General features: G+C 39.4%; 4 protein-coding genes and 1 long non-coding RNA gene across 15 annotated transcripts in view; 4 read left to right on the top strand and 1 right to left on the bottom strand.

The window, feature by feature from the left end:
* Positions 1-15044, top strand: part of bchs (WD repeat and FYVE domain containing 3 bchs) — a 388664-nt gene extending 373620 nt beyond the window's left edge. For all 4 annotated transcript variants that reach the window (XM_067128777.1, XM_067128778.1, XM_067128779.1 and 1 more), the window contains 6 exons: positions 5052-5212; positions 5441-5603; positions 7213-7425; positions 13586-13697; positions 13975-14172; positions 14377-15044. In XM_067128777.1, the coding sequence (XP_066984878.1) occupies positions 5052-5212; positions 5441-5603; positions 7213-7425; positions 13586-13697; positions 13975-14172; positions 14377-14473 (944 nt within the window). In that variant the 3' untranslated portion in view covers positions 14474-15044. The remainder of the gene's footprint in view (positions 1-5051; positions 5213-5440; positions 5604-7212; positions 7426-13585; positions 13698-13974; positions 14173-14376) is intronic.
* A 15297-nt stretch (positions 15045-30341) lies between these two features.
* Positions 30342-32929, top strand: LOC136853249 (uncharacterized). The gene is made up of 2 exons (XR_010857393.1): positions 30342-31513; positions 32522-32929. It is a non-coding gene; the product is annotated as an uncharacterized lncRNA (long non-coding RNA).
* Positions 32930-55979: 23050 nt separating this feature from the next.
* Positions 55980-64124, top strand: LOC136853374 (uncharacterized). Its single transcript, XM_067128799.1, has 4 exons — positions 55980-56067; positions 56875-56987; positions 59240-59464; positions 62313-64124. The coding sequence occupies exons 1-4, from the start codon at positions 56019-56021 to the stop codon at positions 62871-62873; spliced, it is 948 nt and encodes a 315-aa protein (XP_066984900.1). The 5' UTR covers positions 55980-56018; the 3' UTR covers positions 62874-64124.
* A 10988-nt stretch (positions 64125-75112) lies between these two features.
* Positions 75113-131331, top strand: LOC136853373 (mediator of RNA polymerase II transcription subunit 24-like). 4 transcript variants are annotated; one of them, XM_067128795.1, is made up of 22 exons: positions 75113-75869; positions 79886-80005; positions 80126-80251; positions 80454-80555; positions 80982-81065; positions 83030-83180; positions 89692-89794; positions 94234-94408; positions 95863-96019; positions 98369-98555; positions 99147-99282; positions 99760-99891; positions 102410-102514; positions 103314-103480; positions 109533-109710; positions 111252-111361; positions 111618-111707; positions 113971-114184; positions 120520-120661; positions 122563-122666; positions 127257-127460; positions 130802-131331. In XM_067128795.1, exons 2-22 carry the CDS (start codon positions 79895-79897, stop codon positions 131147-131149), a joined length of 3126 nt encoding a protein of 1041 aa, XP_066984896.1. In that variant the 5' UTR covers positions 75113-75869; positions 79886-79894; the 3' UTR covers positions 131150-131331. The 4 variants fall into 4 exon arrangements, with proteins under 4 accessions (XP_066984896.1, XP_066984898.1, XP_066984897.1 ...); XM_067128797.1 differs by having other exon boundaries at positions 75369-75869; positions 80985-81065; XM_067128796.1 differs by having other exon boundaries at positions 75375-75869; positions 113974-114184.
* Positions 131332-140981: 9650 nt separating this feature from the next.
* Positions 140982-144179, bottom strand: part of LOC136853372 (probable G-protein coupled receptor Mth-like 2) — an 85112-nt gene continuing 81914 nt past the window's right edge. For all 5 annotated transcript variants that reach the window (XM_067128789.1, XM_067128790.1, XM_067128791.1 and 2 more), the window contains one exon: positions 140982-141599. In XM_067128789.1, coding sequence (XP_066984890.1) covers positions 141492-141599 — 108 coding nt within the window. In that variant the 3' untranslated portion in view covers positions 140982-141491. The remainder of the gene's footprint in view (positions 141600-144179) is intronic.

Genomic DNA, 144179 nt, shown 5'->3' with positions numbered 1-144179 from the left:
ATTGTATTTAATGGATATTGTTTTTATGCTCTTGGTCTAGCATTTTCAAAAGGGGAACTCTTATTTTTATTCTCTTGTATTTCTTTCATTGTGAAGCACCATAATTTTCTCCTGTTGTATCCAACTGGCTGTGCCATATTGCAGAATCCACAGAGACAATATAGTCCTTAATGTGATATGCACATGGATCTGTCTTTCTTATTTTCCATTGCCACTCCACCTTTTGCAGTTTTTAGAAAGGTTCCTAACAGGTCAAGAGAATCCCAGAACTCCAGGATATCCCTAGTTGTTCTGTGATGGCTGTAGAAGAATTAATTTCAAGATCTATTTACTCCAGTGGAATGTTCCTCTAGAACTCTTTCTTTCTGGAAAGATATTCTAAAGCAAGTGCATGCCATGAATTGTTCAGACATCCACATGTCCAATTACATGTCACGTCGACACTATTAGCCGTCTCATGCAAGCATGATGTTTTAGTGTTTCTCAAGAGTCTATCTTAAAGTTTACTAGAAACTCAACTCCTAAATCATTTTACTGGCAGTGGTTTGTTAATCAATCCTGGAGTTGATCTCCAGGTATTTCCAGCATCTGTACCTCTAAAGACCTCAAGAGGTCTTTAGGTCTTTTTGAATCAAGGCGAATGGAATGCCATATCACTTGTTTTGGAGCCTGGATGTGGTTGGAATTTTGTTTGCAGAGCCATTTCAGTCATTTTTATAAATGGCCTTTTTAAACACTTGACTATGTCAACACACACTTGTAACCCTAGTGGCTGCAGCAGAGTAAGCAAATTCCAAGGGTTTTATGTGGAATGTTAGCATTTGCATGAAGGCACAAGTCTTTTGTTCTTGCCCAGGGTTTAGAGATAAGAACAGTTTTAAGACGTTATCATTTTCAGGGTTGTTTACTCTCTGAGCTTGACCTCATTTGAGAGTAATGAGATAGAAACACTTTTATGCTGTACAAAAGCAATTAGAGTTTACTCAGACTAAAGCCTATTAGAGGTGATGTTAATCGTTCGTGCTTAGGAGGTTGAACACTACTATGTCTAAGGTGCATAGCCCCTTTTTATGCTTGATATTTGGGCGAATTAGTGTAAGCAAATATAATCTTCATTTATTGTCTTTGCTGAAGGTAATTATCATAATGTAGCAGTTATTACTATGTCATTTAATTTTGAGAAATACCAAAGTAGAACAAAATTAACGTGGAGTTATGGAAATGAAATTCTGTTTTTGCCATGCATTTCCTTAAAGTGTCGAACTTTTGTATGAAATTGCAGCCATTAGTTTGTTAGTGAACACAGTCATCCTTAACCTAACGAAAGAGCATTCTTGTAGTCCCTGTCCATAATTTTAAAGCCCGTTCTTGAGTATTGGGGAGCATGAATGTGCATTAATGTATAGGGTGTAACTTTGTTTCAGTAGGTATTCTGTTAGTTTTGACTGTCATTTGTTGGGTGGTTGAACCCAGACCAGGCACCATTAACACCACTTCTGCTACAGCGGCTCTCTCCATAAGATTGTTCTTGCCTTGACTTAGACCAGAGAGCCTTATTCCCTGAGAGGGCTCCAACTCCTGAAGGCAGTACAGTCCAGAAAGGATCCAGATCAGGGTAGATTGTTTTGGGTTTCATGTAAGAACCTGTAGTTCACCTGGCTGAGTGGATTCTTCTCTAGCTGCTCTAACCCGCCATCCTTATCACATTGTGGGAATTGGCTGTCTTTAACAGTAGGTAAGCTTCATCCCAAATACCATATATATTCATGCATAATGTGATATTTCAAGACGGAAATTTGTGTATGAGTTTAGAAGGTTGCTCCATACACGAGATACAAACTGTATATGTGTGTGTGTGTGTGGACTCTTGGCCTAGGTGGGGTGTTATACATACAGTATCCATTTGTATAATAGGCTATTGCGGCTATATTTAAGATAAGGGTAATGGTAATAAAACTGATATTTTACATACTGAATCCATTTACACTGTATATAAAAAAATAATCATCTGCTATATGCATTTAAGTAGGCTAGGCTAATGTTTACATTCCCAAAATCAGCTGATTAAGGCCTCCTACCAAGATAATTAGGAGAATTATTTTTTATTTGCTAAAATAAACAATTATTGGAATTGTTTTTATTTTTATGCTTAAAACAAATGTAAAGGTAAAGTAACATGTATATTAAATTAAAATCAATCAAATTCTCAAAACAGCTGTTTTTCAATTGGGTTTTTTTATTTTTTTTGATAAGTGTTGCTCGTGCAGTAGTAAGTAGTTGTTAATTATAAGAGACGTTTATGAATTGTTACGTAAGCCATAAGTTAGGTTATCTTGTTTGAAAGCCTAGCCTAGTATAAGCCACTGAAAATGAAATTCACTGTACAAGTATAGCCTGGTACAGTATACAGTAATCTACTGGAAAATTATATTTGCTTGGCAAGAAAAGTTGAGTTTTATTTTTTCATTCATATTTATTTAACTAGAAGATGGGATTACAGAATATGTAGGAAAAAAGATGAGCCTAATGTTATATGGGTTACTGAAAGTGCACCTCGCATGATACACGAAATATACAATGAAATCATGTTTGGAGACGAAATTGTAAAGGTTGCATGATATGTGAGATCAGATGATACTCGAGTGTATACAGCAATATGTATTTTCATAATAAAATTATTTGGATACTTACATACTGTTTAAGTAGAATCCACCCAGCCTCCCCACAACTTTGTGGGTTGTCGAGAAGAATTTTGATGAGAACTAAATATTCGAAACACCAGGTGAAGTCTACAGTCATTCAGGTCAGCCAAGTGATTATTTTTGTATTTTGAATGCCAACTTCACCTGTCACTGCAAAGATATAACAGTTGGTAAGTCTCCAAATAATGTTTTATATTTTTTAAGACATATTTTCAAGGAAATTGAGCACGTAATGTGAATATTTTCAATGAAATTGAGGACATAATGTGAAATTATATAAAATAAAGGTCAACAACATGGCTAAGTAATAAGTAAAGAAGTGTAGGTATGATGCCCTAATAGACTTAATGTTTAGTAATCTGTGTAATGTCTGCTTAAAGTCCAGTTCTCTTAGCAGCCTTCGCTCGGAACATATCTCAGACACTAAGTGGTGCATATCAGTAGTACAAATGCAAGCCTGGCAAGGGACTAGATAGTTTTGGTGTGAGGAATGATTACAAAACTGACAGTATCTCACAGCTTGAAAACCACTGGAAACTTGCTGGAGGGTGAGGAAGGGCATGTCTATACCCCAATAGTCAGAGGAGACCCTCTTCTGACTAGAAGTACAAAGCTTTTCGTATGTAAATCCTTAGCTGGTCTACCCTTTGAAATATCAAATTATTAGGATGTACTAAGGCTGGATTGTAGAGTTGTATTTCAATTACAATACATGCATTATAGCATGTCACTTAATTATTATAAGATTTAAGGGGAGTTGGTTCCATATACGTCATGCTAAAAAATTTGTATTATTTGTGAATCACTTCTTTTATGTTTATCTTCTTTGTTGCAGGACACTCAACCATTATTATTTATCTGTAGATGACCAGGTGAAACAGTGTACAGTCTTACTGTTTTCTTAGTACAGTATTTCATTCATAGCAGGTTACTTGCAAGAGAAGCCAAGAAGAGATTTTATTCCCTTAACCCCTAAGGGACAGGCTAATTGTATATCATGCAACCCCCTAAACCGGGCAAACTTTAAGGTTGGCCAGTTAAGAAAAAAACACAGTGGAAAGCAGAACATATGCAAATGTACATGGTGAAAGAAAAAAATTCTAAAAAATTTTCCCTACCTTCCATGGGAAGTTGAAAGTGACTACTGTATTTACAACCCTGTGTGGGGCCTCTTTAACAAAACACTTGTAAATTTTACCAAGTTATACATGATATTTCTAATAATGTATTTTATTTTATTTTGTAAAATTATAATTACAGCTCATACAATATCATAACAGATAAGAACTATGTCAGTAACAGATTCTGAGTATATTTGTTGTAAAATATTTACGTAAATTTACTGAGATCGGGAGATACAGTAACTTTTTTGGAGGTATACATGTTTTTACTAATAATTCTTTGCAAAATTACAATTATAGCTGACATCCTATCATAAAAGATAAGAACTAAAATTAACAGCAATCCCTGGGTATATTTATGACCAAATAAATAAAAAGACGTCATGGGAGAGAGAGAAAGAGAGAGAGGAGCAAGACATTCCCCCTTCAAGTCAAGAACAGTACTGATCTCCGTGAGACGCCCACGATTGAGCTGAGCTGAATTCTTTAGTTGCCACTATTCATTTATGGGCCATTGAAGTGATGGAAACTCTTTCCTGCTAGATGCAGCCAAATTGTATGGCACTTAATATTAATACAGGCAGTCCCCGGTTATCGGCGGGTTCCGTTTCTGAGGGTGGGATGATAACCGAAAATCGGCAATTTTTGGGGCTTTTCGGCGCCGATTTTCGGTTATCGGCGCCTCTGTTAGGCATGTATTGGCGCCAATACCCAATTATTGGCGTCGATAAGCGGAAATCGGCGATTTTCGGTGTCGAAAATTGCCGATTTTTGTCGCTAGACAAGCGCCATAAAACCAGATCGTCGTTAACCGAGCCCGCCATTAACCAGGGACTGCCTATACTCCTCAGAGGGGATCTGTCCACCACCCAAACCTGTTTCAGATCCTCTCATGAGGGGATCCGTCCATTAATGGTTAATCCTTGCAAACGGTGATGTGTTGATATTGATGTCATATGACACACTGTGGTAGTTGGTGGTGTATTTATTTATTCTGCTTTACTGTGTTATCTTTTATAAGCTACTGTTTGTTACCATTCTCATTAAGAAACTAATTGTATTATAGCAATGGGAGTCTCATTTTATTAACAGAAGACATATGATATAATAACAGTCCTTCTTCTGAGATAATGAATATCCTCAAAAAGATTAATTACATGTATTGTGTAAATAGCTATTGTCTTGGTGGTTTTGAGTATCTTGGTGAAGGGTGTTATTTTCTTTACAGCGTTACTGACTAAGAGTGTGAGTGAAAGCAGCTTATCTGAAGAAGGTGAAAGTGACATTGAGGAGAATGAGAAGATAGAGGGGGATTCTGAAAATGTGGTGGATCTTGAAACCTACACTGTAGTATCTGCAGATTCAAAGAAAATCAGCACAAGTGAAGAGGTAAGTTTTCTATACTCTTAACATTACTGGCAATCAAGGCATGTTCATTAATATGGTATTTTAACAATATTTGGATCTTGTTAAAATCCAGAATCATTTTTGCTTTGTCTTTGTAATGAAGTACTGCATTTACATGTAGCTTCAACTTTTTAAACTCCCTTTCAAGTCATTGCTTGGGTATACCATATTTTTAAGTATATTTCAGACTTAACTATATTTCTTTGACAGGAGGAAAGCCCTGATAAATATAGCAAAGAAAAACGACCTTTACATCGACAAGTGGCTGTATCCATATCTACTATTAGTACGCCAAGTATAGAAGCATCGCAGACTCAGTCTATAGAATCTCACGATGATATTGTTTTAAGGAGAAGCTCTAATTACCCACCAGGTATTTGAGAATGTACTGTTTTGTTATTTTTCCTTAAGGGGGTTTCCAAAATAATTTATTACCAATTTTTTCCAAATGAATGCCAAGGATACCTCAAGTGACACATTTTTATTGTAAAGATGAAGCTAAAAATGTTTACCCTTCAAGCCGTATAGTTTGGTTATCAGTATTTGCCAATATTTTCCACTCATACTATGGAACTAAAGTAAATAGACTTTGAAATAGTAGTTTCAATGAAACAATCTAAATTTTTTTTATACTAGCAAAGCTACTAGTATTACCTGGGAAGGACTCAGGTTCAGTACTGTCAGGCAGCGGCATAATAAAGTGACGCAGAGTTATTTGAATGGTCATATATGCATGTATGCAGTTGAGGAATAAGTGTTATAAAAACATTTAGAGTTACGAAATTGATATTTAAGACTGGGATTGTGGGGAATAATGTGCTCTTGAAACATATAACATCCAATCGTCTGTTTTTATGTATTAATATTTTTACTTGGTTTTCTGATAAATTATTCAGAGTACCACATACGCTCTAAATATTTACCATGTTTGCTGGTAGTATATAAGACAAGCTTTTGTCCTTAAGAAGGGTCAAGGAAATTTGTGGTGCACCTTATAAGGTAAAGGGTCAAGTGTACAAGGTCAACCTACCAGCTGTTAGCAACTGGTTTTGGTGACATAACAATTCCCACCCTCAGACATTAACATGAACCATTGTGGCATCTCATAACAAATCTGGATTCAACAGATATGAGAGCCATGCTGCAAAATATATTGTTTTATAATTGGGAATGTCCTATTTCCTGTTACACAGGAAATACAGTTTGTAAAACAATGTGGACCAAAATTTTGGTGATTTATATTTCCATTGACGTCGCAAGGAAGGGAAAGACAAAGTCACTGAAAGAAATTTTTGAAATCTTCCCCATGCTACTGCCATAGACAGATTTTTATACTCTAGTGTAATTACTTAGCATTTTCTGTAATATAGTATATACAGTCATATGAATGTGCAATTGAATACATGAAGTTCTGTCATGGGAAGAAAGTGCTTTAAGGTTTGTTAATAATAATTACCATACTTTACAGTCATCAGTAACAATTATCTGAAGTAACAGTACATACAAGTCGTCTTTATTTTTTGGACAAATGTCAAAGGATACATTTGATTCTAGTGAAATTATTCAAGTAATTGTTAGATGTCAGTAAATATTATCTAAAGTTGCGATGCATACCAACCATCTTTGCTTCATACAAGTAACCAATAATGAGAATTATCTGTATTGGCTGTGTATTGAGCAACTAGTGTCAACATTTGTAGAGTTATCTGTAGACAAAACTCATACAGTGTAGAAAAAACAGAAACAAATAACTTTAAATTCTTTATAAAAAAAATTGACAGATGCAGTTCTTTCTGACATTTGCTTTTCTCCATTCCTATCAGTCTCTTCTTACTCAGATGTTCAGTTTCTTTATCAATCATAGCTTCAGTTTCTGACTCACTGTGGGCAAGCCTTCTAAGAATTTAGAAATAGTTTATTATGATAATTGGATGCAAAGAAGAGAAGAAAGATTAAATGACCAATAAATTATTTACTTTCAGGTGTGGCAAGAGCAATAAGTGCCATTGAAAGAGGTGGATCCCATGATGGCCCAAGAGGTCCTGATCACAGACTGCAGACTAGCAAGAGTGAGACCAGTCTTGCTGACAGTGATGCTTTTGTGTTGATATCTGAATCAGAGGTCAGAGAGGCACAGAATCAAAGTTCTCAGCAAGAAAATAAAAAGAAGTTACCTAAAAATCCTTTAATGCCTGGTAAGTTTAACAGTGCTTTTTTGTACTTCAATTATTTATGTAGACATTAGGAAATATAGGAGCATATTATATCTTTCATATATTTATATTAATTTTCTCCCAACTCAAATTTTTTGTTGTTACTGTACCAGTATTTGATACATCTAGTATTCCCTTGCTAAAGATCAATATCTAACATTACTTTGTTTTGTTCAGTTTTAGAAGCCTCTTTTAAAGACACATTTGCATAGGATAAAAAAAAGCCTCTAGATACTTATCATTTTTCATAATTCATTTAGTTTTCTGTATGCTTTTTCATTCTTTTGGTGTTTCATGTTATGGACCAATTAATCATAAATATCTGTAATGGAACCAGTTACACCAACTTGATATCTCTTGAAAGAAGAAAAGTCCTACTCTGCATGCCTATCTTACACTCCACTGTCCCACAAGGATTCCTCTGAGTGACTTCTTAAAAGTAATTTTTGTCCTCCCAGGATTAACCCTATTTTTATCAGCTATTTTACCATTCATACTTTTCATTCATTTAATTGTGCTCTGCTTAGTACTTTTAACTTTTCATTTGTCTGTGGGAGTGTATTTTGTGCAGAGCAAAGAGAGTATTGTACACTGAAATGTTTGTTTTGCCCCGCACAGCTCATAGCAGATCTCGTCAGCTTGCAAAATTCCTCAGCATCACCCCCTATATTCCTATCTATCAATTTCTTTAGGCAACCACAACCACTTTTATTTTAAAGCTTTGGCTTTCTTTATGAAGTCAGTACAAACATTTCATATCCAAAGATTACACTTGAGTAAGCTTGGCTTGTTGTTGGTCTAGATCATGGTGTCATCAGCTGAAGGACCATGCTCACCAAGAGGTGGTTTCTGTCTGTCATGTTTGGCTAGCTTTAGGGCATCCTGTACCTCCTTTTTTAGGACCTTGTGGATTGTTAAAGTAACCACAAAAGGGTTTTTGTCTTCTCCAGGTTTCTCAGGGACCTTAACGCAAACTTTGCTGCAAGTGCTGCATGTTATCTTTCTGGGGCCTGGAGAGTGTGAATAGATCTTGGTAGCAATGCTCTTTTATATTAGGTGGTTACTTAATGGACTTTCATATATCCATTTAACGTACTTATATTATATAAATATTTTGTATTTCTCCCAGAATGAGTGGTCACAAATGACTTTTTTCCATTTATAATAGCTAGCCAGTATTGGTACACAAGATAAATTCTTTGGCTGGCAGATCCTGTGGTCTTGTACACTTATGTTTTATAGCATAGCCAGTGTTTATCCTCAAAGGAGTTGGCTCGTATGGTCCCCCCAGGGCTCTGTGTGACTGAGCAATATAAAATAATTCTATCATAGTTGGTGTTGGCTCAAATAGGGTTCATCTTCTGGGTAGTAGTAGTAGTAGTAGTAGTAGTAGTAGTAGTAGTAGTAGTAGTAGTAATAGTAGTAGTAGTAGTAGTAGTAGTAGTATTAGTAGTAGTAGTAGTAGTAGTACGTCCTTTGATTTGACACAGTGATAAGAGTTTAAGAGTACAGTATTCAGGGCAAGAGGGCTGTTTCCCTTGCTTACAGTGTTTACATTCACCCTTCTCACACAGATGTGGCAACAGCTTGCAGGTTGACCAAAATCTCAATTACTCTGTGGTCTGATGAAACACTCACATGCCCACACGTGTGTTTAAGAATAATTTTGCATTTGTAGTGCCGTGTTCACAAAATGTTGCAGTTGTCTGCTGAGAAAAGCTAAGTGCATAGCGGAAGCCCCTGTAAAAAGTTTTATTTCTTTAAAATTTTTCTGTGGTTAGGTATAATTGTTATATTCTACTAGCCAGTGCATCCTTCAAGGTGAGAATTTTGGATTAGGCCATGTCAGGAGTTTGTGCTTGCTGTCAACTTAGACAATTTTTCATTCTCATGAATTAGGAATTTTTGTTACTGAAAATAATTATTCAGGGGTGGCTCTTTTCATTATATGTAGTTAATTTTCCTTTAAGGAGTATCAAAGAAAAATTTCTATTTTAGCCAAACTTCTTGGTTACATAATGATGACCGTATATTGCAGTTTCCGCTATATGCCGAACTTTCGAAGCTTAGGGGAGATGGAGCTCATGGTTAAACATAATTTTGAAACTTAAGTGTTCCTTTTCTTTTGATAATTTAGAAACATTTTAAAGGTATTATGTACGACAGAATTTTCCCCAAATATCTTTAATAGTTAAGGGTTTTTGTGTTGTAGAGGAATGAAAATGATTTTTAGGTAGATCTACTCTTAGTATGTATATCTCCACTGGATAGTGACATCACAACTCTTTTAAAAAGATATAAAATTTGGCTCCTTAGCAGGATGTGCCAAATACTTTCCAGTACTAGTTATTGATATTAAACTAATAGTTTCAGTAATATGGTAGTTACCAGTGTAGTTATAGAAGCCATAATTCTCATATTATTGCAGTAGTTAACAGTAAGTTGAAGTATAGCACCATCTGATATAGCTTACAATATATGTTTAGTACTTTAATGTCGATTTGTAGGGCAAGTTCTAATTGCTTAGAAACACATCTCATTGAGTATTGACTATATCATCAATAATAAATTAACAGTACCAATCAATACAGTTTATTTATATATTTTAATTTAATTTTGTTAGGCCGGCATTCATAATTAAAATTCAATAGTATGCAAATGTCAGAAATAATCCTGAGCTCACAAGCAAGGACATGATCTTGAAAAAAAAAAAAAAAAGAAACTTGGCAACTATTTTAAATGAAGTGCCACCCAGTATAAGTTTATATGTAGTTGGTATTTTAAATCAGATTAGCGAGGTTAGCTTTTAACAAAATACCAGACAAGGGAAGTAAAGTCACTTTAGAACCATATAAAGTAACACACATACAGTCATTCCTCATCTATCGCAGGGGTTAGGTTCCAGAGCCCCCAACTCTAGGCAAAAATCCGTGAAGTAGCGACCTTATATTTATTATTTATATATATTTTAAGGCTTTATAAACCATCCCCATACTCTTATAAACGCTTCCTCTGTTCTTGAACACTTTCTACACTCTTAAACATACGTAATTTTAACAACATATAAAATCCTATATGGGCACTCACCAGGGAGTTACTACAACTTGAATGATGATGATGATGATGATGACGATGAGATGAATGTACTGCACAGCCAAGAAGAGCATTACAGCTCTTCTGAAGGTGCCACTTCATCAGTTGGTGCAGCATCTTCACCCTCGCCCATAACTTCTGTTTTCGCTAAAGGCATTGGCGTAACTGGTGTCTTCTTCCAAGTGAGGAACATAGTTATGGGGAGTTGCTGGCGCTGCTTTTTCTTCTGGGCGAGAATGTTTTTATAAACCGACATGCCACCCTCGATCATATTTGAGAATTGAACGAACGAAGCATCTGGGGGTCCCATTCTTGAGCCATTCACTGAAACCATGGTTGCGAGGCGATAGAGTGTTAGGCCAACCTCCTCCTCTTCAACCCCTAGTTCCTTAGTTCCTCATGTTCCACTTCCTCTTCTTTGCTTGCTTACTTTATCATCTCCGGCGGGTCTTTGTCCGTCAACAGTTGCGAGTGGGCATCGATCAGGTCATTAACATCTTCAGGAGTCATATCATTGAAGCCATCTCTTCCCAGTAGTTTTGCCAGCTTCACGGCCTTATCTACCGCAGAATGGTCGACTTCATCAGGAGAAAATCCCTTGTAATTGTGGACCACTTCTGGCCACAAATTTTTCCAGCTGGCATTTAAAGTTGTACTCTTCATCTCCTTCATGTCCTTCTGAATATTTAGGAGACACGATGCAATGGGGTAGTCACACAGTACGCTTTTAGCAAAAAGTCTATGTCCGAGTCCATAGCTTCAGCAAGGTTTTGCGGGGTGTTTTGCATAAAGGGAGCCTTAAGTGTGAATAATGCTTCGATCCATGGGCTGAATCAGCAATGTGGTGTTCAGCAGCAAGAACTCTATTTGCATGCCGTCATACGACAGATCAACAGCGTGGCCTCCAGCATTGTCCATGATCAGCAGCACTTTGAATTTGAGGCCTTTCTCTCTGCCAGATAAAGCCTGATCTCCAGGATAAAGCACTGGTGGAACCAATCTGACGTGAGGAGTTTCGTAATCCAGGCCTTGGGCTTGTGGATCCAGTACACAGGTAACACATTCTTATTCATGTTTTTTAAGGCCCTTGGGTTTTTTGACTTATAAATAAGCCTTGGCTCTATCATGAAGCCCACGGCATTCCCACACATAAAGTTACATGATCTTGTTGGGTTTTGGCTTCATCCTTCATTATAAAAGTGCAAGACAGCATTCACATCCAGAATAAGTCCATTTCATCCATATTTAAAAACTTATTCAGGCTTATAACCCCCTTCCTCAATGATGGTTTTGAATGTGTTGTTCAACCACTCCTTGGCTCCGGCTTTATCCGCAGAGGCAGCTTCTCCATGCAGAGAAACGCTCTTAAGTCCAAAGCATTTCCGAAACTTATCAAACCAGCCCTTGCTGGCACTGAATGGGGTTGGTCTGGTAGGAGAAGCACTCAATGGTCCCACTTCTGCGTTGTCATCATCATTGTCGTCACTGTCGAGAACATCACCACTTTCGGCAAAAGTTTCGTAAAGCTTCTTGGCCTTCGTGCGGATAGTGTTGGTATCCAGCGAGATATTCTTCCTCCTGCAGTCACTGATCCACAGGGCCAATGAAGACTCCATCTTCCCATTCTTGTTAAAAGACACTGGTGCCATCGTCCTGGTATTCTTTTCATCCTTCTTTATGTAGCAAACCAAAGATTTATTGATCCCATATTGGCGGCCCACAGCCGTGTAGTTCTCCCATCCTTTAGCATGTTGAGGAGTTCCACCTTTTCTGTGATGGTAAGCTTCTTCCCCTGGTGCTTGGGTTTGATGCCAGAAGCCTTAGAAGGTATAGAATGTTAGTCAACATCATAGGATATCAAAATAAGTGGTTAAAAATATACCTAAAAAATCCTGGGTAACTCTATATGAACCATGTGCTTTCTTTACCAGTGTCAAAGGAGAGAAAAGTGGCAAATCTGAAGGTTCTATGATGTCTAATTCCATCAACTTAAAAATCTCTTGATTAAAAGCATCTTTGATATGAAATGGTTAATGGGTAAACTTTCTTCCTAGGAGGTTCATTAAACAGCAAATGAATTTTATGATGTATTGAGTTTCTTTTTCCTGGAACTTTGGAAAATATTCCCTGAAAGTCAACAAGAACCTTGAGAAGTTCATTCTTTTTGGTTGCATGTAATCCAGGAGTGATGGTTACATCTAAAACAACATGGTGAGTATCCACAGTAATAATCTCATTAACCAGTGTACTTCTCGTCGCCTTTATCCTCTGATACCACACAGTATCCAAGGTACTGAGACTGAAAATAAGGGTTAGCTTTTAAGTTAGTCTACCTCATTCAGCGACAGCAAGGTCATTCACAGTAGCTCTGTGATAATACTACTTGAACATTTTAACATCTTTCATGTGGACCCAGTAATTTACATTACCTTGAAATTTAATAACTGTGTAAGGGCATTTCCACTTTGCTTCCAGTATATTTGCATTCTCAGGTAGGAACAGAAGAGCTATATCACCTGGCATGAACTTTCTATGGGTACTTTTCCAGTCAAAGTAACTTCGTTTTCATCTATAGGTAGACCTAGATTCTGAAGAGCAAATTCAGTCTCTCTTAACCTGGAATGAAGGTCAAGGAAAACTTGATAAGTACTTTTGATCCCATTATTCAGGTCAGGTTTCACCCATAGCTCATTCAGTAATGAGAGATCCTCTAGCTTGCCTGCTGTAGAGTGGTTCAAAAGAAAAACTCTTAACGAGTCTCTGAGTGTCTCCCTCATAGGGAATAAGGCACAAGGAATGTATCTATGCCAATCAAACAAGCTAAAAATGTCAAGATCTGGAAAGTGTCTCGGCTAGATCCTGCACAAGACACCTGTATTGTCACATGTGGAATGACAATGCATAGCTGAAATCCCTGTAATTTGTTTAAAGGAAAAATGTTAATTTTGAAATGGCATGCCAGTGACTGGAAATTTAACACAAAATATTTATGCAATTATTTTATCATTTGTGTATGATACAATATATGTGCTTTTTGTATCCTCCACAGGAATGAAGTGGGCTTGCCAGTTAGTGTTTAGGAGCAAGCTAACAATGCACACGGCATATGACAGAAGAGATAATACTGAACCAGCTTCAGTTACTGCTTTAGCTGTTTCAAAGTAAGTACAGTAATAGTAAATGAGAATTTGTCAGGTTACATAATTGTTACTTGAGCCTCCTCGTGTATGATAGAATAAAAATGAGCAATTTAATGTATTTTGTCATTTTTCATATTCCAGTAAGATAGCTAACACAAAAAAAAAAATATAAGCTACCTTGTGTATCTAGTCTATTTTCTTTTTTAGAATTGAAAGTGATTGACAGAAATTGTCATGTGCTGGGTTTCCAACATGTCTTAACCTGCTAGTTTTAAATAGAAGTATTTATTTTTTTCAGAGACCACAGAACAGTATTAGTAGGAGATGCAAGGGGAAGAGTTTTCTCCTGGAGTGTTCCTGACCAACCTGGTAGGGCAGTTGCTGATCACTGGGTCCGTGACGATGGTAGTGATGGATGTGCATATTGTCAGGTCAAATTCAGTATTTATGAGAGGCGTCATCACTGTCGCAACTGTGGACACTTATTCTGTTCAAAGTAAGTTGTTAGATTCAAGTTTTTTATTTTATTGTTCTCCTGCTCAAACAGTAAAGCTGAGATATGATGAAATAATTGTGTTTGGAGAAATATGATATATGCAGAATATGAAAGTCACAATGTTCCATCCCACAAGAAAAGGCACGATGTCTTACCTCAAAAGATTCATTTTGTACACATTTTTATATGGTTGTGTCCTTTCAGGTGCAGTAGATTTGAATCTGAAATTTCACGACTACGAATTTTAAAGCCTGTTAGAGTGTGCCAGAAATGCTACACATCCCTAAAACATGATAAATGATTCTCCAATTTTCCATTAGTTTAAGTCTACGAAACTATCTTTGTATACATAGTCGAAAATTTTTAAATTAAGAATTTATTGATTATATGATTTTTAGTTCCGATGAATGCAGACAGTTTTCCATTGTAGAATTTTATGTACATTTCTGATAGGTTTAGAATTAAAATGACTTAATTTTTTTTTCTTGAAATGAAACTGTCAGTCAGAGCTAAAGATTCATATTGTCAGTAATTTTGAAAAGGGAGAAAAAAAATGATCCTCATTTGTATTCACTCAGGGTCTCTTTGGGCAAATGCTCTATGTTTCTAAGAAACTAAAACTAAAATTTACTGCCTGCAAGACAGTCCAATTTCTAATCAGTTGCTTAATCTGTTATGAACATCAGTGACAAAGGACTATTTTGGAATTTCAAAGCCAAACAGCAAACATTTTGTAACAAATATTTTGTATGAAACACTGAACTGGGAAGGAGAAAAAGTGATACAAAAAAAATTAGGCTTCACACATTTGGTGCTTGAATAAACAGAATAAGTAACTGATTAAGTAGTTGTAAAATAAAATAAAAAGAAAATTTTATTCATACTTTCCATACAGTATATCTTGATTGATGCACACCAAAATGTGGCATATTTCGTTCGGGTATACGTATTGTATAATATATTCATTAATGAGAATTCACTATATTACATCCATTCTGCCTCTTAGAAGTGAATTCCATCTTCAGAGTGACATATTTACAAATATTTCATAAAAGTTTTGACTTTCTATTTAGGTCACAAAATCTTGGTCACAGTAATATTGTATATAAATAACTTTTAGAGGAATGAACAGGAATGGTTATAGGGAAACTTCCCAATTGCATGACACCAAGTGTCATATTTGGTTCACAGAGTATGTTGAAATTCCTTTGTTTTCTTACTTCGCTTTCTGTTAATGGTTAATTTTCCTTAAAACCTGCAAATCACTTGCATTAGGAGATGCAGTATAAGTAAAATGGATTTACAGACTTGTCTCGACAACACATTTTCTTAATCTTTTTTGTAAACAAAATGTTTTAGAAAAGCATTTCTCTTAGTTGTATATAATGCCATGAAATTCAGCTTTACACCAGAAGTGAAACGGTTAAAAATAATGAATCTTCCTTTACATTTTTGCTTTACAATCAAGCTATGTAAGGCATTCACAGTTTTTGCCAAGTATAGTTCTACACTAAATATTTGTAAATTATAATGTGGGGAAAAAGAAAATACCTGTTTTGGACTTGACTGGTCATCTAACAGCAGCAGCTAATCAACTTACATGTGGTCCCCCTCCACACTATGGTTTATAATTGAATAGTACTAACTGCAAGTTGCACAGATGAAATTTGTCTCAGTATGGTAACTAACTGACTACTGTGTTTAATTATTTCTGCAGGTGTACTCTGGAACTTGTAAACTTCACATATTATTTTACATACCAGCAAAATGTTTACTTGTGGCTATTGCTCTCTGATTCATGTATTTCTAAGAAAATTAGGCTTTGAGCTATGAGCTGCAAACTTTCGTCTAACTTCGGATAGCGATTCTAGATTGCATCAGTGTACTACAACATGTCAGTAGCAAGAAATTGTTGTTATATGTTGAAGTTAAGTTTTAAGAGTTGTGTCATGTGATTAGATAAATAGAATTTCATGGTATTTGTGTTGTGGGAAAGAGGCAGGGACATGAACCATATCATTGTGTGGTTTTGCTGGTGTTCTTCTCCCACAATTACATAAGACAATAGGAATATGTGACTGTTTGACAGATATCCCACATTAGAATTGGTTAGCTTTGTGCATAGTATGTTGGTTAGTTTGTAAATGATCACAGCATATTAGAAGAAAATACCTCTTGGAGCTGTTATTTGCCATTTCAGGTCAGTTACCTTTGAATATTTTTCCACAACATACAGTCTTCCACTTTATTGTGGTGATTTCATTTTGATTTTCAAGTCAAGTCATAGTGGTATTCATTTTGTTTATAGGGAAATCACATCTAAGTTATTTTACAATTTCTACTGACAGTTGTAAAAGTTCCTTTCTCTGTTATCTAATAGATTCTTGTGTTATGTTTTCTAATGTTATTCTGATAATGATAATGATATTCTTATTTGCCAAATAAGTTAATGATTTGTCTCTAAAATAATGGCCTTAGTAATGTGATTTTTATGTTATATTGTTTTAATGTATAAATGTGTAGTTATAGTTGAATGTTTGTGCATGTTATCTGTGAAATCTATTTTACTAGCAATTTTTTTTTATCTTGTTGTGTGTAGTTCAAATGAGTATTGAAAACCAACACATTCCAATTTTCCTGAAATATTAAATTATTTCCTAACAGTATATAAACAGTCATTCCTAAGCTTTAAGATTCGTGATTATATGGTTGTGTTCATTTTTTTATAATTTTACTAGATTTTTCTTTGTATTGCAAGCATTATTTGCTAAGTGCAAAGGATTACTTGCTATTATTGTGGAGATCTGATCTGAAAGATTTTTATTTACTGTGAGCCAAAGTGAGAGATCTGATTATTGTAACATATTGCTTGATATAGCCTGAATTTGCAGAACATCAATTACATATAACAATATACCAAAATATTAGTAGTACACATGAGAGAAGACATGGATAAGATTTAGGGTACCACTATATTCTTGACAAATAATATTATTGGTTAATTTTTTATAGAAAAAAAGAAATGTCATACCAGCATGCATTCTAATACTTTTCTGATAGACAGAATTTCAGTAGTATGGCAAGAAGTCCTGTATTAAGATGGTATTCTTTTATTATTGTATTTTGAAAACTCAGAAAGGTCTATCAACTATTATCTTCAATTAGTGGACTTAAAAATATCTTACAGTCACTTGTTAAAGCCAGTTTAGTACAGATAAATATAAATATAAAGTCTCTTACTCTGTAATCTAACCACCCACCAGTATTGCGTGTCCATTCCTTTGGCATGGTTCCATCCACACTTGATTTTAAAATAATGAGAAAATTCATTTGAATTAATGATTTTGCATAAATGCCCCATAGTAACTCACCCAATTAAAATGACAGAAACCAAAGTCAATAAGCTCTGTGGAAAATGTCATTGATATTAATGAAAAGCACTTTTGTGTTAATAAAAAGGACATTTTATATTATATAGTTTCTACTATAATTTTAGCATTTATATTTTCAACTTCTGTAAATATAGGCTAAGACGTAGTATACATTTTCAGCTGGACTCATATCACCTACTCTAAATTATTACATTTAATCCAAGGGATTAACTGAATTTTTTAAAAGAATCTCTGATGTACCTCTTGAAGTTACACTAATCAATGCCCTATGGTTTGTATTGTAATTTTAGCCATAATTTAAAAATATTTTTTCTATGCCTGCATTCTTTTGCTTACTTAATGTGCTTTCACCACATTTCTGTATTCTGTTACTATAGTTTTCTTGCTCCTTAATGATATTGCAAGCCTAGTTTTTAGTTTCATGTACTAGATTCTTTAATCACAGCATTGAAATTTAATCCTTTGAAGGATTTTATCGTAACACTTAAACACAGATGCTCTCACAAGTAACAAGCTGACTTGCTAATCCGTAATGAACGATGAAAATTGCCTCGAGTACAAAATTTTAAAGGAGACAATTATTCAACTTATGAAAATTGAAGTTTTTTTAGAAACTGTCAAAACTTTTTTTTCCATTTAAGGGCAATTTCTGCTCTTGAGAATCCACATCACATTCAAGTGTTTTAATTTAGTCTAAAATGATTTACATTTTTCTTTTAGTAGTCAGGTTTGTTTGTGCTCATGCCGGTGAATTTTATATATTTTTTTATCATTGGTCTTGTATAAATTTATCGCACTTATGTATATATCTTGATTGCCAGTTAGTTATTAATTAGTTATTAATATTGTATTTAAGCTACTTCATTTATAAAACTGCTTACGTTATGACAATGGTGATCAAAAATATCCAAGTAGGTAAGATTAAAAACGTGTGAACTAGAGGTATTGAGGTCAACCACTTGTCCAACTGAAAAACAGCGTTTTATTTTCATTCCGAGTGGATTTTGTAAGAGACAGCCTGTGTATGCATTACAGCTGAGACTTATAAGAAAAGGGCCTGAAGCAAAATTTAGTTTTTCTCATTTCACACAAAAAGAAAATCCTAGTTAACTAGTTTCTTTCTGAAAATGAGTACCGTAGAATGTAATAATCAAGACTCGATCATGAGTTTCAATCACACTAGTTATCACTACCAAGCACACAATGTAGTTAATGTATAATATAAAAAATTATGTACATTAGTAATTTCACATATACAGTATATATACAGTACATGAATATAAATATTATAAATATATATAAATATATAAATATATGTATCATCAAGCAACTGTCAATTTGGTTTTGTGTAAAAGGTTGTATTCTGTATGTAACCTACAGTGTCAAGGTTCTGCATATTCATCAAGGTAGACAAGATACTGTTAAGACATAATAAATTTCATGTTAGTTTTGGTGAGAGAGAGAGAAAAAAAATATAGTCAAAGTCACATGTACATAGTGAACAGTTGCCATAGTTTGTCACCTTTCATTACCTATTGTTCTAGTCTTGAGATTAGTGCCCAATCATCCTGATTGTAGATTATAAAATAAATAAACATCATCAGTAAGAAGTTTATGTCTCCGTTGTTTGCCTGTGGTGAAGTAATGTCATTCCGTCAAGATTTATTACCAGAAGCTGTGCAAGTAATTTTTCCACACTTAGAATATCTAATGGTGTCAATCACTTGAGAAGTGCCGTACAAAATGAAATCATGCGTGCAGTGGTGGCTGGGATCTTTATTTCATCATAGTTGAGAAATACATCACAGTATTCTCTTGTCTGCATTCTTCAGGTCTGATTTTTCTTAATCTTAATTTACTGTCTTATTTTTTAACTTTGAATGAATAACAATGAAAATCAATACCAACTATTTTTCTTTTTTTTTCAAAATCAAAATCTACTTTCCACTGAAGAGTAAAAAACATTACTATTTTAGCTCTCGCATGGCCTCTTAGGATGTCTCTTAAATTGAAAAGTAGTTTTACTAAAACCTGACTGTTATATTACATGTACATTTTGATTGTCTGTATGTTGCAGTTTTATCCTGGGTTCTGTTAACGTTTACAAACACTGTTTACTGCCTTTGCCCTACACTTTCCATTATTGGTGTGAATTTTGTCTCAAAATATTTTTTCTTATCCTTTAAAAAGAAAGGACTGAACATTTTCAAGTTAAGCACTTACATCCTTATTCCTTGTGTTTTCTCTTGATTCATTTACAATAATGATTTTTTAAACTGTATTTAATTATCTGTCTTATTGAATAAGTATTATTCTTGCAAGGCAAAAAGGAAAACTATACTTTTAATTTATATAATAATCAGTGGTTTATTCATAATAAAAAGTTGACAAAGTGGCTTTATAGTGCAAGAAACATTACTGTGATAAGCTTATAGAAGAAAAAAAATGCATGTGGAGACAGACTTTTTATTGATTTTTATTTATTTCAAAACCTAAATTAGGTTAAGTGCAGCACAATTGTGTGACTACTGTTGTTGCATGATAACCCCATTCTGTCATTTATGGAGAATGGTTCTGTAGATAACACTTCATTAAAAACCAAGAACTTTTTTCTAAATGATGTGAATTTTTTTTTATTACTGTGAGAATGGGTGAGAGAATGAATTATTATTTGCTCTGTCAATTATCCTTCAAGGTCTGTTAATATTTTCTAGTTCTTATAAGCGTGGCCACAGCTGCTTGTAGAACAAAGATCACGTAGGGATGATCATGTACTTTTGACATAGATGTTGCTTGATGTTTAGATAATGTTTAAGAAAGTATTTTCTGATGAGGTATTCAAGTCTCAAAGATGTGTATAATTTCAACCATGTATTTGTTATAAAATTGAACTGCAATAACCATATGTTTAGTGTTAATATCCTTTAGGGTTTCTGTTACGTTCTTGTTTTCAAATTAAGTCGGCATAAAGCTGATTGTACAAAACATCCGTGCTTCAGTTATTATCAATGAACCCAAACAAAAGCATTTATCCACTACACTGAGGATAGCCATTACATTGACTTTTGTAACAGTTACATGATAAAAAGCAAAGATATACAGTATATAGAAAAATATTATTTAACAAAAAAAGGACAAATTTCCACTAAATTATGTGACTTCAAGCATATACCTTAGGCCCTTGAACTAAGCATTTTTATTGGGATAATCCCCATGCAGTTAGTTCTTTTGGGTATTACACAACTAGGATGTTCTCTAAGATCAGCTGAGAGTGAAATGTCAGTAAATACCAAATTGAACTAGACTTTGCAATCCAAATGACCTGTTGTTAAAGACATGAATACTTTTTGGAGACTATCTTATTGGTTTGTGTAGACTGGTAAAAGTAGCTATCAATGCCAGAAAATCATTACTTCCCATAAGTAAAAAAATCTTTAAACATTTCATAATCCAAACAGAGTAAAATACTAACTCATGAGAAAACATTTAAACAAATTTAAAAAAAATGCTCTCCATTAGAGATATCACCATCACCCATCATTGGACCCATGGCAAAACACCAGCAAGTACAACGACAAAGAAAAATCAAGACCGAAACTGGCTGAAATGTATGTTTATAGACAAGTTACAAAATGAAAAATATAGCAGGAAGTTGTAACTACGATAAACAACATTTTCCAAAGGCAAATAAAAAACAAAATACGTTAAATTCACTTGATAAGATCTGCATATGCACTAACCATTTGATATTACTGAGAAAGTTACCTTAATATTTTTGACAAAATCTTAGAAAAAATAAGACAAAAATGAAAGTGATCAAATCTTAAAATACAAAAAATATCATTCATACCTCATTCAAAACCACTGCTTGTCCAGAAATGCAAAGAAAAATAAAATGTTACATCAAACTTCAAAGTAAAATCTTCGAAATGTAACCAGTCTGACATAATCACCATCAATTACTACATCCCGTGAATTTTTAACAGACCTAAAACTGAAGTACATTTTTGAAGAAATCCCGTATTCTGAGAAAAATAATCCAATTGCAGTTTGCTTACATTATGAAATTTAATAAATCTGCATTTTAAGAAATAAATCATCTTTAAATGAGGTCCAATCTATGTTTGTTTACTACATACAAATCACCTGACTCCTTCAACTGAGTTACATTCTGGCACTTCCTCAACCCAAGAAGCAAATGTCTTGGAACTGTAATACTGTATACACACAAAGTAACCCCTGACAAAATTATGAAAAATTACTCTGATTTTCAAGTGCTGACTATAAAGAACTACCTTTAAACTAATACATGTATTTCGTGCATAACGACAGTAACATCCCACAAATTTGGACTTAATTTTAACTGGCTAAAAAAGCACCTAGGCCCCTTATTAATAGCATCGTCACATGGAAATGCAAAATACTTTTACAGTATTAAAAACTGCTAAAAGGTGCAGTTATCACAAAAAAATAATTTTTTAGGCAAAGGCTTGATCGTTCTTATTTCTCACTGGCAAACAGTATGCAGAAGCTGCCCTATTGATGATTCCCATTGTGATTACTGCCCCAGCTTCTTCCTAGCTCGGTTCTCTAATGGCATACGGTACAGAATACATCTGCTCTGTCTTCACTTTGATGTGATGCTCTCCCAGTGAAGTCTTTCTTGGATTGCTGGTCAAGATTTGATACTTCTCTAGCAGTTGCAGCACCTGCCTCTGCTGCTCCTCGCTTGTCGCTGCTAAAGTTGACATTTTGGTATCTCTATCTTTCTTCTGTGATCAAAGTTCCAACCAGCCATCAACCAGAATTACTTTGTCCTCCACCATGATGGTCACACTCAAGCATCTATCTTCAATGACAGCTGCTGTTGCTCCATTCACTTCCTCTTAATTATAGCTGGTGAGAATACTGTATTCAAATGATGAGTCTTCAGTTATTAGCAAACATGAAGTTCATGGGACTGACCACCTCCTTGACTTTAAATGGCCCTCTCCACCATGGGTAGTAACACTAAAACTGTCCCACCCTGAAACAACAGTCTCTGGTCCTCTTGCCAGTGATGTTTGTGTGCTAATACAGACACTCTTAGGCTTAGTAGGCCGGTCCCTTCCAGGCAATTCCTCAGCACCAACACAACTGGTAGGTGTTGCACATTTCATCGTCGCAGTCTTCAGTTCATAATTCACTAAGAATCTGCACTTGTCATCTCACTGTCCTTCAATACAGCTGCTCAAACAGTGAAAATCCAGTGCTAGACTGCGATACTTCAAACAAGCAAGATTGCTGGTAGATACAGGTTCTAAGCCTTTGCTCTCTCCTGGCACATCTTCCCCAGCATAAACTCCAGCAAACCACAGAGCCTTTCACATAATCCATTACATTTAAGGTTGAAATACATCGTTAACAGCTGCTTGGTGCTCACCTCCCTCATTATCTTGGAAGTAAACTAGGTGTCTTAATTTTCAGCAGGGTAGGATTCCACAAGGAAATACTCAGCAACTAACACCTCTGTTACACACACACTTAGGGAGTGTGTTGTCCCTCTCCAACACTGGAAATAGAGGTTGTCAGGTCCAAAACTACAGTAAACCCCCGTATTCGCGTTCTCATGGTTCGCGGACTCACGCATTCACGGGTTTCTCTGTGGAACATATCTAGCCATCATTCGCAGAAAATTCGCCCATTCGCGGTATTTTTCACTGAGAAATATTCACTAATTACTGTATTTTCATATAATTTTCATGAATAAATGCACTTTTTGTGATAAAACTATTAAAATACTCAGGTATAAGCATTTTTACAGGGTTTTTCTTGGTTTAAGCTATCAAATTGGGCAGTTCTAAGTGTTTTTAGAGGGGTTTTAAGCATTCGCGGATTTGACCTATTCACGGGGGTTGCTGTGGGACGCATCCCCCACGAATACAGGGGGTTCACTGTACTTTTGAATTGTTCCTGCATTATGGCCTCTTTCTCAGTGGTATTTTGCTGGTATAGCCCCTCGCTGCAGTCTTTTGGCAAACGGTGCAGGACCTGCAACATCTGATGTCCACAACCACTTCTGATCAATGGAAAGTGCTGGCTGACTATCTTCTTAGCTCCATGATGACCACTACCATGGGCCAACATCACTCAGGCACAATATCTCTGTAGCATTAGGATTTACTGCACCTCTTCTGCCATCTTGCCTTGGAGCATGTGATACAATATGCCCTAAATAACCTTCAATTTAAGTTACTTTATCTTTATTCCTGTATTCTGCATCAGTCTTGGCTCTTACCCACTGCTTGGCTAGAATGGGATCCTTCTGCTGGGATTCTTTTAGATGTTCTGCTCCTAAATGTGGGATGCTAGAAGCTACTGCCAGTGGCCTGATGTTGCATTTCTCTCACCGAACTTGGGCTCTGTCAAAGCTGCTGCTGTTTTGGCACTAGCCTTTTCCAAATCTATCCCTGCATCAGCTTCCTCTGGTTTGCCGTTTTGGTTGTCTGTTCCACCAGCTTTCACAACCATCTCAGCCACAACTTTAACCACTTCTATGGGGTTCCTTATATATGGAATCCTAAATCACTCCACAGTCATCTCCTATCTCTTTACCAATGCTCTCTTTAGGCTGCTATAATTCATGGCTTCCACAGAGGGCGTAATATAAGTGGACAGGGACTAACATCCACATATCCCTAGGCCAGCCGTGGCTCTCTTTCAACCTCTGAAATCTCTGATGAAATCCTGTACCTGGGAAGAGAGTAGGCCAACACGTGATGAATAGACTTGAGTGAGGGTTCTAGTAAGACCCAAAAGCCCAAATGTTGAGACACGTGCTGGAAGAAGGCGGCACTTCTCACACGTGACAAAACAACAGTTAGTATGTACAGCTCAAAGTAACAGCAACCTGCAAACAAAAATCAGTCTACACAAAAGCAGATGACAGTGTGATAATAGTTAAATATTTTGTATCACCCTACCTGGGGTAATGAATCACTGTTAGAAGAGCCCTGATGACAGATTGTGGGGTGCCCATCACCTATTATAGGTGAGATGGTTGTTTTGTTAACTATGTCACACCCTGCCACATCATGACTGGCAAAAATGAAATGAGACTTGAGTGGACAGAGGCATGTGCATTAGCCCTACAAGGCAGGCATAAGCAAGCCTCACAAGTGAACAGTGGCGAAAATGTCATCAGGCGCTGGTAAAGAATGGACGAGGTTAACCATAACATGTCACAGCCCTAATGAAAGTGGGTTCTGAGAATGGGCAATGGTGCACAAGTCACAATTACATGTGAGACAGACATGCAAGTGGGTGCAGACGTGTCACATGCACTGGAAGCAGAAGAAAGACTGCTAGACTTCACAAGGGATGTCTAGTGCAAACTCTCAAAAGATGAGTTGTGTATAGTACAGCTTGAGGCAACTCGTGCAAGCAACCCAAAACTGTCACTCATATGGGGAGCAACAGAGAGACTGCCAGACCTCACAGGAGTAGTGTCTTTCAAACACTAAGACAAACTGCCCACATGGACAGGCATCACTGATGAGACAAAAGGTTGTCTCATGGTGCATATGACACCCACTATCGTTAACGTAAGCATAGTGAGTTATGCTGGGCATTTAGCTCAAACGAGAACCTGTCCAACCTTAATGCTATTGCTGTTCGAGATAAGCAGTGTGAATACCTTGTAAATTGAAGAGAAATGAACTGGCACCAAAGTGATCTATGCCCTCCTTAGACAACCCCTCAGCAGAGTCTGTATGAAGGGATGTGTGATGTGATGAAGCCAGAGCTTGTGCCACCAAAAAGGCAACAGTGTAAAACGGAGAGTACTCGCGAGTTCATTCAAACCCTATTCCACCTATTTAAGAAAAGCTGTAAAAGGAAATTCTTCCATGGCCCCCTCTCCAATGCCTCAGTGACGGATTACAGAGCAAATGACACCAGAAAGGAAAGAGACTATGATACGGCCGACATTGAATGGCGCTGTTTCTAAAAATAAAAGCAAAGGCAGCTAAAGGTTAAGTACTTGGCTCTTAAACACACTATATGAAAAAATATTCCCAATGTTTGACATAAAGCTACAATATTGTCAACAGCAACATGCATACACATACCATGTTGCATAATCAAAGTATCCTTCTGTTAAAAAATGTCAAGGTAACACGTCAATAACATTTATGAATTTTATAGATGCTAGAAAGAAGAAAGTTACTAATCAAAATATAGCAACTATACGTGAATTAAAAGCAGTTGCTAATAATGAATATATGTTAATAATCATGCTGATATGAACATTAACAACTAATCAGAGCCAAATATTCATCAGGAAAGCATCCTGGCGCAATAATTACGAGGTACTTTCTTGTACCTCCTAATTATTGCGCCAGAACAAGAAAACCCATGCAAAATCCTTACCCGAAATCGGTCACTATTACTTTAGAAGTAAAAACTCAAGCCCAAATACAACAAGGTCTTGGGTATATCCACATGTACTCAACTTCAGCAAATATGCCAGAAATTTTGCAAAAGTAATGTAAGTTTTTTTTTCTTACTAATCCACTAAGACAAATTTTTTTCTATAGTGGAAACAGAATTCACAATACAGGTGAACCTGTTGGTGGTACCATAAGCGTAGAGGATCTTCATAAAGTCAGAACGAATGAAATTTAATTTTGAAACGACTGAGGACACACATTACAACAAAAATTCACTTTGTAAAACAGCTAGGGTACACTTTTTAAACATAAGTAGCTCAGCTCACAGAAAACAGCAGGAATCTCATTTGGAATGCTAAAATGTAGGGTACCCTTTAACCAAGCCATTCTAATTACATTTCTACAATAACCTTGGTCTTTACTTGCCAATCAGTCAAATGTTAATTTCGTGTTTACGAGAAAGTCCCTCATCCATTCACCCAATAATGTTTAGCTTGGGAACTACCGCATTGGCACCAATTAGTAGTAAATCTCGAGATAGCTCTACTGTTACTCATTCCACACGAATTCCAGATTCGTGTACCCTCAAAGTCCTCGACTCCCTTGGGCCATGTTTACTTAAGACATAGTTTCCAAAACAAGGGAAACGAAGCAGCATGGCTGAGGAATTCGTGCTGCAGCCGTCCTATGTGAGACGAATAATGCCATCTGCATTCGCTGCTCGTGGTCAATAGTGATCATGCATGAACTTTGGGCCAGATTATATTATTGGACAGAGAAATGGCACCTCTAAAAATTTATTTCTTCTCGAGAATATGTTTGTTCTCGAGTTAGTGCGTGCAGTGTGGGAAACTGCAGACAATATCAAGAGTGATTTTAGACATCTCTTCATCCCCAAGCCACGTCGATTTCTGATTTTTACTTTGGTTTCTTGCCATCTACAGCTGTTCAACTTCTTTAACTTTATACTGATCCAATCTCAATGCCCTTGTTAAACCAACAACAACAATAATAATAATAATAATAATAATAATAATAATAATAATAATAATAATAATGGAGGCGTTTCACTGCCAAGGAGCAAATGTTATTCCATAACACTTCTTGCAGTGACCGAACCTGTCTTGGGCACCATACCCTTCCTTCTCGATCTTCCCTCCATAAGAAAAATCCCAACTTTGTCTCTGCGGACTATTTAACTTTACAATCTATTTGGCTGAAACCCAAATTAGTTTTGACTTCTATCATTCTTTCATGCACAGGCCTATGGAATGGAATATAAAATTCTGGGCAGAGGCCAAGCACTGGAGCCTGTGAGGTCATCCAGCGCTAACAGGAGGAAAACCTTTAAGCAGTTGCATTACGAAACAAATGTTAGGAGAGAGTGGAAAGTAAGATGGAAGAATGAATGTAAACGGAGGTACAGTAAAAGGAACGAAAGGGGTTGCAGCTTGGGTCGAAGAGAGGCTGCAAAGAACCTCAAGTAATGCCTACAGTGCACCGAATGAGCTGCACTGACGGCACTACCCCAGGACACTATAGTCTCCAGTGGCACGATCCACGACCACTGTGAGATTAACACTAAGAAGGTAAGTCAGGACATCTGGAAAATATGTATTCCATTCAGTTTGAACATCTGACTGATTTCCTCCACACTTTTCTCTGTTCTGTAAACATTAATATCCAGGTCATGAACCCTGCTATTACCCCTCAATCCTCCTCCCCGCCCCCACCCATCCTCTCTCTCTCTCTCTCTCTCTCTCTCTCTCTCTCTCTCTCTCTCTCTCTCTCTCTCTCTAGGCCTAAAGATACAAAAACGTATACCATTCAGTGGGTGATTTAGCACTCGATGCTCACTGAATAGGAGCCAAGGGTGGTATCAGGCCACCTCGGTCTAACAACACTAACACATATATCAGAAGCGATGGCCAACATCTGTAAAGGTTAATTTGAGCTTAAGATCACATGTCCAGGACGTACGTGAGGCTGGAACGACACTGAGGTTTGTGCTGGATATTGGAAGAGTCAGTGCTTCTTATACCTAATTCACTGACCATAATATCAAGCTCCCGATCTAACTCTCTTTTTCTTCTCCATGCTTTTACTTTCTACGTCCCCACCCCCCTTGTGTGTACGCATGTATTTGTTTTGTCTATTTGCTAGTGTGCGTATTCTGTTGCCTATAATAGTTCATAAAGTACATACAACTCTCTCTCTCTCTCTCTCTAGCCCGTATTCAGACAACCTGGCCCACAGTGAAAGTAGAAAGTTGTCCTTCACCATAATGTAATCCGGCTGTCCTTATTCGGTGACAACCAAGAGGTAATAGGAGACGCATTGATCTGCTTCAATCTCCTGTCGCATTCTTCATTTACTCTTCTCAGCGCAGAGGCCGATGGGACGTGTAACTCTGTGTCCTCATCCACCCTGTTCCTTGAACAAGGAACCGTCTGCCGCTCCCCTCCAAGCAGAGAAACCGTTTATAAAACTGACCTTCTAACAGACGGGACGATACATGTTTTCAACGAGCTGATAAGCAGAGGAAGGTGGTTTCACCTGCCCAAATCAATCTCGACCCTTGCAAGGAAATTGTTTACAAGAAAACAGGGGGCAGCGAACCCTATATATTAGAAACAGAACGAATACCTGACCTGCCTTTCTGAAAAGAGGTCAGTTTCACAATTACAGGTACAGAGGCGAGAGAAGAGTTCCTCATTCAGGAAGTGAAAGGTTTGGTTTTGCTCTGCACAGCCGAATAAGCTTCCCAGGGGTTAAGCTTGGCAGAAGTAGGAATTAAACGTGGAAGAAGTGAGCTATACTTAAATTCCTCAATAAAACGAAAGATCCGCCACTTGAAAGATAAGATATTAGAGAATCGTGGAGAATGGATTCTGGGCAAGAAATCTTGAATGTGCGCAGTATTTGAATCAGCCTCGGAAACAAACAAAATAGGATTAATCTCGGAAACAAACAAAATTGGATTAAAACGTAAATTCACAGTGTAAGCCTATGCTGGATTTAAAACAGAAGTGATGAGTTGTTTTGCTGCTAAGTCTTAGAATAGCTGAGCCATGTCGGAGCACAAGAAATACGCGAGAACGACGTGCAAAAAACTGCGTTCATTTCTGGTAGAAGTAAATTTCTTCTTTATCTCTGATCCTATAACTTACAGAACAGAATAATCAAGGCTTGGGGAAGTGAATACCGCTTAAACCTGAAAGATTCACTTCAAAGGAGTTCACAAAAATCTAGGAGAGAATTCCAGAATTAAACAATATGCTGTAGATAAGAGAAAGGCATCCCGCCTACCCACCCGAAAATGTGCGATTTCCACAAACGTAAATTCTCGACTCAAGAATTCGCGCCTTCTGCACGGCCTGGAATGACATATCGGTGGAATGCAAATCCCCATAGTAAAGATGATGACAATAATAATATGCAATTAATTAAATTATCTCTCCCTCTGAATTGAATCTCGAACTTTTTGTGGAATCAGCAATATTCCCGTATGCATTTTCTAGATTATCTCTCCTTCCTCAAAAGCACTTCCTTTTCTTGTCAGATGTAGTATTTTGGTCGCTTTCTCAATGCAAAAGTCTCAGGGAGCCTCAAACAGGATGCCAGTATTTACATTTGTGGAAATCACACATTTTCGGGTGGGTTGGCGAGATGCCCTTTTCTTTACGTATATTGTTTAAGTTTGGTTTGCAATTCTCTCCCATACTCTTGTCAACTCCTTTTAAGTGGATCTTTCAGGTTTAAGCGATATTCACTTCCCCAATCCTTTTATTCCAACTTTGGGAGCAATTTAAAGTTCACTCCAGCGCCAGTTATATATAAAAAAAAATACGAAATGACGCAGGGACGAATGGAGTCGTAGGCCTATACAAAGGTTGGGTGGACTTGCAAGGGGATGTACAATGGACAGGAGTCGTTCGATATCTATGCACTCAGCCCTTGTCAAATAACTGCTTTGGATTTGTGAATCTGTGGATTTTTAATCGAAAAGAAAATCGATTTAAGTTAAGGTTCAATGCTTGTTTATCTCACAGTGGCCCACAGATACATGAATATATATACATGTGTGCGTATTGCCATGAACTACGTTGCGAAGACTTCACGCAATATGGTTAGGGAGTCAAGCACAGTGACATAACCCTGTCATTATTATTTTTATTACAAAAAGTGCAACGACCATTTTATGTAGTTCCCCATTCTCTCTCTCTCTCTCTCTCTCTCTCTCTACTGTTACAGGCATTCATTTATTTCTAAGCATCAAAGAAGGGGAAAGAAGCATTACGGTGCACAGTTTTCAGGAAACAAACCATGAGAGAGAGAGAGAGAGAGAGAGAGAGAGAGAGAGAGAGAGAGAGAGAGAGAGAGAGAGAGAGAGAGAGAGAGAATGTTTTACGTAACCGCACGGAAATGAAAGTCCTAGGTATGGCATAGCGCAGAAATGCATAGCATTGGTCCTTCCTTACCGCGACGGGACTGTTAATGGCCAAAGCGCCGGTCACATGCGAGGAAGTCTCATCCATAGGAGGAATAACGGGGCGAGAGACCGATTCGATCAGCTTACTACCTCTGTTCCTAGTTGGGTTTTACGGAACATTAAATGGTGCTACTTTGGTTTGTAATCTACGGGTCACCTCCGAGGTGCTAGTACTAAACATGGCGGAAGCTCAATGGGACGCCATGATTAGTACTAAGTAGCCCTCGGGGATCAAAGAAATCGTTTATTAATATAATTTTCCGACCACACTATATAGAAATGGATGTATATAATACTCCGATCCCCGAAGGACTAGTGCTAGACATGGCGTCCCATTGAGTTTCCAACATGTTTAGTACTAGCGCCTCGGAAGTGACGCGTAGATAACAAGCCAAAGTAGCACCCATCAAACATTCGTTCATTTGTTTCTTTGAAAAGAAGAGACACATCCAGGTGGCTGAAGGCTTCCTGAAAAGCTTGACTCTGTTGCAATTTCAATTGACAATGTCATCAAAAATGCTTTTTGATCTAATTGTGCTTTTTTCACGCTTCCAGGAGCGGTAATCATGCATAGCATTTCTCGGCCTATTCTAATAAGGCAAATCCCATCAAAATATTTTTGACAGCGTGAAAAGGGTCCTTATTTCTATCTAAAGGTATTCGAGAGAGAGAGAGAGAGAGAGAGAGAGAGAGAGAGAGACAGAGTAGAACTACGTAAAATGTTACTCGCACTTTTCAAAATCAAAATAATAAGTTATGTCCCTACGTTTGATCCCATAACCATATCGTATGAGAACCACGAATCCTCGAGGGCAGATTTTACACAGGCCGACGTATCCTTCATGCTATGCGTCTAAAGGACCGCCTCCTCAAGGTTATAGAAATTTGGTATAAAAATAGGCAAGCCTACGACTACTGCTCTCACAGCTTAACTCCGTTCCACTTCCAGCCTGGCCTCCAGTTAACTTTCCAGACTGCGCAGAGAAGAGCCGACGAAGTGAGGTTCCCGTTCTCGTGCAAACATGAAGGTAAGGTTTATTGCGGATGAACGTACACGTAATTACAAACATGCACACACACACACACACATATATATATATATATATATATATATATATATATATATATATATATATATATATATATATATATATATATATATATATATATATATATATATATATGATTTGTGTGCTTTCAGCATAACTCTGAAACGCATTGAGCATTTTCAACCAAACTTGGTGTACACATGACTAACTATTTGTAAAAAAAAAAATGCTGTGGGGGGTAAGACATCACTGGCACCAAAGGGGGTGGTTGTGGGAAGGGGGTGACATGTAAAAATAACCGAAAACGACAGATGTTAGTGTCTAATACTTAGTTTCAGAAGTTGAGATGAATAGTGACACTCGTGATACCCTCGAAGTCCTAGTTCGGCCCCAATAGGGAGTGGGGTGAGAAGGGGTGAGATATAAAATGTCAAAAATGTTGGCCATTGTAATTAAAGCAACTATCTTAATAGGAAAGGGAGAAAGTGAGAGAGTGAGAGAGAGTGAGAGAGAGAGTGAGAGGGAAAGTGAGAGAGAGAGTGAGAGTGAGAGGGAAAGTGAGAGAGAGAGTGAGAGGGAAAGTGAGAGAGAGAGTAGAGTACAGGGGGTGTTAGGGAGGAGAGAGAGAGAGAGAGAGAGAGAGAGAGAGAGAGAGAGAGAGAGAGAAAGAAATTACAGTTGTCATTCAGTTTTCCCTGGCAGTGCCGGGTTGGTCAGGTAGTATAAATATAAATATAAATATAAAACAATTACCAACTATTTTTTTTCCACAGGGAGTAAGTTAATCCCGAGGCATAGTGAACTAGATTTCAAAAGATATCTGCAGCTCAATATTTGCGAACAGAGAAATGTTTTGTGTGTGTATAAGGTGACAAAAATTCATGATCAGTAATGTGTTACAAACTTACCAATCAGCTATCATGCTGGAGACGGGCTGATACATACATACATATAAATCTACATTTTTTTTCTTTTCAATCACTGCAGGTTGCCATCCTGGTATTGTTGTTATGCTTCGTATGCTTCGTGGGTACCACAGGGGCCGTGCCCAGCCCAGGTGACTCGGCCTTGCCTGCAGGTGGTCCCGTGGAACCAGAGACTACTGAGACCGACAAGTTCGCCTATTTGAGGTACAGGTTTGAGGACATGGTCGGCAGACTGAAGAAATATTTCTCTTTCTGGTGGACGGGCTGAGGCTAATATTCCACGCGATATCACGGGACTAAATTAAGAAGAAGAAAAGAAGAAGAAGAAGAAGAAGGAGAGGAGGAAGAAGAAGAACAAACGGATGTGTGGCTACAGTAAGCTTGAACGGTGGCGCACATGCCAATGACCAGGAGAGCGTTCAGACAATTTTAACTCGATTTCTTTATAAAATAAAACATTCACGACGATCTTCGATATTCATTACACATCTAAATGAACCTAATGCTTTCTCTTTTAACGTAACGAGCAAATGTTCTTATTTACAATTCATAAACACGTACATCGCTTCCTTTTTTAACTATGAGGAGGCGTTGCTTATGGTTATTTGTATTTACCTTTGACTAATTTGTTTTAAGATGGCTTTGCACACAATACCAATAAGTAAAAAATGCGCTGAAGTGTCTTCGGCGCAATCGAGTTTTTCGTACAGCCTTTACAGCGTATTATCAAGGCCAGCGAAAATAGATTTTCGGTGGTCTCTGTGCAATGTTGTATGAGCCGGGACCCAGGAAGCTTTAACCACGGCACGATTATGGCTAACTTTAACCTTAAATAAAATGAAAACTACTGGGGCTAGAGGGCTGCAATTTGGTATGTTTGATGACTGAGGGTTGGATGATCAACATACCAATTTGCAGCCCCCTAGCCTCAGTAGCTTTTAAGATCTGAGGGCGGACAGAATGAAGTGCAGACGGACAGACAAAGCCGGCACAATAGTTTTCTTTTACATAAAACTAAAAATTGGAAGCGAAGGGGATTGCAGGATTTCAGGGGTAGGGGAAGGGAAGTGTAATATAACTACTTACGGAAGAACAGGCTAACAAATGAATCAATAACTACAGCCCATCACTAGTAGTGGAGTCTCCACACATTGCTGCCGAATCAATGACCCATTTTATCCAACAAGTTTAGCACCCAGTCACAAAGCACCCTCAATATTACATACCTGCACATCACTGGGCATCAAATGACTCGCCTGGCCTATTGCAACTGTTGTTGTCTACACACTGTATCAGAATTGGATCAAACTTCAACAATGAACTAGTGCTCTGAGCCATCTGCGCATGGGTTAGCCTTTATAGTTGTGGCTACTTTGAGCAACCAGGTAGACACTATACGGTTCTCAGCCATGTCCTACCCAGCAACAACCAGCCATTAAGTATTGCGGTACTTATCTCCGCCTCACTTATCTCGAAAGCACTAGGGTGTCTTCCAATTGCTAGACAAAGCATGGTGTTCTCACTAAACCCCCGGCAGCTAATGAACTAAATACAGCCATGCCTACCAAAACAAAGCCACTGAACCTATATACATACTTAAACTCTGGCTAACACTCTTAAGTGTGTTCAAAATGTTGTCTACTGCACAGCTGATACAAAACTCTGTTCTCACATCAAACCCAGGAGATTGAGAACCACCGAACTAGACTTCAGATTAGGGATTGCTGATAAAAAAAATTGGCGTAAGTAGATTACTAGAAGCAATTTCGAGAAACACTGCCAAATTTCGTGTGTGCCGAATGGACTGAGGTGAAAGAATGCATGACTGTGAATTCAGTAAACAGGAATGTACATAGACAAAATAGAATATAAGCAGAATATAAACTTGAGGCCGAAGGCCAAGCGCTGGGACCTAGGAGGTCATTCAGCGTTGAAAGGAAAATTGTGTAACAGGAGGAAAACCTCGCAGTTGCACTATGAATCAATTGTTAGCAGAGGGTGGAAAGGAAGATGGAAGAAAGAGTATGGAATGAGGTACAGCAAAAGGAACGAAAGGGGTTGTGGCTAAGGGCCAAGGGGACGCTGCAAAGACCCTTAAATAATGCCTACAGTGCACCGTGCGTGAGGTGCGCTGACAGCATATATATATGTACTATTAGAGAACTACGAAAGATCTTGGCGAAGGTGCACCAGAAAGGGACAATAATCGGCTTCACTGCCACAAACCACCGACAAGTCAAACGGAGTACCCCCAACAGAAAACAAACAGACTAAACTATACCCATCAAAGACCCTATGAAAGCTTTACAGACAGATTGGGAAGTGTAAACTGTAGGAATTACCAAGCAAAACTTTTCTGGGACTGCAATTGTGGAGAGAGGAATCACCACCAGCAAAGATGTCGCCTCGACCATCAGTTGAGGTGTTACAACATCAATAATGCTGGACACGAAAAAGTGAACTGTGTACTAGCTATGTACACTAGGATGAAGGCGAGGAAGGTTAGGCTACTGCCCTTGTCCTCACAAAGGATAAGCTAATTATTAGTCATGTAAATGCCAGGTCACTGCTCGCCTGTTCAGATGAAATAAAATGTGAGGGATGAGTTAAACAAATTGATATTCTTCGTGTATCTGAAGCTTGGTTAGAATCAAGTGCGCCAGATATATATCTAAGGGCACTGAGGGTTATAACGTTTATACGTGTGACAGAGAGGCAAAAGGTAGAACGTGTATTAATGCGTGTGGCGCCTTGAAAAGTAGTAAACTGAAATTCGAGGACAACTGGACACAAATACAAGAGAGGAAATTGCCTGCTTGTACGGACATCCCCACGCGCTGTGAAAGCGACTCGATTCTAACTCGGATAAACTGCAATCGGGAGCCCTTAGGAATAAATCCTTCTTTTAATGGATTTTAATGACTTTCTAAACACTTAAAATACTTGGGGTAAAATTTTTCTAAAATACTACATCTGCGACAAATTATAAGCAAGCCAACTCGTAGTGTTACTTCTACTAGCAAAACGCTGCTAAATTTTTTCTCAGAAGTTCTTCCATGCCATTTTTCTCACCACAAGTCACTGTCAGCCAAAGTTAACACAGCAAAGCCAAAAAGAAAGGTTGAAGAAAAAACATCTGGATGGAATGGGATATAGAGTTTAGGCCAAAGGCCAAGCACTGGGACCTATGAGGTCATTCAGCGCTGGAAAGGAAATTGAGAGTAGGTAGGTCTGAAAGGTGTAACAGGAGGAAAACCTCAAAGCAGTTGCACCTTGAAATAATCTTTAGGAGAGTGTGAATAGCAAGATGGAAGAAAGCTAATACGAATGGAGGTACAGTAAAAGGAACGAAAGGGGTTGCAGCTGGGGGCCGAAGGGACGCTGCAAAGAACCTTTAGTAATGCCTACAGTACACCGCGTGAGGTGCACTGACGGTACTACCCACCTACGGGGGTTAAGTATACGCTGTACCGTACAACGCGGCTAGAAAAACCCCAATGTCCCAAAATAACACTCGTTACCTTAAGTACTGGCCCATACTGAAGGCCACAGTCGAAGTACCATCCCTGAAGACGAAATCAATGCCCCCCCCTACCCAACTGGCGCCCACCATGACCATCTGGGCAATACCAGCTGCCAAAATGAAGAATTAGCAAGGCTATGATAGCTTATAGATCCCGTGACTGATATTCATACATTCTCACAAAAACATTCTTGTATAACACATTTTTATTTTATCATTATTACTCAGAACATGATGATGCTTTTTTTCAATGCATTACTCAAATAAACTCGCTTTTCTCGTCTTTCCCAACTGATGGACGACTGTTTTCACTAACGTGTTCGAAAATTCCACTGTTCATCTGTGCATCTTTTACGCTGATTCTGTTCTCTTTCCCGTTCTACCAATATAAAAGTCGTCACAAGAATTTCATGGGATATGGTATACACTATATTATATATATATATATATATATATATATATATATATATATATATATATATATATATATATATATATATATATATATATTACTCCATTTCAAGTAGATGAGGAATTACCTTTGATAATTATTATATGGTAATACAAGCAAGATTTCGTGTGTTAAGTTTCTATTTTTTTGTTACCTTAAAAAAAAAAAAGTGTCTTTTTAGCCGCTTTCAATGGACTGTCTGACAGAATCAGGACATTACAATTTCTTGCCTGTATTCCTAATGACTATTTCATCATCGATGTATTCAGGTAACATATACGTACTGCTCTTCAAAACACTGTGTAAGCACCGAAGTTTGTTCGGCGCAATCGAGTTTTCTGTACAACCGCTACAGCGTATAATCAAGGCCACCGGAATTAGATCTATCTTTCGGTGGTCTCGGTATAATGCTGTATGAGCCGCGGCCATGGACCTTTAACCACGGCACGGTGGTGGCCTTTCCTATGTCGTTGCCAGACGCACGATTATGGCTAATTTTAACCGTAAATAATCGTCTCCTGGCCAAGTAAATGTTATGGTGTCAGTACTCCTGAACCATATTAAAATTCCGTATAATGTTATGCTTTCGAAAAATTTCTCTATAAAAATTACCCAGAGTTGGAAATAACGAGTTACCCATGGCCATACCAAAATTTTGTGGGTAAAATTTCCAGCCGAATTTAAATTTAAACTCCTTTGCGCATTCACAATTTATTCTACAGTATTAGAATGTTCTTGAAAAATGGTATGTCCAACTGCCTAGTCCCTGAGGTACACGACAAAAAAATTCCACAAGGGAGTTCAGTTACCTTCGTGAATAACGAAACAGAATTTAGGCCAAAGGTCAAGCGCTGGGACCTATGAGGTCATTCAGCACTCAAAGGAAATTTGAGAGTAAGAGGTTACAAAGTTATAACAGGAGAAAAACTTCGGAGTTTCACTATGAAACAATCGTCAGGGGAGGGTGGAAGAATGAAGGGGGTTGCAGCTAGGGGCCGTAGAAAAGGACGCTGCAAAGACCCTTAAGTAATGCCTACAGTGCACCATAATGATAACACACATCAAAACTCACAAAAAAAAAAAACTCACGAGCCTAGATTCACTTATCGTGTGTAGGGCCGTGACAGGCGTTCCTCTGCAATGACTGTGGTTGAGTGGCTCTCTAGAAAAAGACAAGAGAAGTATAGCCTGCCAGGTCACGACAGTATAGAGTCATTTAGCGTAAATGTTTCCATAAATGTTTCCAGTCTCACAGTGTACGAATGTACAGTGATGATGTATTTAATCGTGATGGTTTTAATTTGGGTTATGAACTCGTGAGTCCTATGATTTATACATTGCTGATTTATCCTAGCAAAGGTGAACTGCATTTGAATGTTGGTCTTTAACTTTCCACATTCGTTATTGTCATTCCTCACCAGGTGTCCAGTTGTTTAGTTAGTCTCAACAAATTCTGTAACTCTCTATGAATAAATTATCTTACTATATATGTGTGTATTCACTTCCTATATATATGTGTATATATATATATAATATAGTGTATATATATATAATATTATATATATATATATATATATATATATATATATATATATATATATAATATAAATATATATATATATATATATATATATATATATATATATATATATATATATATATATATATATATATATATATATATATATATATATAAAACGGATTACATTCAAGATTCGAGAAGACATAAATCATTGCCACATTCACACTTCTACCTGCTCCATCGTGGATGAGCATCCTGTGTAAAACATTCACACAACACCAGCCAATTCATACACCCACACAGAAGGCTCACCAGTAGTGTATCGAACCCCCCAAAACACATTACGCCATTCATTCGCTTCCTGGGTGTTGAGAGGCCTCCTTTGTAATATATCTCTCATTCCATCTATTTACAGACCGCCTCCCCACAACACTTCCGGATTGTATACTCTTTCACCATGTATATTATATGAAGGTCGAGCAGAATAGAATATAGAATTGAGGCTAAAGGCTAGGACCTATGAGGCCATTCAGTAAGGTTTGAAAGGTTTAACAGGAAAAAAACCTCAGAGCAGTTGCACTCTGAAATAATTGTTAGAGGGGGTTAGAAACTCGGATGGAAGAAAGAATATGGACGGAGTTACAGTAAAAGGAATGACACAGGTTGAAGCTAGGGGCCTAAAGGACGCTTGCAAAGACCCTTAAGTAATGCCTACAGTGCACCTCACGTGACTACCCTCCTGCGTGGTAATACGATACGAGCGCGAAGAGGGAGGGTGGAAATTTAACCCCTCATGAGAAAAGGCTTTCCGATCGAACATTGAAATAGTTGACAGTCGTCTCGTACGGCCATTAGCCTACTGCCGTTACTGACACATATTCTTTATGGGGATTATGTCATATGAATCTACTCCGTAGGGAGGTAGTGCCGTCAGTGCGCCTCACAGGGTGCACTGTAGGCTTTACTAAATTTTTTTTTTTTTTTGGAGCGTCCCTTCGGCTCCCAGCTGCAACCCCTTTCATTCCTTTCTCTGTACCTCCATACATTTTATCTTTGGTTCTATCCACCCTCTCCTAACAATTATTTCATAGCAAAACTGCGAGGATTTCCTCCTGTTACACCTTTCAGACCTCCTTTACTCTCAATTTCCCTTCCAGCGTTGAGTGACCTCTTAAGTTCCAGTGCTCGGCCTCTGGCCCATAAACTCTATAATCCAATCCAATCCACATGAATCTAGATTCACCACGAAAAGATCTGTGATCGCTTATCTGCTGAGAAGGAGCTATTCGCTCTATCCGAGTAGATTATCTTTTTCATTAACCCTCTTTACTTAGTATTTATTTGCCTCTTTCGGTTAACCCGCTCTTATCCAGATACGATCGTCGAAAAATGCTTTTGAACAACTGAAACGCGAGACATTTGAGATTATTCTCCGGGAAGAGTGGTTTTTTATCGCCCCTGTGCGGAACTCGCCTATTTCATCTTCCTTTTGACAGCATGAACTTGGGAAGGCGTGTTGATGCTCTTATGTGCCGTCACTCGCGTTTTGGCTTCCCATTCTTCTTCTACAGTTGTGTTTCTCCAGTCTATTAAATGACGGCCCCGGCGAGTCAGTGATGTTGTCTTGACATTTTCTGCAATCTTCATCCGGTGACGTTCCTTCTTCATGTCGTTAACTCCCTTCTCAATTCCAGGATTCATTTCCATTTGCAACAGGACTTTGCAACGGTGGCTCTTTCCATTCTGGAGGAGACTTCTTTCCTTCTTTGCTGATCGTTAGTAAAAAATGCGCAGAAGTTTCTTCGGTGCAATCGAGTTTTCTGTACAGCCGCTACAGCGGTTAATCAAGGCCACCGAGAATAGATCTATCTTTCGGTGGTCTCGGTATAGTGCTGTATGAGTCTCGGCCCATGAAACTTTAACCATGGCCCGGTGGTGGCCTGTCTATATAGTTGCCAGAAGCACGATTATGGCTAACTTTAATCTTTAAATAAAAACTACTGAGGCCAGAGGGCTGCAATTTGGTATGTTCGATGATTGGAGGGTGGATGATCAACATACCAATTTGCAGCCCTCTAACCTCGGTAGTTTTTAAGATCTGAGGGCGGACAGAAAAAGTGCGGACGGACAGACAAAGCCGGCACAATAGTTTTCTTTTCAGAAAACTACAAAACTAATTACAGGATCACTTATTACACGAAACATCCATTACTTTCTGTAAATAGTAATCCACTTTAACGAGAGAGAGAGAGAGAGAGAGAGAGAGAGAGAGAGAGAGAGAGAGAGAGAGAGAGAATAGCAGGACAACACAGCACTGAACAACCTCGTTAAGTCCGGTATTTATGAAATGTAATATGTGGCGGCCGGATTTCTGATTGATCGATTGGTGTATCCAGCGACGCCAATGAAAAAGCGACCATTTCGGCTCGACCCCGAGAGGCTAAAATCGCCTGTGACGAGTCGGAAATACCCTGAGCAGCCGTTTTGAGATTTTCATTATGCCATTCATTAACGCAATGTCTTCATTGTCTAAAAACTTGATAAAAGTACCTTTAAAAATCATTCACCAAATAAGGATATGGCTAAACTACGTTCAGGACGAGAGAAGGAATGAGGGCAGACCTTTTCTCCGTGATTTTCAGAGCTGAAATATATCGGCCATGTCAGCTCGTGACTAATTGTTCGAGCGGTCAGGTATCAAAAGTGGAATACTGTAAGGGGGTCGACCCACGAACCAGAGAGGCACTTGTCACCCGCCTTGCGGCACCTTCCACCTGCCGCTCTCGTGGCGCGGCGCGAGTTCTCCGTTTTAATCCGTCCGTGACGCATCCGGCCGCTCTTTTTGTTCTTTTTTTCTTTTTTTGGCACTGCTCTTTGCATCTTTGGAAAATAAGTATACGCCTCTAAAGAAATAGTCCTTTTTTTTCGTTTTTAGGAGGTAAAAATTTGAACTAGAAGCCTTTGAAAGAAATTAACTGCGACTGGAAAACGTTTTTTTCCAATCTTTCCGATACGGAAGAAGGACGATAATTATTATTCAATCGGGAACACTGATGACGCTAGTGATAAAGAGGATTTCCGAGGTAATCAAACAGTAGCGATTTCTCTTGGATTTTTTGTGGACTGACCGAACATCATCAGCGCCATGGAAACAAAAATCAAGCGATCAAGTCGGTCGGCGATGAGAGGTGAGTGGTGATCCTAGTTGAAACTGACTGTCCTTTTTGACTTGACTATTATCGTCGATGTCTTGTGAACGACTGACTGACTGGCTATCTATTTAACTAACTGACTGACTGCCAGACAGACAGACTGACTTGGCTGAAAGACAGACTGACTGACTGACTACCTAACTGACAGAGTTTGAGAAACGAATTAGGCAATCTCTAGACCTGGCAGTTTTTCGATTTAGTGGGATGATGCCAGTATTATTATTATTATTATTATTATTATTATTATTATTATTCAGAGAAAGAACCCTATTCATATGGAACAAGCCCACCAAAGGGGTCACTGACTTGAGATTCAAACTTCAAAAGAATTATTATTATTATTATTATTATTATTATTATTATTATTATTATTATTATTATTATTATTATTATTATTATTATTCAGAAGACGAGCCCTATTCATATGGAACAAGCCCACCAAAGGGGCCACTGATTTCAAATTTAAGCTTCCAAAGAATATTATGGTTTTCATTAGGAGGAAGTAAGAGAAGGCAAGGGGTTATAAAGCACTACCAAAAACTCTCCAGAATTACTATAATTTTTTTTTTTATTTTTTAACCAACCCTAGCCTCCTATTTGCATACAAAACAAATATATAAAACAGATTCAATTGTTTGCTTGCTCTCTCTCTCTCTCTCTCTCTCTCTCTCTCTCTCTCTCTCTCTCTCTCTCTCTCTCTCTTCCTCCTCCACGACGAAATATTAAACATTACTAAAAACAGCTTTGAATACTGTTTTACCAGTTCATTTTATACATGGCTTTTAACTTAGTCAAGCTAAACGGGGAGTATACATACATACGTATACATAAATGAATTTAGGTAATAATGGCACAGGTAAAGATGGCACGAGTGAAAAAAAATAGGAAAAAATGGAACAAGGGAAAAAAGATATTAATTCCTCTACAATGTTTCGCCGTGTTTAGTACTAGCCTCTCGGGAATCAAATGTCCCTAAGTGCATCTGATCCCCGAGGGGCTAGTACTAAACACGGCGAAACATTGTGGATAAATCAATATATTTTTTTCCCTTGTGCCATTTTTTCCTTTATTTTCATTTGTGCCATTTTTACCCGTGTCATTTTTACCTGTATTATTTTTTGCTCGTGCCATCTTTACCTATGCCAATTTTGCCTGTGCCGTTTTTTGCCTGTGCCAATTTCACCTGTGCCAGTTTTGCCTGTGACATTTTTTGTCTGTGCCATTTTTTGTCTGTGCCATTTTTTGTCTGTGCCATTTTTTGTCTGTGCCATTTTTTGTCTGTGCCATTTTTTGTCTGTGCCATTCTAGCCAGTGCCATTTTTTGCCTGTGCCATTCTTGCCAGTGCCATTTTTTGCCTGTGCCATTCTAGCCAGTGCCATTTTTTGCCTGTGCCATTCTTGCCTGTGCCATTCTTGCCAGTGCCATTTTTGTCTGTGCCATTTTTTGTCTGTGCCATTCTAGCCAGTGCCATTTTTTGCCTGTGCCATTCTTGCCAGTGCCATTTTTTGTCTGTGCCATTCTAGCCAGTGCCATTTTTTGTCTGTGCCATTTTTTGCCTGTGCCATTCTTGCCTGTGCCATTCTTGCCAGTGCCATTTTTTGTCTGTGCCATTTTTTGCCTGTGCCATTCTAGCCAGTGCCATTTTTTGCCTGTGCCATTCTAGCCAGTGCCATTTTTTGCCTGTGCCATTCTTGCCTGTGCCATTCTTGCCAGTGCCATTTTTTGTCTGTGCCATTTTTTGTCTGTGCCATTCTAGCCAGTGCCATTTTTTGCCTGTGCCATTCTTGCCTGTGCCATTCTTGCCAGTGCCATTTTTTGTCTGTGCCATTTTTTGTCTGTGCCATTCTAGCCAGTGCCATTTTTTGCCTGTGCCATTCTTGCCAGTGCCATTTTTTGTCTGTGCCATTTTTTGTGTGCCATTTTTTGTCTGTGCCATTTTTTGTCTGTGCCATTTTTTGCCTGTGCCATTCTAGCCAGTGCCATTTTTTGCCTGTGCCATTCTAGCCAGTGCCATTTTTTGCCTGTGCCATTCTAGCCAGTGCCATTTTTTGCCTGTGCCATTCTTGCCTGTGCCATTCTTGCCAGTGCCATTTTTTGTCTGTGCCATTTTTTGTGTGCCATTCTAGCCAGTGCCATTTTTTGCCTGTGCCATTCTAGCCAGTGCCATTTTTTGCCTGTGCCATTATTACTGTTCACAATACATGTACATATCAGTACAAAGCAAATTTCGTGTGTCTTGTCGAAAATGCAAAAGATGAACATAGGACAACATTGTGGCAAACTATTCAACACAATTAATCTGACCTGTACAATGAGATCGACTGTTGATTGTTGAAGTAAGCTTTTTTTTTTTTTGCTGGTTACCAAATCCATTACCAGTGAAAGAAAGTACTGTCAAACACATGCAAGAAAGCGAAAAAAGAAAAAGAATGAAAGAGAAGCCAAAGGGAAGTGGTGGAGAATGCATGCACGCGCATGAAATGACAGAAAAAAAATAGCAAGCCGCAGGAAAATACAAAAAAGAAATATAAAAAAAAACAAAATATTTAAGAAAGAGGAAAATCAAGAAGCAAACATGCTAAACATGTGAATTAACTAAAAGTGTATTTTTAAAGTAATGTTATAAGTAATTTAGGCCAAAGGCCAAGCGCTGGGACCTACGAGGTCATTCAGCACTGAAACGGAAATTGACTGTGAAGAGGTCTGAAAGGTGTAAGAGAATATGAAAGGAGGTTCAGTAAAAGGAGGGAAAGGGGTTGCAGCTAGGGGCCGAAGGGACGCGGCAAAGAACCTCAAGTGATGCCTACAGTGCACCGCATGAGGTGCACTGACGGTGCTACCCCCTTACGGGATAATTGGCAGATATTAATGATCGTAACAATATGCCTGAGAGAGAATACTTTTCATGGAATAAAGTTTGTTGCTAGGAGCGAATCTTTTTCACATTCACTCTTTAAATACTTTACTAAAGAGTAGAGAGTGAGTTAGTCGTCATGCTATTGAATTTTTTTTGTGTCTGTGTCTGAAGGGCCCAGTACTGTGAAATCTTTCTGCCCGACAGGGTATTATTATTATTATTATTCAGAAGACGAACCCTATTCATCTGTACCAAGCCAACTAAAGGGGCCATTGACTTGAAATTCTAGCTTCCAAAGAATATTATTATTTTTATTATTATTATTATTATTATTATTATTATTATTAGTATTATTATTATTCAGAAGACGACCCCTATTCATCTGTACCAAGCCCACTAAAGGGGCCATTGACCTGAAATTCTAGCTTCCAAAGAATATTATTATTATTATTATTCAGAAGACGACCCCTATTCATCCGTATCAAGCCCACTAAAGGGGCCATTGACCTGAAATTCTAGCTTCCAAAGAATATTATTATTATTATTATTATTATTATTCAGAAGACGAACCCTATTCATCTGTACCAAGCCCACCAAAGGGGCCACTGACTTGGAATCCAATCTTCGAAAGAATATTATGGTGTTCATTAGGAGGCAGCAAGAGGAGATCAAGAGAAATGCAGAAAGCGAACAAGCCCACGATTCACCAATTGAAAAGCGACCGTGGCAACCAGCCCTGTTAGGGTCAACTTCACGCCGAAAAGAAAATTGTATACGAGTATATACACATACACGTGCGACTGACTGAAGAAATTTGGGCTGCCATTCCGAGCACTGGAGACTGTCGGCCGTTCAGCGCTTGATGCAGTGAAAAGAGGGAGTTGGAGAGGTTGGACAGCAAGACTCGAGACAGGAAGCGGGAACGGAGGTCATGTAAAAGGCTCGAGAGTGGGTGCAGCTAGGGGCCGAAGGGACTCTGCAAACACCTTTTAAACTTTCGTCCTTTACGGCTGGAATATTTGCAACGCAGAATTTAGGCCAAAGGCTATGCGCTGGGACCTAAGAGGTCATCCAGCGCTGAAAGAGAAACTGACAGTAAGGAGGTTTAAAGGTGAAACAGAAGGAACCCTTCGCAGTTACAATACGAAACATTTGTTAGGTGAGGGTGGGAAGTATGATGAAAGGAAGGAAATATGAACGGAGGTGCAGTAAAAGGGATGACAGGGGTTGCAGCTAGGGGCCGAAGGGACGCTGCCAGCTACCTTAAGTAATGCCTAGTGCATAGCGTGAGCTCCTTTATGGTAAATTGGGTTTGGGGAAGAGGCAGATTTGGAGCATGGCGACACCCTTTCCTCTGACTGGGTGGGGGCGATGTTGATTAGAAAACAAAACGTAAAAAACGCGTTTTCTGTACAGCCACTACAGCGCATAATCAGGGCCATCGAAAATAGACCTGTCTTCCGGTGGTCTGGGTATAATGCTGTATGAGCCGCGGCCCATGAAACTTTAACCACGGCCCGGTGGTGGCCTATTTTATATCGTTGCCTAACTTCAACCTTAAATCAAGTAAAAACTACTGAGGCCAGAGAGCTGCAATTTGCTAAGTTTGATGATTGAAGGGTGGATGCTCAACATACCAATTTGCAACCCTCTATCCTCAATGGCTTTTAAGATCTGAGAATGGACAGAAAAAAGCGCGGACGGACAGACAAAGCCGGCATCATAGTTTTCTTTTCAGACAACTAAACAAAAAAGTCTGTCGTAAATGCCGAGCTCAAATAGCTTATTAAGGTGCGAATCGTTAAACAAACTTCCCTAAGAGGCAATAAATAAGTGACACTGAGGAACAAGTTGGTTTAGATTAAATTGGTTAAAGTGAGAGCAGGCCTTCCTTTGGGCAAGTGTCGCCCAACGTGATGAAAGAGAATAATAAGGCTGGCGTGAACCTCCTGACACTGTACAACCAGCACGGACATGAGCAATCGGAATGCATTTACTGTCATAAAAGATTGATAATCTCACTTGTGTAGTTTCCCACTACACAGGGACAGGACTTTTGCGTCCATTTTGGGATTTAAAAAATCTTTGCAGTTGCTTACAAGATTCCGAGACTACAAGACGCATCTAAAGTTACCTCAGCTCATCCACAAAGTGCAACGAGAGGAGACCGCATCACAAAACAAATGAACATCGTCATGCTTAATATGATTCCTGGGAAGAGTAGATACTGACAAGATTTTAAAACCTAGCAATGCAAATGCTGATTTTGAAGCAGCTATGCCTTAATGCATTCAAAGCTCTGCGTCCAAATGCAAATCAGAGCGCTGTAGATTTCAGCCAGGGCAAAGTCGTGAGGACATTTTCAGAGCGACCCTGAGGTAGATGGGGATTGCTTCACTTAAAAGTTGATGATGGCACACCTAACAAATGATCAGTATATTACGAAATTCACAGAGTACCTCGCTACCATATCCTCAGTCCTTTGGGTGCGAGTGGCTGCCTTCAGTTGTATTCATGTGCTTAGCAAGCAAACTGCCTCGCTCTATAGATCTTTAAGTTCCACAGACCTATCCTGTTCGAAATCAGGATTTTAACGGATGTGGTACATTGTGTTTAAATATATTAACATTTGCCTGTTAAAAATTGAGCACAAGTGGAGAATAAGTTAAAATATGCTCCAAAGTTTCTTCGGAGCAATCGAGTTTTCTGTATGGCGTATAATCAAGGCCACCGAAAACAGATCTATCTTTCGGTGGTCTCGGTATAATGATGTATGAGCCGCGGTCCATGAAACTTTAACTCACGGCCCGGTCGTTGCCAGACGGACGATTATGGCTCACTTCACCCTTAAATTAAATAAAAGTTACTGAGGCTAGAGGGCTGCAATTTAGTATGTTTAATGATTGGAGGGTGGATGATCAACATACTAATCTGCAGCCGTCTAGCCTCTGTAGTTTTTAAGATCTAGGCGGACAGAATAAAGTGCAGACGGACAGACAAAGCCGGCACAATAGTTTTCTTTTACAGAAAAGTAAAAACGTTTCGCATAGATATAACGGTAAAGTGCGCAAGGTACGGAATTTACATCATAAAACATAAAGGTCTATCCAACTGGGCGTTCACCTGAGTCGTCCTCGATAAAATCCATAAAATCTTCCTGAAAAGGAAAATACCCGAGATCTGTCATTGCGCAGAAGTGCACGCAGGTCAAACTCACTCAGACTTGCACACGATCAGTAACAATAATTGTATCTAGCCTGTTCCACTAGTTAAAATTGTATTATTGTTACTATTATTACTATCAATATTTTCATCACAATCTAGTATGGGTAAACGACCTCGAGATAGTAATTAGCTACACGTTTCAGTTAAACTAGCTCGAATTTTTAATTGAGAACCCATACAAAATTTACAGTAACCCTAAAAGTACAGTATAAAAGAGCAGATTTTGAATGTTGTAGCCAAACGTTTAAGTGAAAGTAAGTGAAATTTTTAATAGAAAACCCTTATAAAATTTACAGTAACCCTAAAAGTATACAGTGGCGGATTTTGAACTTTGGCAGCCTACAGACGTAAAAAAAAAAGTAGGCTTAACTGCTACTTTTAGCCCAATACAACCTAAATCAGTTGCCAAAATGACTAGCTGGCAATGAACTGTGACCGAGTTTTTCTTAAACCGTTTAACTCGCCAACTGCGTCTACTCGTGAGCTGTGTAAATCGGAGAAAAGCAGCCTAGGCCTAATTGCCAGACCCCAGTAATACACCTCAGTAAAGCCGTCTGACAACTGGCGTTGCGGTTGGTGAAAAGAGAATGTATAATTTTTAAAGTTTCTGCAGGATGAAAGCGAGATCGATTAGTTCCTTTCAGCTGAAAAGACATCAGAGTTAAGTGTAGCTTAGTTTTACCAGACCACTGAGCTGATTTAACAGCTCTCCTAGGGCTGGCGCGAAGGATTAGACTTAAAGACGTCAAACTTGCATAGTAGGAGCTTCATTACAAAAACATAACTAACGGAAGAAGGACAGATACGAGAGCATTGCAGGTTTCTATACTTTGAAATATATAATTTAGGCTAAAGGCCAACCGCTGAGACCTATGAGGTCATTTAGTGATGAAAGGAAAATTGAGTGAGAAGGTTTGAAAGGTTTAACAGAAGGAAAACCTCAAAGCAGTTGCACTATGAAACAATTATTAGGGGAGGGAAGCACTGGCGTCGCTATGGGGGGCCAGGGACCCCCCCCCCCAAAGTCAGATGCTTGGCTTCCCCAGTTGAAATTCCCTTCGTAGCTAAACTTTAACCCTTACAGTATCTGATCCATTTGCATATAGTAAGAGTTGAAAATTAACTGAAAATTGAGTTCTATCATTTCAAATACAGGTTTACTAATTACTAATACTATTCTTTTCCTTCATTCACATGAATGTATGCAGAACATTCGAGAATAGTATATTTTACCAATTACAGATTTGGTACATTAGTTTTGTGTAATTTTTTTGGCACCCCCAAAAAAATATCTTGGAAGGAAAAGACTATGGGGCACATCAGGTTTATGCAAGGAAAGTGGATTATGAATCGTATGCTTGTTATAAATCCATGATACGAGAAAAGTTAAATTTGACGCATGCAAGGAAGGCTTTGAGCATGTAACGGGGAGAGAGAGAGAGAGAGAGAGAGAGAGAGAGAGAGAGAGAGAGAGAGAGAGAGAGAGAGAGAGAGAGAGAGCACTGGGAAGAGTGATTAGGAAGCTTTCTGAAGAACTTTTCTCAAATTAACAAATGATTCCTGAACACGAGAAATTTTTAATAATTTCCCAGTGGCTACTCCTTTGGTTTCAGTCTATATTTGTGGTCACATTTCCCGTAACCAACTAAAAATCATATCATAATATCCTTCTCTACGAGCTTCTGGTTCCATATTCGCGAATATATTCAAATTATATTTATCCTGTCTGCAAATAACCTGAGCACCTTCGTTTTCGTTGTGTAAAGCGCGCGAAAGAGTTCTGTTCATCTCTACGTTTTGCCCGATCACCCGATATTTTTCCATCCTTTCCACTGTCTTGGGTCCTGGACTCTTATTAAATCCTGGTTTCGACCTAGAGTCATTTTGGCCGTAACACCCAAACTGGCAAATGGCCGAAATGGGCAGGATTAATAGAGTATAGTATTAATCCTGGAAGTGGAGGTGTATAATACTTTGATTCCCGGGGGGGGCTAGTACTAAACACGGCGTCCCAAGGAGCTTCCTCCATGTCCTACGGCCTAAACTTCATATGGCCTAAGTTGTAACGGCCTAACGGGTTCACGGCCAAAAATAATACGGTCTAATTACCCCGAACTCACAAACTTCTACATTTTATCTTTATCGTTTCCTCATTCTACAAGTTCCGTGAACTCAATGTCTAAACAATTTTTTATACCCTGCTCGAATTCTCAGACATGTTAAGATTATTCTCACTAACAAGTGATCCTAACACTGAATAAAAGTCCTATGGATGACTTACTTGGAAGGAAATGGTCTCCTTTGCGTAGAGTCCACAGTAGATCTGGGTGACGGCTTCTCTGAAGATCCGTTGACCGTTAAGAACAGTTGCTTTCAAACACGAGACGCCATTTACACCTTTGTTTTCAAGACGTCTCTCGAGCAATTTCGGTCCTAAAAAGATGAAACTTTGTTCACTTTGTTTTATGCACAGCCCTCTACAGGGATAATTCCCTCTCTGGCGGGCCCTTTAAGTTTTCAAAACAAGGTGCTTCTTATTAATTTCCACAACCATAACAGCATGGCAACAAACCCTTAATGCGTTTAGTAGATTTCTATGTACAACATGACACAGTATCAATTTCCACAGCCACAACAGCATAGCAACAAACCCTTGATGCATAAATTAGATTTTCTGTGTACAAAATACCATTGCATTTTATTTACACAACTCGAGGCCCTCACCAACATTCAGTGGAGGGATAAATCAACTAAATCTTTCGACACGATGCGTCACTTAGCAAGAAGTCTTGTAGCTATAGACCTTGGGTTAATGTTGTCCGTAGACTAAGTTTTACCACTAAAACTCCTGCCCACTTTAGATATACGAAGTAAGCTTAACTAACAAGCGGTTGTTTAGGAAGACGACGCCATCACTTATATCCATATTTATATCCAACCTTAAATAAATAAGTTATAAATGTATATATGTACACACAGAGAGCGTAAACACAACTAAACCGTTGTTCCTGCAATTTTTTCCATCTTACACCTACAATAAAAAGAACTCTTATCACAAATGACTAAATATGCACTGAGGAAAAAAATTATTTAAGAGGGCTCATTTAATATATTATCCTTATAAAGGTTTTTTAACAGCCAACGGTCGTAATAAGATTCGGTTATGACAAATGTTATTGTTTTGCCTTTTGAATATCTTATTTTTACTAATCCCTACCTAGTATAAAGATATCCCACAACTCTCTTAATATTGGCGAATTATGACCTTTCTACGTCTTATATGCTTATTAGATCTGAATACCAGACGTTCAAACATCTCCGCCCTAAAATGGAAGACTGTAGTATCTGCAAAAATACGAAACTCACATAAATGGTAAATACTACAGTTTTCCATTGCCTTACTACCGATTTTGCAGATAAATGGGACCCCCTAGATACTTGTGGAAAGCACTGAAGAATCATTCTGAAACTGCAGTAACTTGTGTGTAAGTGGTTTACGAGCAATAAGTGGCTTATCTCAATTTCGAAAATTTTGCAGATCTATTTCTGTCACATCCATCAGACGAATTCTCCAAATACAACTTGAAAGATATTTTAACATATCAACAGAAACAGAATAAATGCAATACATACTCGATTTCACACATCTATTACACTGGCACCGTTTCCAATATTTTTTTTAATGAAAAAATAATTTTACCAGATAACTGTCCAACCTAAAAGCGGGCAGTTCTCTTCTGTGACTGGCCTTAATAACAAGGTTATCACATTGTAGAGGTTTTTTTTTTTCAGTACTTACTAGTTCCGCTTGTGTAAAGTGCTTATTCATTTTTAGTTTCTGGAAAAGAAAACTACTGTCTGTCCGTCCGCACTCAGATCTTTAAAACTGCTGAGGCTAGAGGGCTGCAAATTGGTATGTTGATCATCCACCCTCCAGTCATCAAGCATACCAAATTGCAGCCCTCTAGCCTCAGTAGTTTTTATTTTATTTATGGTTAAAATTAGACATAATCGTACTTCTGGCACCGCCATAGCTACCAACACAAGACCACCATCGGAGGGTGGCTGAGTTTCCTGGGCCGCGGCCCAAAGTTTCATACAGCATTACACGCTGTACAGAAAACTCGATTGCGCTGAAGAAGCTTAGGCGCATTTTGTACTTGTTTGTTGTAGTGGCAAGGATCAACTGCATGGCTTAACCTGACACTACAACAAACAAGTACAAAATGTGCTGAAGTTTCTTCGACGCAATCGAGTTTCCTGTACAGCGTATAATGCTGTATGACACTTCCAGCCGCGGCCCATGAAACTCAGCCACTGTCCGGTGGTGGCCTCAGCCGCGACCCATGAAACTCGGCTACGGTAGGGTGATGGCCTGAGTTGTTGGTACCTACAGCGGTGCCAGAAGTACGATTACGACTAACTTTAACCTTAAATAAAAACTACTGAGGTTAGAGGGCTGCAATTTGGGTGGATGATCAACATAACAATTTGCCTCAGCAGTTTTTAAGATGTGAGGGCGGACAGAAAAAGCCGGCACAATAGTTTTCCTTTACAGAAAACTAAAATGAGAAAGCACTTTTACACAAGCGGAACTACTAAAGTAAGTGTTGCAAGTGCCTTCGCTTGAGTATTTTATTAAGCTAAATCCTTTCATGCCTTGTAAACAAGTAAACAATGTATATTTCTGTTAATAAAATAACAAATTCCATCCCACAAGTGCCTGAAAATTAGTCGCACTCATTTTTAACAAACTCTCTGATGATGGGCAAAGTATGAGCTATGTACTGCACCATAATTTTGGTAACAACCATTGATTTCAAATTAACACTGTTTGGGAGAGCTGTTATCTCACTGGAATTATCAAATTAACAGCTAACTCTACTTGCCAAGCAATCTCAGGCCAAGTTTCCTCCCACGTTACTTTCAAACAATAAGAATGTTAAACACCTAACATCCTTAGTGCAATCAACAGTCTTTAATTAGTTGAACGGTCAATGCAGGCCAGCTCCGTGAGAGCTAAATAAATTAGCTTAAGCAGCCCCGTTAAACTAATTAACAGCAACAATAATAATAGTTTCTATTATATCATCTGCCAAAACCTGTTAACATATGTCTAGCTTTCATTTAGCCGTGCATCAGCAGCTAGTCCAAATTTCTGATTTTCCCTTTGCATCACTGACGGTGGCCAACCATAATTCTCTATCTGCAGAGAAAGGTAAGCCGAAAAAGCCATCTACAAATACGTAGGAAACTAGACAAAATGCACCATTGCCTGAATGCACCATTAGCCTAGACCGAATGCACCACCAGCCTGGTCTAAATGCACCAACCACTTGGTCTGAATGCACCACACTGCATAAAAATGCGCTTGTCGTCTGGGTGATTCTGGCATCATCAAATTTTTTGTCCTTCTTACTAGAAACTGGTTAAATCTCAAAGTTTTTAGCTTGCTAAAAGTAGTTATGCCAATCTTTATACAATCTTTGTAGCGTAATAGTCACCCCTTGTATTATACCTTCATTTCTGTCTTAATGTCATCTACCGTTGCATAAACATTCAATTCCATTTCTGATTCCCTGTCTAGCTCGTTGTTAGTAACATTCTCCTCATCGGCCATCTTGCAGGTCCGGGAATTCTGGCATTGGCTATAGGGTCATCAAATATGGGTCCATTACACATTTAGCGGCCATATGAAGTACGTCTGACGTTGCCTAGCATTTAAAAATACAAAATTGTGTCCACAGATTCTTACGGAAGAGGGAATATTTCTCAACTCTCCCACTGGGTAATAATGACAATGACCCAAATTATTTTTGAAGTACGCGTGCCAGTGAATAGCCCCCTGCCACGCTAAAAAAAAAAAAAAAAAAAAAAAAAAAAAAAAAAAAAAAAAAAACTCATAAGAGATTATTCCTAATTGACACACTGACATAATAATGTTTAACCGCACTACCCATTACCAGTACTACTGTAGTAGCTTCGTCTTCATATTCTTGAATAAAACGTTCTTGAACAGAAAGCATATTTATTTGGTTTTATAACGCTACATTTTCACTAACCACTGAAAGCGTCACGTTCGCACGTGGTCACTAGATGGCAGTGACTTGAGGCGTAGCTTAGGCTATGCATTTTCGGCCCCCCATAACAGTTCCCATAACCAAAAATACAAAGATAACTGTACCTTCCAATCCTGCACATCTTATAATGGCCCGGGGGAGAAATGACGCACAATAAGTGGTAAACACAACTAGAAAATCTTGAGCCTCAAGAGCAGTCTTCAGGTGTCACTTTGTTTCCATCGAAGCTTCTTCTTCTTCTCCCCTGTTGTTCGGGAGACCGGAACAACCATTCAGCGAAGTTTATATATACTTGCCCGTTTGTGTATATATATATATTATATTTGGCCACTTCCCTTAACACAGAGTGGATCCAGAGAATAAATATAACCGCGGTCACACTGCTTTCATACTTACGGTGCTGAATCTTTGAAAAAACGCTCTTTCTTACACTTATACAGAAGGCTCACCAGCCGTGTCGACCTCCTGACGTGACGTGCACGAATCCCTACTGCCTCTCCAACTTGATTACCGTAGACACTTTGAGACTTGTTCAAACTCTGTTATCTTTATTGTTTCATCCATTGCGTGTTCACCTCTCCTCTCAGCCTAGTCCTACCACCATCCATTGTATTACTTCCCCAAATATCTACAAGAATCTCTCAGTCTCTTGCTTTCTCTTACAGTTTCTGTTCATTGTCCCGAATCAGTACTGTACCGTCTGCTGATATCAGCATTCCACACTCCATTCACGAGTCATTTTCTTATTGAACAACTATGTCCCTACATCAAATATCTTTCCCCACCTTGTAGAGGTACTAAGTAACCATGGCAACATAACATACCCTTGTCTCATGCCAATTGTTACATCAAACCAATCACTCTCCCTTCTAATTATTTTAACACACGCGTTGCCTCCATCATAACTTATCCTATATACCGTTCACCCTTTTTATTGTCTCAACCCCTCACTATTTTTCCCTATAACAATCCTTTTTTTAATTTGCCTTACTTTCTCAGTCAAAAACCTTCCTTTCTCAATCAGAAACCTTAAGGCCTGTCCACACTAGGAAACATTGTTTGGAAACAAAGTTTGCGAACAGTTTGGAAACAGTTTAGAAACACTTTTTACCGTATATTTGTTTCCCATCCAGAATGGAAAACATTTAGTGTTTCTGTGTGTATATGTATATATACACCTGTATAATGTACGTATATATATGTATGTATACGTGTATATGTATATATAATTACATATATACACTTAAACATTCATACTTATAAATGTGTGTATATATATATATATATATATATATATATATATATATATATATATATGTGTGTGTGTGTGTGTGTGTACATATACATACACGCCAAAAGCAAGTCAGCATGACACGCTCCTTTTCCTAACTTCCTCACCCATCTCTTTTTCTTTCTTTCTCTTATCCCTCCTTGAGTGCATTAAAACTGCCAAATAAAATACAGAGGCTACTGCGCCAGCAGGCATCCTGACGACAACCGAGGTCTGGACAGGAAACATTGTTTGCAAACAGTTTCCAAGCTGTCTGGAAACGGTTTCCAAACTGTTTACAAACACTTTCCAAGAAACTGTTTTCAACCAGTTTGCAAACTTTGTTTCCAAACAATGTTTCCTAGTGTGGACATAAGTTGAAAGTGGGAATTGTGAACCCAAATGGCCTAACTTACCTGTGGTCTAGCCTACTACTAGTTACTATTAAGCTGCGGGTTTTTGAGTGTCAGGCAAGCACTTAGTTTTGTATACCTAGTAATAAGTTTCTTTATCCCTTGGAGCATTTAATTGGTTTCCTCCTATTATTTAAAGTTGTATTCATGCATTGCTTAAGCTACTTACGCTATGTTCGGAAATGGCTGCTCGAACCTTTCAAAATAACAACAACTTACGTATGTCCTTTGCAGATCGCTCCCCAGTGCCTAGGCTAATGTCGATAGGTTGATCGTTATTTGGGTCAGGCTTTACCCACAGATCACTCTACTTTCTCAGTCAAAATTATTCCATACTCCTTCCTTGGTATTATGAAAGCATGGCTAGGCTTGTACTTGCTATTTTTCTTTCAAATACTCTCTTTAAAATATTTTTTCTTGGAAAGCTATATATGTCCAACAATCAGGCCCCTTTCAATGCACATTTTTCGAAAATTCTCCATTCTCATTTATTCCAGGCACCCCGTACCTACTGATAATGCCATCTGTTTCCCCTGTCTCCTGCCTTTGCATTTAAATCACCTAGCCTAACCTTCCTTTCATGATATCCTACGCAAGACCATCCCTAAAGCACACTCACTCTCATTTGTTCCCTTTCTGGGCCCACACACTCTGTTTTGGCATTTTCTCTTGTTACAGTCAATCTTATACATACATTAATTTAACACATTATGCTCCTTTACCAGTCCATAATGTCTCCCTGATACTTTTAGCTTAACACATTTATCTGAGAGAGAGAGAGAGAGAGAGAGAGAGAGAGAGAGAGAGAGAGAGAGAGAGAGAGAGAGAGAGAGAGAGAGAGATCCAAAGCAGAACAGAAATGACCCAAAACAATGCCATCCATTGCTGCTTCGCGGAAAAACAGAATAAAAAAAAAGATGGGAGGACCAAATCAGTAACAAATCCGTCTTTTATTTCCAGCAGGGGCCACCCACAGCAGGAGAAGCAGTAGCAGGAACAAGGAAATGAACTGCCTGACTTCGACAACGTCGACGGCCGAAGCATCTGCGATAGGTATGGGGTGAAGCTGTTCAGTTCGCTACTAGTACACGCAGCGATGCGCGTCGAGTTCTCAAAGGAAGGAAATATGTCGATGATTGGGGCATTTGACAAAACTATATACTCGTTTTTTACCCTCAGAGGGGTTGGAGTTGAAGCTGTTAGCCATTGTCCTGCCCCTGTGGATGTTCAGGGGAGTTATGTGCCAACGGCGTCTGGCTCTTCTTGATGATCTTGTATTTGCCGAGGTCCTGTGTCGTTAAAGGAAGATTTTCTTAACCCTGTAGTTAACTGTTCAAATTACAACGATGTTTTCTCAGATTTGTTACACCTTTTTATTTCACTCATGTGCAAACTAAAAGCACGGAAAGTGAATAGTTTAGGGTTTAATGTTTGTGTAAAAATATAATATAAATTTTCGACTTTGTGATCTTTCCTAGACAGTGACCCCCGGGGATTTTCGGGGGTCGTTATCTAGGACTAATATTTCTTGGGGGTCATTATCTGTATGATATTTACACTTTTATGTTTTTACGGTAACCCCCAACGGGCTTGTACTAAACATGCCGCAAAGATGGACACACACCTGGTTAAAACCCGTGGGAATCACTGTCTAGGAAAGATCCTGCATAGCTGTGTTAGTGTGACAGTCCAGTTATGTACTACATTCTAAGTTGCAGTCTGGTCTTTAGCTATACTATCGCATCATAATTACAATTTTGTTGCTAGAGAATCATTATAACCAGAAACACGAGATACCATAGTCCTTTCGTTTATTAGAGCACCGGATTCTTTGAAGAATAACTGCATTATCCTTCGCAGGAACCTCGAAGAACGCCCTGAGAGAACGGTCGCGGGTAGAGAGCCTCCGAAGAGCGTACCTGGAGCTGCAAGCGGCCATTCCTTCAGTTCCGCCGAACACGAAGCTGTCGAAAGTAAGGGCGTCCTTCCTCATTTCACTGCAGTTATGGAAGAAGCAGCACCTCCTGGGTGGGGACTTCTTTCCACGCTGGAAGACGATAAACTTTTAAAAGTCGGTTAATGAAGGTTGAATTACTCCACAATAGGTTTTAAATGAAATGGTCGAAGAAAATGCATTAAAAAGGTTATGTAATTGAGAAATGAAAGGAAAGATAATTAATAATTTCTGAACATTTTTGAATCTATGTATGGGGAAACGGGACCGAAATATTGTTGGAATATTTGTATCTACAAGAGGAACAGAGATTAACAAGTATCAGAATTACATGAAAATTGGCAAAAATACTAAACACCAAATAAACTCAGAAGGCTCTAACATAAAACTACAATAAGCGTTAATTAATAACAGGGTAAATGAATCTTACAAACGCATATATCCTTCATAAATGGGAAAAATTTATAATTTCTTCACGGCCAAGCAACACGTGAAGCTTCGTAAAATTCACAATTATTTAAAAATACAGTATAACAGCTATCTTCTACCTTGATCAATTGCATTAGAAAGATCTCTTGACGTTACCTACCAGCTCAAGCGGTGATCTCCTCATGTACAGATTTTTCTTCTTAAAGGATCAAATTCCTTAGCTTTCGTTTTCACAACCTGAAGAATCTTAAGTTTGTAAGATATTGAGTCTTATCTAATGTAAGGCTGGTCACTACCATTTGATAACACTATTTAACAAAGTTCCTTCTTCATCACTACACTGAAGAAATTTTTGGGAACAAGATTTAAATACTCAATAAGCACTGGAATGAATGAGGGGTAAAATGACTGACAAAAAGTATATCCATGATTTTAGAAGTGACACATTTACGTTATTACGAAACTGGATGAATCCAGGACCCAAGATTACTCAAACGAGTCGACAGCCTAAAGTGAGCTGTGGCCCGTGATTTACAGGTTGTCATCCAAGGACAGTCTGACAGTTAAATATTCACTAACCATTTCAGGGATCGCGACTCTTTTTTTTTCAAATATCTTTCAAACTAATTATTTGATCGAAATGGTACTTTGACACAGTGCACAAGACACCTCCCGCTAATTTTTGGTAATAGCGTGCATTGTCAAGTGGTGTTAAGGCAACGTGACTTTTAAAAGCAAAGTCGCATGAGTCAGCAGGACTAATCTACGCAATTGAACGTCCACTATCCCCCACGGACAGGAAAGTGGGGGCGGAGATAGGGAGGCCAGGAAATTGGGTTGAGGGAGAGATGAGGAAGGGGGAGGGAGAGGGATGTAGACTGGAAGGGGCTAAAGGACGTTCGAATGCATAGTTTGACGATGCTTGGCAACATCGTGTCAGTCAAGAGTAAATGTCTTAACTAAAACCATTTGACAATGCACTATTTTGCCAAAAAATGGAAAAAACTCGATCAAATAATTAGTTTTGAAAGATATTTGAGAAAAACGATGACTCGCGGTCTCTGAAATGTTTAGTAGTACTATTGTAAATATGTATAGAGGTTACTTGAGGACTAATTACTTTTCATTTACTGAATGTCTGTGGTATTGAGTAATCTTCATTAAAATTTACGTTAAGATATTGTTCAAAACAATAGAACTATAGAGTTCTTACCGTCGCTATTGATAGAAAAATTAACTTACAGTTGTGACATATGAGGATGTATATTTTGACAAAATAACCGACTGATAAATAATGAGGTTACTGGTAGACTACCATTAGAAGAAAAATGATACAAAACTGAAACTATTTATGCAAAGACTGAGGATGGTCGAACGTTCTCCTGTAGCGACGAGCCAGTAGTGGGTCCTCCCTTCCTGCGATGAGCCCATGTGACGCCATTGTCGGTCGGACCTGTTTTAGTGGGTCCAGGACGAGTCTATCGGTGACTGCATTTTGGTTTTCACTTTCTCCATGGCCTGTAAAAAACAAAAGACAATCGGCTGAAAATGAGATCTTATTCTTAGACTAACAGCTGTTGTCTAGTACAATGGTGTCCCGCCAAAATCATCTAGTTCACATAAGCCTAAACTATATATATATATATATATATATATATATATATATATATATATATATATATATATATATATATATATATATATATATATATATATATATATATATAAGAAAATCATAAAACATTACCTGCCATTCTGCTTCTCAAAACCAAAATTATAAAAAAAAAATGCGAAATAGGCCTACTCTGGTAAAATCACGTTGAAACGCCTCTACTCCGACAGCTAGACGTCCTGATGCTGGCCACGACCTACATATCACACCTGACGCAGCTCCTGCAGGAGGACGACGACGCCCGAAAGTCCCACGACGACAACAACAACGACACGAGCTGCACCGAAGGCGCGGCGGGTGGCGGAGGAGACGCCACCAGGGAGTCGAGTCGTGCAGCCGTGCAAGACTTCAGCCCCCAGAAAATCCAGCAGAAGGGACTCTTGCATCCAGTTAAGGTAGAGAGAGAGAGAGAGAGAGAGAGAGAGAGAGAGAGAGAGAGAGAGGAGCAAATGAAAGTCCCTTAACTCTGTCTTACACTAAGCTGCTCTAGTACTAGAAATAAGGGTTGTTGACTTAATTAGGCGAAATGGCCTCTCTTGAATTCCGGCCAGAAGGGAAGAGAGAGAGAGAGAGAGAGAGAGAGAGAGAGAGAGAGAGAGAGAGAGAGAGAGAGAGAAAGAGAGAGAGGAGTAGGCCTACCCGGTGAATTATCTAATGGATGGTTACACCCTGATGTGGCTAGGGGAGAGAGAGAGAGAGAGAGAGAGAGAGAGAGAGAGAGAGAGAGAGAGAAGTACCCGATGAATTATTACCTAATGGATGGTTTCACCCTGATGTGGCTAGGAGAGAGAGAGAGAGAGAGAGAGAGAGAGAGAGAGAGAAATAGGCCTACCTGGTGAATTATCTAATGGATGGTTACACCCTGATGTGGCTAGAGAGAGAGAGAGAGAGAGAGAGAGAGAGAGAGAGAGAGAAGTACCCGATGAATTATTACCTAATGGATGGTTTCACCTGATGTGGCTAGGGAGAGAGAGAGAGAGAGAGAGAGAGAGAGAGAGAGAGAGAGAGAGAGAGAGAGAGAGAGAGAAGTAGGCCTACCCGGTGAATTATCTAATGGATGGCTCCACCCTGGTGCGGCTAGGGGTACCATGTACCATCTTTGTGAAGCCATTTTTTATTACTATTATGATAAAAATTTTTGAAGGAACACGTATCACTCACGGCCGTCTTTCTCTCTTTTTTCCTCCCAACTACGGTTCACAACAATCGACTGACAGTCATTTACATATTCACTGCTTTACCCACTATCTTGAGTCCTGAATTGTCAAAAAATACACCCATGCCATTTTTTTCCTCACCCAGTTGGGGGAATCGAGAGAGAGAGAGAGAGAGAGAGAGAGAGAGAGAGAGAGAGAGAGAGAGAGAGAGAGAGAGAGAGAGAATATAAGTTTGACCAACCACTGCCGCGCTTCCTTAAAAGTGTATCAGAACAAGCGATGTTTACTCAAAAACAGCAATAAAACTTTGAGTTAAGAACTTAAGAGTCCAGCAATAGATACTGTAAAATTGTCAATGTCACTCATTTATTCTCACTCTAGATAAACTGTTGTTAACCTCGTCCAATCACTAAACAAAAACGGATCATGTCGCTTTTCTTTACAAGAATATTATTGGGTTCGTTATTCTTTACATGGGAATAATCAAGTTCGCTGTTCTAGACATGAACACTTCGGTGCCAGGCATCTGATCTCCCAGGGGCTAGTACTAAACAAGGAGAAATACATTTGACGCCCCCACCAAGGGGCTAGTACTAGTCACGGCGAAACAGTGTAGATGAATCACTGTTTCGCCGTGTTTAGTACTAGCCCTCATGTGGAATTGGAGTTCGGACCGGAGTGTGGTTGGCCATTCTTCACATGGGGATCATTGGGTTCGCTGTTCTCGACATGGGGAGAACATGATTAAGTATTATCCAAAATGGAAAAAACTCGAATCAGCAGAGAAAATATTACAAACATCCTTCCTATTCCAACAGATCTCTCTATATTAAATATTAAAGAGTAGATAAAACAGTATTCAAAGTTTCATGCACGTGGAATCATTGCATATCTTCTACTGTGATGCAGAATAAGAAAAGGTAGGCCTATATTCTGGATTTTTAAAAAGGGGATACTGAAAAACTGAACGCACCTCCTCCGCTCTGGCGAGAATGTCAGTTATAGTATCATCATCATTTTCATTTTTGGGAACTCATATAGGTTGAAAGGTACAGTATGATTATGACATCAGCTCGTGGCTTTTCTAAGGGTTTAAAAGACTTACACACACTGTCTCAATTATTATTATTATTATTAAGATGAACCCTATTCATATGGAAATATAGGATGTTGATAAAGTTTATAAAACATATATTAATTTTATGTATAGGCAACTGTCTCTGTAAAGCAGTGATCTCTGGCAGAAAAAGAGTAAATTGATAAGATAAAAGGATTAAATATCTATGGAGTTCATCATAAAGGCTGTATCTCTTGTACAGGACAAGAGTAAGGTAGCCCCCTTGAACACATGATTCTTTAACTTGGCAGACAGGTATAGGCCTACATGTTCCATAGTCTGACAGTAGTTGTAAGAAGACCGTCGCAAAGCTAATTTTACGGAAGAAAATATTAAATATTTTATATTAAAAGTATGTAGAATAATTACTCTGAACATGAAAGAAGAAGACGGGGCTTTACCAGATGAGAAACTTGCTGTAAAAAAACAGGAAATAAGAAAAAGAAAAGTTTCTCATAAAAGCTTTGCCAAACAGACCAAATTATCTATCACTCTGGTCTGGAGGCGATTGTCTGTTTCAGTGCCGGCCATGTCGGCACTTCTGAAAGTCAATAGTTGTCTGTTCAAGTAACGCCAGTTCAACAAAACCAGTCAATCAAGCTCAGTAGGTTACTTGTCTTAAATGAAAACACCTTGACAACTATATTTAGTTACCTACAAAAATATGGTAGTGGGTAAGTGACAGTTATAACCAACTGTATCTTCCAATGCATTAGAAGGAACATTAAGAGCAGGGGCGCTTTATTGTCAAGATCCTACCCTCACACAAATGCCAGTCAGTAGTAGTTCTTGGAAGACGGTGGCTAACATTTAGAATCGAGAAAGGTTTTGACTGCTCTGGACCTAAAATTGTAATTTTAACAAGAACGAGACCTTTTCGAAGTAAGACATTTACTCTAAAAGAATTCCGGTTGATATTGATGGCTGGACAGCTGAAACTGATCTCTACAATACGCATTTTCTTTACAGAAATGGCCCATGAGAGCGCGCTTATACGCTGACGTGGGAGCTGCTGAGGCAGGACACTTGCTGATCGAGCCAGTGAGGGTGCAGCAGCACAGTCCCTTCCCTTCCAGAACAGACCGCATGCTCGCCCCTTATCAGGCAACTTCGTTTCACGCCGGCAGCCATCTTCAGCCTCGTATGCCAACCAGCTTCCACCATCCGACAGTCCACGTGCAGTGCAAACCACACCCGAACTTGGTTCCATTCAGCCCATGCGGTTCCTCTTACGACGTTTCCACAGATCACTTGGAAGAGTTCACCAGACCACAAGACGCTCTCGGGAAGCCCCTCGCGCGCTCTCACTTCCATCATGGACGCTGGAACCAACCTGAGTGTGTACAGAGAAATGGCGGTCAGCAGTTTATCCCGGCCGCGAATTTCCCTGGGTATGCAAATACCTGGCATCCGGATATGGGCTGGGACTCCTACTTGGCATACAATGACCTCAGTGCCTGCCAAGCCCAGTGCCACATGTCGCAATCCATGAATGGGTTCAGTGGCTGCTGGAAGGCATGGAATGCCTAACACTCTCGCCTTGATAAGGGGTGTTCTGGTACAGACCTACCTAACCAGAAATATCCGTGGATTACTTCATAGTCATAAGAAGCTCTGAAAAGAAAGTTGTCGATAAAACTGTCTTCAAAGACAGCATGCATTAACCTTTTAGCTACTTACACTAATTATTAACTATATAAAATTTTTTGCCCTTGTGTCTGGAAATGATTATTGTTGTACAGTGTCAGAACAGTGTTTCTAGGCCTAAGTTTCTGCTTGAGAGGAGATACGTGCGTGTTACGTATGCGCTATAGTTTTCCTTTTGGAAAGGCAAGTAGAAATATAAAGAATAAACAAATTTACTATAGAATTACAGGATAATAGTAGTTCGCTCCAGATAGTATGACAGCTATAAATAATTGATGCAGAGGACTCAGGCGGAGACCATAGTGCGATGAATCTAAAGGCCTATAGGAACTTGAGCACCTTTATCTTATTATTAATAATGGTTCAACTCCTTCTCGAGTTATTCCTAAACTATTCAGATAATTCCATAGAAACATAACAATAACTTTATTCAATAATTCTAACATAAGCAACTGAAACCAGTTCAACGGCAAACAAAAAAAATTGCCTCGAGAAGACGTCGAAAGAAGCACTAGTACTAGTGTCACTCGAAGGAGCATATAAAGGGATAGAATCGCAACCCTCTCAAATAAAAATCATGTAAACAAGAGTGTCTTCTGGTTCTGATGCTAACCCACCAAGAGGGCAACACCTGTTAGCTAATAATCATAATAATCATCATAATAACCACAGAACAGTAATGTTTGCGTCAGACTTCAGATGTTTGGAGCGTGGCCCTTTCCACTGTGTTTGTCCCATGAAGCTTCAAGGCGCAAGTGTTTCATTCTAAGAGGAAGTTAATGTACACTAAAAATGAACAGATTTTAATCGTCACTGACCGCGAGAGAGGTAACGTGGCCAGACACATATCTAAATTTCATGTTGTAATTACTGAGGCGTAGCCAATCTTCTCAGCCATGCTAAAACGTCTGTAACTGAAAGCATGTGCCAGTCTTTGTAACCTTAGTATACTGTGAAATGTTACTAATATCTTAATAAGTTTACAAACATAACATGATTTCAGACTTCAAGCGTGTAATGCAGTAAAAATGCTTTTATTGTCATGTACACATCTTTGACCTCAACTGTCAAAGCCTTTGTAAACGGAAGTTTTTGCCGATTTGTTTGAAATATAATGTGAACGTTTTAGTATTATAACGTCCCCTTTTACAAATTCCTGAGATGTATGCCAGTATTGCACCAGCCTCGATTTTTTTCTTTTTGCCATGCCACTTGGCTAGGTTAGGTTAAATAGATTGGGGATATTTGGGTGTGGGAAACATAATGAGATTATTTTCAAGAAAATTCTATAGTTAGTTTTTAAGATATGGCGTCCCGTTTTTTTCAGGGAAAGGTCTCGGTAATCGGTTACATCTCGGGAAAACGCCCCAGTACCTGTTGTTAATGCTGATTGGTCTTGTCAAGTGAATTTGCAGTAAGTAGTGGGATGCCACAGGGGAACTTTATTTCACCCGTGTTGTTGTTGTTAGCTCTTTTCACTGTTTATTTTATCACGAAAAAGTGGTCGGAGATGGGAGAGAAAGTTCAGACTGGGGCAACGATAGAAATTTGAGATCTGAATGTACAGAAAATACGGTTTTAATCAGGAAAGCTCGCTAGGTCTGCAGAGTTTGCTTAACAGAACTCATACGTTCAGAGAGGTGGGACTCAAAGTAAATCTAAGAACACAAATATAAATGATATCCAGTACAGGTTCTCTTGAGTTGGAATCTAGTGAAAGAAAAAAAATGCAAATCAAACAATGGGCAGGCTGCACAAGATTTGAAAATCAAGTAGACTGGAACTGCGTGCGAAAATAAAATTATACACAAGTCTAGTACGATCTGCATTGCTGTACAGACTTGAACCATGGCACGGAAATGAAACTACATCTAAAAGATTTTGTCTGTTCTGAAGATGAAATTTTAATAAGGACATTAGGAGTCAGATGGCAGGACAGAGATAAAAGTAGAAGAGAGGAAATTATGGAGGTTCCACATGTAGACGAGCTAATGCCGTCATTTCACAAGGCCGTGGTGGTTATTGTTCTTTGTCATTCAGAGAGTAGAACAAGGAGTTCAAACTCCTTCCCATATGTGACACCTTAGGGGAGCTCACCAGGATATCTGATACTTCAAGGTCACCTGAATAAAGAATTTACTTGGTGAAATCGGGTTCATGAACAGCCAAGGCTTCTGGTAGCGTGATCTGGGTAACTGAGACACCGCGGCCGTGGTTCTTACGTCACATGAAACATTAAAAATCCAGTGGAATATTAAAGAATGTATTAAAGAGGTTGTTACAGTAGAGTCACGATGGGGTACCTTAATAAATATCATTATTATTATCATTGTTATTCAGATGAAACCTATTCATATGGAACAAGCCCACCAAAGAGACCATTGTCTTGAAATTCAAGCTTCCAAAGAAAATGGTGTTCATGAGGAAGAAGTAAGAGGAGGTAAACGGAAATACAGAAAGAACAAAGAAAATAATAAATCAATAAATTAACAAATAGATAAAACTGTATTAAAATGCAAGGAGAATATTATTAGGGTAGTAATGTATCGCATCTTCGCTTGAACTCTTTGAAGTTCCAATTGCTCGACTTACTGAGTGCTTGGACGTTCAGAACTTCAGAGCCAGTGGCGTTCCTGAGGGTTGGCAGGGGGTTTACTGTTTGAAATCGCCTCCCTGGCCCCAAAGTGAAGGGGGGGACAAAAATGCGAAATTTAACCGTTGCTGCTATGACAGGGCAAGCTAAATCCAGTGGGCCCAAAATGGTCACGGGCCCAATTCATATTTGGACCCGAAAGTTTGGGGCCCACTAAAGGGCCCCAATTTACAATTTTGTGAACAAAAACGTAACAAAAATGTTATGTAAAAGAAATAGGGGGTCCCTCCCAACCGTAGAGCCCATTATAGACCTCATACGGATCGGAGGAGGTTGGGTAACTTTGATTGGGGTAAGGGCAGGGCCGATCTAAGGCAATTGATTACTGCTTATAGGGGTCCTAATTATCCTCTGAGGGCCCGCATAATGGCCCCATTTGCCCAGATAATACCCACTGATACTTGGGCCAGCCCTGGGGAACGGGATTTGGGCAAGAGGTGTCAGTGTCATGTGTGGGAGAGGGAGAGAATTATGAATAATACCATAGCAACATCTATTGCTTCTTGTGAAAGAAAGATCCTTCTCAAGACAAGCTTAGTAGTTTAGTGTTAATGTCAGTGGAATCAGAAGTGCTGGATGAAATTGACGTGAGTGACGTGATAGAGGAGTTTGCTGCCCAGAAGGCACGTCGAAAGGATAGTGGGAGCAAGTGAGCAACTTGAAAAGTGTTGAGTTTAGGCCCTACCTACTAACAAGCGTACTGACATCAACAAGGATACCAATGCTCTTGTTTTGTTCATAATCTCGGAGCCGTCTGTGGCCATTCCTCTCCAGCGATGTTAAATTAACTCCCTAACTTCACTTTACTCTGTTCTACCTTCCCCTTCACTCTGATCTACCTCCCTTCACATAATGGAGTCCCTTCCAGCAATATTGATTCATTCAACTCCCTCCACTTCATATCGCCATCAGAGTACATTACTGTTATCCTCATTTTTACCATTCATCGTTATGTTTACCTGGATTAAGTGTACACCCAGTTTTAAGAAACAAAATTTCTGAAATTTGCATTTACAAGTGCCTTTAAAATGATCCTAAAAATGCTCATATTCTAAAAATTTTCCCGGGGAGGGTTACAGCGCCCCCCGCCCCCAACCCCCCAGATGCTTTGGCTCGCTTCGCTCGCCTCCCACCCCATAAGAGGGGCCCCAAATGGGGCTGTGCCCTCCGGGCCCCAAAATGTCTAGGAACGCCCCTATTCAGTGTTGAAGTGATTCTGCACATCCTCGGAAATATATTAATTTGTTTGGTGTCACGGACATCTTTGTGCAAATTTAACTCTAAATATTGACTCCTTTTCCACTTTCTTCTGCCCAACGCATCCTGACTTCTTAAAGCTTCCTCCCGCATGTCATTTGCTATTTTATCCTGCGTACTTACACAAAGGGATAGAAACCTGTAATGGTGGTTGGCTGTTTACACTTACGTAAAGTGTTAGCCTCGCTGTTTTACGGCAACCGAGCAAAACACTGCAAAATATTGGCATATTTATAGATGCTAATTAGTCTCTATGAGTCTAAGGTATTGGTAGTGTTGAGCTGTTATACCCTTGACCAAGGTTATACTCTTCAATGCTGCAATTTTCCAGTGTCTCGTCACTTTGCTAAGATTTAGTTTACTACTCCGGAAGCTTTTTGTAAAAGAACGTTTGCTAAATGATCTTGTGTGTCGTTTATTATCGTAGCCGTCCCGTCGAAAATGGCAGCGGTTTCAAAGTCATTTTGCTGATGAGCCTTACGCATGATACATTGCACGAGCAAGCCTTTGGTGTCATACCAGTCGTGTCGTCTACATCCTGGAGACCGTGTTAAAACAGAACGAAATATGTGGATACGACACTTGTGCATTCTAATCCCTCTCACAGGCTTTAAGTGAACTTCTTGAAGCGTTATAATTCCGGCCGTGGTCTGCAATTCTTGACTCCATGCATGTCATCTATTTTAATTATTTCTGAACTGCGCGTGTAGCGTTTTTTACTACTTTGCATTTAAGAATTGTATCTCTGATTCTTTAAAATAAATCCTAGTATTCTTATTTGTTTTCCTCCATAATTTAAGCAATTATATTATACTGGTTATATATTACATTGTGCACGTTAGTTCTAAGCTCAACAATAAATTAAACATAATGTCCGTGGATAAAACTGAACGCTCCCAATTCACTGCGCTGTTGACAAAAAGTTATTTTCGTAGGTGCAACTTTTCAATACCGAATGCACTACGTTACGCATGAGGTGTTCATGATTCAAGAGTATAAACTCCCTATAAATAATTATCATGAGGTATTATAAATCTTAAATGATGTATGATGTATCATAAGTAACAAACGGAGAAAGCTGAACTTGTAAGGACTTGGGTATGAGTGACATACTGGCTGGGTGTTGACTGGTTTATTAGTGGTTCCTTACTGAGATAAATGTACAATGTTGTTGTTTTAGATTTAGCTGGCCTTGTGCCAGCACGGGCTCTTGCTCCTAGAGCAGCCCGTAACTCTATGTTGATGATGAGTCTGTGAGATGCATGAAAGTGATTTTGGTGGGGGTGATTTTTGAAATGAAAAGATTTAACAGGCAAGGTTGCAACCTCTTTGAACCCTAAGGTACCCATCAGATGAGGATAAAAGTATGATAGCAGTGAGCGTTGGCTAGTGGGAGAGGCCAACAGATGAAAAAAAGAAGAATTGAGTAGTAGGCACAGATAGCTAGTATGCTAGCTCGTGGTGATCTAAAGCCATATTCCTTGTCCAGTCCTAATTCTTGTGTCTGTGTGTTTTGTGTATTCGTTGGGTGTTGATTGTGGTGGATGGAAGGTGGTTTTGATAGAGGAGGGGGTGACTTCTAAAAGAGTCAGCAGCTAGAGATGGATGGTATGGCTTTTGATTTGTTGTCTGGGTCGGGTCTGATTTAAGAATTGGAAGGAGAGTGGGTGGTTAAAGGTATGGATTCTTTAGAGTTACCGTGGTGGTGGGTAGGAGCATAGGAAGCCTGCAAATTCATGGATGTTTGTTATTTGGGTAGCTGTTCTTTCATTTCCTCCATAACTTGTTCTTAACTGTTCTGTTTCTGTACAGTCAAGAAGGTAGTGTTCCGGGGGTTCTTCTGGGATTGTTTCACAGTACTTGCATGGTTGAGGGTTATCTACTATTCTCTGCCATGTGCACAGGTATCCTAGCCTTAGCCGATGGATTATGACTGCTAGGGCCCGTGACTTGTCTTTGGTTATATCGTGTGGTTTTAGGTTTACGGTGTCCATGTACCATTTGTCGGTTTTTGAGCCACCGAAAACAGCTCTTCTGACTTTGCTTTCCTCCTGCAGTTGGCAGTGTGCTGCCGCTGCCTTGTTTTGCAGTTGTGTGAGCGAGGGGGTGATTTTGATACTAATGTTGGTGTGTAGCAACCCACTTTTTGCTAAAGAATCTGCTTCTTCGTTTCCTTGGATTCCCACATGGCTCGGAATCCAGTTTAATGTTATTTCCCTGTTCCTGCTTTGATGGAAGCTTGCAACTGCCCATGTGCTTGATAGAAGTCTGATGTTTTCTTTTGCTGTTCCTTTTGTTATAGCCTGTATTGCTCCTTTCGAGTCATTATGAATCGTTGTGTTTCCCTGCCTATGCTGAGAGTCTTCTAGAGCATTGTCAGAGAGCCTCCAGCATCCTTTGAGGGTTGTTGAGTGGACCCCAGCTGCTGCTGCCGGGATGCTGAGATCTACTGATCCATCTGTAAAATATTCATTTGTGGCTGCAGTTTTCCTGATTGCCTCTTGGGGTGCTAGCCTTAGCTGCTGAACAGTGCATGCTTCTTTGCTTGCAGGGAGGACTGTAAAGTTTATCTTGAATAGTTCAGGCTCCCAGGGTGCTTGTTCTTTGTACTCTGCGATTGGCGTGTCTTCCTTGATTGCGGCAGCCTGATTTTGTATTTCTACTCTCCTTAAAGCTGCTAGGAGATCGCCAGCATATGTCTTGGGGGCGTCTAGTTCCTCGTGAAGCTCAATGTTTTTCTTGATTTCTCTCTTGAGTGGCCAGTTCCTGCTACCTTTCAAGGTTTTTAGCAGTATGGATATGTTTCTCTGATCTATTCTGTGCGTTAGAGATTGTAAGTTTGTTTCGTTTCTCAAGACACACAAGTTAGTCCACTTGGGTGCACCTGTGATGAGTCTTAAGGCATTGTTCTGGATTACCTCGAAGCTTTTTTGTCCTGTGTTTGTGAGGCGAGTAAGGACAGGTGCTGCGTACTCCACAGTTGACCTTACTGTCTGTATGTAGAAGGTTCTGAGGGCAAGGTATACTGCTCCTTGTTTTAGAGAGGTGATTCTTCTCATGGCATTGTGCCTGCATTTGATTTTTTGCTTAAGTATTTCTATTTCTTTGCATGGAGAGAGTTGTTTGTTGATATTTACTCCTAGGTACACAAAGTTTTCTACCCATTCAATGGGTTCACCCATGAGTTGTATTTCATTTGGGTTTAGGTCATGTTTAATTGCCATTGCTTTGGTTTTTGCTGTGTTGATTTTTAGACCAAGATCTGTACAGCTATTTTCAATTTGTGCTATTGCATTTTGCATATTTTGGTAGGATCTGTACCTGTGTGTGCTCACTAAGCACACATCGTATGCATATATGAAAATTTCCACTCCCTCTGGAGGGTGATTGTGGCTACATTTTCCATTAGTACATTGGAGAGGAAGGGGCTAAGTATTCCTCCCTGTGGTATTCCATTTTCTAAGTTGAGAAAATCTGAGCTTGCTCCTTGGAAGGTGACTCTGGCTTGTCTGTTTTGCATATATCCTTTGACCTATGCTAACAGGTTACCCTTAACTCTTTCGTCCACCAAGGTAGCAAGGATGACGGCTGCGCTGGCTAGTTCATAGGCTTTTTCTAAATCGAGAAAAACTGCAATTGACTTTCTGTTGTTTATTGTTGCCATTGCATCTGCTAGGCATTCTTGTGTGCCTATTCCTTCTTTGTAACCATATAGTCGATGATGTAGTGGTCCTGTTTTCCATAGGAGTCTGTTTAGTACCATTCTCTCTGCAGTCTTTTCTGTGCAGCTGATGAGAGAGATGGGCCTGTAGGAGTTTGGTTCCTTGGGTTTGGGAATTGGCTGTGTGTTTTGTTGATTCCATTGTGTGGGTCTGACTTGCTCAGTGTATGTTCTGTTGATTATGTGCAGATGTACTTCCTTTCAGCATGCTGTATGTAATCATGTCTGATCCTGGAGCTGCGTTCGTTCCTTTTTGGAGGGCTTTGTTAAGCTCATTCATTGTGAATGGGGTGTCAGTGTCGTCAGGCTCATTGCACGCTGTGTTGATAACTAGCCATCTCCCTGGATCTGTCACCTGCCTTTCCCTTGTGGTAGGTGGCAGATGTGCCATTTTGGTCCTGTCAGCACAATGTTGCGCAAGTCTGTTTGCCTCTGCTTGTGGGTTGGGATGATGTGCTTGTGGTGGTCTGGTCTTTCCTGATACCTCGCTGAACCACCACCATATTTTCGCTATTGGGGTTAGACGGGTCGTCTGTGAGCACCACATCAGCCAGGTTTCCTGCTTTACTTCTCTGGCTGTTTGGGTTGCATGATTCATTACATCCCTCAAGACAGCATGTAGTTCACCTGTGGGTTGTTTCCTGAAGAGCTTCCTTGTTCTGTTAACTCTTGAATTCATTTCTTTTATTCTTGAGTTGTAGTACCAGCTGTCTTTGTGGGGGGTTTTGTTTGTGCCAAAGGTTCTCTTTGGCATGGAAGCATTTGCTGCACTGTGCAGGCTCTTTTCAAAGTCCTCTTGCAGTTGGTTCATGTTTTGGGCCGGGTCTCGTGTGTACTGTGTTGCCCAACTGGTCATATGGTTTTCAAGCACTAACCTGTTGGCCAAATCTGGTCTCCAACCTGCTGGAGGAGGTGGTGGTGGTGGAGGTATTTTTGTTATCCTTATATTAGTTTCTGTTGCAAAGTGATCACTGGCCAATATTGGGTGCAATTTCCATGTGCAGTTTTCCTGTAGATTTTTGGATATGAAGCTTCAGTCTAGCCTTCCGCCTTGGAGGTGTGTTGCTTCGTCGATATCATTTAGCAGCTTCACTTCAGGAAATTCCTCCATTAGCAGATTTATGTGTCTGCCTGCTACATTTGTATGTTGCTGTGAGTGTAGGCACGGGTGATGGGGCATTAAAATCTCCCGCGAAGAAGGTGTTTTCGCTTGTGGCTGCACTGAAAAGGTTTTCTCCTCCAAAGGTTTTGTTATGGCCTTTGTATATGTTGTGCACAATTAGGGAGGTACTTGCTATTCTTATAAGGACACTTAGCGTTTCTATCCCTTGACCACAGTCTATATTTCTTGTTTGTTCAGAGGGAATTGTTGCTTTAATAAGCGTGATTAGCCCTCTGTTTTCATTTGTGTGTGGGGTTTTGTCCACTGTATATCCCTGGAATGTGAATTTGGTGGTTTCTCTTACTAGAGTTTCTTGTAGGAGGATGACATCATGCCCTTCTGATAGCACTTGTGATTGCAGGAGGGCATATTTTGTGTTGGCACTGTTCATGTTCCATTGAAGGATTTCGAGATTGTTCTGCAGTGTGTTCCTGCAGGTTTGGTTGTCTCTGTTATTTGTATTGTGTTCAGCCATTTTGGTTTATAACAGGGCTGCAACTGTGTTCCTCAGTGTTGCTGTGTAGTCCACTCCTGGGAAGAGTTGTGCTATAACTGCTTCCACAACTCTGGCTACCTCTCGTCTAAATTCCTCACGGGTGAAGGAGACTGCATTTCTTTTGGAGGGGGACTCTGGGGTGCTGGTGCAAATGCTGTTCATAGGATGTGAGGATGAAGGTGCGGTGGTAGGGGCGGGTGGGAGGGTAAGGTCAATTACAGTTTAGTTACAGCCGGCCGACAAAAGATTACTTTAAATTCTTGTAAAGCAAGTAAAATAACATAGAAAAATGCCAATTGCCACAGTCTAGCTCACTGCGGACAGCCATTTAGATTATTTAGTAAGGGAATCTCATGAGTGGTTTAGCAGATCTCCAAAAAGACAGGAAACTTATGCTAATTTATACTGGACCGTGAATGACAAAATGCCAGAGAAAATTCCTGAGCTATCTGATACTCGGTAGCTGAGCAGGTGCAATGAAGTAGTCAAAATCCTGGATCAATGAGAGGTATTGAAACTGCATTTTCTGTTGGCAACTGGAAGAGAGCATTGGGTAAATTTTTACAACAGTTCCAACTCCATTTTTCTAAAGTAATTATGTATTTTCATGTGTGTTTTAATGTGTTCTGAATGGTTATGATGGTAATACATTGGGGAAATGAGTTGTTTTTGAGTTACTAGCCTATACACCCCTACTACATCCAACAAGGTTGGGGACCATTTGGGAATGGGGAGGTTTTGGGTGGGGTAAATCACCAACACAAAACAGCATTTGAATTAATGAATAAAATGAGGTAAATCATAGCATACTTAGCAACCCATAGTCAGGCAACGTAAGCTAGTGTAATGTAGCCTAACATCCCTTAACCGCAAGAGGGTGGTGGAACGGCGCTTCACGCCTTATCTGAATTTATAATGATTCTTAGCAGGCTCGTATACACTGGCAAGAGGTAATGTTGCACTGCTCGCACAAGCCACAGGGGTTACAGAAGGGAAATCATGTTACAATATTTTAAAAACAATTATAAATTTACTTTAATTGGATGGACACAAACGTTTTGATGGGTTATATCCAGAACAAGATGGTTGTGGCTCATCTACAGTGCCATCCTCGTCGCCATCAGAAAATGGTTCCCTAGGTGGTGATGGTGGCCGAGTGTCACTTAAAGGTGGATATAATTTAGCAGTTTCAAGTAAAAATTGGTGTAAAACAGAACTGTACTGCTGCAGGTAACACTCCATGTTGTCTTTCAAAATCAATGCATCGTGTTTCATTTTCAAAGAAATTGTGAATTAAGCGAAAATAATCAAAGTTACAAGACGACCACAAACTGGACATGACCTCACTCTATGACAGACTTGAACCAAATGGCAAGGGAAAATGTCTGACACCTGTAAGATTTTCACTAGGTCACGTGACTCCCAGACAACACGTAACTAACCCACAATGAAATTTGAAGGGGGGAAAAATTTGCATCAGAACCACAATGCAGTTCTAAACAAAAACAAACTCGCATCAGAGTACAAACTGTGTCCGTGTTAAAGTAAACAAAACACTTAGAAATTTTTCGAGGATGGGGATTATATAAACATTCATATCTTGGATATATGGTGAATTTCCCCAAAAAGTGTTCAGAGACAAAGTTTAATTATTTTTTATGCAAAATGCATCTATAATACTATAATTATTATAGAATGAGTTTCAAGCAGCCAGTCCAGACTCTGGAGAATTGCATGCTGAATTAGTTGAATTCCAGGTAAATCTAATGAAAAAAATTGTCCGTCTCAATAAATTAGACCTCAATCCATTTCGTTGTGATTGGCAAAATAATCTCATGCATTCTAATGCTTGCATTTTTGGTGTTGCATTTATTCATGAAGAATCTTGTTCTGAGTTCATGTCTGTAGGGACTGCTCAGTAAGTGAAAGTACTTAACTGAGGTGCTATTCAATAATGATACTATAGTGTGTTATCCTCGTTAGGAATGGGTTGGGTTGAGAGATGTTTTCCCGGTAAATTAGAAACCGCAAAGGGAGCTTGGTGTTGTTACGTAACGCTTTTAACGGTTTTTACCAAATAACAACATGAGCACATAATCCACTTTGACCATACCATCACTTACACACACACACACACACACACACACATATATATATATATATATATATATATATATATATATATATATATATATATATATATATATATATGTACACAGAGAGAGAGAGAATTTTTGGTTTGTGTTGGAAATACGGGGATCATGTCAAGATTAGCGAATCACTCACCGCAGGGTTCGTTATTCTTTACATGGGAATAATCGGGTTCTCCGCTCTAGACATGAACACTTCGGTACCAGACATTTGATCCCCCAGGGGCTAGTACTAAACAAGGCGAAATACATTTGACCCCCCGGGGCTAGTACTAAACGCGGCGAAACAGTGTAGATGAATTACTGTTTCGCCGTGTTTAGCACTAGCCCTTACGTCGAATTGGAGTGCGGACCGGAAATGTTGGCCATTCTTTACATGGGGACTATGTAAAAACTTAAGATACCAAAGGAAAAATGTTGCTTTGTTTTTTCGGGAAAGACAGCTTCAAATACCGTGGAATTTTCTTCCAAATAGTTAAACTTCCGCATTATCCAAATTTTTCTCCAGGTATTTCCTGGGTTGTGAGAGAGAGCATACGGCTGCCCTGACATTTTTCCTGATACCCTATGAATAGTACATTTAAATATGTAATTGAACAAACGTCATGCGACTCATTTGCATATTACGTAAAGAACAGAGGATCACGTGAAAGTGAATAGGCAGTACCTCCGCCACCGGATGTGCTGTAATAATAAGTGCGCACCGCGCAACAGGTTTCTAATAAAAGAAAACTCGTACCTCTGATCATACTATGGGCTAAATTGGAATCGAAGTACACATCGTTGCAGCAACATCAAACCAAAAATATATAATATAACGTATGAATGGAAAAACTTATTAATTCATAGTAAGAATAATTTAAATCATAAAGAGTATAATTATGGTAAACAGAGAAAATGTCGAATAAGAAACGTGACCGGTGTGTGAGCAATGATAAAATTATTATGTAAGAGGATTATCACCGTCTCATAATCCCTCTGACACATTACCACTCTTAAAGACTGCCTTTGGGTAAGGACGTGTGTCGCAAAACGACCGTTTAATTAGAAAAAAACCGACCATCAGCGAGAGAAGGCATTGAAAACCGAGCCCTGAAGTCCCCGGCTTCGTATCGACGTTTGCAAGAAGAAGAAGCCGCCGCAGCAGACGACAGAGCGTTGTTTTGAAATGTTGACAGCCACGACCTTCCGGGTGCGATTCGTGCGCGATAAACAAGCGAGAATATTCGTGGGATATCGACATTATCAAGATTGCGTGTCCGTTAAAATGGACGAAAATGTAATGGACCGTTTGACAGGAGAACTTAGAGTGGTGCCTCGTGATTTCTAGTCTTGCCCAGAAGAAATGAAGACGACTACTTAGTGTTCAGCGGGACTCCGGGGAAGCTCTTGACTGCAGTCCGGCTTATTATTAGGTCCTGGCATTTTCGCCCCTGACAAGTAAGTCGCCCAGTTTATGTATAATATGTTAAGTCAGTTTAATTGTCGCAGTGCGCATGTTTCGTTAATCTTAATTTCTTGTGCTGTCTGTAGAAACATTGCTTTCGAAGAGCCTTATGGGTCGGCTCATCCTTATTCTGATGCCCAACGTGTCATATTTTATTCTCGTAGTCTGCGACGATTATTAGTATCGTAGGTAGAACTATTATAGGGTAGCTCCGCGTCGCCGACGGCACTATAACTCTGCGACGATTATTAGTATCGTAGGTAGAACTATTATAGGGTAGCTCCTCGTCGCTGACGGCACTATAACTCTGTGACGATTATTAGTATCGTAGGTAGAACTATTATAGGGTAGGTCCGCGTCGCCGACGGCACTATAACTCTGTGACGGTTATCAGTATCGTAGGTAGAACTATTATAGGGTAGCTCCTCGTCGCCGACGGCACTATAACTCTGCGACGATTATTAGTATCGTAGGTAGAACTATTAAAGGGTCGCTCCGCGTCGCCGACGGCACTATAACTCTGTGACGATTATTAGTATCGTAGGTAGAACTATAAGGTAGCTCCTCGTCGCCGACGGCACTATAACTCTGTGACGATTATTAGTATTGTAGGTAGAGCTATTATAGGGTAGGTCTGCGTCGCCGACGGCACTATAACTCTGCGACGATTATTAGTATCGTAGGTAGAACTATTATAGGGTAGCTCCGCGTCGCCGACGGCACTATAACTCTGTGACGATTATTAGTATCGTAGGTAGAACTATAAGGTAGCTCCGCGTCGCCGACGGCACTATAACTCTGCAACGATTATTAGCATCGTAGGTAGAACTATTATAGGGTAGCTCTGCGTCGCCGACGGCACTATAACTCTGCGATGATTATTAGTATCGTAGGTAGAACTATAAGGTAGCTCCGCGTCGCCGACGGCACTATAACTCTGCGACGATTATTAGCATCGTAGGTAGAACTATTATAGGGTAGCTCTGCGTCGCCGACGGCACTATAACTCTGCGATGATTATTAGTATCGTAGGTAGAACTATAAGGTAGCTCCGCGTCGCCGACGGCACTGTAACTTGACTTCTTCTACAGTTTTTTAGTTGCTAATTATGCATTTACCTTTCATCTTTGGCGCTCGAGTCTAGTTAACCTGTAATTAACCCCCGAAGTCCATCCAACGAGGAGTTTCCATACGTGATCTTTTCACAAGACAGAGCATGGGTACGTCTTGTTTTTGGATGGTTCGTATCCCGTCCGGCAAGTGCAATAACTTGTTAACGTATGGGTACCCAAGCCAGTACTAAACACGGCGGAGGGACATTCCATTTGGCCGACAACAAACAGATGCACCGCCAGTATCAGAACCCCTAAAAGTGTAGAAAAAAGCCGTTGAAAAGGTAAAAACAGGCGCGGAGCTTATATATAGAATTACCGTATCTTAATGTACCAGAAATATTTCATGTAGATTTTGTCCTTGGGGGTCACCCTATCCTACCCGACCCAGGTAGCCTAACTGGACTTTTAGCTTGAACTGATGGTTTATTTGTGAATGTAAAATATAGTTTTTCAGATAGTTTTAGCTTTGCTTTTCACAAATCTGACATAGGCTGTCTGTTTGGAAATTGTTGATTAAAAATTTCCTTTTTGCAAACTTGACATAGCCTATCCGTCGGAAATTGTTGGTTAAAGATTAGGCACTCCCTTATGCCTAACAGTAGGCTTAGTGGGAAAGATTATTTTGCTTCAGTGAATAGATTGTGCGCATACAACAGAGGGTTCGTGTGTGAAAGTTTGCTGCATTAGCCTATGATTCAGTAGAGTATCATGGTGAACTGCTTGGTCACCTTGAGCCCAAGAGTCTTCCTGTGCACTCATCTGCAATTAGTTCTGGTTTAGTTGTAGTTGATCATATGTGAGTCTACAGGAATCTGGGCCACGATTTTGAGTGGTTATGAGAAACCTCAGCTTATTATTCAGCATGTGGTACTGCTAAGCCTAATAGTTTGTGTCTGTGAACTTAGGGTGCTTCCCAGAGCAGAGTGGTTTGTCAGCTTTTCTTTTGGAAAAGGATCAAATTCATGCTTTGAGGAATCTATTAGGGCCTGAGAGTTCTTCTTCAGAACCCCCTTGGGCAGAGATAGAATTGTTTTTCATTTGGTCTCATTTGTGAACTTAATTATCTCATGGAAACAACCACTGCTTTATTGAACCCTTCTTGTAGACAAAGCGTACATTAGGGTTCTCTCTGGAGGCAAGGAAGTCTTTCAGACTACTGTAATCGCTGCTCCCTCGTGATGTCTTGGATCTGGTTAATAACCTGATCTATGTATTAGAAAGTTCCCTGCTGCTTTCCCCACTGCATCAGTTTATAGACTGACAATCAATCTCCCCTTGAGAAACCCCAAGAAGGGTCTTCTCAGGTACAGCCAAGAGCCATGGTCTCCTACCAGGCAACGTTGTAGCACAACCTTTGGTTGAGCATGCCTGCTGACTTTATCATCACTGGGGTCTTACTTGCAGATGAGAGGTGAAGTGTCAAGAGGTTGCAGGTGTTAGAGCAAAGTATAACTTATAGGGTAACATTGTCCTGAGAAGATGTCATTGTGTCTATGCTCCTTTCCTGACGAGCTTTGTCTGAGAGTAGTCCTGCTCACCAGAATGGATTGGTATTGGGCTTCTCTTTACACTTTCTGTAGAGTAAAGTTGAGGCAGCAGTGGAGAAGGGGCATTCTGATAGCCCAGATACCTTGATCCACCATGCACTCTCAAGCCCTCATTGATGTTAAAGGATACTTCAGCTAAGCCTTTTGAAGTAGCCAAGCCTTCTGTATCTAGTAATGGGAATGCTCAGCCCTCCTCAGAACTGCAGCAAGGAGCCTACGTTTCTTGTACCTTGTGAAAGGGTGAGGAATCATCCCAGCCCTTTTGTTGGCCCTCCCCCCCCCTCCAGATCTGGCTTGAGGTGGAGTCAGGGGGTTGATTCATCATGATGGAGTGTGATTTAGTAAGCTTTGTCATGGAATTTTGAAGCTTATAGCCTTGAGAAACAACCTTCCCAGGTTGCTTCAGTGGTGGAATTTAAAAGAGTGTATCCTTGTGTTTTGAGCTGAAGACAGTTTGAAGGAAAGGATGAAAGGGAAGGGTAAAAGGTCTTGCTACAAAAAATCATAGTAACTCAAATTTGTTCCCATCCTGATCTTTATTGTGGAATAGATGAGTAGGCTGGTTGCTCCACTTCTGCTGAGCATTGAAGTCTTGGCTAAAGATCTGACTTCTTCCCTTCCAAGGCTTCAGTGGTACTTTCACCAGTTGAGGTGGATTCTTGGGAGAAGTGTTTGAGTGAGATGCTGTGTGGAGAGCTATGATATTGATCATGTACATTATAATTCACTTGTGACCCCTACCTTCAAGAAAAGGCACTATTTATTGGGAGCTTTTCCAACCTTCTGGCAATATCAGATTTTGAGAGTGTAAGAATTGCTGACAACAGATAATCATCTCTTTTCTACATAAAGTTAAGATTTAAAGTTTTTATGATTAATTGTATCATTTGATGAAATGGTAAGTGTACTGTTTTTAACTTAAAGTTACAGAAGAATCATTTATCTTATATAGGTAGTGGTAAGATAGTAATTATTCTTAAAGGAAATAAAAGAGGGTGTCACCTTATTTATCTTACCAACCAAATTATATAGTGTAATGTTCTGTATGTATGAATGAACGCAGATTGTAATCCCTGCAAGATGTCTAACCCTGCTGACTGATAAAATGGGAAAATTCTTGTAAGACCTAAATAGCACTGCAGATTTGTAATAATGTAAAGAATAGTGCATGGAATAAATTACTTTAGAAGTGGCTCAGGATGAGCTTTCCAACTTTCAAGTACAATACCTGACTGAGTAGCTGTCAAGAGGTTGCACTGGTTCTGCAGAATTTTGCCTGCAGAGTCTTGCCATTAATAATTTTTGAACAAGTATAATTTATGAAAAATTTTCTGTTCACATTTTCAGGCCTTCAACATGGTTTTAGAAACAGTGTCCAGTAGTAAAGCTGGGACCATTCGCTCTCTTCTGATTCGTGCTTGGAGAGAACGATGGTCTGATCTACAGTGGGGTATTCATATTAAAACAGTGAGTTACCTTATTTTCTTTATAAAACTGTATCTTTTAAAAGGTAAATGTTTTTTAGATAATGCATTAGCATTTTTTTTTGTGTTGTGTTTACTACAAAATTTATTTGATATTTGACAGGTGTTGCCAAGAGCCGTCAGTGGGGATATTTACCACTTAGCTGATTACATTTTGCAGCAGGCATTGATGGGGCCTCTTCCCAACAGTCTTATTTTATCATATCTACGGCACTCCCTCAGTTCACAGGTGAATACTGTATGATGTGCATTGATACTGACTTGATCTGCTGTCAGACTGGTGTCCAGATGGCAAATAACTCATTGTTCATGAATGAAGTTCATTTCATTTTATTGTAATGCATTGCTGCATAGTATTTTAATTTGAATATCTTTTGGTCTGGTTTGTACTTGGATCAGCTCTTTAATGTTGTTATGGTTACTGATTGCAGATTGTCTCGTATGGAGGTGTTATAGAGAGCATTAGTAACTATGATGGTCTCCACAAACCTCATTGCGTCCAAGCTTTGCTAGATCTCATGCAAAGTATGATGGTAAGTGAAGAGTCTCTCTCTCTCTCTCTCTCTCTCTCTCTCTCTCTCTCTCTCTCTCTCTCTCTCATGTTTTCTAAAGTGGAAGGGACTTGAAGCATAAACTTATGTATGCATTTTTCTTTATTGGTTATTCATATCTTGCTTTCAAGCACCTGATTCTTTTGAAGCTGCTTTTCAGATGTAGTAAAACTTATAAAAATTTGTTAGTGTAGGTACAATATAAAATTAAATGGATATTAACTACTGTGTTGGATTTTACAGGAAAGCCTTTTAAGAACATTTTTCAAGCGTGTTTACATTTTTTGCTGCTGCGGTAGTAGATTCAGTGACTGTCGTATTTCCATGGCATCTTTCTGTAACATAACTGTCAGAGGTTATACTGTAGCAACATCATAGTACACTAGTTAAGAGTTTTGTGTTTTTCAGAAGAGTGTATCGTGTCGAGGGAAGCCTGAGGATTGTTTAGTACTGGCCACGTCTTTAGTGAATGGTGTCAAGTGGCTTGTCCAGGTATGTTTGTGTGTCTTTATTTTTATTGCTTGTTCTTTAGAAAATGTAAGTCATCATTTCTCTCTCATTTCTAGAGTTTGTATTTATGGTAACTTGAAATTTAGATATGTGAAAATGTTAGTGACAATTAGTCCTGGTTGTATTGTTTTTATTAAGTTAGATTTGCTTAAAATTGCAAGTATCCTTTTTAGAGTAATCAGCTGTTTTCTTCCTGTTCTTTTTTCTAAGGTGACCTTTTTTTCAGTTTTTAGGATTTAATTTGTTTCACAAGGAGTCTGGTATTTTTGATAGCTCACATTGGTGCTTAACAGATCAAATGAGCACTCATAGTTCCTCTAGAAAAGAGACAGAAGATAGTAGTTACCACCTTGCATGCATAGGTAAATCCATCAGGTCCCCGAGAGTGAGCTTAGTATTCACGTGTCTGTAGCAGCAAGCACTGCTGAAGCCGTGAGCTAGCTAAGATTTTCTCTTTTGGGTTCTGTAGTATTCAGATCCAGTGGTTCCTCATCATTTTAGACAAGGTCAACACTTTAGCAACAGAAACTCTGTACCAAACACATACTGGTGCAGATGGAATCACCCCTGTCAACTCCCAGTGGGCAGCATCGTTGTTATGTCCATAGCTGATGCAGCTTTCAAGTTGCAGTGATGTTAGGAGCTGACAGGTGAAGAGATACACCCAGTTCTGTGCTGGTGGAAGGTTCCACGATCTGATCAAGTCTCAGGTGGACCTAGAATGGTCATGGACCACGTCTTGAGATTGGTTGGAGTATGCATCCATAGCTTATGATCTGACCCATACCATTTTTCAAAAGAATTTCCAGCCTCTCATTTCAGACCTCATTTGTTTTTCAGTTTTACTTAAGTTGTATTTGAACAGAGTTCCTTCACATTCACAATTGATCCCTGATCCCCTTTTTGTGCTCAGAGGGTGTTTCATGAAGCAGGAAGTTTTTCATCCCATTCTGGCTTACACACATTTTTGGCAAACAATCCCTTGTTATTTGTCCAAGAGATAGAGAGCTCTCTTGATTTGCTTTTTTGGCAAACACAGTTGGAAGTGCATTAGCAAATGTCTGTTGCAAGCTTGCAATAATGTCATGCAGTTTGCAGCCATATTCTTAAGGATATGACACAGGTGATTAGACCTGTAATCTTGGATTCTGTGGTTGCAGTTGAACAACAATCTCTACTTCAGATAGGTTTCTGACCCGGTAGACTCTGTAGTCATTATTTTTTCTTAAATTTTGTTGCCATTTGATTTATCCTTGAATTTGACACTCCAAAGTTTTCCCTACTCATCACACTTAGTATTTTCCCATCAGTATTGCTTATGGGAGTGCTCTTCAGAAATGCAAAACTGCCCATCACTGATGCCTTCCCTGTTTTTCTGTCAAGGAAATTCGTAACGTAGTTTCTAATCATTCAACTCCTAAGAGTACTTCACACATCAGGTGTCTGTCCCTAGTACATCCCCCTGTATGTTTCTTTGTATCTGAAGGTTAAGGGGACTGATGCTTACATTAATCACAAGTTCATTCCAACAGTTACTGCAAGTCTTACTCAGTCATTTTGGGATTTAACAACTGGGTCTTCCCCACTTGATTTGCTATTCCTGGTATTGCACATGATCAATGGGCTTATTGTGAAACAAAAGTAATTTGTTAAATACAAAATTGTTTTTTTCATGCAGGCCTATTACTCATAGTCAAGAGCCCCTTCATCTCAGCTTCACTCACAGCCTAATGGTTCAGACTGTGCAAATACTATGATTATAGCTGGAACCTGATGGATCTACTTAGTACATACCTGCTTTTGAGAAATATTGAATATCATATGATTTTCACTTCTGACGGTTGTAGTATCCAGATGATTCTTGTTAACAAAATGTGGACTGTTATTGGTAAAGAGTTGTAAGAGAAGAAAATTGATAAAAAAGCTGTTTTTTTTTCTCTGTTAAGGTAATGGGATGGACAACACAGCAACTTCTTGATCTACGCAAGGCACCAGAGCACACCACCAACCTGTCACTGGCAACGTCAGTTTTGCAAGACATACTTAGTTGCCAGTTCCTGACGTGCATGCTGGAGATAGGTCGCAGAGAAGAACCAGGTCAGTGTTTTGGGATTTTATGTGAAAATTTCTCAGGTTTCAGAATTTCTTTAATTTTTATGCAAGGGAACCTGGTTATCTAGTACGGAAGTGATTGTTACATACATTAAAGTCCCCGCTATCCAGAAGTCGTGGGACATTCAAGTTTGGAATAACTGGAAATTCTAGATAATTCTGGATAATGTAAGTTAGCCTAGTAGTCCAGCGGAAAACCTGAAAATTTACCGATTTGCTCATCCTGCTTATGAATTTCATGACTACCATATCATAGGCTAAATGATTTACAAAACTTTGTTTTTAATCTTTTGTTTGATTATATCTCTATAGCACTACTTCATCCCCACCAGTATCCCTATGCTCAGTGGTCAGTTTGTTGCTTTTTCTACAACTTTTCCTGGCGAGTGCGTTTTCATCCACTAAACTCTTCTTCAAGAACTCTTTCACTTTATCATCCCATATAATCCTGTGCCTCCTCTTGACCTACCCATAACAGGTTCCACCCAAGTCTCTTCAAACCTTCAAGCTCTTCGTTGGGTGAGTCGGTAGAGCTGCGGACTGTCACTCGATGGGCCGGAGTTCAATTCCCCGGCCGGCTGATGAAGAGTTAGAGGAATGTATTTCTGGTGATAGAAATTCATTTCTCGCTATAATGTGGTTCGGACTCCACAATAAGCTGTAGGTCCCATTGCTAAGCAACCAATTGGTTCTTAGCCGCGTAAAATAAGTCTAATCCTTCGGGCCAGCCCTAGGAGAGCTGTTAATCAGCTCAGCTCAGTGGTCTGGTAAAACTAAGGTATACGTAACTTTTTTTCTTCGTACCTTCTTCCTCTCTCATCCTTACTTTGGTAGGCTGGTTTATGTATCAGCAGGCCAGGCTGTTCTGTAATGCATTCAACAATCTTTTCGGGAAGGTAAATTAAGTACAACTCCACTGGAAAATGTGCCCATGAACATTTCCAAAACACCACTGTTTTGTATGTTTCAGACAAAGTACTTATGATATACACATGTTACGAGCAGTGATACAAATCAATAGTCTGGTTTCTCTTTATGTATGTATACAAGTTTCTTTTTATACATGGCCTGGTAACACGGAAGATTTTTTGTTTATAACTACAGGTATTGCTCTACAAATGAACTTTCAAAGATACAAAAATCCACGTTCATTTGTTTTAAAATTTCTTTAAAAAAGTGCAAAATTCAAAATTGTGCTGGAATGTAAAATTTAGCAGTAGCGTATTAGGGTAGTTCATATCTCTAATGCAATCAGATTACAGTATTATTATTATTATTATTATTATTATTATTATTATTATTATTATTATTATTATTATTATTATTATTATTATTATTATTATTGCTGCAAGCCAAGTTGCAGTAATAGTTGGTAAAGCAGAATGCTACAAGCTTGGGGTCCCCAATAAGGAAAGCAGCTCAGTATAAACAGGGAAATTGAAAATTAGAGATAATAGAGAAAAATAGGATGAATGTCAATAAATAAGACAAACAGCAGGGTAAAATAGATAAATAACAAACAAACTATGAAATGGGGCTCATGTCAGCCTGTTCAACAAAAAAGCATTTGTCCCAAGGTTGAGGTTCCAAGGTTCTGTAATTCAGTTAAGGATTAGGAAGATCACTCAACAATTTGGTCATAATAGGAATAAAACCTGTAAAAAACAAGTGTTATTGAACCTGACAGAGACGATGGTGGATGATATAGTCTTGGAAGCCCTGACTGCAAAGGGTGATCAAAATTATTACTGTATATATATCTTGCACAGCATGTGCAGTAAGCTAGATGAACACTGGCCTCAGAGATTAATATCAAGATCAGAGGTAAGTTTAACGGAACTGAAGTTTTTGTTCAACGGTTAAAGATGTGAGTTAGCTACTAAAGACCAAACTGGAACAGTAGTCGAAACATGGAATAATAAAAGAATGAAAACACTTCCTCAAGTCCCCAAAACCATTGAAAACCTTTCTTGGTATACTGATTTTTTGGGCATTTAAAGAAGCGATAGATTGAATGTGCTTCTCAAAAGTGAATATGTAATTAGGAATAACACCTAGGCTTGAAAAGAATTGCTTTTAGTAAAAGAAACATTGTTAGCAGATGAAAAAAGTTGGGTTGTTTTGGGGTCGTTGTTGGATCCAGTGCCCGAGGCTCACAGTTTAATTTCATTCCACATGTTGTGCACCGTGCACTAATTTCAGCTAAATCTGTTAAGAGACTCAGCAGCTACAGGTCTGTACTCAGGAGATGGATCAGTGCAAAGAGAGTAGCATCGTCTGCATTAGCTATAAGGTTGCTTCTAAGGCCAGATCACATATGGCACATAATATCAGAAGTAATGAGCCAAGAACATACCAGAGATTGCATTCCTGTAGTCACAGTAGTGCTCATCAACAATAATTTTTACAGTGTATTAGTTAAAAAAAAATTCAATATTGGTAATAAAAAATGGCTCGGCAACTCGCATCCATGTAAGGTTCATGATAAAGGCACTCAAAAGCAGCACTCAAAACTAGTCATATGAACTTGCTAACCAGAATATCAGGGTTTCCACATAACACTGAAAATTGAAAGAACATCATCACAGGTACTCACCCCCTCGCAAAAGCCAAACAGCAAATTGCAGAGGGCAGGTTTGTTCAATCAATTTAACTTGTGACGAGTGCAAGGATTTGGGGGAACAAAAATGAAAGACCTTAGCTTCTCATTTAGCTAAGTTAGAGAGGGACCAGAAGAGAAAGGCGATGGCTAAAGCGGGTGGGAAAATTCATGGTCAGACTTTTAACTCTTAAATCTAGTAGTACTGACATTCCTGTTGTCTCTCCTCCTGTTGTTCCTTCCCCTCCTGCCTCAATTCATTCTCCTAAACCACCTACTCCTTCTCCTGGCTCCCACTCCTCTGAACCCGATCGCTTCGCCAGTCTAGAGAATAAGTTTGACCAGAGGTTGAATTTGGTGGTAAGTACAGTGGTCCAGTTAGGAGCGTCAGTTTGTGCCCTTATGGACAAGTTTGAAAAAAGCGCTGAAAGTGAAGTGTTAGTAGAGGTGGCGGCTGCTTGTCCCACTGATTCTCATAGGCAATGGTCACTGCCATACAGTACTGCAAGGGAGGTCAGTGGGGTCTGCCCAAGGGCAGTTGCCCCCTCAGTCCAACCTGTTGCATCCCAGGTTGCAACAAGAGACAGCTGCTGGAAAGGTATCTTGGACGTTCATCGGCTTTCTTCTGGTTCGGAGGAGTCTTCTTAACAAGAGGTGCCTATGGCGCTTTACCGATGAGCCTCACCCACTTAAGAGATGGTCCTCATTCAGAGATCAGTGTCCACCTCTCCCCAGTAAGAGGTTGAGGGAGCCTCCCATCAGCCCTCAACCTTCTTACGGTAAGTGGGACAGCTCTGAGCACTTCTCCTCTCCTTAACACCAGGAATGAGTGTATAGACACTCCTCTTCATCTCGGAGGCATTCTCCTTCTGGCTCCAAGCACCCTGCTTCGCGTGAGATGCTCCGTTCCTCTTAGCACTGATTTGACTGAACGCCTTTTTTACGCAGAGCACCCAGTAGCGCCTGAGCATCCTGAAGCTGCCAAGTGCCCTGAAGTAGCCAGGCGTTCTGAAGCAGCCAAGCACCCTGTAGCAGCTGAGTGCCCTGAAGCGCCCCAAAGTGCCCAGGTGCCCTGAAGCAGCTGATCACTCTGTGTTGGTGGAGAGTTCTTCAACTTCCCCCAAGCGCTCTAACACTCCTAAAGTCCGTTTTTTGTCTGTGCAGGCAAATGCAAGTTCTTTGGTGGTGCCAGCGACAGTTCCGTCTACATCATCTTCTGCGTTAGATCCGTCACTGGCTCCTTTACAGCGTCAATTAGGCAGTCTATTATAACTACTTCAGAAGCCTTCAACTCCCGCAATACCTGCACCAGATCTTGTTTTCTCTCTGATCTCTTGAGACGACGAAGATGTTGACCAGGCCTCGCCCTGGACTCTGTACACATCCCTGCTCAGATTCCTACCTCAGAATTTCCCAAACTTCTTCACTCCTGAGACTCCTACATCTCCAACTTCATCGTTTATGATGAGTAATCAACCATCAGATTCAGTTAAGCTTCCTAAGGTGGTTCTCTTCCTCATCAAAGAAAGCTTTACGTGAAGTGGAGAACTGGCTTTCTGAGAAGAGAGAAGAACGAATAAATAAAGGCCTGCCTCAGCATTCCGCCCTCCTGTCGTGCACGTATGCGCTACTTATCCTACGTGACGAGAGAAGCTCCTTCCTTGGGGGTGGCTGCCTCCTCCCAGGGGGACTTCTCGGGGCTCATCGACGCGGGACGTAGATCTGCTTTCCCTTCTGCCAAGGTTTTCTTCTCAGCACAAGAAATAGATCATTTATTGAAAAGTCTTTTTCAATCATTTGAAGTGTTAAGCTTTCTCGACTGGTGCAGAGGAGCTGTGGCAAAGAAAATTAACAATCCCTCTTTCCCAAGAGATGACTCCTCAGACCTTCTTAACTTTCTTTTCCTGCGCTGACAAGGCAGTTAGAGATGGTTCTCAGGATTTAGCAGCTCTTTATGCTACGGGCGTACTCAAGAAATGAGGGTCCTGTTTTCCCTGCTTGATAAGCACCATTTATTCCCGCAATCTACAGTAAGTGAAATTGCTATGAGTTGACATAAGAAGTCTACCCAGGATTTTTTTACCCAATTGATGAAGTGCCAAAAGAGATTGGCCCACATTCTCTGCCAAATCCTCTTCTCCTCTTCAGCCACGACCCTTTCACTGGGGCAAGCAGAGGTCCCAATCCAGGCCTCAAGGTGTAGTTAGGTTCGCATCTCGAGTGATCAAGAAGTCTGCAAGGAAGCTAGCCGCTTGCAAGTGAGAATGCAGTCCTCCGTGCCCCAGTCGGTGCCAGGCTATGTCTTCTGGGAGAAATAGAGCATGAAAGTGGTGGATCAGTGGGTAGTAAAAGTGCTACAGGAGGGATATTCTGTCCCTTTCAGGGAGATGCCACCCGTGACCAACACTCCAATCAATTGTATTGACAGCTTACTCCACATGATCGGAGAGATATTCGGCCCTCTCAAGGAGGTTTCCTCTCTCAACAACAAGGAAGCCATAGAAGTTGTCAAGAACATTTAGTTGAGGGGTTTCTACAACTGACTATTCATAGTGCCCAAGTCTTCAGGAGGAAGGAGACCAGTGCTCGATGTAAGTGCGTTAAATGTCTTCACAGAGAAGACAAAATTCAATATGGAAACTACTCATTCTGTTCTTGCATTCATCCATCAGGGAGACTGGTTGATCTCCCTCAGCATGCAAGACGCGTACTTTCACATTCCAGTTAATGTAGATTCAAAAAAGTACCTCAGATTTGTGTACAAGGATCAAGTCCATCAGTTCTGAGCACTTTGTTCCGGCCTCTCGACTGCCCCACAGGTATGGTATTCACCAGAGTACTTGGTCCCTTGGTGGGATGGCTTCATGTAGCGGGAGTAAATATCTCGCTCTACCTGGACGATTGGCTGCTCTGTTCAGCCACAAAGCAGCATTGCATGGATGACCCCCTCTCAGAGGATTCTTTATTTAGGAGTCCAGATACACTCTCTTCAGCGTTCTTGTTTCTCCGTCCCGTGAGAGAGTGGAAGACTGTCTGAGGAGAGTAGATCTGTTCCTCTCCCTTCACTCTTGCTCCACCACTCAATGGATGAATATCTTGGGTACTCTGACTTCTCAGTTCCTCTTGGGCGAGTCGGTAGAGTTTTTGGCCAGCACTCGCTAGGCCCGAGTTCGATTCTCCGGCCGGCTGATGAGGAATTAGAAGAATTTATTTCTGGTGATAGAAATTCATTTCTCGCTATAAATTGGTTCAGATTCCACAATAAGCTGTAGGTCCCATTGCTAGGTAACCAATTGGTTCTTAGCCATGTAAAAATAAGTCTAATCCTTTGGGCCAGCCCCAGGAGAGCTGTTAATCAGCTCAGTGGTCTGGTTAAACTAAGATGTACTTTTCAACTCTGACTTCTCTGGAGCAGTTTGTCAGACTAGGGAGGCTTCACAGACCGCTCCAGTTTTACTTCTTTCTGATAACCTCGGAGATAAGGAGGACCTGTGTTAGTGGAGGTCCGAAGAAAGATTGATGGAAGGGAAATTTCTCCTCCCGGTGAACCCCGACCTAGTCTTCTTTTCCGACGCGTCGGATACAGGTTGTGGAGCTCTCCTCGGGAACCTCAGAGTCTCTGGAAAGTGGTCCCTCAAGGAGAAAGAGCTGCAGATCAACTCAATGGAATTAAGAGCAGTACACCTGGGACTACAACACTTCGCAACAGAGGTCTGCAACAGGACGGTAACAGTCCATGCAGACAATAAATGTCATTTTATAGAAACATGCTTAAGTTATTTGTCTTATTGCATTGTTCCATATCAACATGTGTGCATTATGAATAGAAGTAATAATATGTAAGTTTTATTGTGTTTAACTCCATTCGGCATCTTTCATGAAACTCTGTGTCTACAGGTGTTTGGAGTGCAAATCTAAAAAAAATGACTGAAGTAGAGACGCTCCTTGCTGGTGCCGGGACAATCGTGGAGAATAAAGACAATTATATCAAGATTCTTAGGTAAGTACAACATATTTTTAGATTATTATTTCATTATAGCTGAATTTTTTAACAGGGTATCCCTTATGAAGCTCAAGTCTGAAGAGACAAATCATGTATAAAATCTTATTATAGAAAATGAGTCATTCATGAATAGAATTTGCAATGATCCCCTAGCTCTTGAACTGTAGGTTAGTTAATGCGTCAGATACCCATTGAAACACTATGACTAGAGAATACAAGGACCTTTTTAAGACTATATCACAGTCTAATTTTGTATCCTCTAGGTATGGTCTTTAAGTTATGTGTATGTAGACTGCATAGTATGGCTAATTATTGAATATTTTCATGTTTCCTTATGCATCTGACAATGCTGAGTATGCAAGAGCTTTTACTTGTATCAAATTTCTGTTATCTCTTACAGTATCTCATGAGATATTCCTTTATATCTGTCCTGCATTACTCTGTATTTTTTTTACTTTTCTAGTCTTGAGATGGGCTTTGACCTACACTAGTATTATTTATTTGTCCTCTTCCTGTGATCTTCATTTCAAAAGCCAGTTGTTCAGTACGACTTCCCTTAGTCCTTCTCAGTTATCTCACGACAACCATTGATTGCTTTTTTATTTTAAAGATAGGATATGCATTTTACCATTACCATGAAATTTGAAATACTATCTGTACAGCCAGTCCCCGGTTGACGGTGGGGGTTCCGTTTCCAGGCGAGCGCCGCTAACCGAAAATAGCCAATAACCGAAAATCGGTGATACTGTAATAGCGCCGATAAACCGCTTGATGGCACCGTTCACTGGTTATCGGCACTGATAAACTGCTTACTGATGCAGATAAATCGCTTAATGACATCAATAAGCTCTTACTGGTGCCGAAAATCACTTACCGGTGCAGAAAATCCAGTTAATGGTGCTGCTAGCCAAGCACCGTAACATCGAAACGCCGTTAACCGATGCTGCCAGTAAGCGGGGACTGCCTTAATTACGCCTGTTCTTCATACGTCAGGGTATCCTCTTCTTTTTCTATGTTTCCACGTAGTATTAAAGGTTGTGCTTATTTCTTCAGCTCCTTTACTCTGAGCCTTGGCTGTCTCACTCACATGCAGAAGGTATCTGTCTGGGAAACCACAGCTTACTGCGCCTTGTTGAGTGGATCCTTTCCACCCACGCTGGTACAGTATTAAAGAAAATTAGACACTTCCATTATTTACCAGGAGCTAATTAATTGATACTCACCACTATTTCTGTTTTGCATGCTAAGCACATATTTTTCTTTTGTTCACTTAAAATCATTGTATGGTGTGTTCAAACTTTCTTTTAATCCTTAAAATTTGTCTTGTATTGTTTTACTTGCTGTTATGTATTGTACGTAATGACTTGTTGTTTTGTAAGTCTTGCCAGGAAAGTTGGAAGGAGTTTGTGTGTTCTTGTGTGGTAGCAAGTGATATCTATGAATGTAGAAATCATTTTGTTTGTATTTGAAAAAAAAAAAACATTAGTTTCCCAATATTTGAAAATTTCAGAGTTTTTTGGTAACTGTTCAGGTTGCTTGGTTTGGAGGTGTTTTCAGTACTGAGGGCACTTTTACTTTATCTATTTTTTCTTTATGTGTTTTTTTTTTTTTCATATGCTAACATTGTTTCATAGAAGCACGCTTTGAAGATCGGTGTCCTGGGATTGTTCTGTATGAAGATCTACTTCATTTGAATAATGGTAGCAAAAATGAGCCATCTGATCACTGTCTCAGTCTGGTTACTTCTGATTGTGCTGATTCCTCCACCCATTGTATGATTTTTTTTAGCAAATCTTTACAAGTTGTCCATAATGACTGACTTTTCTATTACTTTTCTTTCTATCTGTTCAGCTGCAGCTGATTTTCTTCTAAGCGACTTCTGTGTTTAGCATACAGATAACAAGCCACTGTTATTTTGCAAGAGTGACATACGTTTTTAAGTTTTTAGTCCAATATGCTATCATCTGTGTATCTTTTGTATGTGCACCATTCTGCCTTTTAAAATTTTACTATGTTTAAATCAGAGCTGACTTTCAGCATGAAATTTTTACTTCTGGTTAGGGCAAATCTTAAAAATCTGGTGATAATTTTTGTTTATAGTAAGCTATTTTTAAGAGTAATGACCCTTCTTTGCAACTCATGATGAGGGGAGTTGGTTTGAAAAGGGATTGCGTATAATAAAATGCAAACTATACATCACAAGGAAGAGTTGCAATTACAGAAATACATCCTGTCCTCACCCAACATAGCATACCATATCCAACCTGACTTGGGGGCTAGGCTCCCTTTAACCTAAATACTGTATTCAGTATTTGTGTGGTGATTTCATTTTTATGGAAAAGGTAGATAGATGGCAACACCTTAGACAAAACAACACTTGAAAACAAGTAATGCCCTAAATATATGTGTCAACAAGGAAAAGTACAGTAAGGTATAATTCCTACACCATACCATATCTCGACGTCTGTACCTTTGTTATGAAAGTCATTTAGAAATATGGTATTACAATAGATGTGGTAAAAAAAAAAAAAAGCATACTTGAGTGATGGCAATAATGAACGACTTGTAAGAAAATGCTGATTTTTTCTTTGGCAACATAAAGTCATATTCTGTATCTGTGTGAGGTCTTAATCTTGTATTTTGAGACGTATGTGTCTCCTTCAGTTGAAAATTTTTCTCCAAACATTTGATGTGACTATTCTCATTCTTCAACCACATGGTCATGAGAGCAATCACATCAGTCATTGCTAGCAATATGCCAACACACAAGTTCATCTACCTCACTGCAGATTTTAAAAGGGCAGGAAGTCGCCAGAAACAGTAGTGAACATGTAGCAACCAACTCAGATGTTGTTAACATATCATGCATATGTTTCTCAGTCATTATTAAGAGGTTCAAGAAGATGAGAAGTAGTCTGGAAGCATTGTCCTCCATCTTTGATGAGTATACAATGATAGTCATTGATTGGAAATGGTTTGTGCAAGTTAGTCATTGATTGGCAATGGTTTGTACAGGTTAAGCAGTCAAACTAAACATGAAGGATTGCATAAAGATATAACAAGTGTTTTTAGGTATGGCCTAAGATTAGGGAAATAAGATTAAGTAAAGCTATATTTCAGGCCAAAGGTAAACGTCTGAAGTACACATCCAGGTTTCAAAGCGTATTTTATTTTGGCATTATAAATAAATAGTGAAATTCAGTCTGAATCTTTTGTCAATAAAAGGCGCTAACTTGAGCATGTGCAAGAGAGCAAAACTTAAGCTTTATCTTGATATTCTCTTCCTTAACACCCTAAAACAGTTGACCCTCGTTAAAACTGACCCCTTTAGTCTGGATATCAGAGAAGACTGTCACCGATAATTCAAAATATGTAGCAATAAGCCAGAGAAGTTTCCTTTCTATAAACATCTATTATATTCCTTTTCATTCCCTCTCTAGGGCCTCCTTACAAAATTATTCATGTTTGATTATAAAGGTAAATTGACTGTGCACAACTTCTTAAATATCATTATTATTTATAAGCTTTCAAGCTTTTATGAGTAAATTAAATAACATTCTAAATAAGAAAAATCTCTACGTGTATATAACCCTACGGGCTATATGCACCATATTTGACTTACTCTATCCTGAAAATTTAACTCCTCCTGATGAATCACATTGGTGCGTTATCTCCAGTTGTAGTAACAGAGAGGAAGCTTTATAACAGGAAAAGAGAGAAGACTCTGTACAAGATCAAGGGAGCTGATGCAGCGATTTCTTTCAATAATAATAATAATTGTAATTACAGAATTTATACTACGTATGTGATGTGTATTTTAAACAAACAAATGTCATTCCCTGATCTTTTGAAGAGAACCTTGTGTATAAAGCTGTCAGACATGTTAAATTAATATGACAGGAAAGGGGAGTGTTGCCAATAGAGGGTCAAAGGATTTTCTCTCTCTCTCTCTCTCTCTCTCTCTCTCTCTCTCTCTCTCTCTCTCTCTCTCTCTCTCTCTCTCTCTCGTAACGTAAGGACAACAATTATCTCTCTCTCTCGTTCATAGTTAGCACTCACACATCGACATAAGCGGGTGACTTCTGTAATTTTGATAATGTTTTATTCTTCATTTTTCATCTTTTACTATGAGGTTTAATTCAAACATTTCTATATTAGTTTATTATTCATACTCCTTATAAAAATAATGAAATGGATTATATTTGTAGGTACAGTATTAAGTATCACCGATTAAATTAAGACGGACACCCTGGTCCGCCCCTATTAGTCCTCTGTAATGAGGGTCAACTGTATATACCCTTCCTATTGTTTAAAGATCACATTTACTTAGATCCACATTTTGAAATAATGTGGTAAGTTTTGATTACTACGTTGTCGATATTGATGCTTTCTTCCCAAGCCCTCGTCAAGATTTTGACTTTCGCGTTTTTTTCCAGCCAGTTGCGTGACCATCAACCACTGGACAGTGTTGGTAGAAAACACAAATTTAACAGTAACAATGTTCCCTTATGTTATGCCATGCATAGCGTGGTGATGCTTGAGGTGAACCTGCACACAACCCGGGATGCAGGCACTTTTGCCCAGCAGTTATTACTTTTGCAACGACTCCAGGTAATTTCATGATCTGATTTTTGTCGAATACTCTAAATTAAGTTGCCCGAAAGTCTCGTATTTACATATTTTGCCAAATTTCCCAGAAGTTACTCCTATTATGTGTGTGGTATTTGGCAGTTTCTAGATATGATGTTATGATAAAGATGAATGACTTGAAGTTTTCCATTTGTTTCCAGGATAAGTACAGTTCTGTTTAGAATTGAATTTTTCGTAAGGAAATAAAAGAATAACATAATTGTTAAACTAGGTATTATCTTTAACATCTAGAGAAGTCTTCAAAAAGAATAACATAATTGTTAAACTAGGTATTATCTTTAACATCTAGAGAAGTCTTCAATATATAAAAGAATTTAGTTACTCTCTCCTGTGATTACTTGCCTGTTGTTACATGAACGACATTTCTTGTGTCCAAGCTTGTAGCTATAACTCATTTTACATTTAGGGTATCAGCTCATTATTCTTGTTTGTTTTGGCTTTCTTCATTCTGTGCATTAGTGGAAAGAGTCTGCAGAATGTTGCTATATTATAAGTCACTGATCTCCATCCTTACACACGACCAGTGAAATTTCAAGAAACGTACATTCCTTTTTATTTGTAAGAGTTAGGCTCTAAGAACCCTCAGGAATAGTGTTTTTTTTTTGCAAATGTTTGTTAGCAACTATAGTCTATAATAGACTAGGCTTAATGCTGTCTTATTCCTCTGAAACTACTAACACTGTTCATAAGTACCCCATAGTATTCATTAACTTGTTGGCAATTTTGAAAATCTAATTAAAAAGATAATTGTTTGTTTTTCATGCAAACCCATTACTGTACTTGCACTTCCAGTCAGTTCGCATTTGTGGTCTTCAAATAGTCCAGACTTTGAGCCATTTGTTTAACAGGCAAGAGAAGTTTGATAAATACCAAAATTAGGTGGAAATGCAGTAATTGCAGTTTTTGCACAGTATATTTTCTCCAAATCTACTGTTTCATTGCCTCTCACTTGCAAAGAAATCCTGTACACATTGCTATGTCAGTAAAACATGAGGGATGCGAATGTTATGGACACTAAAAACAAAACTTTAGGTATTTTTATGCCCCATGATTAAAAGTCTCGTATCTAACCAAAACTGCCATCTTTTCATGTATTGCAATTTGCACTTCACAGCAGCTGCTTCAGTTCACTGAGTATCAAATGGATGCAAAAGGCGTTGAAATATATTCTTCATTTAGCAGACTGACCAAAAATGACTTGAAAATCCCATCTGCATGTAGCCAACCATAATTTTCCAGGCTTTGTTCACAGACAAACTCGCAGTTCTATATTTATGAGGAAAAAAATAATAAAAATTTTCCTTACATTAAATAAGTAGGACAATGATATTTTGATTGTATTTTCTGTTTTGAAAAGCAGGTAGGAATAAATAGCTGTTAATGATAACATTAAATGTTTTTTTTCATTTATGCAGGGATTGGAGACCATGGAACTCTATCTCGAAATTTTGCGGTGTTGCTTCATCGGCCTCTGTGCCCCTGAGTACCAGAGTTATCAAGAGCTGAAGTGGGTCGGTTTCACCTTCATTAAAGTTCCAGTCATTCTGCAAGCTATTCATGTTGCAATAGCAGGTAAATGTTTTTATTTTATTTACAATGGCTTTTTTGCAAAATATTTTTCCCTCCCCTTTGAAATCGTCAAATACTGAAGGCACTGGGGACTTAGCAAAACAAAAAATTGAGGAAAGAGCTTCTTAGTGAATATGTCATGTCTTTGCTATGAAGAAATGTACATAACAGTAGGGAAAATGGGGGAGAGCAAGGTGATGCTTTCAGTTCCTTTTGTGGACGGGAGCTTTTGTTAATTTTAGGAAGTTATGGTAAGTAAACATGGTTTTCTTTCTAACAGCTTTTGCTGGTATAGGTTACAGTGCCGTTTTATGTTCATTCTTCAACTTTTCACAGTTTTAGCCTCCTATACTAAAAAAAGTCTGAATGTCTATATATTTTGAGAATTTTGAACAATAATATATTGATATGTACAGTGATAATACATGATACAGTAGCTCTAAAGCATTTTTCTGAAACGAGTCCTTGAGCCAACTTATTGCTCGGCATGTCCTTGTGTTGCCGAGTTCAAACTATATAAGTACTAAACAACAATAGCAGCTACCACCCCTTTGCCAGACTCATTAAATTAGAATAATATCAAATCCAAGCTCTCTCGGTTTATAACGGCAATCGAAGAGAAGAAGAGAGCCTTCAGACTCTGGCAGAGGACAGACAGAGAAGTTAAAGATGTATACTGTACAGGGAAAAGAAGGGGGAGGTTAAAAGACACTGGTCAGGGACTAAGGAGATGTGTTGGAAGGAATGATATCAGAATCACAACACAGCAGATGGAAAAGGGAAAATATCAATGAAAGCAAAACGGATGAAGAAGATGGACAAAATATGACAGGGGCAAAGTATGTAACAAAAAATAACGTTGAAATTTAATTTGGAAAGAAAGAGATACTAGCACTTACATGGTTGTACTTGTTGTTCCTCAACAAGTTGTGTAGCTAGCTCAGCTTCCCTTTAGGGACAGGTAGCACCTCATCTAAGGTATTCGTTGAGCAAGAGAGAGCTGCGTGAGTGGCTGGTTCTCCATTCTCTCTCTTTTTCTTTACTCTCTCAGGGCAGAGAGTCAGGTTGCTGGGTTGAGTTCTAGCTGGACTGACAGATTGGCAGGTAAGCTGTGACTGGAGACCAGTCCTTTGCTTTGTATTGTCTGAATGGGTGCAAGTCCCCTTTCAGAGATCTAGACAAGGGGAGAGGAGGACAGACAATAAAGCAGACTCGTCGATTATAATCGCTTGGGTTTATTGTCTCCGACACTTCATTATGGGTTCTCTCCGGCCGATTAAATCATTGCTTTCAAAACCCATTACTTGATGGTCCAGAAGTCTAGCCTCTACTACATCCCATATGTGGAGTACGCTAGAGGTGCAGGTTCCCTTCCTCTGCTCCTATCGGACCAGAAAGGTGTTACCCCAGGTTGGGTGAACCTACTAAATGGTTTAGAGAGTACTACCCAGATATCCTCTTACCAGTGGGTAAGTTTTTAGGGGGTCTGTTCCATAAGTTGATTTTCATTGTTAGTTGGTGTTTTGCTTTTAACGGCGCTTACTGTGCCGTAACTTGGTGTTTGATGCCGTAACTTGATGCTGCATCAAGTTACAGCCCTGTAAGCGCTGTTAACTTGATGCCTATTCTTGCTGTTAGTGCCATCGATGGCGCTGTGAAACAGCGTCAACAACGCTGAAAAAGCACCGTAGGATCAAATTCGCCGGAAGTTGGTGATGCACTACCTTGTTAATAAGTTTTAACAGCCATTCCAGCTTGCGTTTGCAAGCTACATCCCTGAGTCAAGAACTTCAGGTTTGTATGTTAGGAAAAATACGAATTATTTTTAAAATTTGCTACTTTGATATGTAAATTGGTATTTTGTTCTCAGTATGCAAAGGGTTTGAAATAGCTCAAAAACTCTGTTAAGTTTTGTTCAAAAATAAGTAGAATTACAGTACAAAAAGCTACAGTAAAACCCCTGTATTCGTGGGGAATGCATACCGCAACCCCCAGCGAATAGCTAAAATCCGCGAATACTTAAAACCCCTCTAAAAACACTTAGAACTACCTATCTTGATAATTTAAACAAAAAAAAAAACCTCTAAAAATGCTTATACCTGAGTATTTTAATAGTTTTATCACAAAAAGTGAATGTAGTCATGAAAATATGAAAATACAGTAATTAGTGAATATTTCTCAGTGAAAAATACCGCGAACGGGCGAATTTTCCGCGAATGTGTATATATGTTCCACAGAGAAATCTGCAAATAGGTGAGTCCGCGAATAGTGAGACCTCGAATATGGGGGGTGTTTACTGTATATAATTACATGGTGTAATTTTGAGAGACTGACCGCTTGATTATGTTATAGGTGAGTCTGCTACAGGAGAATCGGAGGATCTTCTTGCGGCCATCAAACGTTTATCTCAGCTTAATTATTTGCTTGATCAGGTGGATTTGCAAATAAATTGCAACTGCTTGGAGTTTTTGCTGAATGAAATGTGTAACAAAACCAGTCTCATTCTTGAAAGAGATGCACAAGCTATACTTGCAACAAGGTGAGTATAGTATATGAAACCTTAGGGGAGTTGAACAGTACAGTATTTTATTTAAGTGGAAAATGAAGGAATAGTGTTCACTTGTTTGCTTTTGTTTATTAACTGTCTTTTTTTTTTCTTTTTTCTTTCAGATTTTGCTTTGATTGAGAAATGGTCTTTATTAGTTGCCCACTCGTTAGTGCTCAGTAGTTTCAGATTATTTCATCAAAATGTCATTCACGCTGTTTGAACTAAGGTTAAGAATATTTGATTTGATTGAAGTGGTTATAGTATAAAACAAGGTTAAGAATGTTTGTGTTGACTTGGAGTGGTTGCCTCTTGAGATTAGTTTTAGTATCTGAATGGGTGCTCGGTACAGAACAGTAACGTGTATTAAATACAGTTTGTAATGAAGATGTCTTTACTTAATTTTGCTGTACTTATTAATCATCTTTAAGGAAGACTTCAAAATAGCAAGAGGAATGTAATTATTTTAAGAAGTGGCCTTCTGTTTTATAGAAGGCATATAAAAAGATATAGCTTTTGGGGGATTCTTGTGATGGTACTGTATTGACTGATATCACTCCAATACTTTGTATTCATTTTGCACAGGGTGCAGGAGTCTAATGTGCTTGGAAATATCCAGAAGAATGACACACAAGGCTCACAGCCGGGTAATCCAAATCTGATCTTGCTAGCACAGCCAACCGTCAGCAATATCCTCAAGACTCTTAGCAACAAGAACCAGGTTAGTTTATTTTATCTGTTTGTTGTTGGAAGACAAAGAAGATAAAGATTGTTTTGCTGTGAGGATTCAGACCTTGTTTCATACATTTTCTCTGTTGCATAAAAGAAGATAAAGATTGTTTTGCTGTGAGGATTCAGACCTTGTTTCATACATTTTCTCTATTACATAAAAGAAGACAAAGATTGTTTTGCTGTGAGGATTCAGACCTTGTTTCATACATTTTCTCTATTACATAAAAGAAGACAAAGATTGTTTTGCTGTGAGGATTCAGACCTTGTTTCATACATTTTCTCTGTTACGTTTTTGTTATCTGAGTTTCATATTAAATTCCTGTACAGATTATTTGATATTGAAATTGAAATATTGGATTCCATTTCTTGATATATGTTTCCCTATGATGTGCTTAAGTTAATGTTTTTTTTTTAAAGTAATGTTCTTACTCTTTAATTTTGCCATTCGCGTGTATTTGGATGACAGGAGTCTGTTCTGCCTGTCATGAGCCGTCTGATAAGTGGAAAAAGTCGAGACCTGCTGCTGGCTGCTGCTGCTGCATCTGGAAGTTTGCACATATTTGCACAGAAGGTCGTGAAATTTAATGAACTGAGTATGGTAAGTTCAAGGTACCCTCTTAGCGTCACTAACTTACTCAAACCTCAATGAAGGTTTTTTATGGAAACTTGTTGAATATTTTTTAAAGATTTTCAAGTTTTCATTTCCTGGAAGAGAAATGAATAAAAGTGAAAGTACCAAATCAGTAAAGATTATATGTAGTAAATAAAAAATAAGGGAAGAATCTGTTCGTAACAGACACTGAACAACAAAAGATGGCAAAGGAAATAAATATTCTGGTGTAAGATTAGCTCAAGCAAATTCTGAAAAAGACAGAATTTTATATTCGTTACAACACAAATAGATTTTATGGTAAGAAATAAAAAGGTGTACTGTACTTTCGTTTATTGAATGAACATATGAAAACCATAAGCTTTTGATGTTATTGACCCGAGAAGCAAGCAGCCATAATAATGAGCTCATAATTATGTAGGCCTGTAATTTATCACGTAGCCTACTGTATGCAAATTTCTCACCTAGATTAAATTGAAGCCAACACATCCAGATGCATCCATCTGATTATTCATTTTCTCTTACCAGATATGTCCAGACATACGGACATATATGATATTGGGGTGAAAATGTTCGACAGTCATAATGGGAACTCTATGCATTTATTTACAGAAAATGTAATGACATAATAATACGGTGAATGTTGTCGAAACTCAGACTTCTCATACTGCTAATTGGCAACTGTCAACAGCATCTCAAACCACCTCCATCTCTCGGCACTACTGTCAAACAGTCAAGTACGGATGCACCATACAAATAATAAAACATATTCTTCATTTTCCCTGCACATACCACACGCATCTAAAATCTGAAAGCACCAGCGTATTCAGGGTGAATTTATTGTATGAAAACACGAGTTTTATTTTATCTTGATCGCATGAATGATGCAAAATTCGATGATAAGTAAAAACAGGTACAGTATAAAGAATGAAATGCTTCTCTCTTAACTTTTACTCGTAATTCCTTTGTGTTTTATCTTACTGATTTCAGGAAATCATGATTTAGTTGTACAATTAATACCGAATCCTGTGGTATGACCAAAACTTTCCTATCTTGTGCAAAATATGAGATAAATGAAGAAGTATAAACGTATTGCTAGTTTTCTAAGCTACAGACAAAAAAATGAGACACTGAGCGAGCCGCCTACCTCCCAGTACCAGCGAATCTGAGGCCGCCAAACAAACGTCTTGTAGGCACAGGGCTCACACAAGAATCTACCTTAAGTGAACCAGCTATAGTCTTCAGACTGCCATGAGCATGAATTACTCCTGTGCTCAATACCAGGCTGGACCACGCTCATATTGGCTCCATCCTCAAATATGCTTAGCCTGGATTTGACCCAGACCATTTTGTGCTTGATAGGTAGTGTGTGCTCGTGCTTGCCTAGGTCAGTTAGTGGGGCCAACCTAGCTAGTTCTGCTTCCAGCATTAGGCATGAAGGTAGAGAGCACGACGTTTCTCACTCCCTTTGAATATCTTTGGGTCTCCAGACATGTCACAGGTATCCAAGTAGGCACATGTTTGGGCTGCCACACCTCCCTCTACTGTTACTGAGATCCCTTTTTGATTAGCAATGGATCCTTTAGGAGCAAGGAGTCCTTTTTCTATGAAACCATTGCAGGCTGAGTTGGAGAGGCACTTCCTTACTGTCATACTCTCATCTGTAAATGAATTGACCTCAGGGTAGCAACCCTGGCTCCATGTCAGCACTCGGTGTCTGCAATTGAGCATGCTTTGGGCTTTGCCCTGGAGCCATCAACGTTATTTCTGCTGCCCAGGTTTCCATTTGTGATCTGTGTACCGAAGACTGCCTCTGTAAGTTATTCGTTCAATCTGCTTCCCGTTTCTGACATAAAATGGGGGAAAATACTCTCCAGATGATGCTGAGACCTGCTTTCTACAGATGGACCTCTCGGTCAACTGACAACCACCATTCCTCTGGAATGTCTTCCATCAGATGGAATCACATTCTCACTCACTTGCTGTTGGTTAACTGCCAAGTTTCTGTGACCTGACCGACTTTTGCCAAATGCATCTCCATATAAAAAGTTTGTTTTAGGAAAATTTCAAATTAGTATACTGAATTTGTATTTGAGAACTGAGATACTTGACTGGTGTTTACCTGATGTTCATGTGGCACATATGCCGTGGCTCTTATGAGTTTCTCGTCTGATGCATTCAGAGACCACAAATGTGGGACGGTTATGAACGATGAGTTTGTGCTGAAAAAAATTTGCATTTTAAAAATTCAGTATGTATGGAAAAACGTTTTAACTAAAGTTTATCCATTTGTAATGGTTAGTGTTTGTTATATGTAAGAGATGTATACTAACAGCAGAATTAGAAATGTTGTTTTAGGAAAAGCACGCAACTTTGAAATGATATTTCTGTATTTAACACTGCAGTTGTCAAATAAAAAGACCTCTTTATAAAGCATCCTAAAATTCACTGTGATATCTAATAATTACTGTTTTCCCATGCATAAATGATGGACATTTTTTGTCAGGACCCCCAGCCGGGTGAAACTCCTAAAATGGCAGTCAGCCGAGCTCAGATGTTTGACATCTCGTTTCTGCTTCTCTGCCATATTGTTCAGATCTATGGAATAGATGTGAGTAGCTGTTTTTGAGTTGTATATTTCTTTTAATAAGTGATGGATAGTTTTTATTTTTGTCTGACACTTCCTTACTGCAAAATATTGTTTGATTGGTGGGAATATCTTTGCAACAATTTGTAGATACTTGATCCACCCGGGTTTCCTGTTTAACTGTCTTTAATATTTCTTTTGAAATTACTGTTCACACTGTCTGTAGGATTTTTATTTAGTTCTTTCTACATAAAGTACCTGTACCAGTAGGGTACAGGTACTCTGCACCATGCAGGGAGTGTGAAAATTATAGGGTTCTTTGTCCACTAAGGAATGATCTGTCACTCCCAGAGTTGGGAGAGTTTTCATTTAAGTCGATCTTCAAGCAGTCACATTAACCAAGTACGTAAACAGTCACCCACTTTGAATGGCAGCATTTAGCAATGTAAGGCAACTGTTCTGAAAAAAAAATTCAATTTTTCCATTTTGGTTTTTTACAGGAATTTGTTTTTGGAACGGTTTTCATTATTGTCAGTAGGTAAATCCCTGAGTCAAGCACAATCTTAACACTAACGTATGAGGCTGCTCATGAATTTTTATTTTGTTTGCTACTTGTAAAATCTAACCATGTTGTCTTTAGATTAAACATGTCATTTAATCATATTTCAGTATTAACTGATTACATTCTTTTTAATTTAACAGTAGTCTGTCACAGTTGCATAAGAAACATCAAATTTCCTGTGTTGTGAATGATCTTGAATAATGCTTTTATATAAATGAAAATAATACTGTGGCTCTAAGAGGAAATAAACTTTTGCTTTAGGTTGTGGTATCCGAGAAGTGCGAGACCTTCATAGAACAGTGGATGCGAGACAACATGCCAGAGTTGGGGAAGGTCAAAGCACCTCTCATATCTGCCCACACTGACCAAAGTGCTGTTGAGGATTTCATCAGACAGGTTAATATATCAGAAATTGAAATGAAATACAAGTAAGGATCCTGCATTTTAAACATGTTTTGAGAATTGTGGTTCAGTGTCTTATATAAAAAATACTTTGGGACCCAGTCAGCATCTCTAGGAAAGCGGGTGATCGAGGTTTGGGAGGCTAAAGAAGGTAATAGAATAAAATCACTGTGCCCTTATATTAATCTAGCCTGGATAGCCATTTATGCGGTGCACTTCAGTAACCATGGTCTTGCTGCCAGAAAATCTCAAAATGCCATTACTGGTATCATATGGGCCAGTTGATAAGAGAGAGCCAAATGTAATGTGAAAGGCCATAAGAATGTTATGGACCTTATAGGTCCATTAACTTATAACTGAAGTAACCCTTTCAGTAAGTCTGGGAAAATTAACAGCCTTTGCTTAACAATGCAAATACTTTTTACTTCTAATCTTATGGTATTATTGTTAATACCATTAACATCAACATTAGGTTTACCTAGGCTGAAAGGGTGTGTTTTAAAATTTTCAAACTCGCATTGCTCATCACTCTTGTCATCATCATAATTAACTTTACTGCATAGAATTCTATGATTATTTATCCTTAGATGTAAAAGTAGGAAGGTTTGTGTGCATGCTTAATATTATATGAACAAATGTCAAGTAAGCTAATCCTGAACTTTTACATATTTGTATAAAACCTTAAGACCTTGAATATTTGACAGTATGGCTAGTAATCTCAATGTTGGGAGCAACTTCAGACTCACTAAAGCTAAGAGACACCTGGTCATCTCGCCTGTACTGAGCGGTGTGCTCGGTCATTCCTGCTTACACTGCTGAATTTGTTCCAATCATGCACACCACTCCCTCGTTACTCCTGTTCTCAGTTGAACGTGCACCTCTATTCACGTGCATGACTCATCAAAAGAAAGTCACAGTTATGGTTTAAATAGCTTACATTGCATGCATTGCATAGCTGCACCCCTGCCTCTGTTTGGGCTCACAGCTTACCATGCAAGTTCCCCTGTTTGGCTGAAAGGCCGTCAATGTAATTGGCCATAGTGATAACCTTCTAATACAGTTCTGAAGCTGCTGTTAGTCCTGATTTATTTGCTGCTGCTGCTGTTCCCAAATCACCTGCTCTCTGCTGTGATTTCTCTTGCCTGACGATTCCTGATTCATGACTATATTACATCAGGTTCTTCCCTCCTTTTTTTGTAAGGGATCACTTCCCTTAACACACTCCTTTCTGAAGGCTTCCAATGTTGTCTCTGCTGCCAAGACGACAAAATGCATTGTTAACTTAAAGGAAGTACTCATCATTTGTGGTGGGGATGGTGAGTTCCCTATTCCCCAGCAAAATGAGGTGGAGAGCTACTCAAGACTCCTTGATTAAACTTAGCAGAACATAAATGAGTCATGAAGGTTGAAGCGCTTCCCTACAGCGGTAGGTGTAAGTGTTGAGGGCAGTATGAAGGGCAAAGGTTGGAGGCCTAGCTCTAGCAGACTCTTGGTTACCATCCAGGTTTTCTCCCGGCCAGACCTATTTTATAAGTGGGCAGTATCATCTATCTGCAACAGAATACTGACTCCTGGAAAGGAAGTGATTGTTTGTGAGGTTTCTCTTCCTAGATCATGTCATCCTTACTTGTGTGGAGGTGGACTCCAACAAGTTTTATGGGGGAAGTTGGAGATAACCAACTAGTAGAAGTGGGTTCTGATAACCACTAATGATGTGAGGGTGCTACCAAGAATATGGAGGACTCAGACAAGACCAGGTAACTAGTGGTATCCTTAGGTTGTGCCTTAGTTCTGAATATTTCCATGTTGATGTGCTCTTCTTCTAGCTAAGCTAAGACTACTAGAGGAGTTCTTTCAGACTTATTCTCATCTTCCAGCTTTGAGAGCTTATGCATAGCAAATATGATGGAACAGCACCTGTTTCCTGCAGCTGCTATCAAAGATGTGACAGAAAGACTTGATACATCGAGAATAACTGCCTTGGGGTCGTTTGGTAATGCGACAAATATTCATCACTCGCTGTCCCGTTTTATTATTGTCCTTGGGACTCTATTCTTGTTCCTGATACTAAGAGATCTGACCCAACAATGTCAGTCAGATTTTCATTTCATACATTGCAGTGCTCGCCCTTTCATCAGCAGGGAATAAGGCCTAACTTCTTTGGGACTAATATAGGTCTTCTCTTGCTCTTTCTACTAAGAGATCTGACCCAATAATGCCAACTGTGTCTTCAACCCCTAGGTTACAGCGCTCGTCCTTTCACTGACAGGAAAATAAGGTCCAACTTCAAGTTGCTGTACGGCAACCATAGAAGTTAAAGTTCATCTTTGTCCACCATCCCATCTTAAACCTGTTGAGTCTTGTCTCAAGAATTTATGGATTATATGGCAGGGGATAGGTAACTGCCATTTTCAGAGGTAATCCCCTTTTTGGCTCTGGAACCAATCCAGTGTGAGACGAATTGAGGAATTCAGGTAAGTTCATCAAATTAGGCAGTGAAGTGAGGTCAGTGATGTAGAAAGGGACTGTATTGAGGAAGTGACAGGCAATCTCCGTGATTGCTACAGCTGTTTATGTGCAATTTTCAAACCCTTTAAGATGAACTGGCAGTACCATTCATCATGCCACAGATATTCGCTCCTTTATTATTGGTTTCAGTTGCTGCTTGGAGCCCTTAAGCAGGGCATGAGAGTTTTAAGGTATCTCAGTGATTGGCTGGTCATGGCAGCTACAGTTTTAGAACTTTACACACATCTAGTATCACCTCAATTAGTACTAGAGCCTTTTCATCAGCTGGGAAAAGCCCAATTTATATCCATCATCTGCTTGGTAATGGCTTTAAACATATCAGCTACCACCGTTTACCCTACACAAAGGGAACACTTTGTCTTGCAGGAATTCATTCAGGCTCCAGTTCTTCCCGTTGTACAGCCAGTTTTGACTAGGATCTTTTTAGTTGCGGCTGAGCACGTTCTGCCTCACTTCATCAAGAGGATTTTCCAGCATCACCCTTCCAGGAAGTGGTAGTAGGTCTCAATGGCAGAATTCAGAAAACCTAGTGGAAGTTCCCATTGTGCCACAAACGACAAAACTGCTAATATTCGTAGATGTCGTAAGGGAGGAATTTGGGGGCCCACGTGGATTTTGAAGCTTCAGGTAGGTGGTCTTGGGAAGAAAGGAAACTACACATTTTATATTAAGAGCTGGAAACAGTCTTTCTAGCCCTCCAAGCTTTCATTCATCTGTCTAAGAAAGTTGTGGGCATTTTGTTGGAAAACTCGTATCATGGTGGCTTATGCTCAAAATGAGTCGTGTGCAATCTTGCCACAGAAATTTTCATGGGGACAAAGACTGAACTGTGATGCTGGTTCTCAGGTTTGCCTTATGAAAAGGAGCAATTGAAGCATTACTCAGCCCTCCCAGATTAGCAGCATAGGGAATTAATGCCTTCATGATATCCTGGGACAACCTGGAGGTATACACATTTTCTCCATTTTCTTTAATAGAGCAAATTATGGACAAGATCTCCCCTGCTGACTCTCATGGTGGACACTCCGAGCACACTTCTAAATAGGGAGAAACTGCTGCACCAGTCTCACTTCATTTTTTTTCCCAGAAGGTATGGCTTCATAACCTACGCACTTGGAAGCTCTCAGATGATGCCCTGTCAGTAGAGGCTTTTTTATCTTTTTTTATTTTAGTAGCTGAAGTCTTCACTAAGCCATTCAAGAAGCATACAACCAAGCTTTCCAAGTACTCCGTATGTGGTGCAGTGATAGATGCAGTGATCTATGCCAATTCCTTATTCTGTGAGTAGCAAACTCATATTGTTTTTGCATCACCTAAGGAAGTACCAGTGAAGAGCTGAGAGTATTTTTGGAAAATTAAATTATTTAGAAAAGGAGTTCTCATCTGTTTTCATCTAGCTGAGCAGTTAAAATGGAAGTTTCTAAAAATACAGAGACCTTAAGGCCAAGACAGGTTACCCTTAGTTCAGCCTGCTTCACTTTTAAGAGAAACATGGATGTTAATTCTTTTAAATACTGCTTCTCGGAGGGATACTTACATTTTTGTATGATTTTATTTATGAGAATTAACAAGAAAGGGACTTGTATGTTCTCTTTTGGACTTGTAGTGGAAGCAGGCCAATTTTCAAGTCCCAGATGTGGAAGCAGGCCAGTTTTCAAGTCCCAGATGTGGTTTGATGTCTAATTCATTTTCCTCATCCATATGATGCATATCCCTTTCTTTATGGACATAGCATTCTGGGGGTAACAGTCTCTATGTCTTGATGGTTTTGGTAAGTTTGCAATCTTGTCTGAGCAGTGCAGAAAGTACAACCTGCAGCCTTACTAAGAAGGCCCCTTGTTAGTCCTTAGAACTCCAAGACGACTTATGATTCCACTGGCTGTGGCTCATCTTTTTCAGTAGGGCCGCAGGTTTAAGGAGATACTCAGGGTATTATTTTAAAGTAATAGGTTGGTGATGAAACAAATATAATCTCGTAAAACCAAAATTATTCTTTGTTTACAAACCCATCAGCCAGAAGGCACAGAGGCAATCTGGAATCCTGGTGTATTCTCAGCCAAAAGGAACCAGAAGGATTCTTCTTCAGTGGCATTTCTGGAGGATGTTTGGACACACTGTAAGGTTAATGTAAAAAAATGGGTTTGCATAGACAAGTATTAATTTTGTTATAAAATAATTATAAATTTAAGCTCTTTAATAAAACGCTGCATAACTTTAGGATACCATGGTAATAATTGATTTATTTCAGCTCTAGTAAAATTATTTTAGAGATCGGCAGATGTAGTACTTGCCATGAGCTTAAACATATTCTTATCCCTCTTGGTAGTTAGGTGGGTAAATGTTGTCCTTGGTCTTTTAATGAATGTAAGGTTGAGTTTGACCTGGAACATTGTTTTTTCATTTGCTTCATGTTTTCGATTTTTAAAATACAAAATCGAGAAGTTAAGAGGTCATCATGGCTGTTACAGTTTATATTACTGGTAAATGGAACTAGGAAACTACTGTATATATTTTAACATACACAGTGGAACAAAATCATTTGAAATTATTTATTATAGTTAGGATAGTTTATTCCAACTTAAATAAAAATATATCTGAATTCAGCAGATCTGGGTATGTAAACACCTGAATAAATTATTATTTCCCTTGGGAGTACAGTAGGATAGCTTTGAATTCTTTCTCTGAGTGTTGATTAAAGCCTTATCATGGTCATTCCAACTCATATTTCTGGTACATGTACATGTAGATTCTATATATTGCAGCCATTAAAGCAGAAATGCTTAATATTTTATTATCATGGTGAAGCACCTCTAATTAAACTATGTATATGACAGATATACACATGTTTAAAATTGCATAAATTCTTATCCTTATTTCTTATTTTGAATTTCAGAGCTTTAACCGATATCATTGTGGCTAATACTATATGCATTTCTGTTACATGTAACCAGAAGATTCTATTTGTTATATATTTACATATTCTTTCTTATAGTGTTTATTTCTCTAAAAGAATTGCTTTCTACAGCAACTGACATTTAAATGCAAAAGATGCATCCATAATTCACTGGGAAGAGTGGATGTATGGAAGAGTGTAGTTCATAATGCATGGAAGACATGGTGACCTCTCTCACCATTTTTGTCATTGTGTCAGCTTGTCTACATTTTGTCTTGTTTAGCAGTTTACTTAGATTGTTGCTGACCCCTCCACTTTTGAATGTATTGCAGCCTCTGTCTAGTTCTCCGAACCTCTGGCTTCTAGGTAAAAGTGAATGAGAACAGATAAACCCATGAGTATTGTTTTGCTCGAGATCCATCTTTCTTTTTGTGAAATGTCTTAATGGTGAAAAGTTAAATGCACTACGGTTGCCTGTTATCTTTTAAATGCGTTGACCTAAGCTGGTTGAAATCTCATAGAGCTATTCTACAGATACTTGCCAGAACTAAAATTTTAAATAGTTATCAATTAACCTTGTGCATTTATATAATGAATTATCAATTAACCTTGTGCATTTACATAATGAATGTTACTATAATTTTTACTGGTTACAGCATGGTTCGCTGGAGTGATGTGTGCCAGATGGCCGGGGTGGCACTAAAGGAAGTTGTTACTGCGGCACAACATGGAGCTCTGCCTGTCCAGCAGGTCAAAGAACTCATTGATCGTCTTCGGTACCATTCATGCTGTCTACCAATATGTGTTGCAACTTGGCTGTGCTCTCATGTTCAGGTACAGAAGATGTGATGGAGAGTAGACAGCATGATTCCCGTTTGTGTATGAATGTATCTATTAGATTTATTTTGAAGGTACTTACACTGCAGCTGATCTTGTGTGTACTAGAAGAGTTGGAAGACTCTGACGTACTCAGATGGAACTACAAGAAGGGAGGCTGGGAATGAATGGGTGTTTGTGAAAGATGAAGCACTGGGGTGAATGGCAGAATTTCACAGAGGCCTTCCGTGTCACTCAGCATTGGAGGGAATGATGACTGAGATTTCTTTTAAAATGTAAAAAACAGATGCCAAATAAACATAGAATTTTAGAAGGGTTTCTAGGATTCGGTATCATTTTTGTCCAAAGAGAAAGAAGGGATGGATAAATGATGGATAAAGAAAAATACATAACCCCCATTTTCCCCTTCTTGACTTCTTGGTCAGTCGCAAAGTTGCTCTCTCAGTCCTTCCTGTAGTTGTGTATAAAAACCTGTAGACCTTTCATTATGTACATTAATGACTGATCATCTCTAGCTTCTGATAATGTACCATCTCCAAGATTTTCACAGTGCGCTTGAGTAATCTTGTTCCTCTTAATTTGCACATTGTGTTGTGTCCCATTTTACTTTCTTGAGCATTGTTGTGAGCCTCTTTTCCCACTCTTCTGGTTCCATCTCTTTGTTAGGTTCTCTTACTTTTTTGCAAGCTCATGCTGGACTGGCCCTCCAGCTTCTTGTATTGAATTGCTTGTTATGCCAGATGGTCCTGGAGTTTTAATTTTTCTTCTTCTGGAGGGCTCTTGTAACTTCTTTAGCTGCCTCACTTCCTGTTGATCCCTCTATACCATGCCAGTACCCTACATTTATTTATTTTCTTCATTCAGATACAGGCAGTCCCTGGTTAACGGCGGGCTTGGTTAATGGCGATCCGGTTTTACGACACTTGTCTAGCGACGAAAATTGGCAATTTTCGGCGCTGAAAGTCACCAATTACCTCTTATCAGCGCTGACAATTGGGTATTGGCACCGATACATACCTAACAGAGGCGCTGATAACTGAAAATCGGCGCTGATAAGCCCCGAGAATCGCCGATTTTCGGTTAGCGGCGGTTTTCGGTTATCATCACACCCTCAGAACGGAACCCCCGCTGATAACCGGGGGCTGCCTGTATTATCAAAATTCTGCCTCAGAGTACTCCTATAGCTCTTCCCTTTCAATTCCGGTTCTTTCTGAGGAATGAATACGGGCCATGTTGTCTGTTGTTTGAAATTAACTCATGAAAATGTATTGATAAAAAAATGCCTCGCATACAAACCTCATGTGCCAAGGTCTCTCCCTTTCCACTTTCTCCTCCAATTGAACGTAGATTTCTCTTTTAGGGGCGTAGCTTCATAATGAAAGAAGTGAGAGATTTATGGTTATTTCCCTTACTGAGAGAATATATGTGGTAAATGTGAATATATACTTTTAACTGAAGCTTAGTGTTAGCTAAGACAGTGGCTTTATTTAGGTAAAACGTGAAGTTTATTTCATGAAATATGCTTTATGCCTTGATAGGTTGTGGATGGAGAGCAGTCTGTACAACCCCTCAGCTTTCTTCAGTATTTACAGGCTTCACTCGGAGACCACGATCCAGCAATTCCCACCCTTGAGAACTTCAAAGACAGGTATATTTGGAAATTGTCCAATTTGATTAAAATTAGGTATTTGATATAGTTATGGTAATTATAGTTCAGAATTTTGAGTGGGTAATTATTCCATCTTACATTTACTTTTCTAGTAAAAATCCTGTGAACTTAATGTATTCTGAATGCGAAAGCTTAACCTAAAACGTCATTCTCTCCTTGTCTCCAAAATGTTGGTGGTGAAAATATGAGGTATATTTAATAGATTTGTATTCTAGAGTATACGGTTCTTTTCCAGGTCAAATTTACTAGTCCTTATAGTAGAAAATATGATACAAGTGACCAAGGGTGGCATCCATTCCTCGTCAGCGGCAGGCAGCAACAGTAGGTAAGTGATTTAGTTAAGTGCTTTTCATGTCTGAATTTGTAGAATTAATTCCTACCAATGCTCAGAATTATGGGGATTGAAAACACTTATAGAAGTATTTTATAGTGATTTGTTTTTAAGTTTGTTATATTTCTGTTTAACAGGAACATCATATGGAAGTTTGTGTGTCAATACCGTTATGTAACAGTTTACACTGAATGATGCTTTTCTCTGTAATGGGAAGTTCTCTTAATTTACAGGTTTTCACTTACATTTGTAGTTGCTTTGAGAATGTGGACCTAAATTCAGAATGTTCCTCTGACTGTCCTTTCAAGCTTTTCTTGTCATCAGTAGCCAAATTTGAAGTTGTTTTTGTTTTATTCTTCCACAGTTTAGTGTCTCGGAATCTTCAGTGTTTCGTTAAGATACAATGTTGTAATATAACATTTTTCTCGTGTTAGGAATGTTTGTGAGTGTTGGTGTAACGTATGTTATTGAGTTGACATTGTTTCGCTTCTCAAGTTTAAAAGTCATGTACAGGCAGTCCTCGGTTATCGGCGATCCAGTTTTATGGCGCTTGTCTAGAGACAATGATAACTGGATTTTTGGTGTCAAACTTTGCTTATCGGCACTAATCTCTGGTTATTAGTGCTGATCCTCACTTAGCAGCGCCGCCAATCTCCGGTCATCAGAGCTGATAAGTGGGTTATTAGTGCTGTTATTGCTGATTTTCAGTTATCAGCGATTTTCGGTTATTGTCACCGCCGCCAGGAACGGAACCCACGCCGATAACCAGGAACTGCCTGTACTTTGTATTTTTCATGCACAAGACAAATATTTTAGCCTGTAAATGGTTTTATTTTATGTATTTAATGCTTTAATTTAAAAATAGGACACAGTATGTGCATAGTGTTATTTATTAAGGCACCTGAAAGAAATGCTATAAAGAAATATCCACGCTGGATCCTTCTCTATGTGTTAGCCAGTCTTTTGGATCAATGAGTGTGGACTATCAGTGGACTGCATAAGGTGATAACATGTACTACTTGTATTATATATTTCTGAAATTCATGAACAACTCACTAAAGAACAATAAGTTGTTTCACAACAAATCCACATTATCTATGAGCCATGTAACTGAAATAAGTTTCTCAGCAGAACCAGTAGTACAGTTGCCATAACTGTCGAACAGAGAATGAGATCAGAAAGCAGGAAATGTCTGTGAATATGCTTTTGGTGTGATAAAAATTGATTATTATTGTCAATTTTATTATTCAAAGTTAAGATCATAGCTTGGAGCCAAATTCACCGGCCAAGAATTGCTATTTTCATTAGAATCTTTCTGATTACAGTGGTTACATGAAACTCTGATGGCTAGTAACGGAAAGAACACAACTACTAGAGCAGCGGTTAATATCATGAGCAATAGAAATCCTCATGTTATTCTCCCAGGATCAGGCAAGAACTGTGTCTTATCGATACATTGTACCTGGTCATCGTCCTGTTGCAGACATCTGGGATTTCAGGCATTTGATTGCCAACCGAAGACGATATTGATACCATGCACAGCTGTCATGATTTCACCGTTGCTTGATTTTAGTCTCCAAGAGAGGAAAAAGGTGGGGAGAGCACTCCTACCTCAACCTCATTGTAAAGAATTGATGTTGTTGATAAATTTCTTCTTATAACACTTTAAGTCTTTGTCCCTAACTTCCAAAATCTTTTCTTGTCCAAACCCCCATTCCAGCAGTAGGATTTCTAAGAAGAAGGGGAAAACTGACAAGGATTGTTTATTCTGGCTCTTTGACATCTGCCATGTACATCATCAGGACTTCAACAACTTTTTTCTGCACATGTTGTGCTGAGGTCCTGTCTCCCGTGTATAGGGATCCTTAACCTTTATTTCATCTTGCAGATGGATTAAAGGTCTCAGCGAATAGTGACACAGACATTGTATAAGGAGATCAGAAGACTCCACAACTTCACTAGGCAAACTGTTCCACATTTTAGTTGTAGCCAAAATACTGGGACACTTTTAGTGGAAATGTTTCACTTAGTGCTAACCATTCCCCAGCTAATTTTGTAGGTACTGGGTAATGTTAGTCCACCATTATTTGGTGTAAAATCATAAGTAACAATAAGAGGTTCTTATGTAAGAAGCCTTAAAATAATTATAAACTTTTTGTTAATGTAAATCAATTTAGATAAGTATTTTTACTGATGTTAATTAAAATTGTATTATATATATGTATGGAATAAAATTTTTATTTATTTTTACTTGAAGCAGTATCAGTGGAACCAATGGAAATGATGTCAGCATGGCAATGGAAACCAATACTATTTGCTTACTTTCGTCTCAAGAGCCCCTCTCCCACCTGCTGAAGTGCACGTGGCAACAGATTTTCCCAAGTGGAATTTTGAACCACAAAGCCCTCTGTACTTTCCGGGACCTTCTCAGACTTGGTGGTACAAGATGGTTTGTCAGTGACATAGTCAAGGTAAGGCAAATAGAAGTTGTGGCACTGAACGGTCGCATTTTATACTTTGTTCCCTTGTATTTTGAGATTCATTCTTTCATTTTAAAATAAAAATGGTAATAACATTGCTGTACAGTACCAAAAACTATTCAGTCCTGTTTTAGAAATTTGGTGATATATTTGAATATATAAACATATATTCAGGCAGTCCCCAGTTATCGGTGATCCGGTTTTACGGTGCTTGTCTAGCGACAAAAACTGGCAATTTTTGGCGATTTTTGCTGCCGAAAATCTCTGATTTCCACTTACTGGCACCAAGAATCGGGTATTGGTGTCAATACATACTAACAGAGGTGCCAATAAGGGCGAAAATCACCAATTTTCGGTTATTGGCGATTTTTGCTTATTGCACGCTGTCGGAATGGAACCCCTGCCAATACCCGGGGACTGCTTGTACATGGATTTTTTGTTGATAGGACAGAGATTTCTCTACTTTATTTGTAAATATATTAAACTAGTTGAGCCTTGTTATGGTACCTCTAGTTTAATCATGATTTAAAGGGATGAAACCAGTAATTATATTAACGCTAATAGTGACAGTCCCCGAGTTGGTCTCTTACCTAGTTGTCATGCCCATGTACAGGCAGTCCCCGGTTAATGGCGGGCTCAGTTAATGACAATCCGGTTTTATGGCGCTTGTCTAGAGACAAAAATCAGCAATTTTCGGCGCCGAAAATTGCCGATTTCCGCTTATCAGTGCTGATAATTGGGTATTGGCGCCAGTGCATACCTAACAGAGGTGCTGATAACCGAAAATCAGCACTTTTCGGCACCGATAAGCCCGAAAATCGCCGAAAAAGTGCTGGAAATTGCCGATTTTCGGTTAGTGGCGATTTTCGGATATCATCAACAGAACGGAACCCCCGCCGATAACCGAGGACTGCCTGTACTTATAACAAAGTCAGTCCATTTCATACCAGTTGTGTTCTGCTTATCAGACAGATATAGATGGCTTTCTCATGCTTTTTTTATCTTTCCTGCTAATAAACTAAACTCAAAGGTTGCTTTATCTTTCCTGCTAATAAACTAAACTCAAAGGTTGCTTTATCTTTCCTGCTAATAAACTAAACTCAAAGGTTGCTTTATCTTTCCTGCTAATAAACTGAACTCAAAGGTTGCTTTGTCCATGCAAACTGCATAATCCATTATTTGGCAGTGGGATGGCACATACTAGCAGCCATAAACATAGCCCTACTGGTATTTGTCAGACTTGTGCAAAATAAGCAACATGCTCTTGGCAGGAACCATGAAGTTTTGAAATTTCAGAGGGAGCATAAGGGGAGGAGAGTAAATCCTCCCAGCAGAGCTCTGGCAGAGAGCATTTCTCTCCTTTTGAGAGCAGATTCCATGTCCTGGCCAACATGCCAAGTTACTGGAATTCAAGATCTCCCTATGACTCCCTCAACGGAGATGAAGAATCATACACTGAGTTAGATTCTTCCAATATTGGGCATGAAATAGACCTTGCCATTGAGCTTTCCCTCCTGAAACTGGAAGACCAAAGGACACTGCCTTTGTTTTTGCATGAGAGGGTTCCCTTGAAAGAGAGTCTGGGGTCTCTCATTTAATTACTAGATGTGAGGAGGTACCTAAGAGGGCCACCCTCCTCCCTTGAAGTACTTTTTTGCCATGCAATAACCTGACATTCAGGAGGACCCCAGTAGGGGTCACCCTCCTTCCCCTGAAATTCCTGTTCCTTCCAGGGACCATGGTGTTTTATCAGAGACTCCCAAGTCTTTGCCAGGCAGCGACAGTGTGGCCAGTCCAACCCAATTCACCCAATAAGGAAATTCTGTACGATGCTTTTTTAGAGTTCTTGGACTAGAAAGTACACATTTTTAGCGAAGTCCTTGATACTGCGCACCACTCTATCAGAGATGCTGTGGAGGATTCATGTTGGTTATTCGAAACAACTCTCAACACTGAGTGGGAGGTTTTTCTAAGACTTTTCTAAATCTTCCAGTGAGAGACTAGAAAGTCTTCTATAGCCACATGTGCATGGATTAATCTTCCCACAAAAAAAAAATGGCCAAAAAAAACAGTTGGCCTTAGTAGCAAATTAACAAAAAACTCAAGGCCAAAAAGAAATTAAGTATGTCACTAAGATCCCTCTAAAGTTAGAAGACTCACAGAGGTGCAGTCCCTGTTTTCGTAGTTTCAGCTGTTTCTATTACCACAACCAATTCAGACTATAACTCCCTGAAGCCAGGAGGATCCGTGACACCAATATTTGCCCCTGATAACAACTGAGAATCCTTGGCATGATGCCTCAGTGCAGTGTGTCCTTGTGCCAGACGGCAAATACCTCATAAATGAAAGTAAAACAATGATTTGGGGGAAATATGTGGTATTTTTAGGACAGGGCTGCTTTTTCCTGATACAGAATGACACTTGATCCCGCTTTCAGTAGGCAATTGGAAATCACCAGTGGAGACAGTCATCCTCCCTGCTAGTATGGCAACAAAAGTCATTGGAGGTATCCCCTTTTTTTCTGTTCTAATGGAAATGATGGTACTCCACTATCCTGGAGAACCATTACCAGCTTTGGGTGGCCTCAGCTTTCTGCCACTTCATTTCTATAATAATTAATCATGTGAAGGCAGATTTTAAGAACTTTGCAGTTACTGGCAAGCATTAGAAAATAGTAGAAATAAAGCTATAAAATTTCCGCTATCCCAGCATCTGGCAACTTCACGAAGAAATGGACAACACTTGTCCTTCCTCTTCAAAAGGAAAAATTCCCATTCAAATGTGGGCTGCCCAAGAAGTTTGGTGCCCCTATGGGCCAAATCTCAGATGACCCAGCCACTTCTGAGTTCCATGCAAGGCTCCACCTCTTTTCGGTCCAAACCCTGTACTCTATTCTGAAAGTAAGTTTGAGGGGCTCTCAGTCTTTTATGACTGTTTTGGCTGTGGTTGCAAGGACCTTTTTGCACACCTTATGGTGGCACTCTATGAGTTCATGGAGATCACCGTATGCCTGAAAAGAATTGAGTGCTGCAATTTCCAGATGACTACCGTTGTCCAATTATATTCTCTCATTCTGTGGGACTTGCACCATCTCTATCAATCTGAAAGAGATAAAATATGTTCTTATTACTGTTCCCTCCTGCCTCTTCCTAGGGTTTCAGATAGGGAAGGACAGGTACAGATTCAAGTCATGTCCTTTGGGTTAGATATCCCACAGAGAATAAAAAACTGAGAGTGGTAGTCAATCAAAGGGGATCCTGATAAACTGTAACAAGTCCTACCTTACACCCAGTAGACATTTTATCTGGTTGGGACTTTGTTCAGATACTTCGTGGTTAGTCGTCTTCCTAGCCAGACACAAACCAGGTTAAGGAAAGAATGCAGAGGTTCCTTACTCAGTCTGAGTTTTCTTGCAGACTTGGGTAGTTGGGAAGATATCCCATCCATGGACCTGGAAGGGAACTCTGCAAAACAGGTTGAACTGACTCCTCCTCTTGTGTGGATAGTAATACACAAGGATGCCTCTTTGACAGGTTAGGGAGGCCATTGGGATGATTGTCAAGCAGTGGGAAGATGGTCGCCTGTTTTAGGAAAGTCACATCAATTTCTTGGAGGTGATTTCTTTCCTTCTGTCTCTGGAAATTGAAGCATCCAAAGAGGACCCAAATTTTGTTGGTCTTAGGCAGTATATATAACAGTAATAACTTCTATCAAGAGGTTGGGTCCTTCCTTAGCCCCTCTTAGTGTATTTATGCTGTTTATATTAAGGAAGGCTGAGGCAAGGAAGTGGAACTTGTCAGCAGTCCACCTCATGGGGTTGCTCAGTGCAATAACAAACTCCCTGTCGAGGCAGACAGCAGCCTCGACCAAGTTGATGTTAGATAAACCCTCCTTTCAAGTAGTTGCTAAAGTGCTTCTGCATTTGGAAGTGGACATGTTTGCCACACACAAAAACCATCATCTTCCAGTGTGTGTCTCCAAACCTGGACTGTCAGGCAATAGCAAGAAATGCATTTCTACAAGACTGGAACAAATGGAGAACATTCTGCCTTTGTCCTCCATTGTCCCAGATTTTGAAGTTTTGAACAAACTGCTAATCTAGTGGTCCCAAATTGGCCAAAGAGTCATTAGTACTTACTGCTTCCATAATGGGCAAGAAAATCAGTCTTAATACTGTCTGCTGTTCTATCTCAGACAGGAGGAGGAAAAGTTGTCTAAGCATCCTCCTTTCTGAGCCGTGGCCTTCATGCGCAGATTTTTAAAATCTAGTCTACCATGAAGATTATTCACCTAGTGTTGCGAGCTACCTGGTGCAAAAACTACAAACTTCACCCATTCAGCAATTCCAGTCTGCATGGAAAATGTGGTTGGATTACCTCCACACCGAGAGCCGGCTGAGACAGTTTTACATGATCTGATCTATATGTTTGAGGACAGATGCCTTGCTGCTACTGGTTATGTCATACAAGGTTGCATCATTGAAGCCCATGCTGTATGGCTGCAGCCTTGATTCAAAAGAAGTTGTTTTTAATTCCCTTCTCCTATCTTTTGCAGTGCTAAGACTAGCGCCTGCAAGGCTTCTTATCTCTGGGTCCATGACTCAAGTTCTTAGACCCATGTCATCTCAATTCAGTAATCCTAATGCAGCTACAACCAAGTCTTCCAAAAGGGTTCTTGACTGTCTTGGCATCCCGGCTTTCTTATTTGGGGACAACCCCATCACCTACACTTGTAGCCATCCCTGATGTCTCCTGGCTTGTCATTTCTGGCCAAGAATGAGGACCCTTTAAAGAAGAAAAAATCTTATTCTTCTACAGGAACTCAGAATTACAGGTAGACATTACGCCCCGTCCAAGCACTCCAGGTTCACCTAGATGTTGCAGCAAATGTCCCCAATGGCCCCTTTTTCTTACACCCTGTCACAAACAAGCCACTTTCTTTGCATAGTTTAAGAATTGTTTTAGTGTCCCTAATTAGAAAGGCAAAACCCCATCCCCATCTTGGTCCACTTGATGCCTGGAGATGGATGCATCTTTGGCATTTCTTTTGAGGAAGTCTCTGCTACCATGACATCAAGCAAATTTGATAATGTTGTATATATGTTGGTATGTGGTATGGTAATTTCTAGTCTCATAGATGCCTTAGGGGGAAGCAAAGGGCCTTCTTAATGCCGTGGTAATTCTGAGACATTGCTGGTGAGGGATGCAGTAGTGCTATATCCAAACCCATCATAGTTAGGTTCTTGTTTTTTTCATATCCTTCAGTGTTAAACTTCAATGGATATCATAATTGAATAAAAGAAAGAGGAAAGTTGGTAAAAAGTTACATGACTACCAAGGACTGTATTTTGTCAGGATCTTCAGGATTAAAATCAGGAGCTATGACATTTCTTCACTTGTCACTTTCTTGTGTATGCTCCTTTGAGGATGAACAGTGGCTATACTGTGAAAAAAAAAAAACAGGTTTTGAAGAAGAAAAACCCTATTTTTGGTAGCTGCTGTAATTCCTCAAACCCACCCACTTTCCTTGATGAAAAGACAGGAATTTGTAGTGAGTATTTTTCTTACACAGGCCTAGTGAGTAATGGGGAACTTGGCTGGCCTGCACCCTGATGCCACATCTGTGTGACAAGGGTAAATGCTTTAGGCAAGGGAAAGAGCCCTCTTCCCTGAGTCCTTTAATACTCTATCACAATGCTTCGAATCAAAAGCGCTATTCTGGGTAAGACCAACTATCAGAGAAGTCTGTTATATTGGTTGATCTGTCTTAAGGAGCCCTGGGGGAGCATAAAAGTGACTCCTTTGAGGACTCGCAGTGGCTACCAAAAATAGGTTTTTCCTTCATCAACAACTGTTGTTTTTAGATAAAGAAATCAGAAAGGGCATCATGTTTTCAAACAAGCAATCTCATCCTCTCTTCTTTTTTCACTTCAGAATTTTCCCCTCTTACTTGTATTTTCTGTAATCTTTGTAAAATACATGAAGCTGGAGATTTAGTGCCAATGAGTATGGATAGCATTATGCATGGCCAAGCTTCTGTTTATGTTTCCTCTGTTTTGTTGGTCATAGTTTGCTAATTTTAAATCGCAAAGGATAGTGCGGAAGTGCATTCAAGAACTTTTCAGTTCAGATGTCAGCAAATTTGAATGAGTCACCGTTCTGCAATACTGTGCATTGTTATCCAGAAACTTTCAGTTTATAAGTCTTTTTGTTCCTATTACTGCTCAATACAGTATAGCATAATTATCAGTCAAAAAGTGCATGCAAATGAAGCACTATTACGTATTGTAAATATTTTTTGTGAGTAATCCTTTTCTCTGTATTTAGTGTGGCATGCAGATTGTCTTCGCCTCAGACCTGGACCGTGCTGTTGACTTGATATTTGGTCTTCTACATCAAGATGTTGTTGGATGTACTCTTAGTCTATTGGTTCATACACTACCCATGTACATGACTGGCCCAAATTCTGGTAAGCTTCAGCTTTAATTACGTAGTAACTATGGAATATGGTCATACGTTAACTAAAAAAAGTGTGCCTTTTAACTGTACTTGCATTGTTGTTTTTATATCATACTTTTGAGTGAAAGTTTTACTCTTGTAACAGGGATATCAGATGAGGTACTACTAATGATGTTCTTCATTTTCTGAGACTGCTGTCAAGGACAATTTTTTTCTTTATATATTACAAACCCAATACTTACAAATACCCCAATGTCACTGTGACAAAATCACCTGAACACAACCAAAGATTGAAATGACGAAAGTAGACACCATTCACCACTGTGCGTGCCTGGAAGAGAATCCTCAGGTTTGAACTTTTGTAACTTTACCTTTCGTTTGCCTACAGTGACAAACGGTTCATCCTTAGGCCAACGGTCTCATTCAGTTTTCTTCACTTTTCATTTTTCTTGCCTTTAATTCATTTCATCGGTGACATTTTTTTCATACTGAAGTAATTGGTGTATGTGTCATTTGGTGTGGTCTTCATAGAACTACTAGTTATTGTCCAGTACATATTGTCCAGTGTGTCATAATTTGCAAGAATTTTGTATGTATGTCTTTCATGTGTCTTCAAGAGAAAACGAAAGTAGTGCTAACTTACTTCAAGTATACTATTAGATTTGAAATCATTGCATGCCTTACGCTTTTGGTAAAGTATAAGGTCAGTCCAGCTGATTAGCAGTCGAGCTAATCACCTAGACTACCTTATACTTTACCAAACCAAACTGAAAGCGTATTTCTTCAAACCATGAATTGTCATTACATTCAGAATCACTTCCTAGGTAGAAGGATTACCTTTACAAACTGTATTTCATTAAATACTTGTAAATATTAGTTTATTTACATTTTATAAGTAAAATTTGTAGTGTCCATGTGTTTTCATAATTTCTCTTTCCCTTTGAATCCTGACAAGTCAGTGATCTAATGAATCTTTTGTAATAGTATTGATTTCCTTATCCTAGAATTCAGTGCCTAAACATTTGTAACAGAACTTAAGAATCTTATGTGATCAACAGTGCATTAAAAATGTTTCATTTTTTATTTTTTGTACTGATTTGCAAAATTGTAGAGAGGTTTATTATTAAGGTATGCAGATATGAAATCTATATCATGTATGTATTCATGTTTTAGGCAGTAGTAAATGTAAGTATTTGATCAGAGACAAATAAGAATTTGAGTTTGTTATGCAATGAGTTTACAGGCAGTCCCCGGTTTACGATGGGGTTCCGTTTTTATGCCGCGTCGTAAACCGAAAATCGTCGTAAACCGAAAAATCTTCGAAAATTGTCAAAAATCCTAAGAAAATCTTACTTTTAATGCTTTGGGTGTATTGAAAACGATGAAAACTACATTTATATTGAGTTTTTCATCGAAAAAACCTCCAAGTTTTTATTATTCTGCCGTTTTGGAGCCATATTTCTTCCGTCGGATCGGCGTACAACGCGTCGTAACCCTGGAACATGCGTCTTAAACCGGGAAATAATTTCTGATGAATATATTTGAAAAGCATCATAACCTCGGAACGTCGTAAGCCGGACCCGTCGTAAACCAGGGACTGCCTGTACATTCTCATAAATTTACGGTGATAGTCTGCATAATTATTTGCCCATTGCGTGTATTGGACGGGAATGTAAAACTGTCAGATGAGTACAGTTTCAGCATTTCTTACGGTAACAAGTTAGTATTAAGTGAATCTACCAACTTGTGCTAATCATCATCATAAAAATCATTTTATGAAAGAGAAAAGTCTCCTTTGTTAATGTGAATTATTTGAAAGATGATTTTGTGAGTTATGATTGACAAGAGAATAAGTAACTTTTTGTCGCTTTCTTTTATGAGATTTCGTTTTGAATAAAAATAATTTTTCAGATGACTTGGCGTGTGAGCCAAGGACTCATGCCCTTGCACGCTTGACTGTAATGATGATCATCTCTGCTTGGTTAGTGGTTCAGCAACCATCTGTGAAATCAGAGGTAAGTTATTGCTATTTTCAGTTTAAACCTGAAGGCTATATAATACCTAGTGTTTATCATTATGTTTAGATAATCTGGGATTTCTTTTTAGTATGTACTTTGCTGATGTAATTTTATTTAGCATTCCAGTTAATATTTGAGACTACCAGACTCTAAATTGATCAGATTGGGACATAGGTAATGAGACTAACAGTCCTAGTGACTGAGTCTGTGAAAGTTAGTTATTACTCAAGTAATAAATTTTCCCACTGTGGTGCTTTGTAATTAAATTTAAAAAAGGGGGCAACACACAGTTTAAGCTTTGCTTCCTTGGATTTCTTTTCATGAGACTGAGAAAACTTTTTAAGGCAGTTTAGAATCAGGAGCCCAAAATTCCCAAGCACCGATATATACATGAGAATAGGTACACAGTGGATCTTGAAGGGGTGTGTGACTGACATTGAAATTTAATTACTATATTTTCACTTTTAGTTATTTTTAAAAACGTTCATTTTATCTATACGCCTATTTTTTTTTACTTTCTTTGTACTGGTACACAGTGTCTGTTATGAACTACAGCACACTGGTACATTGAGAATATTAATCTTGTTTATCTGATTTTGATTTACACTAATGTCTCAAACAAACAAACAAACCCGCAGTGAATGAAAAGAAGACAGGTGAAATATTCTTCATTATTTTATGTGTACACATTAAGTTAGCTGTACTTAAAGGAAGCTGGGTACTAATCAGTGTTGTAGGAGAGCATGGTAGTTTTATTAAGTGGTTCTGCCTGATCCTGCAAGGAATAAAGTGAAGATGTGTCTTATTCCCTATGAAACAAAGCTTAATATTTGTAGTAGGGTTAAAAGCCATCATAAATGTAATGAAATGTATAAGCTTTTGCTTAATGTTTTGCTTGAAATGTTTAATAATTTCAAAGCTTGGTAAACATGATTTATTGATTAATGAGGCTCAAAGTGGCTTGTCTTTTGGTAGTAGAAACGCTGTTTTTATAATAATTTTACTCCCGCAAGCCCGTTAATCGTATGTACTTATGCCTATATTCATGCCCCAAATGTTCCCAGAGTCACCTGTCTTTTCTGTCAGATTGGAGACGGCAATGTCACCACACTTGCACCCTCTGGTTCCTCAGAAATGCCCCAATCAGTTTCTTAACATTTTGTTAAAGGAATGTGGGGCAGGGAAATTCAGTGGTGGGGAAGGATGGCAGTCATCATATGTATGAAAAAATGTTTAATATAGAAACGTTTCATTATAACGCCATTAATATAGTAGAATACTTGGGGACTGAATTGAGTCAGGAACCAAGTTTTTTGTACCCCACAGGTTGTTGGCTATGTATCAGATAAATAGCTACAGACAGTGCTGCAGCAGTTGTTGGCTGTCATAGCAGGTATAGTAGGATTAATGACCACTGGTACATCAGGAGCTGCCGGTGGCTATAGCAGGAGTGGCAATCTTTGGTACAGCAGGCCTAGTGGCAGGAGCAGGAATAGCAGTTACGAAAAGTGCAGCAGAATCAGTAGGATAAACAAGTACAGAAGTTACAGAAAGTACAACATGAGCAGCTGGTGGTCACAGAAAGCATGGTAGGAGAAGCAACCACTGGTACAGCAGACTCAAATGAAAGAGCCCGAACAGCCTCAGAAAGTGCAACAGGAGCAACTGGCAGTCACAGCAGCCAATACCGGAGTAGCGACCACTGGTATAGCAGGCTTATTGGGATGAACAGGAGCAGGAGTAGCAGCCACTGGTTTAGCAGGCTCTGTCGGAGTAGCCCATAGAACATCCGGTGACGTGTGATATGTTCTTTGTTGACTCTGAGGCATTCTGTATCAGGCAGACTGGTCAGTCTGTAGGCTGACAAATGGCCTTCTAATGGAGTTGCTTCAGGCTGAAGGGCTTCCCTTCTTCCAAAGCAAGTCACCATGTCCTTCTGGGCTGCTTCAGGGTTAGACTTGTGACTAAACGCACTGACAGACTTCACCACCGCACTGACAGACTTCAAAAGAAAGGATGAAGTTCAAAAGACTGTTAGTGGGGCAAACTGGCTACTGTAGAGATCTGATGATGTTAGTGTACAGAGATTGGATTCTTCTTGCAGAATGGATCTCTGTTCGACTACTCGCTCATTCTGAATGCCACAAATGAAGGAATGCTTGTCATACCTTTGGATACTGTGTAGCGACAGGGAAGAAACATTGGGTATTCCGTCCTTCAGTACAGACACAGGCTACCTTTCATGGACACCACCTCCTCCTCCGTTATCTTGTCAGCTGATCCTGTTTGCAGCCTGCCTGCCATCATCACTGAAAACTCTGGCCTGTTGAAGATGAGGGTTTCTAGAGTCAGCTTTTACTGATGGACAAGTGGCAGGAGGCTGGAGGCCTGTCATTAATCCATCTTTGTAGAACAGGTTTGTTCATCAAGGGGGACACTCCTTGTTTCATGCTGCCTTAAGAAAGGGTGACTCCATGCTTCCTGCAGGTCTAAAGGATGTGCCTTTGATATCCTGAAAGTACCTATGCGTCATCTGTAAAAGGACTGTTTACCAATTCAAGTCTTTGTGTTTTGAACAGTAGCCACTTAGGTGTTTACATGAGTGTACATGTTGGTTTCAGCTTAGGCCCATTCTCACAGGATATGTCATCTGTGCTGTGTCAAAGATCACTTAGTTCTGATTTTGTCAGAGTTGTAGTTGCTTTGGAAGAAAGTTGTCTCTTATCATTTTATTACCATCTAGGATTGTGATAGATTGTGAGATGTTGGATTTCGTGCCCAAGCAGCAGATGAGGTGCCCTGACATGCTGATAAACATTGCAGCAGGGAGAATCTTTCCTGATGACTTTACATTTGTTTGTGCATAAAGTAGCACTTTAGTACGGTTTATGTATGTACTTACAAATGGAGTTCTATGATTTCATGCAGCAAGTCACATACAATATTGAAACTTAGATGATTGTACCATGCAGTTTTTATGCCTTTATCCTGTATTAAGCTTCATTGAAATCAAAGAACAAACAAAAATTTCATGTAATGTGCTGTGGTTTTACTTTACGTGCAGTGCTTTTAGATTATTAAAGCCACCGATATTTACACCTCTTACTCTCACTTACCAAATTGGACATCTTTTTGTACTTAAAGGCAGGTAGCTAGAGATATTGAGAAGGCATGTACCTCAACCCTTCAATGCATACAAGTGACTTGATGTCGGAATTTGAAGGTACAGAAGTAGGTGTGTGGCATCAGGAGTGAAGGCTGAGGGATGAATCGAATGGTGTGTCATCAGGACAGTGTAGTGGGTTGTGGTTCTAACACAGAAGATGGATTACTGGGTAACTTTGGCGAGGCAGCTCCCTATCCTGGCCATAGGCTCTCTGATGCTGATGTTGGTTGCAGTGTGAAGGGAGTCGACCAAGGCAACACCTAGCCATTCTCTGCCATACTTGGTATGATTGAAAAACTTGAAGAGGATGTGAAGTGCTTCAAGGACCTTGATGAACCTGGGCATGGCAGAAATAGTATCATCCCTGCCATCATAATCACATCGTCAGCAAGATGAGTAGCAACCAACCATGCTCTAATGTAAGAGCAGAGACATCATCCTTAAGTAAGAACCCAGTTATGGAGTGCTGATTTGATGGAACAGTTGTGAAGATTCCGCAAAGATTGTTCTCCATGAATATCCAAGTCAAATTCCTCCTCATCCTCAAATACAGCTATCATTCGTCAAGGAACCTTTATTACCTCATTAATGCTCAAGTCCATTGTTTGAAAGATAGATGTCATAGACAGAGGCAAACAAAAGACATCTAATACATCTGTCCTTTGTAACCAACTATTGCTCAGCAGGATGCACGGGTACATTGTTGAGCTTTACCAAAATTTAGGGAATACAAGCTGCTCCATTTGATAACAGATAACTTCCTTACAGAAAAGGCTGTGAAACCAGTCTCTAATGATAATGGTTGTGAACCAGGCCTTTAAATGATGGTATCATGTCTTTGTCAGTAAAGGAGGGGGGACTAAGAATTGGTATGGGCAGTCCCTGGGTTATGGCGGGGGTTCCGGAATAACTTGAGAGAGAGAGAGAGAGAGAGAGAGAGAGAGAGAGAGAGAGAGAGAGAGAGAGAGAGAGAGAGAGAGAGAGAGATAATAAGCTGATTTTCTCCTCTTTCAGCTACACTGCTTCGAATCCTAGTTATGGCGCTTACGGTGCCGTAATCCTAGTTACTGTGTCGTAACTTTAGGGTTACAGCTCCGTAACTTCGGAACATCAGCCATAAGCCGGAACCGATCTTTTTATGAATACACTTGAAAAACTGCTGTAAGTTCGGAATGCTGTAGGTCAAGACGGAAATAACCCAGGGACTACGTGTACTTACAGATATTTTATATTACAAGTAATGGTAATTTTATAATGATGTTAGGGAAAATTTTTCAGGCTGTGATAATTATTCCCTTTGATGTGCAGTGTTACAATAGGCCTTAGTTGTTTATGATTTTTAAATAGCTTTTCACTGAATATGTAAAATCAAAACTAATTTTGGAAGTGATGATTGATAATATTCAATAATTGTATGACAGCCAGGAGCTACTGTGAGTTTAACAAATGGGGGACTGTCATGCCCAAGAAAACGCACATACCATGACCGGGAACTGGAAGAAATGGAAGCTAATCTCCAATTGCATTCAGGAGAACTTGCAATACCACGTGGGACTCCAGGGTTAAGTAGAGATGGCACTTCTCTCTTGGTTGCTGTGGAGTCACTTCTGAAACTAATGACTCAGGTAAGATGGATCAAAGAATTGCAGTGCCATTATAAATTATATTCTGTGTGAGGTATATTATAACCTTCCTGGATTACTCAATATGATCATTGATGATAGCATGTTTTTATATAAAATATAATTGAAGTTATGATGAAATACTGTGAACAGGAGCCCTTGACTCTTTGTGTAGAAACAGCACTGTGTTGTTAAAAATGAAAGAACAGCTAAGTTTATACAGAATTCAGCCTCTTGTAATTCACGTTAATGTAGGTTATTCTTGAGATTTTCATTTTGTCATCTGCAATGAGAATCAGGTGATTATTTTTATGTGCTTCATGCAACAAAAGAATTTCTATATATTTAGTAGGGGTTCATATTTTACATTCAAGTAATCTTACAGTAAAATTAATATTATATTTATTAATCTTTCTTAATATTCATATAGCTATAAGTTTCAAGCTGCCAGCTCACTCAGCAGAGAGAGAAAATCAAAGAAAAGAGGGGTTGCACTTATCTCGTATTCCTGGCTACGTTGCCTTCGGTTTTCCATGTCACAGTTAGTTTTCTTTTGTCGATATGTTCACATCATTGGTAGTTGCTCTGGTTGTTTGGAAGTATTACTGTCGTTTTCTTTTCTTGTGCTGTGGTGTGGTATAGTTTTATCTTTTATTTTGTGGTGGATGTCTTTGTTGTATAGTAAACCAGTTCCTGAAGCTAGATATATTGTGTTGCAAGAATGATCAGCGTGGGGACCGTTTGCTTTCGAATAAGCATGATGCCCGTACACAGTGTTTGTCCTTGAGGATCACTACCCTTACGTAGCCATAGGCCTAATAATGTTATGAGATTTGTATGTAAGTTCTTTCTTCTCTCTACCATGCAGATCAAGCTAGGAAGCTTGAGGACATATATGCTTGGTGTCTTCTGTACCGATTGTTTTGTGTTCCGTAACCGTGTGAGAGGGTGTGCTGTACCCCCATCCATACAGGAGTTGCTCTCTGGAGTGCCTGTGTTAATACAGTGACTGTCAGAGAGAGCTGTTTGTCAGGGAACCAAGCCATGCCAGTGGATTGAGGGTTTTGCCTGCTACCACTTCCGTTTCAGTCACCTCCACTTGGAATGAGGTTGGCTTTCCTTACCCAAAGCTGCATGGGTAGGAGAAATCATCCATGCAATCTTCAGCTCCTTTAGAGTAGTGCAAACAACAGTTTGATTTATTAACGGACCATGAGCCATATGATCTTAGAAGACATATTTCATCCAAAATTCGAAGCCACAAATCATCATGTAGCTTAGTGGGGTAACTATCTAACCATTTTGGTAGTTTTATCATGCATGCATGGATTACATGCACTCTCATATGAGTAATTCTGGGTGTTGAAATTCTGCATAGCATAGATGAAATTTGTTTTTTACGCTTTTCTTTGATTCTTTGTTACTTTTGCACAAGTGGATTTTCTGGTGTAAACAAGTAATTTTCTGTTGCTCATCTTATATATTCTTTGTAACACTCACGTTATTGCTTGTGTTTATTTTTGTATTATGGAAAGCGTAGCTTCATCGAAGCAATGTGTTTGAGTGTATGCATACATATTTTTGTTGTAAACATTAGGTATATTGATATTTCTGTTATTGCAAACATTACTTAGACCAAAGAAACATGAACCATAACAGAAAAATTGCTTTTTTAAGTAGCCAGGCTTTCAAGTACAACTTGGAAAGAGAGAAGCAGTATGCCCAGTGGAAGTTTGCCTGAGAAACTATCTTAAGCAGTTTGTAAATAAATGGCATGAGTGCAGGTATAACAAGAGGTAGTACAGTATTATAGAACAGCAAACATTGAAAGTAGGCCATAGTTCATTAGATGGTCTTTATTTTCCGTTATAAAAGAAATGACTGATTTGAAAATCTTTTTGAACTGCTCTGCAACTGCAGCCTTCTCAAAGTTATCCAGCTTCCAAAGAACTGTGGTTTTTCCTATCATCTGTTGAGAGACATGCAAAGAGTTACACCCGGACTGTGTCCATGTTTCTGATGCACAGGATTTGAGATGATGTATTTGCACTGGCCTTTCAGCCTCTCCGCTGGCTATTCTTAGACCTGCCATGAACCAGTCAAGGCAATGATTAAGGTGATTGAAGATATGCTTGGAGCCAAGCAATCTTCCTTTAGGCCAAGGATGTTTTAAGGGATCTTGTGGGTCAAAGATTTGATCCTCACTGTGAAGTTGGGAATATTAATAAATATTCAGAATTAATATAGTTCCATCCCAGATGAAAGCCTACTGGGGAATGGACTTGCTCTCAGATTTTTTGTGCTTGTCCATCAGAATAATTATATCCTCAGAGGTTTTGCTGGCTGAGAAATGGTTGTCTCTTCTTGGGCACATGTTCTTGCAGGAGAATTTTGTCACCCTTTCCAAACTGAGACTCATAGCCAAAATTCCATCAGTTTTCAAAGAATTTAAGTTTGTGAAAGAGTAGACTGTTACTTCTGAAAGAAATCCCAAGATTGTAAGGAGCTCAGCCCTGACGATAATCAAATGCGTTGGAAATAGGATGGGATGTTTTTCTATGGAGCCTGTGTATTTCATTTCATTTGATCAGTGAAGGAAAGAGGCCTCCATATAAGCATTTGAGAGCTGTTGACTGGTTGGAACTCTGCTAGCAGATTTAGTCTATGGGAAGACAAAAGCAAATCGTTTTAGACAGTACAACATTCCTCGCATACCTCCAAAAGCACAGAAGGAAGAAGATTTTGCTGACCATAGGATTGTATGCTGGTCAGAGTCCATGAACATATTTTTGATGCCATGATTTGTTCAGACAAGAACAAGGTTTGGCAGATCAATGGAATGGGAAGGGCCTGATTTTACAGACGGAATGGCCTCTGCATCCTCAAGTATTTCAGGACTTGAGGGAACTGTAGGGCTTGCATGAGCCAGAATAAAATTGATCTTCGCTCTCCCTGCTAGAATCTGCAAGTTTGAACTGCAAGGAGGAAATTGTTTTCCTCTTTGTTTTAAAAATCATTATACTCAGTTATGGGGAGTTTGAAGGTGCACGTGTATGGGAGTGTACCTGTTAAGTAGGCATTTTTAGTTTGATGTGGTCTTCTGCGACATTGTAGGACATGATTTTTGGCATAAGAGAACTGTCATTGCTTGACTTTGAAACAAATCCTTCAATAATGGTACCTCAACTGGAAAGATGAGGTTGGCTGATGAATCAAGTACAACCCCTTTTTATTTTTTCCAATTACCAGGTAAGTCAGCAGCTGGAAACTTCTAGCTTTATGAATATTAGGTAAGTATAGAAATAACCAGTTTTAATATGAAAATTGGTATTTTTTCCTTGTAGGTAAGCCGTGCCGGTGTGGTAAGCCCTGTGTCTCAGCTTGTTGTAAATATTTTACATGAGTTAATTGGTGCTCCTTACAGCCATACACTTCTCACTTTGACTCCACCGGCACTACTCCCAAATTTAGTGCCACTCTTGTCAAAAGCAGATGCTTTTACCTATGCTCAACTTCTTGCAATAACATCTCCCAAGGCTTCTGTCCTTCCTGATGTGACAAAGGATTTTGCGGGTGACCTAATTGGAGCACAGACTCCAGCTCAGGCTGCAGGTGCAAGGCGAGCAGCAGCCAAATTGCTGTGTGTGCAGCGCAATTTGGCTCTTTCTACGGCATCATCTTCGGAGTGTTAAATCTTTCAATCTGTGTTCAGTGCTTTTAATATTAATAATACTTTTTACAGTATTTCATTGAAGGATTGTGAAATAATGCATTATTTTTATTTGTGAAAACTACTGTATATTTGAGCCAGTATTATTAGAAATTAAGTTTTTTACATTATTTTTTATTAGTTTGGAATAAAACTTCTTTACGGCTTGAATTTTCAACTGATACCTTAAAATAAGAAAATCAGAACACAATCTGTGATCAAGATAAGGTCTGCAGACCACAGATATTTATAAATGTGGAGGAAACCAGACATCAGCCCAGTTTCCAATGTTTCCCAGGCTGGAAGGGATTGAAATATAACAAGAAAGGAAGATGCCTGGCTTTGAAATATTTGAGACTGTAAGTGAGGGTAAATATAAGTAACAAGAGCATTCCAAAAAACTGGATGTAAATGAAAAAATAATCATCAGACTGAAAAGGAAATTTCGGAAGTAGACCCACAAAAAATTGTTCCTAGGAAATGTGAGGTGTAAGTCATTGTTGGAACATGGAAACCAACTGTATGAATGCCATGATCCTTGGGTAAAAATCTCATTTAATATTTAAGTAGTTAAGTAAAGGAGAATGAAAAATTATGAATACTCTTTTCTTACATTTTCAAGTAATAATTACTTGTTCCTACACAGTAAACCAACCTTTAGGCCTTTATATAGGAATTACCTTCAGCACAGCTGGAAACGGCCATTTAACTTTTAAACAAGGTGTTATGGTAGTTAACTACCAAATGACCGGGTGGGGGAGCCTCACCTGCCAGGTCTGTAGAGCGTCACTTTACCTTCGGCTGCTCTGTGGTGAGGTTTTGCTTCGCTACCCTCTACCCTGCTTGAAATCGCTTCTTTTTCTGGTGGGATTGTTTCATCTTTGCTTATGCGTTTGCTATAGTGAAGTAGTGCAATGCAAACCCACGAATCATCTGAGCCAACTGAGTGTAAGGCGGTACCCAAACAGAAGTGCCCTGGTACCGCAGAGAAGGCTTGTAGCCATTACCACTTGGCGTTTGATGTAGATCCTCGTACCCTTTGCACTTCGTGCAGAGGGTATAAGTGTAACCATGACTCTGTGTGTAAGGAGTGCTGTGACAGGACTCCAGAGCAGTGGGCAAAGTATTCGTTGAGGAGGAAGTATCAGAAGAAGCTCCCCAAGTCGTCATCTGAGGGTAATATGCCCCCGACGACTCCCTTGGTGGCTAATCCTTCGGATACTTTCCTCCCTCCAGCAGAACTTCGTCGTTTTGCTACCTCTCCTTCAGGAGAGGTTTCCCCTTCGTCGTCTTTGCTCGCTTCGTCAGGCGGAGATTGTCACTGGAGGACTGGAAGCCAGGACGACCCCCCTTCAGTAGCCTCTGCTCATTTGGGTGTGAGGAATCCCTCAGTATGAATGGAGGCTGCCCCCTACTAACCCGACGTTGATTTCAGGTGTGGAGGATTAGGAATATGGGAGGCCTGGCAGTCTCTTGGCCTCCAGGGAGTTCCCTCATTGCAGGGCATTCTGTGTAACCTGTGTGTTCCTCGCGCCCCTGCTGCTCCTCCGGTGACACACACCACGGTGACAGTGACTATGTCTATTGTCACCATGACAACCACCTACAGGCAGTCCCTGGTTATCAGCTGGGTTTCCATTCTGACGGCGTAACAATAACCGAAAATTGCTGATAAATGGCGCTTTTTCGGTGATTTTCAGTTATTGGCACCTCCGTTAGGTATGTATCGGCGCCAATACCCAATTATCTGTGCTGATAAGTGGAAATTGCTGATTTTTTGGCACCGAAAATTGCCAATTTTCATCACTAGACAAGCGCCGTAAAACCGGGTCGCTGATAACCTAGCCCACTGATAACCAGGGACTGCCTGTACCCCATGCCTTTGAGTGTGACTACCCACCCTGCATTGAGACCCCTGCAGTAGTTGGTAGGACATCCTCTTGTGCCCCTGCTGTTTCCTCCATGGTGTCTGCTCCTGGTGCTCAGAAGTCTGCTCAGGAGTCTTCCTCCAACCTCGGGGAGCAGATCCTCCATGCCCTTTTGAAGAAGTCCAAGAAGAGAAGTAGGAAGGTGTCATCATCTTCTTTGTCGTTGTCTTCGTCTGCTGTCACCTCCTCCTCTCCCTCTTCCAAGGCCCACAAGCGGAGGAAAAAGGAGGTAGCTTCTCCTGCCCGAAAGAAGTCCCACACTGGGTCTTCCAAAGGGGTGTCTCCCTCCCTGAGAGAGACACAGGGACCTCTCGCTGGCTCTCCCAGATCTTTGGACTCGGAGGCTGCAGGGGTGCATGAACCTCCAAGGAGGCTTAAGCACCCAGAACTTCTGCTTGGGGTCCTGCTCCCAAGCGTAGTGCTGTGCTTGCCTTTAGAGGAAGCTTTGAGTACGTGGACCTCCAAGGAGGTGAGCATGGCTCAAGGTGCTCAGGTTTCCATGAAACCTCGAGTCACCTCAACCAGTAACGTGGAGTCAGCTCCGCGTTCTGGTTCAGGCACACGGGAGAAGGTAGGGTTCAAGCATGCAGGTGCTTCCCCTCCCTCTGCCACTACGCCCAAGTATGCTGCCAGGGTCCCGTGAAGGTGCTGCTGACTCAAGGGTCTGCATACCTGGAGTTGCTATGAGGAGGTACCCTTTACAGTCGTCTTCTCTACAGGAGGTTTTGGCCTTAAAGACAACTGGAGTACGTCATGAGGACTGTGCAAGCTCACACCCGAGAGTACGCGACTGCTTTGCCCATGTCGGCTCGCGTTTGTGCGAATGGGCTCGCTCACCTGCCGACAGCCTTCATGTATGTTCATGTGAGCCTTTGCCCTCTCCTTGGGACAGCCCACCTCCACGCTTACATGAGGGGAGGGGCTCTCCTAGACCTGTGAAGCCAGAGCCACCGTGGGTTGGCGATCACTCTTGGCCTGCCTCTCCTGCAGGGACCGTTGGTTCCGAAAAGACAAGTAAAGGTACTCACTCCCTCTCTCCTGTCCTGGGCCTAGTCCTACGCCTGAGGGTCGTGGATATCACCTCACTGGAGATTTCTTTGCTGATGCCCTCCCAGGGAACTCAGGGCCCCTGTGTGGAATGTGACTCTCATACTTGGGAGCCTGACTCGTGCACCGTATGAGTCCTTACTAGAGTTGTCAGACAGGGATCTGACCCTCAAGACCATTTTTCTGCATGCTCTGGCATCGGGAAAGAGAGTAGGTGAGGGGATGGGGGTCGGTTACGCTCGATTCCGTCCCGGATTTCGTAGCAAAGACTCGGAATCCATATGTCCCTGACGCCTGATTCGAGTTCTTTACTATCCGCTCCCTAGAGAACTTTGTTGGTAATGATCTAGACGAGATGCTACTGTGTCCTGTTAGAGTGCTGCGGTGCTATCTGAAGAGGACTCGCCATCTCTGGCTTGAGTGTCAGTGACTCTTCATTAGCACTGGCTTGACTAAGAAAGAGGTGTCCAGGAACACTATCTTTTTCTGGCTTCACGAGACAATCCAATGGGCATACTCTGTCAGGTGAGGAGGACTCCAGTACATTCCGGGGAAGAGCTCACGAGGTCAGGGGCATTGGTCTGTCCTTCATGTTCAGGAAGAATCTGTTGGTTCCTCAGGTTCTGAAGGCGGGGTGTGGTCACACCAGACCACTTTCACCTTCTACCTGAATTCGGGATATTGCTTACAAGTCCCTGGACACGTTTTCCTTAGGTCCTGTGGTAGCTGCTCAACAAGTTGTTTAGCTTACCTCTGTGAGGACAAGTAGCATCTCGCCTAAGGTGTACGGTTGTGGAAGAGAGTGTGTGTGAGTGACTGGTTCTCCTCCCCTCCCCTCCCTCTTCCCTTCAACCTTACCCTCCCCTGCAAGCAGATGGTAGGTTACCGAGCCATCACGAAGCTGGAACGGGCATTGATGCAGGTGCGTTTTATATAACTGAGTATCCATTCTATAATCTATTTAGGTGTATAGAAGCAACCCTCCTCTCTCTCTAGCAAGGAGAGAGAGGGACAGACAGTGTGAACCCATTGCATATACATGGCCTTATCATTGTCTCTGATACAAGATTCAACCTACCCTTTTCTCGAATGATGCTGCTTTTTACCCATCTATATGAGAAAGTGCCCAGAAGTCTGATAATTGAACACACAGTTCCTATACTTCATTCAGTATATCAGAGGTGCGGTCCTTTTCCTTGATCTCTCGACCAGGAAGAAGACCTAGGTGTGGAAAACTACCAGTCAGTTCAGGGAAATACTCAGCTGCTTCCCACCAAGAAGTAAGTCTTCCTATATAAAGACCGAAAGGTTTGTAGATTGTGTAGAAACAAACGACAAATTTTTAAAGTACCGTAATTTGTATTTTTCCCAGCTAGACAAACCTGAGGTCTTTATAGTATAATGCCCACCTCATGCCACCCCTCAAGCTGACACCAAGTTTATACCTGGGCCGAAGGTAAAGTGACGCTGTACGGACCGGTCAGGTGAGACTCCCCTACTTGGTTGTTCGGTAGTGAACTACCATACCACCTTGTTTAAAAGCTAAACGACCATTTCCAGCTGTGCTGAAGGTAATTCCTATATAAAGACCTGAGGTTTGTATAGTTAGGAAAAATACAAATTACTTTAAAATTTTGTCATTTTTCTTTGGTAAACTACTTAATGGCAGTGTTGTGGTTTGAGTAAGCAATATTGGACTTATATTTCTTGACATTATTGCCAGTGTGATCTTGCCTTTTGAAAGAAAATTCAGCAGGAAAACCAGCCAAATAAGAGTTAGGGGTTTTAATTCTCTGAACTTGTCATTATTATTGGCATAAAAGCACAATGTCACTTGATGCATCATCATACATCACTTTGCTTATCACTTTCAGTTGGCTGATATCGATACGTCATCAGTTCAGGAGTATGTGGTAGAAAGTGCTTGGGTGAGCAAGCACACATGTCTTTTGTATTTTTTCCCACTATTGGAGGAAATGCATACATCATTACATGTCATAGTGATTTTTTGCTTTTTAATAGTTAATAGACATAATCGTCATAAACATCCCTTTCTGTCAGTGCACTTGGTGACAAACAGCGTTTTCTTTCTTTGTCAAGTCGTGTGTGATCAGTCGCTTTTTTTTGTATAGTTCACCAGTGTTTACTGTAAATGATGCTTTCCCCACAACACATTGCTTTTGTTGCAGTGCCTGCAGCATTGCAGGTGCTATTACTGTTGTGCATAGTGCTGTGTATCTTTTGCACGGCCCCACCTTGTCCTAAGAAGGCAAGGAAGGTGTTGACCCTTCAAAAGAAGCTTGAAATTTCATGCTTGAGGAGGGGGAGGAAGAGGAGAATGAGGTGGTGGTGGTGGTGGTGGTGGTGGTGGTGGTGGTGGTGGTGGAGGCCTTGTAAACCTCCTCATGAGTTTTTGAAAGTCTGGCTGTAGTGAGCAGTTTGGGCAGTGCATACAGGTGAGAGAGAAAAAGATGTATTATTATGTTTTTTATTATAGGTATTTACATTGTGATTAAGCAAAATAGGAAAAAAAGTATTTGGTAATGTAAGTTCAGCATACTTCCCATAGTGTGTGTGTTGCATACAAGAGAAAAAGAAAAGAGGTTTGCTTTTCATGTACAGGGTACTTTAAAATACATTGTACACAAAAAAGTAATGCTCTTTTCTCTCTCGTACTCGACATACAATACGAGAGGCGTACTGAACATGCAGTACATTACTGAATGACATGGATATTACTTTCTATTTTGTATGTTTAATGGGTTTAAGCAAAATAGGAAAAAGAAAGTGATACCCGTGTTATTTGGTAATACTGTATATTCAGTACCCTTATTGTGTTGTAATTGTACTCACAGAGTCTGCAGTGATGAGGGTCTTTCCATCAGACTTGCTTGAGCAGGTTCGGGGAGGTATTAGTGCTGAAATAACTACATTGGCTCTGGCAGAATGTACTTTGCCACCTGTCATCTTTGGAGAACCTTGTGCTGCTACACAGGAGGATCCACCTGCACCCGCTTCACTGGTAGATGAAGCAGCACTGGTCAGTTCCATGCAATTTCCCCCCCTCAACTTGTGCCCTTGAATTGACAGATCAGGGAGGATCTGGTGCAGTGGTTGGATGACATGAACCTCTTAGCAGGAGCTCTGCTGAATCATCCTCCTCTTGCAATGCACCCATTCACAGACGCATTGAAGAAGGACTGGGGCACACACCTGAACAGCTTGTTCATTTCAGGTGTGTGGGTATAGGATATGCCGTATCTGCATATCAGCATCCTGGGAATGCTGGTATTTTGTGGCCCTGCAAACATTCCAGGAACAGCTGATAGGTTACTTGGTAGTGCTGATGAGTGATGACCAAAGTGGCATATGTCAGCAAGCAAGGAGTGACAGTCTTTTTCCAACTTTGCAGATTGGCAGTGGACCATTCACAGTACTACTGAGCTGTCTACCAGTTTGGAACAGTCTAGAAGGCTAGGCGAGTTGCTGGGGTCAGGTTGTAGGAATGGAATGGTTCTTACTTACTCAAATGAAAGAAGAGTTTCTCTTATGCTCAACCTGTTTGCTTCCAGGCTGAACAGAAAGTTTCCAGTCATCCCTCATTTAACTGGATTAATACATCCAAGGTCCTGCCAGATATAGGGAGCTTTTGGATATCATGAAAAAACATTCTACAAATGTAAAATTAACTATGTGCTCTTATTTCCCTTGCCTTGTCACTACACAGTACCATATACACTATATATGCTTATAAATAACAAACAGTACACTTTATAGTTATGAATGGGTGTTAAACCATAGGCTCTTACCTTTTTTCTCATTTGTGGATATACATACAATATATGCTTACAAACAACAAACAGTATGGTAGGTATACTGTATGTACAACACACTAGCATGCTATACTTATATAAAATGATAAGTTCATACATTTTTTCTTATTTTGTTACCTAGAAACAGAACGATGTCTACACAAAAGAAGGTAATAACTTTTCAATTAATAATATCATTCTCTTCTTAAGCAGAATTCAATTGATAAGTAAAGTATAATCTTCCCCCTTTTTTCCCTCCATTTTTTTTTCCTCTTGATTTTTTTTTTTAATTCCCTCCCTTTTTTTTATTATTTATTTATTTATTTAACTACTTAATTTTTTATGTACTCTTTCCCCCCCTTTTTTTTCCCAGCCCGAGAAGAACCCTAAAAGAGTTCAGAGGTCTGGTTAAACAAATCATTTATAACTACACAAAACAAAACTCTCTCTTGCCCCTGTGCCATGCCAAAGCTTGCAAGGAGGGTTTGGAAGTCTTCCTCCTCCAACACCACTGTATCATCAAGGTCATGAAGTGGCAAACTGGTTGGAAGAGGCATTTAGGTGCTTAAGGTGTCTTCAAGGGGCGACAGAGACACATCAAATTCCTGGCTGTCAACAAAAAATGCCGAAGTGTTTGTGTGTATTTCTGAGCTGAATGACTGAGTTATTAAAGAAGTGGACGGTGATTGGCTTTGGTGCATGGGAGTTGCGGGTCTAAAGGAGCTGTCAAGGGTACAGTGCACTCTGATGAAAAGAATGATTCTGCTTCACAATCACCAACCACTGCATTTCTTGAGCTTGTTCAGCTATCTCCAAGGCCTTTGGGAAGCAGTTGCAGCCAGTGTTGGGGTCTCCATCAGCTTGATGAAGTCATCTATGGTTGTACATTATCCTTGTAGATTGGAGGTGGGTGTTCACTAAACTCGTCATCAGTGTTATTGTTGCATTCAGGGGTGTCCTCTTATTCCTCCTCCATCTTACCAGTGGCAACTGTCATTGCCTGTCTGGCATTAGCTGGAAGCCTTGTTCCCCCTTCATGATACAGTTCCAGGTGCTCAGAGGTCTGCATTGTGATGTCCTTCCAAGTATCTGGAAGTTGTAGATGGCAGACTTCAGCTAATACTTTTGCAGATTCTTTAGAGTCTGTTCCTCCCTGTGTATCCAAGCCTTTTTCCTTTTCCTGCTTATCCGTGAACACTAACATCACCTCCTTGGTTCAATGATTGAGTGCAGTTGTATTAGGAGGCAAAAACATGATTCGGGTGTGACCTTCATCACCAGCCAACTGGGTTGTGGTAGGATGCATTGTCCACAGGAAGCAAAGCCTTCGCCCAATATCTCGCGTTTCCAAGGTCCTGTGACTGATGATGAATAACCTCCTTACAAAAGGGGATATGGAATCAATCAGAAATGATCTTGGAGGTGAACCAAGCTCTTGACGGATGATACCTAGATCACTGGGAGATTATCCATCAACCCATGCAGGACATGTGGTTGCTTCGTATGTTTAAATACAATTGGTTTGCACCAGTGGCTACCAGAAGCATTTGCTTATAACAAAGTGGACATGCATTGCTTTGAAAGCTTTTGACAAAGTAATTCCTTTCCTTATCAGTCAAGGTATTTGGGGGCAAGGAGCGATAGAATAGACCAGTTTCATCAGCATTGTAGATTTGACATGTGACTGCATATGCTGGTGTTTATCTGCACACATTTTATTTTTTTTAATCGCTTTGTATATCTTGTAATTCCCTTGTTTTGGTATTTTGTACATTATTACCTACCTGCGTACAGGTTCTTACTTTGTATCTTTTTTTATGTTTTAATATCTTCCACCAGTGTTTACTAATATATAAATACCTCCTTGTCCTTCTTGTATAGAAATGTTTATACATGCATAATTTTTAATCTAAATATATAAATCAGTATTGGATGGCATACTGATAGTATAAGGTATATCTGTAATAATTTGTATGTTAGTGAACATCGTTTGCATTTTTTATGGTATACCGTATCCACAATCTATTTTTGCCACCATTTCACACAACATAGTACCATACCATCACCTAGAATACAGAGCATAGTAATGGTGTAAAATGGTCACCATCCATTTGCTCTTTGATAACAGTCTTTTTTCCTCCATTTTTTTTCCAGGTAAGCATATAAATATTAAACTCTTAAATAGTACCTTGTGTTTCCAACAATCTAGCCACTTTCAGAAAAATTTTTTTTTGCAAGGTTTTTCATTTCCATTTATTCCATGAACATCGTACCAAACCAATAAGCCAACTGTTTCTGTGATTCATAACTTTTGCATTTAAATCACTTAGCACAAAGCACCTACAGTATTTAGTTTTCCACTCTCAGTCAAGCACAAGTTCAGACTATCTCAAATTATTTTTTTCACTCCCATATGTATTTGGTGGACCATTTGTGCTTAGTATCACATCGGCTCCCATACTCATTCGTATCCCTTGCCACCCTTGAACTAACACATTCATGCTGTCACTGGAGTCCTTTTGAAACATCTGAACTACCACCTTCACTACCTCAGCATCTTTCAGCCACCCAATTATTCAGAAGATGAAACCTATTTGTATGGAGCAAGCCCACAGGAGCCAATGACTTTGTGTGAAGGAAAAAATGAAGGGGAGAGTGATAAACGATGTGGCTTAACTACGAAGGAAGCAACAGACCTACCCCATAAAGGCAGAAACTTAGCAAGAGACATGAAATAGAAAAACAGAAGAGAATTCCAAAACTTGTCAACAAAGGAAAGGAGACTGAATGTGCAATCCAGGGGTTACTGGTTTCCAGAGAGTAAATCTGGAAGATCTACAGTAGTCAACCTGAGTAACTAAAATGTTATATGTAAGAACTGTCTTCACTTTGCTATTCTTGTGATAGTGGTTTCCAATCCTTTTAAATATTTGAAAAGGATGAGTTATCTCTTTTTTTCAACTACCAATACGAACTGTACAGACAATATTAGTACAAGTGAATGTATGTGCTGTGATGCAAAAGAAGGTTACAAAATAATTTTATTTCATGTTTTACACTAAAGCAATGACTTGTACAATATTTGCATAATATCCTTATTTTAAAAAGTAGAATGACTAAAGAGAATGTGACTGATAACACAACACTATCTTGTAGGAAGCACAGACATGTTGAATACATTACATAACTAAAAGCCATCATTAAAAATTAAAGGTAGATAATATGCAAACAGGTTCCACTTGAAAGCATAGCTTTGTACTAATTAACTTGAAAATTTGAATAAATAAAAAAGCTGTGTGAAATTTAAAAACATTTAACATTATTTATGCACATAAAATAAAAGCAGTTTGATATATAATTCAAATAGTATGTTCAATTCTTAAAGCTAATTACATCAAGGCACAATTATGGACATTTGAAATGCTCACTCATTTTACAGAGTAATCATGTGTTTCACATGCAGTTTCAGCATTTAACAGAGTACAGAAGAGTCTAGTGAGAATAACTGTCAGACATCCTATATCTGGTTTTACCACAATTACTTTGACTGGTCATCCAGTAATTCCATAAAGTTATCTCTTGTACAGGATACTGCTGTCCCATCCATGTCATACTTGGTGGTTGTTCCACAACACAGTCTGAAAATCTGTAAATAGTAACATAACTAGGATGAGTAATTTTGTAACTACAGTATGTTAGAGGTCTGCCAACAACATTTGTCAACTGGAAAACTTGATTTTAACAATTCAGAGTGCCTGTATAGGAGGAAATTAATTTACTATTTGGACTTGGAAACCCCAGAACTTTTAACATGTTTAATAACCAGAGGGTTTGTCAAATTTATAAACTTTAATAACTATCCAAAATGAGAAGAAATATAAAAAACTTTTGAGGCAATTTGTATTTCTCCAAGGCATATAAACCAGAGTCTTTCTTATATGCAACATCTTTTGGTGCAAGCTGGAATGGCCATTGAATTGAATATAGAATTTAGGCCAAGCACTGGGACCCACTCAGCACTGAAACGGAAATTGACAGTAAAAGGTTTGAAAGGTGTAACAGGAGGAAAACCTCACAGTTACACTATGAATCAATTGTTATGAGAGAGTGGAAAGTCAGATGGAAGAAAGAGAATACAAAAGGAGGTACAGTAAAAGGAACAAAAGGGGTTGCAACTAGGAGCCAATTGCATGCTGCAATGAACCTTAAGTAATGCCTACAGTGCACTGTATGAGGTGCACTGACGTCATTACCCCCCTACAGGGGGAATGGCCATTGAATCTTAGTGGGGAAAGAGGGGGGTAACCCCTCACTTGTCTCCCTCTTGCCACTTCACTCTTTCTTTCACCTGCAGGGATGAAGGGGGGGCGGTGATTGAGGTGGGTACAACCTATTAAAAGTCTCTGGTATAGTATACCTAGGAAAAATACAAATTGCTTTAAAAATTTGTTATTTGTTCCTACAAGGATATATAACCAACATCATGCATACCGGGTGTTTCGAAATTACAGCCCCCCCCCTCCACAGAACAAATGGAAAGTTATGAAATTTTCTGCTATAGCCTATCTCCAAGTACATTATTTTAAGTTTCTATTAAGCTATTTTTCATTTTACATTTCTTGTATTTTCAGACTGAGTGACAGAGTTAGATACAGCCATGGCTAACGACTCTGAGGAAATCAGATGGATTGACCAAATCCAGGCTATAACCTTCAGAGAGGCCAGGGATGCTGGTGCATCCTTCACTTCATGTTCCTGGATAGCTAAATACATTAAAAGAGATGAATCCTTTGTTAAAAGAAACTGGAACAAAAATCCATATGACTGTCATTGCAAAAAGAGTGAGACTCTTGGAAGGCCTGAAGTCCTTTCTTAGGAGTCAAAAGACATCATAGCTGAGGCAGTGGGTAGACCAAGAAAGTCTTTATGTAAACTGGCACTTGAACTACAAACAAAAAGGGGAAAGAAGAGAAGTTATAGTGCTGTATATTGTGAGTTATCAGCAAGCCCAACATCACTCAGCAACAGAGAGAAGACCGTGCATGGTTTTGCGGTTCATTTCTTAAAGATTGGGACGAAGCCAACTTTCTCCATGTTGCTGCATCAGATGAATTCTTCATTTACACAGTCAGGAAGCCAAATCATAAAAATGACATCATTGGGGCTGCAAAGTTGGATGATATCAGCGATGACGTGCGCTATTGCCAAGTTATGAAATTTCCTGAATGTTTGGGAATTTTTCTCCGTTTCACAGCCAAACGGTTAATGTGAAAAGGGCAGTCATGGAAAGGCGAATACTTCAGAGAAACTGTGCTTACTGGTGGAGTATTTCCTTTCCTCAAAGATCCTGAAAATGTGTTATCTGTTGAAGAAGTCACATTTTTGCATGATAAAGCACCATGTTTCAAGGCTCTTCAGACACAGGAGCTGCTTCGAAACAGTGGTATCGATTTCTTCTTGTCAAGTGAATTTCCAGGTAACTCCTCGACCTTAATGTGTATGAAAACATTGGTAGTATCTTAACCCTTAAACGCCGAGCCTCTATTTACAAAAGTGTCTGCCTTGTGCCGGCAGGGTTTGGGAGTTAGAGCCGAAGCGGAAAGAAAGTTTTTTTAAAAATCATAGCACGCTTAGTTTTTAAGATTAAGAGTTCATTTTTGGCTCCTTTTTTCTCATTGCCTGAAGTTTAGTATGCAACCATCAGAAATGAAAAAAAATATCATCATATATAAATATTGGAATATATGACAGCGCGAAAAAAAAATTTCATATATAATTGTATACAAATCGCACTGTGAGCAAAACGGTTAAGACTAATGAGCTATTTTTTTTCCATTGTATTGTACACTAAATTGCGATGATTTTGGAATATAACAAATGGTAAAACGATCAAAGCAACACAGAGAAAATATCACAAAATGATGCATGAATTCGTAACGTGAGGACTTTATAAAAAAAAGTTTTTTTTTCAAAAATTCACCATAAATCGAAATATTGTGCTAGAGACTTCTCGTTGACCGAAGGTTGAAATTTCAGCACTTATCGTGATTTATATGAAAATATTTCAAAACTGATAAAAGCTACAACCATGAGTTAATTTTTGTTGTACTCTGCATGAAATTGCACACATTTTCATATATAAAACTTTATGTAACGGCTAATATAAAATGGTGCAAAAATTACAACAAAGTGACTAAAGAAATTCAGAGATTTTCAGCAGAGTTAA

This window comes from Macrobrachium rosenbergii, chromosome 27 (assembly GCF_040412425.1).
Source record: "Macrobrachium rosenbergii isolate ZJJX-2024 chromosome 27, ASM4041242v1, whole genome shotgun sequence".
Taxonomy (NCBI): Eukaryota; Metazoa; Arthropoda; class Malacostraca; order Decapoda; family Palaemonidae; genus Macrobrachium; species Macrobrachium rosenbergii.
This window is presented reverse-complemented; position numbering and strand designations above follow the sequence as displayed.

What these genes read in the sequence shown, in the direction of transcription:
- LOC136853373 (XM_067128795.1), top strand. Translation starts at nt 79,895, where the DNA reads ATGGTTTTAGAAACAGTGTCCAGTAGTAAAGCTGGGACCATTCGCTCT. An exon ending in AATTTAATGAACTGAGTATG is followed by an intron (nt 99,892 to 102,409) that starts GTAAGTTCAAGG and finishes ATTTTTTGTCAG; the next exon opens with GACCCCCAGCCGGGTGAAAC. An exon ending in GCGGCAGGCAGCAACAGTAG is followed by an intron (nt 111,708 to 113,970) that starts GTAAGTGATTTA and finishes TTTTACTTGAAG; the next exon opens with CAGTATCAGTGGAACCAATG.
- LOC136853374 (XM_067128799.1), top strand. Translation starts at nt 56,019, where the DNA reads ATGAACTGCCTGACTTCGACAACGTCGACGGCCGAAGCATCTGCGATA. An exon ending in GGCCGAAGCATCTGCGATAG is followed by an intron (nt 56,068 to 56,874) that starts GTATGGGGTGAA and finishes TATCCTTCGCAG; the next exon opens with GAACCTCGAAGAACGCCCTG. An exon ending in GACTCTTGCATCCAGTTAAG is followed by an intron (nt 59,465 to 62,312) that starts GTAGAGAGAGAG and finishes TTTTCTTTACAG; the next exon opens with AAATGGCCCATGAGAGCGCG.